Below are 144,179 nucleotides of genomic sequence, written 5' to 3' on the forward strand. Positions count from 1 at the left end.
TAGTATATGTGTATATTATATTATATATACTAGAGTACTAGAGAGAGAGAGAGAGAGAGAGCCCAAGGAAGAAGGAAACTGAGTGATAAGAAAGGAGAGAGAGTCATTCACACACTCATACAGTCACTCATATACACAGGATGGCAGATGCTCCACAAACCCTCTGTCAGGTGACGGGCTATCAAAGACAGCCAAGAGAAATGAGTATATGTATTTTTGACCAAATGTATCACTATAATCTATTTAGATCAAACTGTATTTCATGCATGAATGTGTTTGTTTGTGCTACTCTTGTTAATATCTGTGAATACTTTTATAAAAATGTAAGAAATTCTGTTATAATCTTAATTTTTTTATTCATAATTATTTGCTGTGATAGCAAAAACTGTCTGTTCTGCAGTTCTACTATAATTCTATTCATATTTAAGTATTAAGTATATATATATATATATATATATATATATATATATATATATATATATATATATATATATATATATATTTCAGTATATGTAATTTATAATCCAATGGTACTGCAGTTCTAAAAATTACTATAACACCTCTGTTTATTTATTTCTTGTTAGTTTATACTAAGAAATCCTTATTCTCAACTCTACGTCCTATCTCTAGAATCCTATCTTATCTTTGCTGTAACAATGGTGATTTCAGTTAGGATTTACCTGTTCGATTTAACTTGTCAGATCACACATAACACATAAGATATAAAAGGCTAGTTCACACAAAAATGAATTCACTCACCCTCATGCGGTTACAAACCCATCCAGTGTTGGGGAGTAACAGAATACATGTAACGGGATTACGTATTTAAAATACAAAATTTAAGTAACTGTATTCCACTAAAGTTACAAGTTAAATCATTGGTAATTAGAATACTGTTACATTCAAAAAGTATTTTGATTACTGAAGAGATTACTTTGCATTTTATTGTCATTTGTTTCATTTCACTTGGATCATTTCTGTTACAAACTGTCACGGGCAATCAGAGAGGCAAAGCGCGCACACGCCCAGAGAATCCACAGTCACTTCCAGGACAGCGGTGACACGCGGCGCATGTGGCAGGGCATCCAGGCCATCACCAACTACAGGACAACATCAGTTGCCTGTGACAAAGATGCCTCCCTTCCAGATGCGCTGAACGACTACGCTCGGTTTGAAGTGCAGAACGACGTGATGGCAAGGAAGTCCACCCCTCCTCCCTACGACCAGGTGCTCTGTCTTACCACGGCAGATGTGAGGAAAACTCTACGTAGAGTCAACCCACGGAAGGCTGCTGGACCAGACAACATTCCTGGCAGAGTGCTCAGAGGATGTGCAGACCAGCTAGCAGATGTTCTTACCGACATCTTCAACATCTCTCTGAGCAGCGCCGTTGTTCCAACGTGCTTCAAGGCCACCACCATCATCCCCATGCCAAAGAAGTCTTCAGTGTCCTGCCTCAACGACTACCGTCCCGTCGCACTTACACCCATCATCATGAAGTGCTTCGAGAGGCTCGTCATGAGGCAGATTAAGACCCAGCTGCCCCCCTCACTAGACCCACTGCAGTTTGCGTATCGTTCAAACCGTTCAACGGACGATGCCATCACCACAACCCTCCATCTGGCCCTCACCCACCTAGACAATAAGGACTCATACGTTCGAATGCTGTTCATAGATTTCAGCTCAGCATTCAACACGATCATTCCCCAGCACCTGATTGGAAAGCTGAACCTGCTGGGCCTGGACACCTCCCTCTGCAACTGGATCCTGGACTTCCTGACTGGGAGACCTCAGTCAGTCCGGATCGGGAACAGCATCTCCACCACCACCACACTGAGCACTGGGGCCCCCCAGGGCTGTGTGCTCAGTCCACTGCTGTTCACTCTGCTGACTCACGACTGTGCAGCAATGCACAGCTCGAATCACATCATCAAGTTCGCCGATGACACGACCATGGTGGGTCTCATCAGCAAGAACAACGAGTCAGCATACAGAGAGGAGGTGCAGCGGCTGATGAACTGGTGTAGAGCCAACAACCTGTCCCTGAATGTCGATAAAACAAAAGAGATGGTTGTTGACTTTAGGAGAGCACAAGGTGAACACACTCCGCTGAACATCGACGGCTCCTCTGTGGAGATCGTCAAGAGCACCAAATTCCTTGGTGTTCACCTGGCGGAGAACCTCACCTGGTCCCTCAACACCAGCTCTATCACCAAGAAAGCCCAGCAGCGTCTCTACTTTCTTCGAAGGCTGAGGAAAGCACATCTCCCAACCCCCATCCTCACTACATTCTATAGAGGGACTATTGAGAGCATCCTGAGCAGCTGCATCACTGCCTGGTTTGGGACTTGCACCGTTTTGGACCACAAAGCCCTGCAGAGGATAGTGAGGACAGCTGAGAAGATCATTGGTGTCTCTCTTCCCTCCATCAAAGACATTTACAAAAAACACTGTATCCACAAAGCAACCAGCATTGTGGACGACCCCACACACCCCTCACACAAACTCTTTACCCTCCTCTCGTCTGGCAAGAGGCACCGAAGCATTCGGGCCCTCACGGCCAGACTGTGTAACAGCTTCTTCCCCCAAGCCATCAGACTTCTCAATACTCAGAGACTGGTTTGACACACACGTGTCCTGAGTTGCACTTTAATTACTGTCACTTTATAACTGTCTGCTACCTCAATAACTGCTATGTGCATAGAACATTATCTCATAGTATGTTATGTTTACATTTTTAGAAACTGTCATCTTTTTGCACTACTGAGTACTGGTCGGTGCTGCACTGTCTATTGTCCTGTTCATTGTCAGTAATTTGTTGTACTGTCCTGTACTTTTTTCACATGTTTGCACGTGCACTTTATATAGGTATATATAGGTAGTTTATATAGGTATTTTATTTCGTTGTGTAGTCTCATTTGGTCTTATGTTGGTCCTTTGTTGTTTTTATGTAGCACCATGGTCCTGGAGGAACGTTGTCTCGTTTTGCTGTGTACTGTACTAACTGTATATGGTTGAAACGACAATAAAAACCACTTGACTTGACTTGACTTGACTAATATTTAGTCCTTTCAGATGGAAAACATTTATTCATATTAATGATGTGATCCAAAGTGCATTTGAACAGCGGTGAAACACTTTCTTATGTATGTTACATTCATACGAGCAGACAGCGAAGTTTGAAGTAATTATGGAGCAGAAGAAATATAAATAAACTTTGCGTAAAGTGTCAGCTTTACGCTAAGCTAAAATGCTATTTCTAGCCATTTTACATGCACGTTACCAGACACGATCATATTTTTTATCAAGAAAATTTCTAGTAGGACCTTTGATATTGGGGCAAATATCCTTGATAAAAAAAAATGTGTATGGTTTTCCTGTCAAAATATTAAAAAATCTTTAAAACAAGATCAGTTTGATTTATCTTGTTTTAGAAACAACCCTGAATAAGATATTTAGGTTTTTCAGAGAATGTATTTTTAACATGTGTATTTTGTCTTGCTGTACTGGCAGAATTTTTATAATCAAAACAAGTGAAAAAAATCTACCAGTTCTGAAGAAGTGATCCAAAGAATACGTTACTGACTTTGAGTAATCTAACGGAATATGTTACAAATGACATTTTACAGCATGTATTCTGTAATCTGTAGTGGAATAAATTTCAAAAGTAACCCTCCCAACCCTAAACCCATCTGACTTTGTGTGTTCTGTGGATCACAATTGGATACTGGTAGAATATTAGCCTCAGTCACCATTCCTTTTCAACTGATGGAAAAAAGATGCAAGATGAATTAGGTTTACATTCAGGCTAACATCTCCATTAACACGAGGTTGATTAAATTAGGAGAGACATTTTATTTTTGTGTGAACTATCTCTTTAAGAGGTGAAGTTTCTGTAATATGCTCAGAGTGAGAAAGAGAGAGACAAAGGAATAGAGGCTGAGGGTTCGAATTGGATTGTGCACGTATTTAAGGTCCACATCAACCTGACTGTTTTGGCTGTTGAAAAAAACAAAACTGCAGAAATGCAGTTAATTTTTCGCCTTTCTCAGCTTGTCTGTGGACATCTGTGACTTTTGTGATAACAAATGATGAGGCTGATTATCACACACACACACACACACACACACACACACACACACACACACACACACACACACACACACACACACACACACACACACACACACACACAGTCTTTCTGAGGCTGCTGTTTCTGTACTTCTTTAGATGCTGGATGTCAGCACAGTCTTTCGCCTCGTTGCATTCGCTCCACTTGTTTACCCTGTAGGGATTTACCCACAAGCGCTGTAGTAACAGTTCAGCAGAAGTTTCTTGGATACATATTCGCTGCAATGACAGTCCAGATGTTCTGTCCAGATCCACTCGTGTGCCCTGAAAGTTAAACCTAACAACACAGTGACGCAAATAACTAAGGCAACCGTCAAACATGTGGAGCGAGTCATGTGACTTTAAAGGCAGCAAAAGGTCAGTTTTTACATCAACACTGTACAACATGTGTGGATCTTAATTAGATAGCTAAGTAAATGTGTATGTGATGTTCATCTCTTTCACTCTCTATTGTAAGTGATGTCAAAGGTTGGAAATCCTTTTAGTGTTGTTTGGATTTCCGCAGTAAATCCACACCTCTTGAACTCTTATTTTGAGAGTAAACAATTGTTAACTGAGAAAGACAGATAAAGATACTGTATATTGTGTTGATAGCTGTTTCTGCAGGCATGATTTAGCATAATGAGAAATAATATAGATAGTTATCATGCTGCTTAAAAACCTTGTATAAGGGATCAATTATAAGCAAAATAAACCCAGACATGGTGGTCAGAGGGTCTTGTATCACCCTGATGGTGTTCATTTTGACTGGCTGAATGTATATAATCTCACTTACTACACGGCTTCTTAACAAATTTGCGAAAATGACCATAGACAATGTCTGGTTGCTTGTATTTATAAAACCACTTGCTTACTAGCCTACTTGCAATAAATAAATAAATGGGCATGACATATTGATTTGACTTATTGACTCGCAATACCCATATGAATGCACTGGATGGCGCAATTGATCAATCAAAATGAACTATTATTATTTATACAAATAATACAATGAATAATAATTTAATAAATTAGGCCAGGTTGCCCAAGACGACTCGATGGCCCTTTTTAAGATTTTCTCAGTCAGTCCTCTTATTAAATGTTGATTTGGATCCCAGAGGTTTATGGAAGAAACTTTGAAAGGACATCAGAACTACATTCCTCTTTCTGCAGGGACTACCTTTACAATTTTGTACTATTATATAAATGTACCTTGTACAAACAAACACAATTAAATGGTTTATTGTATGCATGACAATACTGTTAGGCAGAATATAAAAATATTATTATATAATATTATTGTCAGCAGTATTGTCCTCTTTATCAGTTACATTTGACCATTAGAGATGGTGTCAAATATTCTGTTAAACTTACAGACTCACAATGTGACCAGTTATGTGCAAGTTGAAGAATATCAAAACACCATATTAAATGTGAAGAATTTCATAGGGCCTTACAATCTCACACACAAACACTACATAATTGAATTTAAGGTTAATGGAGTAGAGTTGATTGTATTTATAATTGATTGTGCAATCAAGGCAAAGCATTTCCACATTAGCCCAGATTCACTTTCCCTCATCAGCTATTAGCACTGCCACACTGATTTTTATCAGGACCATATATGTGTGCTTGTGTATTTAACCATTGGGTTGTAAATAATCACCATGGATACTAAAATCTATTTTTGGGGTTTTATTCTAATGGCTGCATAAAAAAAAATTATATATATATATATATATATATATATATATATATATATATATATATATATATATATATATATATATATATATATATATGTATATATGAAACTACAAAAAATTTATATGGTTCAATGAAATACTAAAATGAAATACTGTAGAGGCTAATGTCAAAAGAACATACAAATATTAGCTTAACAATATACTTCAACATATACTTAATACATGCGTATATATCGTTCACAGCATTTTATGCATTTAAGTACTTGCTTAAACCACTCAGAGCATCTTATTCATTTAACATATGCATAAATCACTCAAAACATATTATGCATTTAACACATGCTTTAATCACTCAAAACATATTATGCATTTAACATATGCTTAAATCACTCAAAACATCTTATGCATTTAACACATGCTTAAATCACTCAAAACATCTTATGCATTTAACACATGCTTAAATCACTCAAAACATCTTATGCATTTAACACATGCTTAAATCACTCAAAACATTGTATGCATTTAACACATGCTTAAATCACTCAAAACATCTAATGCATTTAACACATGCTTAAATCACTCAAAGCATTTATGCATTTCTAACCAGGCTTTAAGGACATGCATAACAGTTTAAACAATAACATTTTCATTACACATAGTTTCACATATAACACATATTGCACTTATTCACTAAACTGGAAAACACTCTGGGCTATAAATCATTAAATAAGATATGATTAATTATAAATTTACACACCCTGTCTTTGCATGTGCACCAAAATGTGGTCAAATTCCACACATGCTATCCTTATGCATCCCCCAAAAATTATCCACAACAAACACTAAATTTCAACATACGACTCCTGTGAACACATATTTAATGCAATCTAACAACATTTTGAGTAGAGTTCTATATTTGCGCAAATAATTCTCAACCAATGAACAAAACCGGGAGCTCTCCTTCACAATGTGTGTTCTCATGTGTCTAACACAAGAGAGGGTTGAGAAACAAGAAAGAAAGCAATTGTTGCAAAACTCAGTTGTTGCAAAACTCTGGACTTAAAGGGGCCGCATCCAATGTATGACTAGAGTTAAATTTCATGAAATTTCTTCACTTGGCTACATGTAATTTTATGTTCTTTATGTAATGCAGTGGTTGGTGTATCATGATGAATACATTTATCAAATTTATTGATGGCTTATAATGGCAGTATTTGAACTGTTTTTGGTGGTGTTGAAGAAACACATACACACACACACACACACACACACACATTTATTTTGGTGCTGCTGAAAATAAGAGATGTGGTTTAGGATTACAACTGACAGAAGACTTTTAACATCAGTCCTTGCCGTCATGCATGTCTATTTCAATTCAGGGGGCTTTCACACTAGCACTTTTGGTGCGCACCCCGGTTCGAATGACGTCAGAGTTCGGTTCGTTTGGATGATGTGAACGCTGTCTTCCGAACTCGGGTGCGCACCCGCGAACTGTACTCGGGTCCGCTTAAAAAGGTGGTCTGGGGTACGGTTCATGTGAACTCCAGTACAGTTCGCTGCTGATATGAACGCAATCGAACCAAACCGCGGAAGTGAACCGCTATTGATGACGTATAATGTGGTCGTCAGTCTCACACGCGTCACTTTCAAAATGAGCGGAAAGGGTTTACTTTCGTGCGTGCATGCGTGTGTGTGTATACGCTTACCTTGACGAAAAGCGGGATTGACGCACACGCACTGCAAGCAGAGAGATGATTTCTGATTGCCTTCGCAAAAATTGTCTTCGGCGGACAGCCCGCTGTCTTTTGAACGATTTCAGTATTTTTGCGGCAGACAGACGCAAGTGTGTTTCTGTATCTTGATGTTGAAAACAAAACCAAAGGTTAAAAAAAAGAAGAACAAATGTGAACCGAGCAAGTCTATTCATTGAATTTTGATGCCTTTTCATTTCGCGGTTATCAAGCAACACGATTACGCACCAGCTGCAGCTTGATGACGCAAGTGTACCGCGGTTCGGATACAAATATATAATGTGAACACAGTCCATCGGGGGCAGGGGGGAGGGGGGGAGCAATCGAACTCGGGTTCGGAACAGGCAAACGAATCAAGTGTGAAAGCCCCCTCAGAGGCAGAGTCACTCATCTGATATCAGAAAGAATCTTGGTCTGAACCAAATAGGCTTCATAGAGATGGCTGACGCTGATGTTGCTAGGATTTAATGTCATTCATGTCCTTCTCCGCCTTGCCACCATTGTTTGGATTAATTAACGCACATCTATTACAGCACTCCTTCTTCACTCGAGCATCTGTCATTAGCTTATGAACTGACCAGAGCTGCTGTGTTCTTCAAACCTCTCTAACATAGACAACTAAAAAAAAAAAATTACATCCTTTCAGAATGAAGCAGTGTCTTTCAAATTGGTTTTGAAAGAGAAAGGTTCTGTATTTATAGCTGATAGTAGAGAGCAAATCCAATATAAAACTAGATAAGAGCTTGAGAGAATGAGAATGAGAGTGAGGGGTGAGGGGTTGTTGTAGAGAAATCATTTCTACAGTATCATTCTAAAGTCAATAATGTTTTTTCTGTATTTTGGTGAACTTATCGATGAGATATTCAGTAAATGTTAATTCAGGGCATGATAAATACTGAGCTCAAATAAAAAAATTTGGTTCAAATTTTGATTTATATTTAAGTTATTAGCATACTGGGAAATCTTTATATTCTGTAAGCTCTTCTTGGGTTAGGGGAATGTTTCGTTTTCTTCCCTATCTTAAGCCACAGCAATGAACTAAGACTTGCTACATTCTAGTCGATTGCAGGTGCTGTCATAAGGGTGGACATTTTCATTCTTGAGAGCATCAATATTTTTGGTCAGTTTTCCCTGGAAGAGAGAAACGCTCTAACTTGTAAATTCATAGATCTGCTAAAAGGGCATTGTTTAGGAGCACACTAGCATATTGATCTGTTTTATGTGATGTCACTTTTTGAACAACAGCCCATAAACCTTCACTGTGAGATGCAACAAAAACCTTCTTAAGGAGTTAAAAGAAGCTCTTACATTCATACAGATGAGATCATCACAGATGTTTTTAAAACTGTGACTAAATCAGACCAGAAAACAGCACAAAAACATTTGTATCTTCTGAATAAGAGATGTTTATGTTGATGTACCAGTGGACGTATGTACTCGCTGGTTATACATCAGACTCGTTGCCGAACAGAAATGAATAGTGTATAAAATATATTTAAAGTTCAATTTGGCAATATTTGTGCTGTCATCAGACCTGCATGAACGTTTCCTGGGACTTGACATAGATCAAAAGCAATTTTTTATGTTTTTCTTGATATAGTTTTTCTGATGGCCCTGTCGTGCCGCTCAATTAAGCTTTAACTTAATTTAAAACTCATTAAACAGGTTTTCACTGAGGAGCCGAGAATACGGTTATGGTGCATTACAGTGGTAGGGATAGTGACTAGGGGAACATAACGTCTCGTTCTTTCCATCAGGGAATGGAGGTTACAACAGTAACCATGGTGTTCCCCTTCTGTCACTCACTTGACATTGTGTCGATTGTAGTTACACAAGTGATCCCACTTAAAAACGCCATGCACTATCCCGTGTTACGTGGCTGCCAAGCCAGGTGCAAGCAGGTTGTTGCGGGCTAGAAGCAGCTGGGTCAGCTGCAAGTAACCCTCTCCAACGGCCCCAATAAAAGGTGTCATATACTGCTCTTAGATTCCCGACATGACTTGCATGGGAGCCAGCCGGCCAGCCGTGCCTTTTTTCGCTCTATGTTTCTCGTCATAGAGTTAAAAGCGGCTGGGGCTATCTTAACGCTATAGATGCGTCCTCTCCTGTTCCTATTCTTTCAGGGGGAAAAGGCCCTGCGGAGACCACAACCTGCCCAAACTGGGTGGAGGTAACTTGTGGTTAATACACATGGGGGTTGTCAAGCCACGGGTGGACATGGTGCGGTGGTAGATCCTGCCTGATAAGGGAGGAGTTGCTACAGACATGGCAACCGGGGGGCAGTGAGGACTGCCCCAGGGAGACGCGGGTCCTGCCAGTGGGGGGGACTGTACCACGGAAATACATCATAGGGAGTTGCTTGAAGCGGGAACTATGCCTGTGGATCCCAAGGCCAACACGGAGCACTCGACTCGTGGTGGGTCTGGCGGTGAATTCCTCCACTGAATCTGCGGCCAGAGGGCTAGTGAGGAAGAGCATCCAGGAAGCGAGAGCTTGCTGGCTCACCTGGGAAAGAAGGCGCACTGGATCAGCTTGGTGAAGGGCGCAAGGTGCAAGCGGTGCATTACCGAGTTCTACGGGCTCAGACCTGTCAAAACATGGGACGAGACAGACTCAACTCTGAGGTTGTAGAACCTAGCAAAGGTGTTGGGTGTTGCCCAGCCCGCCGCTCTGCAGATGTCTGCTAAGGAGGTGCCAAAGCAGACAAAGAGGGGAACAGTCTTGGCCGGGAAGGGTTCAAACTCCGGGCGCCTCTTAAGGAACCTGATAATCAAGTCATGCTTACCAAGGGACTTGCCATCTACTGCATCGTAGTGGGCTGCAATAGCAGCGACACACACCTTCAAGGTGGAGGGGGACAGCCTCCCCTCCAGCCACTCCTGCAGGAATGAAGCACTGACCGAACTGCACATCTCTGTCAGTCTTCAGATCTGGAAGAACACCAATTTGCGAACAGACGCCACTTGAGGGCTTAAAGTTGCCTGATAGAGGGAGCTCTGGCTTGGTTGATTGTGTCTACAACAGCAGGTGGTAGACCATTAAGTCTTCCGCGTCCCATCCAGGGGCCAGATGTGGAGATTCCAGAGGTCTGGGTGCGGGTGCCAGAGGGTGCCCCGTCCATGAGAAAGGAGGTTCTTCCTCAGGGGAATTTGCTAGGGAGGTGCTGTCGCGAGGAGTGTGAGATCCAAGAACCAGGTCTGGGTGGGCCAATAAGGAGCCACCAAATTGACCTGTTCCTCGTCCTCCCTTACCTTGGACAGCACCAGTGCAAGAAGTCTCACTAGGGGAAATGCGTACTTGCGCTGTGTGCCAGTGTGTCTGTGCCGAGAGGGGCCTCCGTTAGGGAGTACCAGGGCGGGCAGTGGGAGTTGTCTTGGGAGGCAAAGAGGTCTATCTCTGCCCTTCCAAAGCAACCCAAAATCAACTGGACAACTTGGGGGTGGAGCCTCCACTCTCCGCTGAGCGAGACCTGTCGCGACAGCGCATCCGCCGTCGTGTTGCGGTCGCCAGTGATATGAGTGGCGAGCTGACTCCAAAGGAGGAGATGGCGATCGAGTTGTGATGTGACGGGTGCATATGCCACCTTGGCGATTTATGTACGCTACCATGGCGTTGCTGTCTGAACGGATCAAGACGTGCTTGCCCTGAATCAGTGGGAGAAACCTCCACAGGGCAAGGAGTACAGCCAACAACTCAAGGCAGTTGATGTGCCAACGAGCCTGTCATCATCCCCAAATCGTTTTCAACGCCAGCCGGATCATCCTCAATCCTGTGGGAAGAAGGAACGACGCGGGGGGCAGCTGAAGTGGCTTTCTCTCGTGAGAAAAGAAAGCCGTGACCGCAATGTTGCCATGGCTATGTTCTCACACTGAGAACCTAAACCATTTATTAAACGCTGTCTGCGTGTGTTTGCAGCCCAGGCACATGAGACAGCTTTTATGACCGTCAGAAGTGGAGAGAAATCGACCGCACCCAGGAACTACACAGCGGCGGACGGGCATCTTTAAAAAGACGCATCCTGAAAAGGACGTTCAACGCTCGCTTGTGTATGTTGCTCTTTTACCAGAATCAAACTCTTTTAGAGGAAAATAAACTCTTTCAAAGAAGTCAACTCTTTTATAAGAGAAGCGCTGTCGAAGCATGGCATGCAGAGAGGAGAAAGCCGCTGGAATGCGCCGTCAGAACTAACAGCAAGCTCTATCGCAGAGGTGGGTGAAGCAGTCGTGTGTCACACAGCTCGCTGATCAAACAGCCGTTCGGCTCCAATGAAAAAATCTGTCTGGCATTTGCTCGCCCACTCCATTTATACCTGTATGCCTGGGGCGGGGCATGCAAATTCTGTCTGCCAACTTGACATTGGCCTTTTCTCAAGTTCAAGTTCAGTTGTACACAAGGTTATCAGAAGAGACCCCCTTGTGTCACTACAATCGGCACAACGTCGAGTGAGTGACATAAGGGGAACACCATATTACAGTGGTACAACCATGGCTAATTGCATCAAAACAATGTTTTCCATCCAAAAACAATATTGTTACTACAATATATTACTATAGTAAAAGCATGGTTAACTTTCACATGGGTTAACCTCCCAAGACTTTTGCAAAAAAAAGGATTAGAAACCGATTGCCATGCTGTGTGGCATGTGCAAAATATTCACTCCGTTTTTTTTGTGTATGCTGGTAAACATGGCAGTCATATTGGACTTATAGTTACAGCTAGTGGCATGGATGCATCATGCAAAAGCAATAGTTTTCAAATAGCGATGCCTTTTTTTAAAAAAAGCACTATTTGCAGTCAGCTGTGAATAATTTATTCAGTGGTAGAAAATGACTAATATTCAGGGGGAAGGGGGTTGGGGGTAATTCAGCTGGGCATTTTTGCAGAACAGTGATTCTGTTAGTTTGTAAAAGTGAGTATTCTTATATGGATGTATGTGTTTAGTGTGTCTGGTTGTACAGACAATTTCCTTAGTCCATCTGCTCCTCCTGGCTGTATCAAACTCTGATGAGCCGAAATCTCCTCCCTTCCCCAGACTAGAGATCCATCAGCCAACCTGCCACTCAGGGCCTCGGGGGTCTAGAAATTATAATAATGTTGCTGCCATCCACCTGTCCTGTGCATTTTTCAATAACACAAAGCACACTCACTCTGTTCACTCACACGAACACATTTATATTTACATTTAGCTTTTTATATGAAGACAATGCTTATCTCGACTTCATGATTTAAAAAACCTTGCCGTTTCAACCTTCACAGCGCACATTAATGACACTCAGTATGACTCCATGTCCTTACTAATCTCAGACAGTCTCTTGCCGGTGAGTCCCAGGAGAGTGGGCAAGGTCTGATAAGGTCCGTTAGTCAATTTACTATTCCTCATCAAGTCCAATGCACTGCACACACACACACATGCATACACCCACTCTGGTCAGTGTGCAAAGGCCCAGCTGGTTCTCAGAGGGCACTTGTCACAAATGACTAACGTATCCCATAATGCCATCTGCTTCCGCTATCCCAGAAGGCCTCCAACAAATCAGACAAATGGTCACTGAAGAAACACCTGACTGACATAAGAAGGCCGGCTGTTACCATGGTAATGAGCCCAACTAGAATGTGTGGGGCTCCTGAGGGTTAAAACTCATCAACACATTGTTTTAGAGGTTGCATTTGTTTGTGCCATTGGCTGTAATCAGGGTTTAAAGGCATGTCAAAGGTCCAAGAGTCAGTTTGGCATGGGTTAACATGCTTCATAACTTTGTCTCGATAGGTGTATATGTGTGGATCCATCTGGTCTATTGTCTCTGTCTGTGCAAGGGCTACTTTAATTGTCTCTTCTCTATTCATTTTCCTGCTCAACAGAGCGGAGAGAGAAAGGAAGAGAGAGAGAGTGGAAAGGACAAGGGAGAAAAATATTCATAGGAGAATTTTCAGAAGATAAAGGAAGAGTGAGAAAAAGATTAAATAAGGAAAAAGGGTGTTTATGTGATGCTGTCCTTTCTTTTAAATCACATTAAAGCTAATCAAATCTCTCAACAGGAAAGCAGTAATTAAAATCAGCAGTAATGAAAAAGTCTCTGCCACTGAAATGGTAAGGATCCATCACATAGAATCTAAAAAAACAGCTGATGGATGAGAGATTCTGAATGCCGGGCTATGACATTTGAAATTATTTAAAGGGAATGTTCACCCAAAAATGAAAATGCTTCAATTCATACACTACATGGCTGAGTGCATAGTATATTTTGTGAGTGCATTGTTTGGGACACAGATTAACCCTTTAAGTGTTTTAGTTAGTTGTTCAAGTAATGAAGAGGTCAGAAAACAGTCCTCCACAAGGGATTTTAAGGCCATTTGTCACTGACAGAGAACACGTTTAAAGAGACACTGAATGTCACCCTCACACCCTGGAGGAAGTGATGTCATACGCAACAGAGAGAGGCTCTTTCCAGAACATGTGCCATGTTTCACAGAGCATAATGCTCACCTGCAATTACATGTTACCTTGAGAGAGAGATGTTGAATATATTCTGGAAATGGGTTTTGCTTTTAACAGTTTTTTTTCCTGCTTGATTTATGAATTCATCCATGTGAACAGCAATTACTTCCAGCTGGTGGTCACCATCCAGCATCCTGAAAGGGGTGTGGTTAGTGAAGGCCAAAGTCAGTGAGGGATGTGGGGCTAAAGTAACATGGAAAAATGGACTCACAGTGGCTATGTTTGGAATAGAATACTAGCTTACTCCTTACTGAATACTTCACATATAGTGTACATCCTGTCGACTATGTTGGGTGAAACTGAATGCATTATTCAATGAATGAAAGGCAAGTCATTTTTATTTGTATAGCACCTTTCACAGCACACATTGTTTTGAAGCAGCTTTACAGAAAATCAAGCTTTAACATGAAAGTGTAGTGTCTTAAAATAAACAGTTCAAACAGCAGTAGTCCTAATGCTTCATGCTTGTAGGCCTATAGACCTTATTCACAGTAGCGCCACCTTTGTTTTTGAATGGGAATGACAACGAGGCTATGAGGGATAGACTTGCCATCTCTTCAATTGGCTGTACTGTAGTTTAAAGTGTTTTTGGAACATTCCGTGGACAAATATCTGTCCAAGAACATTCAATATACAAAGAACTCCAGACAACATGAGTTGTGGAAAATCAAATGTGTCTGGACATTGCCAGGAAGCTATTCGAGTCTGTTTCAGAGACTGGCTACCCCCCTTCAGGGAGGAACTTACAGGTCACCAGACAAGGAACTCAAATAAACGGACAATTCCAAGATGTCGAACTGAGAGATATCGGAGTTCACCCATTCCCTATTTGTGCAGACTTCTAAATGATTGTGGATTTTAGAATGTAATATGGGGTGTTTGATGTTAGATTAGTAATTAGTATACAGTATCTTAATACTGTATGTTTTTAAATTTCATATTTTTTAATTGTGGTTTAATTAGTATTGACGTTTTATTGTAACAGCAAAATAATTCAGTATTTTGCATGACGAACATCTTGAAGAACCTGTAATAATGCTGAAAAGTCAATATATAAATAAATAAAAATCTACAATCTTTATATAGCTTTATAAAGGTCATGCCTTTGAAAAGATGGTAGTCTTTTCCTCACAGCCTCGTTGTCATTCCCATTAATAATCAAAGATGGCGCTAGCATGAATAAGGTCTATTGTTGTCATATTAGCGAGTTACTTTTTATTTTGGTGTTTTGCATTTTTAATCCAATTTTGTGTAAACATGTCTTAACTCTTGGCTGTCCAATTAAATAACGGCTCTAACCCCAAAAAGGACACTTGTCTGATGATGTCTTGCGAGGGCGATTACTTGTGCCTGTCTGTGAAGTCCATATGACCGTAGGGTGTCCCATTTGTTGTAGGTATTATTTTATATTACTTGAAATGTGTGCACACAGAAAATCTACATACTATGCAAAGTATACATACTTTAATGAAATAGTATGAGTAGTGTGGTACTATTCTATTCTGAACATTACCTTTCCAAGTATACATTATGCTTAACTGATTCTCTGCTTTCAAGTGTAGCTTTTCACTGAAAGCAGGTAAATGAGAACAAGTATTTTATTATAATATATATATATATTTATATTATAAATATCTTTAAGATGGTAATGGATATAGTCAGAAAGGCTACAGTTGTTAGTGCATTTGGTTTGTTAAGCCTTTAAAGTTATCTTTCAAAGTTGTGACATTTTGACATGAGTGATTGACATGTAAGATAAAACGAGCAGATGATATATTGGTTCCACATAGAAATGACAGGACTGACCACAGTGGAGAAAAACAGGATGCTTTTGGAATAGACATGGATGTGGAAAAAAATTGTTTATGCAGGAATGAATCAGAAGGTTCCTTTATGAAAAGATGTAAGAGGTGTGTAAGTGGTAATTTTTAAATTGGTAATTTATTTGGCTTTGGCCCATGTTCACAAAACACCCTCCACAAACATTCATACCATTCTCCTAAAACCACACTGTTTAGCTGTTTCAGAGATGACAGAATTAAAGAATTTGAGTTGGTACACTGGAACAAAATATACTTGCTCTTTCTCACATACGCACATGTGAGTGTTAGCTTTTCCTTCTCTTCTGTCTCACTTAGTACTATAGTATGATGAGTGATACATTCCATGAAACTGTAACCGCAGTCACACTTGGTTTGGTGTTAATAACTAAAATGAATGTGTGAGAGAGTATTTAAGGTAGGGAGTAAGGTATTATATCTCTGCATGATTAGCTATAAATACCAAAAATTTAATTACAATTACAAGGAAATTGGTAATTTAATGTGGCATTCAACTGATCAGAAAGTACAGTCAGGACATTACTTGTGTAAAAAACAGCACCATCACTATTTGAAAAAAGTCATTTTTGATCAAATCTAGACAGGCCCCATTTCCAGCACCATCATTGCAACATCTTATCCTTGAGCAATCATGCTAAATTGCTAATTTGGTACTAGAACATTACTAGACAAACACAGTTGAAATTTGGTTCATTAAATAAAGCTTAACATTGTCTTTGTGTTTGTTTTTGAGTTGCCACAGTATGTAATAGACTGGCATGTCTTAAATGTCAATATTAGGTAGAAAATGGCAAAAAAGAAACGGCTTTCTCCAGAAACTCATCAGTCAATCATTGTTTTGAGGAATGAAGGCAATTCAATGCTTGAAATTGCCACAAACACTGAAGATTTCATTCAAAGGAGTACATTATAGTCTTCAAAGACAAAGGACAACTGGCTCTAACAATGACAGAAAGAGATGTGGAAGGCCCAGATGTACAACTATACAAGAGGATATGCACATCAGAGACTCTAATTTGAGAAATAGACACCTCACATGTCTTCAGCTGACAGCTTTATTGAATTCTACCTGCTCAACACGTTTCATGTACAACAGTAAAGAGAAGTCTCAGGGGTTCAAAGAAAATGCCATGTTTGAAACAGAAAACAAAAAGAAAAGGTTAGATTGGGCAAAGAAACACAGACATTGGACAACAGATAATTAGAAAAGAGTGTTTTGGATCTTAACCCTCATTGAGCTTTTGTGGGATCAGCTAGACTGTAAGGTGTGTGAGAAGTGCCCGACAAGACCCATCTATGGCAAGTGCTACAAGAAATGTGGGGTAAAATGTCACTGGAGTATCTGGACAATCTAACAAGTAGAATGCCAAGGATCTGCAAAGCTGTCATTGCTGCACGTGGAGGATTTTTTGATGAAAACTCTTTGAAGTAGTTTAAAAAGTTCTGAAATTTTTTTTTTTCAAATGATATTAGTAAATTTTCACATTATTAATGTCCTGACTATAAATAGTGATCAGTTGAATGACACTTTGGTGAATAAAAGTTTCTGTTCAAATTTATTTTAATATATAGGTCTAATATATTAGTCACATGTTTTAATATACATATTATAAATTTAATATATTCAATATAAACCAAAGACCTATATTTTTATGAGAACAAAATATAAATCTCATCATAAATGTTTTTTAATTTTCATTATAATTAATTAAATAAATAAAATGAATAAACAAGATAAAAAATAGAAAGTAGAATAGAAAAATGAAAAAGAAAAATACAGGTCCATCATCATCAGGTTCACATAAATAATCATCAACCAACCCCCCAAACCTAGAAAAAAGAATTCACATCTTTTACAAGTTGATAAAAAGCATATTCTGTAGTTAATCTCTTTTTTATAAAACCCTTCACCATTAGTACAGGATCGACCCCTCCTCTTCCTTCTTCTTTATTCTTCCTTGTGCACCATATAAAAAGTTAAGTAACACCACTTTATGTTTGTTTTTCACAGAGTAATTGGACCAAAAATAAATAATGCTCAATTAGTTTTCACTAAATCTAAAATCCAATTTAAATTAGGACACTTGATAAAAACATGAAAAAAAAATTCGGAGACTCCACAAAAGGGACAACCCTCATATGAAGGATTCAGGTGTCTATTTGTGGCTAATATCCCATGTACAGTTCTCCACTGAAGATCTCCAACCTTCCTTTCGTTGGGTCTTTAGTACAGGGATCTCCAGCTACCTTTTTGTGGAAGAGCCTGATAGTCTTTACACAGTCTCTGTAGAGTTTATCGGGTGGGTCTTTCCCATTCCCACGAAAAAGAGAGGGTCTGCCATGCTTGTAGACCTTTCTGACAGAACGCTGCGAGTCCTTCCAAGTCCATTCTCTCTACACGCAGGGTAAAATGTTGTTTGTCTAGACCCATTCTCCTGGCTTTGTGTAACAGTGCACATGCCACATCCATCCACTGGTGATGTTGATGGTATAGAAGGCACTGCACTGCTTGTAGACAAAAGACCCTAGTGAACATATCAATCAACTCTTATCCTCCTTCATGAACTGGGAGGTAAAGGGCAGCAGCTCTCAGCAAGTGCTGTCCTGACCAAAAGAAGTCCAAAATAGTCCTTTGAATTTCCCCTATCAGAGATCTTAGTGGGTCTAGAACCATGAATCTATGCCAGAGCACTGACGCGATGAGGTTGTTTACTACCAGGACTCTTCCACTATATGATAGCTGGGGTAGTAGCCATGTCCATTTCAATCTCAGTCAGGCCCTCACAGTTTCTCATTCAGTTTTACAGAGGTATACTCCAAGGCATTTCATACCTGTCTTTCCCCACTGAATGATTTCTGGCAGTTCAGGTATGTCGCTCCCTTTAGAGCCATACCACAGTGCCTCTGTTTTCTGCCAGTTTAGTTAAGCTGATGAGGCTCACTCGTAAACTCTCAGAGCATTACTCAAAACTTGGATATCCTGTTTTTTCTGGATTATCACAGTGATAGTGATAGTGTAGGCTGAAAGCTTAATGGCTTCATCTCTCATACTCCCTATGATAAACATCCCTGTTAAATTTTTCCTCAGTAATCAAAGCAGGGGTTCTATTGCTATACTGTATAGTTGACCAGACATTGGACAACCTTGTCTGATCCCTCTCTTCATTTGAATCAGGACACTAAGCTCTCCTCCAACTTTAGCCATGCACATAGCATCTTTGTATAAAAGTTTGACACATGATAAAAAATAGCTGCCAAACCCATTACACTCCAGTGCTTTAAATAAATACTGATGATCCACATGGTCAAAAGCTTTCTCCAGGTCAAGTGAAAGCAGTCCCACATCAACACTTTATGCTTCACTATAGTTTAAAAGGTCCCATATTAAAACAAATTATCATATATAGACCTTTTAGGTATACAGTATGATTGGTTTTTGTTTATTAACCTCTTTTAGTCTGTTTGCTAAAACCTTGGACAGAATCTTATAATCAGAACATAAAACAGAAACTGGTCTCTGGTTTTTGGACAAACAGAGTTATTTTTTTGGGATTAAGGAGAGAACAGCACATTGACAGCTTTTTGGAAGTATTTTAGCTTTAAATATTTCTTGTAAAACTTAATAAAATACTTTGCCTTTAGTTTCCCAAAAAGTTTTGTAGAAATCAATGGGTAGTCCATCGACTCCTGGTGCTCAGTTCAAGGACAGCTGAAGCACTGCTGTTGTAACTTCCTCAAAAGTTAGTATTGAGTCAGGAAACTTTTTGTGTTTTTTATCCAGCACAGGCAAGTTTTTAAAAAGTTAATCTGAGCATTGGTTTTCTGTGAGCTCTTTAGCATATAATGCTGTGTAAAAAAACAACAGCTAGTGTTCTCATCTCCACCAGGTCTGAGGTAATAATTGCTCTTTTGGCCTTTTCTCGTAGAACACTTCTTTATTTTTGTCTCTTCTGAAGAAGATATTTTTGCACGTTTACATTGTTTTGATCAATTAAGATATTTGGATACCTGTGATATCCAGTTCTAGATTTGACACAGCTTGTTTTATCTTAATTGAAGTGTGTGACATAGACTGTTGGCAGAAGAGCTTTATCTGAGCCTTTCTCACCTCCCACCACTGGAGAAGTCTTTCATACTCTTACTTTTGGTCTGCCCAGCACCACCCCCAAAAAAAATAATAATTCTTGTTAAAATGTTAATTTTGTGTTAAAATGTCAATAAAAACACTGTGGTTTTGTTTGTGACACATTTACATATGCTGTGATGAGGTGATGATCAGAGAACACGTAGGCGTAACACATGCACTTATGACTATATTGCGCAGTGTGTTAATATAAAAATTATCCAAGCATGCGGCACTGATTCTCCCTGCTTCTAATTTAAGCCAACCGTATTGTTGTGGCAGGGCGGAGGGCAGGGCCAGGTCGTGATCCTACACACCCGGTCCTCTATTAGGCTAATCAAGCCTTCGAGAGGGATAAAGGTCAACTGCAGAGGATCGTGCGAGAGAGAGAGATTGTTTACGGACATGTCCGTCATGTGTGTGTTTGTCTTTTGTTTAAGTTTTATATTAAACTATTATTTATATTGACAAGCCGGTTCTCGCCTCCTCCTTTCCATTGATCCCTTTACAATTGTCTTATACCTTTATTCATACATCAACCAGCCATGTCTGTGTAATTACTTCTTCTATAGTTTTATCAGATAAAAGATGAGGTTCTTCACTATTTCTATCAAGAGTAAAATCAAGTGTGCAATTAAAATCCCCACCAACAACCAGAAAAAACATCTTGTGCAAAGGAAGCAGTTTTAAAAAGTCTGATTCTTTCATTTCCAGTGAAGCATAAATATGAATAAATGCAAACTCCATGTCTTTTATTTTTAACCTGACCATGAGCAAATGCCCCTTTTCCACCTCATTAACAGATACCATTTAATCGAGGAAAGAAAAGTATTGCCACCCCTGCACTGAGAGTAGTCCCACATCACTGTGAGTTTCCTGTAAAAACATTACATTAAAATCTGTCAAAGTGATACCTTCTTTAAGTAAAACACATTTATTACTATCTCTAACCACGTTTACATTTAGGGATCCGAGTGTTAAGATGTCTATGGTAAAGGAGGGTAGGATGATAATAAAAAACAGAAAAGAAAGAGATCCCCATGTGCGCTTATTTAGGTGTACCTCTACATTTAGTCTTGACTGATTTATTCTTTTTTTCTGATTGCTGTTATGTATTTTTTTCAGTCTGAATCTTTTCTGTAGTGATAACTCATTTAAGCTGCTTTCTTTGCGTGCTTTCCTAACCGATAGCATGACCTTGTCCAGGTCTGCAAAAAACTAGTTCATCACTTTTCCCCTTAGTTTAATCCAGGAAGGCATTGATCTGATCCACTGTGTATAAATCACTATCACAATATTAATCTGCATCATCATCAGTACCTGAATCATCATTGTGGAAACTTTCTTCAGTTGTTTCTGAAACTGTGTCCATTTCCTCAAACTGTCCTTCATTCATTGTTGCTTCCAGGTTAGCCTCACTACAGACAGAGGAGTTATTACCCTGAATAACATGCTTTCCATGATCACTGCAGCCTGTCTTCCAATTATCAGCACCATACACATTGTTCTCAGCCACATTAACCATGTTCTCAGCACCATTCACATTACTTTCAGTCACATTCTCCATAATCTCGGCTACATTAGTATTAGTATTAGTATTAATTTCAGCCATATTTGCTCTTACCTTTGTGTTGGTATCACTCTGCTCCTTCACCTTGTTAGGATCCTTCACTGTATCCTACTGTTCTGAGCTGTGTTCTCCGATTGCAGGTAAGCCTTGCTGATCAGCAGCATGCGCTTTATGTGGACAGGTAAAACGCTTTTGTCCGATATCTCTGCATTCAAAACAGCACAAACTTTCAGTGCTGGTGTACACCATGTAGGAGTTCTCCCTACTAGTGACCTGAAAAGACATCTCAAGAGTTTTATTGGGAGAGTTCAGGAACATGTACACCTGTCTCCTGAAAGACAGTACATGTTTAAGAGTGGCATTTTGCAGCCTAGCGGGATCATTTTCACCGCTCCAGTGATTTTCCTGAATGTGGTCAGCTCTTTTATGATGGCTTCATTAGTGATGAATTGGGGGACATTTGAGATGGTGATTTTAGAGACCGGGGTAGATAAAGGTGTAACTGCCACATACGTCTCCTTCACCCATATACCACTCTGGTTTTTAGAAAGATCACCTCTGCTTTGTTCATTCTGGAGGCCAAGCTGATGTTAACATGGCCCACCTGCTCTCCTACAGCGAGGAGAAGATCCTAGATAGACGCGCACACCTCCGGAACACACCTGATCCCATTCCAGAAGGAGAGAAGTGACGCTCCCCCCAAAGGTGTAGACGCCATGTCGCCTCTCACACTCACTCACACACACACACGCACACACACATGAACTACTAACTAATATCACTAATCCACAGCAAATTAAGAGAAAATAAAGAAAAGAAAATAAAGATAGAAGAATCTGAGGAAAACTCAGCAAACGCTCTCACAGCCACGCTCCACTCACTCGCCACTCATGCGCATGCAGAGAGAGAGAGAGAGAGTGTGACAGAGAGAGAGCTCTGGAAAAGGTTGAGAGACCACTGCAAAATTATCGGTTTCTTGGATTTACTATTTATAGGTATGTTTCAGTAAAATGTAAATTTTTGTTTTATTCTATAAAGTGCTAACAACATTTACTTTACAATACTCTAAATATTGTTATTTAGAGCATTTATTTGCAGAAAATGACAACTGGTCAATGTAACAAAACAGATGCAGTGTTTTAAGACCACGAATGATGCAAAAAAAATACAAGTTTATATAATTTTTTTAAATGAATACCAGTCTTTAACATTGCATTTGGTGACTTTATGCCACTCCTGGTGCAAAAATTCAAGCAGCTTGGCTTGGTTTGATGGCTTGTGGCCATCCATCTTCCCCTTGATAACATTCAAGAGGTTTTCAATGGGGTTCAGGTCTGGAGATTGGGCTGGCCATGACAGGGTCTTGGTCCTCCATCCACACCTTGATTGACCTTGCTGGGTGGCATTGAGCATTATCCTGCTAGAAAAACCAATCCTTGGTTTTGGGGGAAAATCCTTTGGAGATGGAGAACTTTGTCAGAGCAGAAAGAAGCAAGCTTTCTTTCAGGATAACCTTGTACGTGGCTTGATTCATGCGTCCTTCACAAAGACGAATCTGCCCAATTCCAGCCTTGCTGAAGCACACCCAGATCATCACTCAAACCAGTCCGTCTAGCACCAACAATCATCCATGCTATTATCTAATCAGCCAATCATGTGTGAGCAGTGCAGTGCATAAAATCAGGCAGATACAGGTCAGGAGCTTCAGTTAATGTTCACATCAACCATCAGAATGGGGAGAAAATGTGATCTCAGTGATTTGGAGCATGGAATGATTGTTGGTGACAGACGCAGCTGGTTTCAGTAATTCTGTAACTGCTGATCTCCTGGGATTTTAACACACAACAGTCTCTAGAATTTACTCGGAATGGTGCCAAAAACAAACAAACAAACAAAAAAACATCCAGTGAGTGGCAGTCCTGTGGATGGAAACACCTTGTTGATGAGAGAGGTCAAGAGAGAATTACCAGACTGGATCAAACTGACAAAGTCAGTCAAAGTAACTCAGATAACCACACAATTGTGTTGAAAAAAAATATATAATTTCTGCATGCTATTATGGCAGCAAGAGGGGGACCTACACATTTTTAGGCAGGTGGTTTAATGCAAATGGAACGATCCGTTGATAGGTTTCCTCCTGTGATTTTTGTCAGATGGTATAGTCCGTTTAAAGAGCCGCTCAGAGTCCGCATGCTCTGAATTCCCTCCACAAGAACGCCCGGCCGAAAGGACCAGTGAAGCACGCCGTGTTCTCCAAAGTCTCTCTCACGGTTTATTTTTCTCTCTGACAAGACAAACACATTCAGACATTAGTCAATATGGGACTCTAAACAGTCATACTCGTCTGGTGGGTTTCCGCGCTTATAAAAGAAAGGAAAATAGACAGAATGTGGTTTTAGTGTCCTTATGATGCAGCTGACACAATGACACGATCCGTGGGTTCCGTGGGTTCTCTCCGCAGGCGAAGATCCGGAGAATGATGGACGAGAATAATCAGCTCGCTCAGCGGATCGATGGCGCGATCCAGTGCGCGAGTCAGGAGGTTGCGAACCTGCGCGCGGAACTGACAGCCACCGGCCGCAGACTGGCGGAACTTTGCGAGTTGGAAGAACCGGGCGAACCGCAGGAACATCAGCAGCAACAACAGAACAACCACGGTAAAGAATCGCACCTGTGACCGCTCACAGCATTTACCTGTGTGACCTTCGAGTAAATGGACATAACACAATCTCTCTCTCTCTCTCTCTCTCTCTCTCTCTCTCTCTCTCTCTTTCTCTCTCTTTCTCTCTCTCTCTCTCTCTCTCTCTCTCTCTCAATTCAATTCAATTCAGTTCAATTTGCTTTATTGGCATGACAAAAGTACATTTTGTATTGCCAAAGCTTTTTAAAACAACATATAAAATAGTTTAGAACAATTGAATTTGGATTTGATCAAGCAAATATAAAAGGAAAAACATTGAAAGTCATCAAAGAAAAACAGATAATAAAAATGACTATGATAAATGATGTTTCAAGTTAACTTTAACTGATGAACTATATAAACTGAATTAAAAATTATGTACATTCATGTGTAGTGAAAGGTTTGTAGAGTGAGTGGGGGGTTAAATAACAATTTTAATAATACATTTATGGATGTACATTCTTTAGTTCTGGTTCTCTCTCTCTCTCTCTCTCTCTCTCTCTCTCTCTCTCTCTCTCAGTTTTAATGTGCTTTATTATCATGACAAATATTTGTACATTTGTATTGCCAAAGCATATACAGTTTAGATGAGAATGGTAGAGCAAAAATACAATTGGATATATTATGTTTATTGAAGGCGACAGAAACTATCTCTGTCTTTCATTGAGAGAAAGGGAGTATGAATGGACCTGGTGTGGGTCAGTGTTTTGGTTCCTCTTCTCTGACAAACTCTCTCTGTCTCTCATTTCCTCCTTTCATTCTTTCATATTTCAGAACTGTTTCAATACAGTTTTTCCAAGTTTGTTTTTGTATTGAAGTGTGCCTGTTTCACAACAGAATGCTGTTTGAGTGTTTATTTCATAAATTCATCAGCACATGTTTTAGATCTTTTCCTTGTTTAAACAGAAATCCACAATAAAAATTGTTACTGAGAACAGAGTAATGCAACCCAAAAGAGGTCATGTTTCAGGAAACGACCTTTCATGTAATTTTCCATTAGTACTCTCAGACTAAGTGTACTGCACTAGAAGAATATTCCCTGTTCTCCTGCTGTAGGCATTGATTGTTTGGTCAGTGTTCTGATTGTCTCAAAGCTGTTTGGTGTAGCCTGGGATGCAGTTTATCAGGCTTAGTTTTGAGTCTCTTGGGTTTTCAGAGGGAATCAATGTTTCAGATGCACTGCCCCTCCCTTAAGAATAATCCACCTGCACTCTCGTGGTGGAGTGGACAACCTTGGCCAATTTTGGCCATAACATTTAAAGCTTTTTATCCAGAGCAACCTACTGTACACCAATCCATTGGTTGTTGATTGGATTGTGAAAATATGGGCATTGCAGCGGAATGGAGGCAGATCTGAATGCGGGTTTTCAGTGGACACACACCCCTACCACCGTGCTGCTCGATTCATGCTGCTGACTAGTGAGGAAAAGATAACCATATTTTAACATTTTAAAGGGGAAAAACAATTACTCATGCTGTGCATCTCAAGATAACTGCATTAAAAAATATAAACAAACTCCAGAGGCATCTGAAGCATTGTATTCATTAGTGATCACCTCAGCAATTCAGGCTTGAAATGTCTCGAACACATTCACAAATTCGCCGTTATTCCCCCTCATTCAACATGTAAACTAATGCCAGCTGACCTGTAAATAAGGAAGTTTGGGTTAAGGAACGATAGTTTTGAAGGAAAACAGAAGAAAATACACCTTGCCATCTTCACCAACATGTGACTGACGCTTCGTTCAACTCTACGCAAGGTTGTGGTATTTCTAAAAAAGGGGCAGGGTTTTAGACGACTGATAGGAGAAGTCCTGCATATGTCACCAGAGAAAAGTCGTGTCACCGGAAGATCAAGATATTACATTTTGATTAAGGATTACAAGGTCAAAAATAAATAAAAATAAAACATATGCATGCACGGATGAATCATTCACAATAAGATCAATATCATGCATTAAGAAAATAGATGGGGGAATTTTCATTTCATGCTGACTTTAAGGGCTCAATGGTGATTAATAAGGAATGTGCTTTCAATAATTGCTCAATTTCAGATAACTGCTGAAGCATTGAATGTGCCCTCAAGTGAAAATGAATCTTTATTTCACCACACGTTGATGCGGATGGAACACTGTACTAAAATAATCTAGCAGAATTTCCTTCCACGCTATTCAGCGACAATGCTGAATCTTTGAGAAATCTAGTCATCCTACTGTCTCCCTAAGATTAATCTTTTATGTTGTATTCTTCCTCTTTTTGTATGTCGCTTTGGAAATATGCGTCTGGCAAAATAATACAGCTAAATTTAAATGTAAATTACTCTGAGCTGGTTCTTTAGAATCTACAGCATGACCAGTGTAGTGAATCACTTTTTAGTGATTCAGGCAGTGCAGTTTGTGACTGGTTGTTCATATGTGTGTGTGTGTGTAGTTGAAGATACACACACACACAAATGGCTTTGTAATTTTTGCAAATTGTACTTGGATAGGGGAAGGTATGCTTACATCGAAAATATTAAACAATTCATGTTTAACTTAGACACGCACACACACTTAACCACACATAAAGCAATTATTCAACAAAATGTGTGAACAGAAGTCACTAATCTTTCTATTCTCCATCATTTCACAGTAGAAATTCGACTCATGACTACAGAGCTCAGATGAATCCTGACAGTCACTGTGATGCTCCTACCCGCAGTGCTCTCTCATTTCATTTAGCACTCACTGAGAGCTTAGCAGATTGTGATCTTGTGTTTAACGTCCCACATCCACTTCACCTCTCATTGCGTTGCCTTGGGCTTGAGTTGCCATGTCACTGAATGCAATCTCCCCTTTCATAATGTCTTTTTATTGTAATTTTTCAGACTGACCAATCTGTTCTATCAGCTAATCAGGGGCTTTGTTAACGCTTGTGTAATTTAGCAACATGTCAAAATGCAGCAAGTGTGGAAACACAATGTAATAACTAATCAAGATGGAAAACTCACAGACACGTAAACACTCTCTGTCAGTGTAAATGAGAACAATGCTAATTTATCTCTTAGAAGAGAGAGCAGCAGTGCAGATGGCGTTACCAAGTCATGCTGATAATGAATGAGACACTAAATGCATACAAATAAACGCCAAGCATGCAGTTTTGTCTGCTCATAGTATCATTGCCCACTAACGGCATGTCTTTGTATTAATTAGGGCTTGCCAGGTGACAAGAAAATGTCTAAATGAGACCGAATTATGTGGAAGTACTTTACAGTATTTAGATGAAAGCGGATTAAATGTTTAAAAAGATGATTTATGTTTATAGTGAGGTTTTTCCCACTATGTGTAATTGCCTATACATCTACCTTAACTGACATTTGCTTGTAGGCAAAGTGATGTTGATGTTTCTAAATTGTCTCTGTGGCTTGGCTAGGTAATTATAAAGCTGTTGTTTGCCATGCACGTACAAGAGATCAGTTATTTCTGTTTATGAGAATTACTGTATATTTATGCATACAGATTTGAGAACAATGAACATGAGCATTACCAAATAAGCTACTGCTCTAGTAATTATTGTTTTCATTCCAGTGATTTGAATCAGGATACAAACAGGCAATTTGCTCTATACAGGTGAGTTTGTGTTAAGCTTAGATTATGTCATTGGGGCTGTTCAAGTTTGAATTCCCCATCGGTCTGTCTCTAGGAAGCAGTCTGCATTGCTAGGCAATCTTCTCTCATTATGACATCATAAAGGAGAGGACTGATAATGCAGCTAAAAGCTTTTCTCCCTCTCTCCACATACACTCACACATACAGTTGATCAATGCTTTTAGTTTATCCCAGTGACATTAATGAGCTATTAAGTGGGTCGTTAGCTTTTTAGATTTCGATTATGTTGCCTTGTATAAACTTAGTTATATGTTCATAAGTGTGTTTGTTAATGCGCTGGTGTTTATCTATTATTAACATGTGCAATGTATCTAGTTGTTTATTTCACAGCAGGAGTGTATTAAAAAGACAGGTGTTATGGGTGTATTAGCTGTAGCACACCAAGATAGTGCTGTAAGCTGTCCTGATCCCTGAGAAGTGTAAACTGCCTCATTTAAATGCGAGGTAGAAGATTAAATATTTGACATATATCCAGATCAAGCAGCTGGACTGAAGCAGTCAAGTGTAGCCACACACAGCTCTGTTCACTTATAAAGCCCATTTCCACACTCTGATCAAAGGGGATCACCATAATTTAAGATGCAAGTCTTTAAATGGCTCTAAAGCAGCATTAAACGCCAGGCTAAATCACTATCATCAAGTTAGAGACTATTCCTTCATTAGTTTAAATCTAATATTATCAGACATCATATGAGCATGATGTGCTCTCAACTAATCCATGCTACCTCTTAAATGTTTATCCTGTATTATTCTCTCACTTTGTTTGATTCTTCATGATTTGCTTTACGTCCCGATTGTGCTGCCTGCCTGTTTTACCTGGCCCATATCTTTCTGATGATGCTGACTAACTTTTTTACTTCCCTAATATTAATACTGACATGTGCTGAATCCTTTTAAATAATGCTGATTCTTTCAAATGATAGATTAACTTAAGTAGCCATTCCACTTAGTGTAAATTCCAAAATCTACTTACGACCTTGTCAATGTGTAGTGCACATTTTCTGTCTTCAAATATTCTGTTATAAAGGCAACCACTACTCATTATCCAATGCTAGAAGTGCAGTCACACCGGAAGCCAACATATTGCTACTGAATGTTTCAGTACCCTGAAACCAGGGTTGGGAGGGTTACTTTTGAAATGTATTCCACTACAGGTTACAGAATACATGCTGTAAAATGTCATTTGTAACATATTTCGTTAAATTACCCAAGGTCAGTAACGTATTCTGAATAATTTGGATCACTTCTTCGGCACTGGTCGATTTTTTTTTTTAAATTTATTTATTTATTTATTTATTTTTATTTTATTTTTTTTTCACTTTTGACTATAAAATTCTGCCAGTACATTAAGACAAAACACACATGTTAAAAATACATTCTCTGAAAAACCTAAATATCTTGTGCAATGTTGTTTCTAAAACAAGATAAATCAAATTATTTTTGAATGTAACTATTCTAATTACCAATTATTTAAATTTTAACTGTAGTGGAATACAGTTACTTATATTTTGCATTTTAAATACGTAATCCCGTTACATGTATTCCGTTACTCCACAGCCATGTGTTTACCTATTCCTGTAGTGCGATGGATAGAGTATTGCATCAGCAGCCACCAGAAACCAGGAAGTAATCTTGCTTGTATAATCAATGATGAGTGCGATTTGGAGCTTCGCATTCACTTCACTAAGATTATATTTTTTACTCCACTGACAGATCTGTTTAGGGTTGGGGTTTGTGTTTGAGGGTAGAGTTAATAAAATATGCATTCTTCTTCACTGTATTACATAATTTACAAGTAAAAACTTGCTTTTGGTGCCCCTTAGTGGACACTATATGTGGAACTACACCCACACATGCCCACACAGTCAAAAACACTTTCCGCTGCAGTCACTGGGGGCAGTGGTTTATTTTGGTTAGCACAGACCAAGCTTAGCAGAAGAAATTTCAACCTATAGCCTTCTAAATAGTGAGTTAATCACTCCCATACGTGACCAAATTTTGCATTATGCGACTAAAATATTAATTTTATTAGCCACTGGCGAGTAAAAATTCATGTTTTATTCCCCAGAGCTAGTTGTGTAGTGGCGAAGAAGAACTTGAGCACCGCAGTCCTTTTACTGAATAAGAAGGCGACGATTAGAAAGCTGGATCTCGTCTTTTACAACGTGTTGTGTCTCGTGAAGGAAATTGACCTTATTTGACTGCAGTGAGGCCGGATCTGTCGTGATCATGCTTGCGCTGTTTCCATCACTTTCATGAGACTTGGAATGTCACTGACATTGCATTTGGTGACGTCAACTCAATGTGTACAATATATATACAATATATATTTCTACAAATTAGTCAATGCACAGTATTCAAGTAAAAGTTTCCTTTTGCTTCGTTCAGTGTATTTTGTAAACAAAGATGAGGCCCAGTACCCCATTTTCATTTCATGTCTCTTTTAATATTCATTCTGTTATATACAGTCAGATGGTGATCAAAAATCAAACTGAACGTTATTTCTAATCATACATTGCACAGATGAGGGGAAAAACGGCCATGCATTTCTCTCTCTTTAATGTGCTCTGCTCTCACTCAACCATAGTCTTGCTTGTGGAGTTTATCTCTTAATAAGACAGTACCAATTTAGCGCTTGTTATACATGTCAATTTAAACTCAGTGTAAATCGCACTATTGCATATAACAACATTAAACAAAATGTTGTCAAATATTAAGTGTAATAAATGTTTAAAGGCACAAGCATACATTATGAATTATTTTAACGTCATGAAACACTGTGAATATGAAAGAATGTAACAATTACTAATCTATGTTTTTTACATGGTAGTTTTGATATAGTAGAACTTAAATTATTATTTTGTTAATATAATTATTAATTTATTAAGGTTCCAACCTTTAAATTTTATGACATTTCAAACAGTGACAACAGCTTGTATCTTTATTAAAAATGCAAATTCATGACCATATAAATTGATATAATGTGACATTTTTATACAAGCTGCAATGTGATTAAAAGGATCAAAATCGAAATCTGAAAATAAAATGTACAATCTTGGATACTATTTTGCGTGAAACCCTCTGTGTCTGTTATTGTAGTAACACAATGCATGTAGCAACAAAATTAACTGTGATTGGTTGTTTATACATCTCACACGGCTTATTCATGTGCAAGTGGGTGATTCTCAGCACAGCCTTTAGAAACAAATCAGTCAAATGGGAAAATGTATCGGCCGATTCCGATAATTAAAAAAATCTAAAAACCAATCGCCGATATATCGGTCGACCACATCTGTCTGATCTCAGTCTGGATGAGTGAGCATGTGTTAATGTGTGAGTGGCTGTATTCAGATCATAATAAATGATTGTGAATGGGCAGTCTGTACAACCTTTGCACTGCATAGCTAAAAACTTCTCAATGAACTCACTTCACTCATGTGGCACACACACACACACACATACACACACACACACACACACACACACACTTCAGGGAGTGTCATATTCCACCTGCACTGTTAGTGTGGAAGATCTAGAGGAGCTGACAGGATAGATTTCCCACTGACTCTCACTCGCTTTTCAATACTGTTGGATGATAAAACTGAAAAAGTGAGTAGCTAATTTCTGTCAAAGATAATACATTTGTTGCCATGCATGCTGTCACAGTTTCTGACCAGTTGAGTATGCAAGCTTTCCTTTTCGTCATATGATCTGATCAGCCAAATTTGAACATGCCACATTTTCTGCCATATTTAAACATTGTGGCTCTAGAATCAAACAACAGTCTGTGATTGGATATTCAACATTTATCAGTTGCATTATTGTCAGAGTATACAGTTCAGAATGTTTGTTATATATTAATATATGTAGCATAGGAAGTTAGGCTTAGTTTGGTTTTGTGAGTCTGTGTATTGAATATGGATTTTCTTTGCGAAATTTGTCTAGATTTCTCAAGAATACCATCAAATGGATGGACCCTAAGCATTTTTGCATTATAAGTTAAGTTTTTTTAGGATTTAAGTTTGTGTGTGCTTGCCAGTAGTCACCATAATGTTAAACACAGATGTCGAGAGAGAGCTTATATCTGTTTACCGTTTGGCATCAAAATGACTGGATGGGGTTACCAGCCAAGGAGAGAGGGAGCGTGTGTGTATTTAGCTATTTACAGCACCCAGAGATAAGCCTCTCTGAAAAAAGCCCTCCTTACCAGTTAGGTGTAAAAGGTTTGTCTATAGGCAAAGAGGACATTTTTGGAAAGGGCTTTAATTGGGCTTTAATTAAAGCCAGTTTAAAGACTATTTTCCAATATTCAGGCTGGTAATCAGAAGGACATTATCATTGCTGTATCTGGCCATTATTTTGTTTAGGATTCAAACAGATACTTTCTGATCAAGGAGAATATGTGGGCTGACATAGTTGTGGCATTAAAAGCTGGGAGTAGAGTAAAAAATAAGATTAAGATAAAGGCTTCATTAAAATGACTCACAATTTTCATGGTGGTCTTTCTGCACTTCAAAATCAGCAAAGCATTAAAATTCAAAGCATAGCTGAATATTTCAACAGCATGTTCAAGGTCTGAAGACACGGTCTGTGAGAGCAACATTAATCGTTTGTCATTCAGGGAATGTACAAGGCCATCAGCACTGCTTCAGCTGACAGCTTTTAACAGATCTCTCTATAACTGTTAATACCTTGTTTGTTTTCCTTGAACATCTCCGTCAGTGGGATTAATTGGTTGCTTATGGCATTGCCAAGCTTTTATTATTTTGCGTTAAAACTTTGATTTAAAAACTTTTGTTTCTTTGATTTAACCACCACAAATATGGCCAGTTAGAATTTAATTTGTTTCCCCTCACTTATTGCAGTTAATGCATTTTTTCTAACCCCCATTCATATGTCCTAGGCTAAAGTTATTTCATTCAAGTGCCTCTCAACTTTCAATGTTCATCTGTGTTGCAGAAATACAATTTCTTTTATTTATTTATTTTTTTACTGAAGAATTCAAGTAAATTTCAGATTTTAAACCCTCTGTTACTAGAGCCTACATCTAAATTTAGGGCAGTTTCATTCCCCTCTCACTAAAATAGGCAAGTTTGGGCACAGCTGCCTATATTTAAAGCCACAATGATGTTCTGGTGAGCGCTAAACCATTATGTGTGTCATGGTGGGCAAACTGTTAATGGAAAAACCTCACTACAGTCAAACTAATTGGTTCCCGTGGCAACGGGATGCTCTTGAGTTATCAGTAGTCTGAATTAATGTGCTTAATATGATGCCTTTTCTGCAACATTTATGCTAGAAAAATCTTCAAAGGAAGTCGTATTCTCTAATTAAAATGTTTTGTTTTGTTTGACAGACTCCCTGAGTGGACAAAGACCACTGCTGCATTTTCTATTTCTTGGTTTAACATGTCCCTTCCCCTCAATCTCTTTTATCTTGCTTTTGTCTGTCTGCATGGGAAACCACACTTTTCATACATCCATTCAGGCCCGGTTCCAGATCAAAATCACTGAGGGTGCTTCTGAGTGGGGGTGCTCTGTATAAAGTGGAGAGGTTTCATAATTAAAAATTTTTTAATAGATTAAATCATGGTTAAATGCTACTTAATCAACGTAAAGAAAAGTTTTTGTTTTTTAATGTACAAAACATATATCGCTCTAAGTTTTGTTTGAGGGGACTGCATCCATTTATCTTTTAAACTAAAAGTGAGAGTGAGAGTGAGAGTGAGAGTGAGAGTGGGAGAGTGCTGTTTCAGTTTAAATGAGCGCATCTCACTCGAGACACATCCTCTCAGACACATCCCCTCTTTCTCCATTTGTGTTTTGGGTAATTACTTTGTAGATGCTAGATATAATATAGATGAACAATGTTTATATTGCTCAACAATCGTTTCTACTGTTACAGCGAAGGCAGAAGGAACAAGAGAAAAGGAAACAATGTCTTGGCACTTAGCACTTTAGTGATTTTATGTAACACATGATCATGAAATCAATATTCTTCAGGTGCATCTGTGTGTTTGTGTACATGTGTGTATTTGTGATTGTTTTGAGTCACTGACAGCTGTAGCATCTTATCCATCAGAAGGATGTTGAGCTTTGACACTTGGCAGTCAGTCACTGCTAAAAATAAAATTATGAGTGACATGTGAATAGAGAACAAAACTGAAGACAGTGTTATTATAGCTTTCATTTTTTTTATGTTTATTTTAAGCTTGTCCTTTTAATTGAGATTTTTCCCCCCATTAGTTTTCACCCATGACTGTTAGTTTTGTCAGTGTTTTCTTGGTTTATTAAAAAAAAAAAAATTGTTTAATATAATAGATTTGCGGATATTATTCAAATCTTTTTTACATTGTAAAATTTCTTAGTGCTTTCTAGTGTTATCGTTATCTGGTGGCATTTTCATGTTTAACTAATGTAGATTGAAAAGGAGATTTTCTAAGCATTGATATCTATCCTGAAGGTGTTATTACTAACTTTCAGTGGCTGAGCCTACATGCTGTGTGTTAAATGCTTCCAGCTCATTCTGCAGAAAGTGGTGTGATATTTCAGCCGGATCAGAGTTACAATTCACTGCTGCTGATACCAGAGGTCATGATTTGAGATATAGACATTTGTTTGTGTTACTAGTATTCACTAATATAATGACATGTATGTGTTTTTCTCGTTCAGATGCACCAGTGCAAAGGCAGAATGCTTTGACTGAGCTTAGTCAAAAAGGTGACATTGTTATCCAGGATACATCCTTAGATAAAGGTAAGAAAATTGCACACACCAAAAAAGCATGTAAAGAAGACTGGATAGACATGAGCAGGCTCAAGCGCCCATAAAACACACCACTGACTAGTGAATGAAAATGAGTGCGTGCACGTCAGATTGAAACTCAGAGTGATCTATGAGGCTTCGCCTGAGAGATGGAGGGTGGGGCATTTTCCTAAACTGGGAGGTAAAACAATAAAACTACATACACTCTGTTCTCAGCCTCAAACAGCACCACCATTGATTATTCACAGACCGTCTGGTGCAAATCTTGCTTACAAAAAGGGCAAGAGCTTTCTTAAAAAATAAGCACTGATGGGTTTACAGGCTTCATGTAAATTCTGGGAGGTGCACATATTTTTACATGTGAGTCCACTCACAATAACCACAACCACCAATTGCGTAGGGCCCCAGACATCAGGATGGCCCCGGTCGGAATGCTGTGCAAAATGCTCAAGGGTTGAAGCGTTGTTCTGTGCTCACACGCGGATACACTGTTTTCAGCCGTCTCGGAGCGGTTCACGTACATTTTAAAGACGAAGTGCTGCAGGTGCACTCAATTCCAAACATTTGAAGCAGCTTAAAATCTAAAAACATGACACCGTATCACAGAAATAGAAGTACTGTAAGCGTTTCAACAGATTTTGTAATGAGGAACATGATGAACAATATACACTGACACTGCAGTGCATTTTCAGCTGTCAAAATATTGTATAAGCTTCAGGTGAATGTGAAGCACAGTTTATTTATTTATCTGAAGCAAGTTATCAAAATAAAAATAATGATTCAGTGTTATAATAATAAACTGAACTAGTCAACAATAATAAATAAATACAAACATACATAAATAAATAAATGTTAGGTTATTAAAATAGCACTAAAAATGTGGTTCCTAAATACGGTAAGAGAAGTTGTTGTTTTTGCATACCCCATTAACAAAAAACTAAATTGATAGTATATTTTGGTAAATATAGCTTTTTTTTACTACTGTATTGGTGCATGTAAATTAAATATTAATTATAGTATACAGGTGCTGGTCATATAATTAGAATATCATCAAAAAGTTGATTTTTTTCAGTAATTCCATTCAAAAAGTGAAACTTGGATATTATATTCATTCATTACACACAGACTGATATATTTCAAATGTTTATTTATTTTAATTGTGATGATTAAAACTGACAACTAATGAAAATCCCAAATTCAGTACCTCCAAAAATTAGAATATTACTTAAGACCAATACAAAAAAAGGATTTTTAGAAATGTTGGCCAACTGAAAATTATGAACATGAAAAGTATGACCATGTACAGCACTCAATACTTAGTTGGGGCTCCTTTTGCCTGAATTACTGCAGCAATGACGTGTGGCATGGAGTCGATCAGTCTGTGGCACTGCTCTGGTGTTATGAGAGCCCAGGTTGCTCTGATAGTGGCCTTCAGCTCTTCTGCATTGTTGGGTCTGGCGTATCGCATCTTCCTCTTCACAATACCCCATAGATTTTCTATAGGGTTAAGGTCAGGTGAGTTTGCTGGCCAATTAAGAACAGGGATACCATGGTCCTTAAACCAGGTACTGGTAGCTTTGGCACTGTGTGCAGGTGCCAAGTCCTGTTGGAAAATGAAATCTGCATCTCCATAAAGTTGGTCAGCAGCAGGAAGCATGAAGTGCTCTAAAACTTCCTGGTAGACGGCTGCGTTGACCTTGGACCTCAGAAAACACAGTGGACCAACACCAGCAGATGACATGGCACCCCAAACCATCACTGACTGTGGAAACTTTACACTGGACTTCAAGCAACGTGGATTCTGTGCCTCTCCTCTCTTCCTCCAGACTCTGGGACCTTGATTTCCAAAGGAAATGCAAAATTTACTTTCATCAGAGAACATAACTTTGGACCACTCAGCAGCAGTCCAGTCCTTTTTGTCTTTAGCCCAGGTGAGACGATTCTGACGCTGTGTCTTGTTCAAGAGTGGCTTGACACAAGTAATGCGACAGCTGAAACTCATGTCTTGCATACATCTGTGCGTGATGGTTCTTGAAGCACTGACCCCAGCTGCAGTCCACTCTTTGTGAATCTCCCCCATTTTTGAATGGGTTTTGTTTCACAATCCTCTCCAGGGTGCGGTTATCCCTATTGCTTGTACGTTTTCCTTCCCTTCGCCTCTCTATTAATGTGCTTGGACACAGAGCTCTGTGAACATCCGGCCTCTTTAGCAATGACCTTTTGTGTCTTGCCCTCCTTGTGCAAGGTGTCAATGGTCGTCTTTTGGACAGCTGTCAAGTCAGCAGTCTTCCCCATGATTGTGTAGCCTACAGAACTAGACTGAGAGACCATTTAAAGGCCTTTGCAGGTGTTTTGAGTTAATTAGCTGATTAGAGTGTGGCACCCGGTGTCTTCAATATTGAACCTTTTCACAATATTCTAATTTTCTGAGATACTGATTTTGGGGTTTTTCATTAGTTGTCAGTTATAATCATCAAAATTAAAAGGAATGAACACTTGAAATATATCAGTCTGTGTGGAATGAATGTATACATTATCCAAGTTTCACTTTTTGAATGGAATTACTGAAATAAATCAACTTTTTGATGATATTCTAATTATATGACCAGCACCTGTAATTAAATACCCTTCTTCCTTGCAATCAGTTTGTGGAAAAACTGTTGAAAACAGTATTTTTCATTGTCATTTTTTATAAAAAATAAAAAATTTGGAATGTCCAATTCCCAATGCGCCCCCAGACTGCGACTAAATTGGTCGCAAATGTGACTAATGTGATAAATGATTGCAGCAATAATTTTACATCTATTTGCCATTGGCAACAGTCGGTTTGAGTGCGGTTTTGCTCAGATATAATTTTGTGAGTTTAATACATCTTTGGGTGAAAAGCATCACGAGACACCCAATTCTGTTGAGAAGAGCTCGCTGCATGCAACAATAAACAGTGTGCAACCCATGATGTCCAATTCGTGAACAAATTACGGTAAACTGGGTCTTTCAAATGAATCACCCGAAAAGACTTTGGTTTATAATTAGGAGCTCAGGTGAGCAGTTTGATTCAGTCACATTCTCCATGAATCAGCCGTCAATGGGATTGGAGTGGCACAGTAAACTGCGTCTTTCATTCAAAATGCACTCTTGTAGTCTCTGTGTCTGGGCCATCTGGTCACCATGAAGAAAAACTAAGATAAAAAAAAAAAAAACATTATATTAAGCGGGGGTAATAATATTGAATTTCCATTGCATTGTGATCTTCAGTTGAACGCTCTCAGTGTCGATTTTTAAATTCCAAGATCAATCTTTTACTCAATGCACAGCCCTCCACTACAATGAGAGAAAATCACTCACATTTGCAACCAAAAATACTTATAAATATTACCAATTATGCAATTAAACAGTAAACATGGAACAAAACATAATATATTAAATATAATATGTTTTTCATTTAGTTAATCAAATCCAATCGAGAGTTGTGAATTAGAATCAGTTTGAATTGGGAAATCTGTATATATATATATATATATATGCATGGAACTATTTTCTTACACGACGGATCAGAGAGAGAGAGAGGGCGAGAGAGAGCGATGGAGCATGTGCGATCACCTGTTGCCACTACCAAGCAGATATTTCTGAAGATCAGCTTTCTCAGTGGAAAAATAGCATCCAAGCGGGGGTATTTCTAGACAGAATAAGCTAGAATGTGGACCGGACTTTATGCTGATGGTTAAAAAAGTTTGGCTTTGTGAGACTATACACACTCTGTCTACAATTTTTAGAGTAGTTACTTTTTCCTACCCCCTCCTACAGAGACAAGAAAAAGGAGAGGTGGAGTGTAGGAGCCTAAATGCAGTTAATTGATAAATAATTTAATTTATGCGTTATACAGTAATTTGCATGATTCATTTTATGTGGAGAAAATATTTACAGTTCAATGCAGTTAATATTTACAGTAATGCAAGGAGTTAATTGTGTTATTATCTAAAATGTGTGCGGATAATTTAGAGTGTATTTATATTACTTTGTTTGTCCATCCATCCATCCATCTTCAACCGCTTATCCGAAGTCGGGTCGCGGGGGCAGCTGCTCCAGCAGCGGGCCCCAAACTTCCCTATCCCGAGCCACATTAACCAGCTCTGACTGGGCGACCCCGAGGCGTTCCCAGGCCAGTGTGGAGATGTAGTCTCTCCACCTAGTCCTGGGTCTTCCCCGAGGCCTCCTCCCAGCTGGACGTGCCTGAAACACCTCCCTAGGGAGGCGGCCAGGGGGCATCCTTACCAGATGCCCAAACCACCTCAACTGACTCCTTTCAACGCAAAGGAGCAGCGGCTCTACTCCGAGCTCCTCACGGATGACTGAGCTCCTCACCCTATCTCTAAGGGAGAAGCCCGCCACCCTTCTGAGGAAGCCCATTTCGGCCGCTTGTACTCGCGATCTAGTTCTTTCGGTCATGACCCAACCTTCATGACCATAGGTGAGGGTAGGAACAAAAATTGACCGGTAGATCAAGAGCTTTGCCTTTCGGCTCAGCTCTCTTTTCGTGACAACGGTGCGATAGAGCGAGTGCAATACCGCCCCTGCTGCCCGATTCTCCGGCCAACCTCCCGCTCCATTTTCCCCTCACTCGTGAACAAGACCCCTAGGTACTTGAACTCCTTCACTTGGGGCAAAACCTCATTCCCTACCTGGAGTACGCACTCCATCGGTTTCCTGCTGACCGATGGACAAACACTACTTTGTATTTTTGGGAATACTCTCGCGAGAGTTAGTGAGGAGAGTTAGTGAGGAGAGTTAGTGAAGTTATCTGTGTGAACAGTCAGGCAAGCAGAGAGTGGAGCCACACAGTTTTTTGACCTTTACCTTTCTCTACTTTTGTGTTGTTAATAATCATTTTTATTTTTTGATTAACCAAGTAAACTGATATATTTTTTACGAGTTGTCCTGTGGATTTATTCAAGTGGATGTGGACGAAGGGAGTGGATAAAGCGTCAAGCTAAGGCTTCATTCAGTGGAAACCTACATTTTAGTCAAAAAACTCGCTCTGCACGGATTATTGGACTTTGGAACTGCCTGAGGAGATAAAAGACGGAAGGAGGAAACTTTCACGGGGAAAGCGGCAAGACGTATCTTTCCTTGCTCTGCTGTGGATCGTTAATCGAAACCGAGAGGACTGTGTTCGAGGGCGCGCACATCTTTATCAGATCTATTGAACATGGAGTTGAAGGCCGCACTGGTGACAGTCGTGATCGCCTACAGTTTTTGTTGCAGTATACAAGTGGACAACCACATGAGTTGGTAAAAAGCTGCATTCACATGGAACCCTCAGCAGGTTATGCTAAAGTGAAAGAAATGCTGAAGGAGTTTTTTGGTGATGATTACAAGATAGCAGAAGCTTACATAAAGGAGGCTTTGGATTGGCAGACAATTAGGCCAGAAGATGGCGTTGTACTGCAGTCTTTGCACTGTCTTACAGGCTGCTGCAACACAATGACTGATATAAGCTACATGGAAGACTTGGACAACACAGCTAACATAAAGGCACTGGCTAACAAGCTGCCATACAAACTCAAAGAAGCTTGGAGAAAATCTGCATGCGACCTACAAGAAAAAACAAGGAAAAGGGTGAAGTTCAAGGATTTTGTCGAATTTGTCAACAAGCAAGCCAGATATATACTACACCCACTCTATGGAAACATACAAGAAACCACCACCAGGCCAAAACAACCAGTACAACAGAAACCAAACCTACAATACGCAGAGACATTCAGACCAAAGAAAGTATTCACAGCAGCCATTGTCTCCTCCCAGACTGAAAACAAATTCAAGACTGAAAATGAGAAACAACCAACGCCAAAAACACAGACTGTCTCAGTGGATGCAAACAGCAAGCCCTGTGTTTATTGCAAGGGAGAGCAACACAGTCTCGCAGTCTGCAGAAAACTCAAGTGCAAGCCGCACAAAGAAAAAATGGACTTCCTGCGAAGCAAAGGTTTGTGTTTTGCATGCTTGAAACATGGTCACATGAGCAGCAGCTGTAAAGAGAAAGCTCAATGTCAAGAATGCTCTCGACTGCATCCCACACTGCTGCACATGAACACTAAAGGCTTGCGAGAAGAAACAACAAGCGAGCGTTGTGGACAGCGATCTGTTTCAAGTGCTCTTGTACATATGAAGGAAATTTATGCTGTCACCGGGGCCGGTAAGGAAAACTGTGCTCTTTCGATCATTCCAGTGTGTGTCAAGGCACAAAAGGGAACCAAGGCAGTGACAACGTACGCATTTTTGGATCCAGGTAGCTCAGCTACTTTTGCTACGGAGTCGTTAATAAACCAACTGAGTATGAACGGACGCAATACAAGCATCTTGTTGCAAACAATGGGGAATTAATCTATTGTTGACACTTGCATTGTGAATGGACTGGAAATCAGTAGCTTGGATGGCAACCACTTTATTGAACTTTCAGAGGTGTTTTCACAGAAAAACATCCCTGTAACCAAAGACAATATTCCCCGTCAAGAGGATGTTGACAGTTGGCCTCATTTAAAGGAGGTGAAACTCCCCACTATCCAAGCAGAGGTTGGATTACTCATAGGAGCAAATGTTCCCAAGGCGATGGAGCCACTGCAGGTGGTTAACAGCGTGGATGACGGCCCATACGCCGTGAGAACAATATTAGGATGGACAGTAAATGGGCCGCTCAGAGGTGAAAGCGATATGAGGGAGACAAACACATTGACAGGAGTCGCCACCAATCGTATTTCAGTAGCCAAGCTAGAAGAGCTCTGGCAACTGCAGTTCAAGCAGGACTTTCCTGATGCTGGACAAAATGAAGACATTGAAATGTCCAAAGATGATCACCAGTTTATTGACATGGTGTCTCGGTCCTCAAAACTTGTGGATGGTCATTACAGTGTTTGCCTGCCGGTGAAGAACAAGTCATTGTATATGCCAAACAACAGATCAGTCGCAGAGCAACATGCGCTGAACCTACAGAAAAGATTCTCCAGAGATGTCAAGTTTCACACAGAATACGTTGCATTTATGGATGACATTCTCAAGAAAGGCTATGCAGTGAAGCTGGATATCGTTGAACGTCAGCCAAATGAGGGACGAACATGGTATTTGCCTCATCACGGAGTTAGACATCCAGTTAAGCAAAAACTGCGTGTCGTTTTTGATTGTGGAGCAAGTTTTCAAGGAACATCGCTCAACCAACAGCTCCTGCAGGGACCGGACCTAACAAGCTTGCTGGTAGGGGTCTTCTTAAGGTTCAGACAAGAGACCGTGGCGGTCATGGCTGACGTGGAGGCTATGTTCCACCAGATCAGAGTCAGCAATGAAGACACTGATCTCTTCAGGTTTCTTTGGTGGCCTGATGGGAACTACGAGCAGGCACTTGTCGAACACAAGATGTTGGTCCACATCTTCGGCGCAACGTCTTCGCCAAGTGTTGCAACTTTTGCACTTCAAAAATGTGCTACAGATTTTGAGCATAAATTTGGTCAAGAAGCTGCCAAAACAGTGAAGAAAATTTTTTTATGTAGACGATTGTCTTAAGTCAGTTACAGATGAAGACACAGCAATCACTCTTTGCACTGACTTGAGGAATATGTTGGCAGAAGGTGGATTTCGACTAACGAAATGGTCGATTAACAGTCGAAGGTTGCTCAACTCCATTCCTGAAGAGGAAAAGGCCCAGGGTTTTCAGGATTTGGACTTGGATGAGGATAACTTGCCAATGGAGAGAGCATTGGGAATCCATTGGTGTGCCGAAACAGATCAGTTCAAGTTCAAAATCAACCTCAAAGTTCGACCACACACTAGGAGAGACCTACTTTCCCTTGTCTGATCCATTTTTGATCCGTTGGGTTTTCTTGCTCCAGTGATACTGCCTGCCAAAAGAATCTTGCAAGACTTATGCCGGCAGAAGTAATAATGTCATTAAGAGCTGGAAAAAGTGGATGTCTGGATTGCAACAGCTTGAGACCTTTGGAGTTGACAGATGTGTTAAGTCAAAGCAGTTTGGTGCACCATTCATTGCACAGTTAAATCATTTTGCTGATGCTAGTGAAAACGCATATGGAACAACCAGCTACCTACTGCTACGCACTGCAAGCGGTGAAGCTCAATCCACTCTGATTATGGCAAAGGCAAATGTTGCACTTTTAAAGTCTCCAATCATACCAAGAATGGAATTGACTGCAGCCACAGCTGCCTTCAAGATGGACAAGCTTCTGAAGAAAGAGCTTGAACTGGAACTTAACGAATCAGTCTTTTGGACCGACAACACGGCTGTGCTGAAGTACTCGAACAGCGAAGGCACAAGATTCAAGACTTTCGTTGCCAATAGGATCACAACAATCCTGGAGCACTCTCAAACTTCACAGTGGAGATACATTAATACCAATCTGAATCCTGCTGATCATGTCTCGAGAGGACAGACTGTTGAAGCGTTCTTGAACAATGAGAGCTGGCTTTCAGGACCAAGTTTTCTGCTCTGTGCACAAGACCAGTGGCCAAAAAATCCAGATTCTGGCATACTGGACATTGACGACTCAGAGGTTAAAAAGGTAGTTCAAGTGCATGTTATTCAGACACAAGAGCCCAAAAATGCTATGGAACAGTTGATGAACTACTACTCATCCTGGACAAAACTAAAACGTGCAGTGGCATGGTTTCTGAAGTTTAAAGATTTGCTTAAGGAACTGACAGTAAAAAGAAAGGAACTAAACTCACACGGAGAAAACAGAATTAATCAGTTCAAGAAAGTTTTCAAAGGAACACACCTAACCTGTGAAGGTTTGACTGAAGCAGAGAGATAAATTGTGAAATACTGTCAAAAACAAAGCTTCAAAGAAGACTTGACTATGCTAAAGAAACATCAAAGGGTAAAGAAAAGTAGTTTGCTTTACAAGCTGAACCCTGTACTTCAAAACGGAGTCATCAGAGTTGGTGGAAGGATGAGCCGCGCAGCAATGCCAGAGGATTCCAAGCATCAAGCCATCTTGTCAAAAGATTCACACATCACAATGCTTGTGCTAAAACACATTCACGATGTTACAGCTCATGCCGGGAGAAGTCATATGTTGGCACAACTGCGTCAAAGATTCTGGGTCCCCGGAGCAAACGGCGCTATTAGAAAGTTATTGTCCAGGTGCATCAGCTGTAAGAAACTACACGGAACTGCTGGTAAGCAACTCATGGCTGATCTACCAAGATGCAGGGTCCTGCCTGACAGTCCTCCATTCACAAGAGTCGGCGTTGACTACTTTGGTCCATTTCTGGTGAAAAGAGGAAGAGCGCAAGTAAAGAGATATGGTGTCATCTTTACATGTCTTGCCATACGAGCTGTGCATCTAGAAGTCGCATCTTCACTTGACACTGATGCATGTCTTAATGCAATTAGAAGATTTCTTGCAAGAAGAGGACAAGTCAAAGAGATGTATTCTGATAATGGAACCAACTTTAGGTCTGCTGACAGTGAGTTGAAAAGATCAATAAAAGAATGGAACACCAGCAAGATAGCAAAGAATTTGCAAGAGAAGGGAGTCCAGTGGCACTTTAATCCGCCAGCAGGTTCTCACCATGGAGGAAGCTGGGAGCGGCTGATTCGTTCAGTGAGGAAAATTCTGAACATCACAGTGAAGGAACAACTTTTGGATGAAGAAGGTCACCATACCTTGCTGTGTGAAGCTGAGGCCATCATAAACAGCAGGCCAATCACCCAGGCATCTTCAGATCTTAATGATTTAGAGGCCTTAACACCCAACCACCTGTTGTTACTCAAGGTCAAGCCTGAGTTACCCCCAGGAGTGTTTAGCAAGGATGACCAGTATGCTAACCGCAGATGGAGACAAGTTCAGTACCTCGCGGATGTCTTCTGGAAACGCTGGTGTAAAGAATATCTTATGCAGCTCCAAGAACGTCAACGATGGTTCACACCTGGAAGAAACTTCAGTGTTGGTGATGTAGTGCTGATTGTGGATGATACATCGCCCAGAAATTCATGGCCGCTTGGAAGAATTGTGGAGATTTTTCCTGACAAGAAAGGTTTTGTTCGTCAGGTGAAAGTCAAGACTAAGAGCAACGAGCTTTGTCGCCCGATAACAAAGCTTTGTCTTCTTCAAGGATCTGAGGACAATGTATAAGCTGTTCCAAAGGAAACACCCTAAAGACCCTTTCGGATAGGGCAAAGACCAAGAATATTTCTTTAGATAGTTTATTAGTTAGCATATAGGCTCCTTTAATTTAAGTTTTGAGTAATTGTTTCAAGGACATTGATAACAATTAGGGGCCGGTAATGTAGGAGCCTAAATGCAGTTAATTGATAAATAATTTAATTTATGCGTTATACAGTAATTTGCATGATTCATTTTATGTGGAGAAAATATTTACAGTTCGATGCAGTTAATATTTACAGTAATGCAAGGAGTTAATTGTGTTATTATCTAAAATGTGTGTGGATAATTTAGAGTGTATTTATATTACTTTGGTTGTATTTTTGGGAATACTCTCGCGAGAGTTAGTGAGGAGAGTTAGTGAGGAGAGTTAGTGAGGAGAGTTAGTGAAGTTATCTGTGTGAACAGTCAGGCAAGCAGAGAGTGGAGCCACACAGTTTTTTGACCTTTACCTTCCTCTACTTTTGTGTTGTTAATAATCATTTTTATTTTTCGTAATATTACTGTGCTGCTATTTTTGTGAATAACCGAGTAAACTGATATATTTTTTACGAGTTGTCCTGTGGATTTATTCAAGTGGATGTGGACGAAGGGAGTGGATAAAGCGTCAAGCTAAGGCTTCATTCAGTGGAAACCTACATGGAGAGACACTAACATATTATCTTATTCGGTTTTTCCTAGCCCTGACTGCAGCGTGGTTCTAGACACTCATCTGATTCAGTTTATTTGATCACTGGCTTTGATGAATCAAATGCCATAAATTATTAATCATGTTCAGACAGGGAATAGCTGCAGCTCTCAAACAAACTTTCGCTCCCTTCAATTCTCTCATTCATTCTCTTAAAACAGTTTCTCTTTATAAACGTATTTTTCTCTGAATCATGTCATAGCTTGTCTTGGCTTATATTTGTCCTTTTATTTTACCTCATCATAATGTAAATCCTGCTACTCAAATAAAGACTCGAGAATATTAATTATCAAAATGTAATGCCAGGCTGCAGTTGTTTATATTTGACCACAGTATGGTTGGCACAGCAGTTAGACACACTTTACATTCCTGTGTGTAGTGGAATTGTGTGCATTACGTGTTTGTTAGAATGTATGTGCTTGTGTGTGTGCGTGTGTGTGTGTGTGTTGACACACCATCCAGATGGATCTGTAAAATTTAGACTGGTGATGAAAAGCAACACCGCTGCAAACAGGCACATAGATTTTGTATGTGTGTACATCAGTTTTGGTTTGTGTAAGAACCTGTGATAAAATCCTTTTTGTGCAGGTTATGTTTTAAGCCCTCAAATAATAATGCATACATTGATTGCGTTTCAAAACTTAGTGAACTGCCTACCTAAACTGCTTTCCAAGTATAGGCAGCTCACAAATACGAGCAGAACAAATTTGTGTGTACAGGGCTCGACATTAAGCATTGTCATGTGCTTGTCCTCCGGACAATTTAATTGGTCATTCACTTACTAGTACAAGTTACTTACCCAGAAAAATGATACATGCTCAAGTAACATGTCAAAGTTTATGTTGTATATTTTTTGTAAAATTACGGCCAATGCCCAACTTAATAGTGTACCTATGCAATCAACTCAATTCTCTGTGACAGAAATGTAAACTGCACTGGTTAGGGGAGGATGCTATTGTCATACGATAATTGTTTTATGTCACGAATGGTAGTCAAATAAAGGAAAGCCTACATTGCCACCATTTACAGCAGGGATGCTCATAGTTCTATGGAATAAGATCTAATTTGTCATAAAGTTATTGCAGCAACATCTACCATGTACAATGTAGGCTATATACGTTATCACAATACCAGAATTTCAGTAGGGAAATTTGATGATTCTCAATACCAGCTTCAATACCACAACAAATAATAACAATAACTAATTTGTTAATTATGGAAGATTGATTTCAAGTTCTTGAGTAATTATTCAAGACTAGTAAACAGTCAGTAATAAAATAACTATCAAAAACATAAATTAATAGAAATAGATTAAAAATAATACAACAACAGTTTCAAGTATTCAAGCAAATATTCAGAATGAAATGCAACAAACTACTACTGTACTACTTCACTGAAAGATTATAATACATTAATACTTTTTAAAGTTACGCAGTCAAGAGCAGTAAGTGGTTTCTTGCTATGGTTGTTTTTGGTTATTATAATGACACACTAGACAGCAGCAGGTCTATTAGCTTACATTTTACTTACAAGTCTGACTATTTACTCTTTGTGTTTACAAGAATACCTCACCAAGACCATTTTTAAATATATTTGACTGTTCAGGTGTGCATTAGCGCAAGCTTTTTCATACACAAACACGCGCGCATTTTCAGCACACACGCATACGCTGCCTGTCAATCAAAAAGGGCGCAGCTCTTAAAAATGACATGCTCTTGATTACTTTCAACAGCAGAATATGAATATGAACTTTGTAATAAGTGACACAGGCCGAGGCTATCACTAATATAGCTGGTAAAGTTTTTGTTATTGACGCTTTTAATAAGTCTGCTTGTCCAGCCGGGCAAGAAAAATTTCTCTTTCACTTGCCCTTCATAAATCCACTTGTCCCGGACAAGCAGACAATCGTTAATGTCGAGCCCTGGTGTAAATCATTAATGGATCCATTCAGATTTCCTTGCAATTTACACAAATTTGTTCTGCTTGTATTTCATGAATAATTCCCATTAACAATAATATTACAATATACAGTATGTGCACTTATATCCACAAACTGAGATAATATAAAGTAAATTGAAAGAGATGCGTGTATGAGGGGGTTCCTGTAGCTTATTCTGTGTGTTTGGCTGTTGATTGTTTGAATGTATGTGTGGATGGTTTCCTCTTACAGAATTCTGCAGCTTGAACTTAGATCTGTCCTTTCCTTTACCACTGTGTGTTTTGAACTGTGGAGTCAGTTGGAACTCCTATTTAAGCAGAGAATGAGAGGGAGGGGTGAGGAGTGTTAATATCTTCACACCTGTGGGAGTCGCTCCCGGCAGGTGAAGAGGGAGTTTGAGATTTTGAATTTGGATTCCTTTTGGATTCAGTGCAAGAGATGATAGTTGAAGTTTTTCTTCTGACCATTTGATTGAGTTGCTGTGGTGACAACACTGGAGACAAGAGCAAGGGATGAGAGGAGAATGGGGTGAGTAGACAAATGATCATGAGCGTTTCTGGAGAGAAACAGAGAATTGAACATTTCTGCTGAGCTGCATGACTGGTTTCACTGGGAGTGTTTGTGTATGTACTGTATGTGTGTGTTGAGTGGATGTTTCAGTTGGAGTGATTCAGGTGGTTTTTTACTGTTTGTCTGGTAAATGCAATAAGAAGACAGAATGGACCATTAGATCATCAGGCGTGTTTATATTCAAACAGACACACAGTCATGCACACTCCCGCACATGCACACACACACACACACACACACACACACACACACACAGAGAGAGAGAGAGATGCCTAGCTATCTAAATGAGAACATACCGTAGACTTCTATTTTTGTTTATTTAAAGCTAACTTTAAAACAGATTAACACCCCTACCCCATAAAGTAATATTTTGGGGAGATATATTAATCACAATGTAGAGACCTTGTATCACATCATCCCAGTGTACATACACTGAAGTGGAGGGGTGTAGTTTTCAGGGGGGGTGGAAACGATAATAAAAACAAGTTAGTACAACCCCCAATATTTATACCATGATCAATGTAAACATGTTAATGCTACATGTTGCAACCTCTTGTCATTATCAAGTCCAAACTTCATGTGTATGATTCATTCTGCATCTGATAAAAGGTGGCTTTCAAGTGGCTTTTCAACATTCAAGTGCCCAGTCCATCTCTAAATAAAATCAGATAGTCTTAGAAACTGTTATTTCTTGAAAAATGCTGTTCATGTGCTGTAACTTTTAAGGGTTGGTGACATGAAATTTCCAGCCTGGATCTCATGAAAATTCCGTGACTGGCAATTATTTTTCAAAATGAAGTGAATAGGCTCTCTACATGTATCGTGGCAGTTCTGAGGTGTCCACTGTGTGTCACTTAAGGCAAGTTCAATTTAGTCCCTAACAAGTCAATTAAGCTACCACGCAATTTGATCACACTTAAACTTGTAAATGTAGTTAGTCATGTAATGAAAACACTTTCAAGTCATGCATGAGAGTAAATGTGTTTAAATTCCACAAGATAGCATTGTGTGAGGAACTGGGCGAAAGTGCATAAGTGTTTATGAATGATAATCTGCCGTTTTTCCTATGATTTGTGTGAATGGTTATTGTTGTTGTAGTGCTTCGAGTATTTTTCACCATGAAAGTGCCACGATATGTATAACGAGCCATCTAAAAATAGTTTAGCAAAAATTCAGTGAGACCAGGTTGTGATTTAAAAAAAAAAAAAGTGAAAAGCTTTAAAAAAATCATGACTATTTACAGCACCTACACTATATAATTTCCCTTGAATTTTAACCTAAAACCTTGATGCTTTAAGGATTTTTAAGGACACGTTATTTGTCAACAACCCGTGGATAACATTTTGTTGTGCGTGTTATCGAATTTCTTCAATAATTGACCATTGGAGTCATGTTGTGGCCCCCACAGTGAGTCTGGTTTCTCCCAAGGCAATTCTTCTCCATTAACCAACATCTTATGGAGTTTTGTGTTCCTTGCCACAGTTGCCTTCGGCTTGCTCACAGGGGTTCTATATACAATTATGATTTAATTACTTATTTTTAAACACAATTCACAATCGTATTTTATCAAACAACACAATGATGACTATAAGAGATATTACAGTTTTATTTTCTGTTAATGCCTGATTTTCTGTAAATCTGCTTTGAAACGAATTGTTGTGAAATGCGCTATACAAATAAAAAATACTTGAATGGTGAACCATTGATGAATTTATCCCTGTATATTTATCTGCTGTATTTTTATTTTAAAATCTATGATTGGTCCTTCTTCAAGCCTTCTCCCAAAGCTGTCAGAATAATTTTGTGGTTGACTGCACTAACAGATTCAATCGAAGCCTTTGGACTGTGGAGGGTTCAGATCTCTGCCCTTTTCTGCAATGTCCTCAAAGGGCAAGACACTCCAGACTTTTTAAAGGGATAGTTCACACAAAATAACAATTCTCTCATCATTTACACACATTCCTGCCATCCAAGATGTGTATGATTTTCTTTCTTCTGCAGAACACAAATTTAGATTTTTAGAAGAATATTGAAGTTCTGTAGGCCCTCACAATGAAATTGAGTGGTGGCCAGAACTCTGTAGGTCCAAAAAACACACAGTCTGCATTAAAGGAGTCCATAAGACTCCATTGGTTTAATAAATGTCTTCTGAAGTGATCCAGTCAGTTTTGGGTGAGAACAGACCATAATTTTTTTAAATTTTCACTATAAATCTTGACCGCAGTCTCCTTGATGATCTTCCTATATCGCCGTCTAGCACGCTGCGCATGCGTCAATCACTAGGAAGTGTAATTGAGCTTGAAATCATGATTGTGCCTAGAGACTGCAATGGCAAGATGTACAGTGAAAAGGAGTTATATTTTTGTTTTGTTCTCACCCATAATCAATTGGATCACTTCAGAAGACATTGATTAACCACTGGCGTCTTATGGACTCCTTTTATGATGTCATTATGTGATATTTGGACCTTTATTTCTGGCCACCTTTCACTTACATTGTGAGCAACAACAAAGCTGAGATAATTTGTGTTCTGCAGAAAAAAGAAAGTCATACACAATAGGGATGTGCTGAACGACGACTAATTTCACTGATGTTTAATTGGAAATTTTGAAGTCAACTTGTTGACTAATCTAAAAAGAAACCTTCAGAAAACAGGACCAGTAAGCAACCCAGTTGTTCTAAATGGAATTCATCATGTAAAAGTTACTTAACATATTAAAACTGTCAGAACCTGTGGCGGCCCGTGCATTTTAAGTCTAGGCCTTCAGTGTGATTCATGGCATTAAGAAAACACAGTTTCACAATGAAGACGACACTGTATGCCTGTCATGTATTATGTGGCAGTCAACTAATAAGTTCAAACTGACATTTTAAAAACATGTCCACACATGAAAGCCAGTACCAAGAAAGTCCAATATGAAAAAAAGATATCTAATATTTGCAATTTAAATGTTGATTGCAATACATTTTGTTCGTAAGGGTACACGGTTACTTTTCAAAACTTGATCCGGCACTGAATGCTCAAGCAGAATAATTTACTCGTAGAAAATTCCTGATGTTGCTATAACAATGCAAAAATGCTCTTACCAATTAGCTTGAAGTGAAAATCAGTCCTCCTTTCCTGTTTAATTAATAAATCGCACAATCATGCAGAACATCTCAGGTTTTTAATCCATAAGTATCTTTCTCAGTGGTGATGTGGCAGTGACAGACGACTCATCAAAATCTTGCGCTTTTTGCTTTCAAATTACCTCACTTAAAGTGTGATTGCGTCACTCAAGGCCAGCTAGAAGGCCTGGACTGGGACATATCCTAAAGACCACACCCACAAGAACAAGTGTGCCGCGAGTGAAAGGGAAAAAGCACGTGCAGCCTGAGGTGAAATTAAACTTTGTATCTGTTCCAGATATCCTTTTTATAAAATAATATTTGTATTATTAATTCTGTTTAAAATATTTAACATTAATTTGACAGTAATTTAATTGCAGCCTCTGTAAAAATATAAAGCCAAACGTAAATGTGTAAAAATTATGATCAGTTTAATGTGGGTAAATATTAACTGACTAGTAATTCCAGTGTCCACTGGTAGCATCAGAACCATTTAGTCGACTAGTCTCGCACATCCCTAATACACATCTGGGATTGCATGCGAATGAGTAAATAATCATTTACATTACAATTTTCATTTTTGGGCGAACTATCTCTTTAAATGGGTTAAAAAGCCCACACATGCCTCCTTTCTGTTTCTCTGTCTTTTAAAAAAAAAAACAATTGTCACACACATACATGCATGCCCAGCACGCATATTGGACCTGCTTTCGTTGGACGATCTGTCTTGCTTGTTTAAAGAAGCACACCAGCCTGGTTTTAGAAGCAAAAAATAGCAAGGCATATAAGGAGGTAAAACTCCAAGTAAAAACTCAAAACCACACTGTTATGAACAATAAAACAATTCCTGTCTTGACAAGAAACTCAGGTATAGAGCCAACACTAACCCTTCTCTGAGCCCAGCAAATCTGCAGTCTCATGTGCATTCTTGAGCTCCATTTTGGTGTTAGTCAAGACTGAGGTCTTACAGCTCTAATCCATATAATGCAGCTTGCCAAATCTGCTGGGCTGTCTTAAAGTGAACTTAGGCAGATTTTAGAGGTGCGTCAGATGCCTGTGTCTCAGGACACCAGCCTGTTCTGACAAGGAGGAATGCCAAGTGTTTAGAATGCCTCATCCTTTTTCTAGAGTGAACTGTGGTGTGAATATTTATTATATTTTTCAACTTTTTATGTAGATTTGAAAAGGATTTTTTTAAGGTAGCTGTTTTGAAGAGGCAAAAAAAAAAACATGTGGAACTGAAGATGCAGTAACCCAGAATCAAATGTGAGATCACATTTCTTAAAACATTAAATAATTACAGGATAATGGAATACATTTAGCTTGAATGGCTTTAATAATAAGTTTTAGTGTTAGCAGTCTGATCTTTACATTAGCAGATCAGATAATGTGGTTTGGTAACCTTATTTTCCTCTCAACGAACACACAAACACACACACATACACATAGATATTGTAAAAGGACATGAGCCAGACAGACACAGGTCAAAGCTCATTAAGACATTCCTCCATCAAAACACACACACTATGTTTACATGGACACTATTATTAAAAAAATGTAAAAATATTCCATATATTCCAGAGTTGCTGTGTGTTTTTTTCCTTCACTCTATTGTGAGCTGCTGTGGAATTGCACTGCAATAGTGGGGTTTCCTCTTACATAAAACTCTGGGATTCCCCAAAGTATGCTCTATATATATATATATATATATATATATATATATATATATATATTTTTTATTTTTTTTATTTTTTTTGTATTTATTTATTATCCCTAAACAAAAACTAATCAGCTAACATAGCATACTGATACATACAGCTACATACAAACAAACTATACCAGACAGTTTACTGTTGCACTGTTATGTTGCACTATTGTATGTTTTGTATGTCATATGTAGTACTACGATTAAGAAACCAGAGTATCTGCTTAAATTTATCCTGTATACCTGACTTTTAGTAAAAAGAGAATATTGTTGAAATGATTTGAAAGTTACAAAGCAAGGTAGCTTCCCATTCATCAGCGTTAGCAGGCAAGATCAAGTTAGCTAAAATTACACAGATCAATCCTTATGGCACTATATTTCACATGCTTTGCATTAATGTAAACTTACCTGTCCAATAAGAAGAATGCCAATTCAGTGTCTGTTTTTGATCCCCAAAACTGAACGAAGGTCCCTCCAGGAATCAAATGCCCTGCCGATGTTCACTCTAGTTTTTGCTTGACCACGATCATGTTCCCGCTGAGCCAGACGGGATTCAGTAGATAAATGTTTTTTTTTTTTGCTGTTGTTGTTTTTTTGGCTTACTCTGAGTTTGTGTAGGAGTTGATGTTGTGCAGGGAGCCGGACATTTGCTAGATTCCATCTCTAAGATAACGTTACCTGGTTTTGCAGTGTGTTGTTGCTGTTGAATATTGGAAGAGAAGCTATTACTGTCCGAGTCAAGGCTCTCGGGAGCACGCATAAACGTCACATCCATTGGATTTTCTCTGCAAAGCAACCCGCTCCCTTCGCATGAGTATCAGTCTACAGGCTTAATAGACAACCTAGGAAGTCCGGGAAGGGCAAATTTTTTAAGTTGCATTACAAGCCGTTCACACATTGACAAAAAAAAACTTGAATATTACATGAAAAATGTTACTTATTGCACCTTTAAGTGCATGTAAACATGGTCACTGTGTGATCGATTGAGTTGTTTTTGTAGGTTCATTGCATGACCACTGTAGATACATTATTACTGAAGTCTTCTAAGCATTTTACCTCCAACACACCCTTTACCTAGGCACAGTTTTCTCTTTCTATTTTGAATCTGTCCCAAGTTAACACCTACTGAGGTGGATTTTTTTTTTTTTTTTTTTTTTACGGAGCTGTGCTTTTTTGCATATTCTGCATGAAGTTGAAATGGTGTTACACCTAGAACAAGGTTTATTCTTTCATATTTCAAATTCTGTAAAATGTTAAGCCCTGTGACACTAATAATTCCATTTAGCCAACTCATTGAAGATTTCTGTGTCACATAGTTAGTGTACTCTATTGGCATAAGAATATACAGAGTACAACAAACACTGTTTAATGGATATACAGCAGCAGAACATTACTCAATAATAATATTTATAATATAGTAATTTAGCAGTAAGGCACAGAGCAAGGTAAATCAGGAAAATATGAAAATGAGAACAATTACTATTATAAATTTTGTTGTTTGTTATTTAGAATTAATTTCTCTCATACTCTGTCAATTTGAATGTTTCTCTCACTCTGTAGTGCTGTTGCATGAGGAGGTGGTGCGTCTGCAGGAGGAAGTGTCTGTGTTAAAGCAGGTGAGGGAGATGTTGAACCGTGAGCTGGAGGAGACGGGAGGAGGCTGCTCTGTGGAGCTGCTCTCTGTCTCACAGCTGCGAGTGCAGTTGACGCAGAAAGAGCAGGAGCTCGACAGAGCCAAGGAGGCATTACAAGGTGAGTTCAGATTAGTTAATGAATACAATGAACCTGACCTTTCACCCCAACTCTTTGTTCTGAACCTGTCATCCTGAAATGAGCAAAGAGTTGGCAGAACAGACCTACAACCCCAAAGCCTGACTTCTAACTTGCTCAGCGAAATAAAGACTCATTACAATGAATTAAAAGTTGGAGATCAGTCAGTCTGTAGGTGTTCCTGCTGCTGGATGCCCTAATGTTACTGGTGAGTAGCAAAATAAAATAAAAAATCTGATCACTAATGACATTCATTGCTGGTAAAAATAAGATGTCTTTCTATTTTGACAAGGAACCAGTTATCTTGCTGCTAAAACTTAACATTCTGCAGGGGAAGTGTTTGTATGTAATTTGCGAAAGGACATAATGCGTCATGTCATCAACAAGATGAAACGTGTGGGCAGGGACAATTCATACAGAACAGTGAAGTCACTCACAAAAACAGGAACTTCTCCTCTATCTTGCCTGCACTTGAATGTAGAGTCTCACAGCAGACGAATTACATGAGCTACAGTGTCTTTACACCAATTGGTAATTGCCACATTGTGTAGCTGCTATGAGTGGTGGCGTAGTGGCTAAAGCGCAGGGCTGTTAATCAGAAGGTTGCAGGTTCTAACCCCATGGCCACCACCATTGTGTCCTTGAGCAAGGCACTTAACTCCAGGTTGCTCCGGGGGGATTGTCCCTGTAATAATTGCACTGTAAGTTGCTTTGGATAAAAGCGTCTGCCAAATGCATAAATGTAAATGCTCATTTGCATAACGTTAACAGTTTCTTAACTTTGCCTCATTACTGGACATGCCCACATCACATTGCCAATGGCTATTGTAATTCATGTCACAGGAAATCAGCAACTCTCTTTGAAAATGAAAAACTTACAGTAAGGTCAATTTTCACTCAAATTGCTTTATATGTGAGCGCCCTTTTAAAGGGATAGTTCACCCAAAAAAAAGAAAATTCTGCCATTTAATAAACCTCATATAATTGTGTATCTCTTGTGTAATTCTTCCTTCCATTGAACAAAAAAGAGATGTTTAGTAGAATGTCCAAGCTCTTGTGTCCCTACTCGCAGTTCACTTTCTTTTACTTTTTTTTTCCCATACAATGTAAGCGAATGGAGATTGAGGCTGTCACTCTACCTAACATCTCTTTTTGTGGTCCACATAAGTGGACCATAAGTCATAATGGTTTGGAAAAATGTGAGGGTGAGTAAATGACATAATTTTCCTTTTTCTGTGAACTATTCCTTTAAAGCTTTGCTTGGAATAAAAACTGTGAAAAGAGTGAAAATTAGATTCGTTTTTAATTGATTTCATTGACATGTGTGATTTTATAATTTTTTATGAAGTCATTTTTGGCTAACTTTGTCAATTTTAAAATCCTAAAAGTAAAGTAAAAAAAATCAAATGAGGTGTCTAAAATTGTCTACAGATTTTGAAGTCTCTGAGAGGCCTTTGAGTCCCAGACAAGTAGATTGAACCACTATAATAAACACATTTGAGGAGCCTAAGGTGTTTTGACTGTACCATTTCTTTAATCTGCAGTGAATGGTGCAGTCCCTTAAAAGTATTTGGGCCTCCTCTTGCACTGAGATCTTCTTAATTTTTTTCTGCAGCTCATGTTTCAGCTCTTTGACTGTGAAATGCAAAAGTAATCAGAACAGCACTGACCACAAAACTGGTATAAAATTCTCAGTCTTTAGTTATCAAGGGATTCTGCTCTCCTTGTTCTGATATTGTCTCTAAATCTACTTTCTCAATTGACCTTCAAACCCAAACTGAGAGAGCAATGCAGGAATAACCGGTTTTGTGTTTCCCATGCAAAGTCATGGGCAGCTAAAGTGGAATCATGACCATTAATTGCACCTAAACAGTTTTGTATTGTGGCTACTGTTTGTGTGCTCATCTGAGCTGTACATGTACCCCAGTGCTGTCTGTGATAGGGACCAGAGAGAAGGTATAGTGTTCCAAAAATTATGTTTAATCCAGCAGAGGTGCAAATGTGCAAATAAATAGTGTTTTAAAAGTACTCATAAAAACAAGGTTACATTTAAAAAAAAAATAAATAAAAAATAAAAAAAAAACTAGCCCTGTTTCTGGTACTAAGTGCAGTACCCAGTCCCCTCTCTAAACAATGGAGACCAGAGTATATTTGCACTCAAGCAGTGCTACCACCTTGTCCATGTGCTCAAACACTCATCTTTCATATCCTCCCCTCCCTCTAGTGGCGGCTGGTTTAAATACACAATTTTCCTGCCTTTGCTAATTGGAACAAACCATTAATTTAAATAAAATTAACCTTCTCCTCCCCATTTTTAAATACAAAATCTTTGAATAAATACACAAGAATGAGTTAAAATGAGTTAAAAATGAAACCAATAAATACAATAAATTGGACGAATAAAAACAGTTGCACTATTAAACCACAATATATATATAAAACAATTGAGAGTAAAACAATGATTAAGTCCTTTTAACACAGTAAAATTCCGTGATGGAGACCGATTCACAGGCTCTCCATCAAACTGTCCACAAACAGAATCATGCTCATATCACTTTTAGGAAGGAAAAAAAATAAAAATAAAATATTAATAATAATCGAAATCGTAACTTTGAAAGTAATTTTTTTTCTGTAGTAGTCCACGTCAGCAAGCGATGGATAAAGAAAACTGAAAAAAATTATAATAAAATATTCTGTGTTCAGGGTGTTCTCTGTTTCAATTTGTGTCTGTTTATGAGCGGAATGAAAAGGAGCATCCATTGTTTAATTAACCACACGGATTGGTTAATTAAACAATGGATGCAATTGAAAAATTGGAGAGCTTTGCCTTTTAGAGGATTCACTGATCTGAACATTCTCTGCTATTCCGATTCACACTCCACATCCTACCAGGTGTTCCTCTGTGAGTGCACGAGTGTGAAAAAGGCTTTTGTGTGCCATTTGGCTCCTGTATAATGAGTCTTTAAGTGGGGGCTGAATAGACTCAATGTCCTTGGAAACGATGGGCTGCAATTTGCAAGTCAGAGCAGAAGCTACAAGCAACCTAAAACAGTCAATTACTGCCTCTGTTATCACACACTGTTAACCACAGCCAGCAGAAGAAAGACTCTGGAAAAAGAAAAAGAGGGAGAGCAAGATGGATTGGAGTAGTACAAATTTACATCTTGGAGTTCAAGAGAATGATAATAATGCATAAATGGGAATGTTTACATGCAAACTTAATTGGATTATTTATTTAAATGAATCAAATGTAGACTAGAATCCAAATAGCACATTATCTCAGAAATTATTTTAAATGCCTGAGCGTCTTTTATTAAATGATTCATCTTTAAGTTTATATAATATAACTATACTGTATATGTAAGATAACTGCATTGACAGATGAATCCACAGCAACAGCATTTAATCAATATACATTCAATATTCATCAATATTCAGTGCACCCAATAATAATGGGAAAATAAATAAGAAAACAAAAGTACACCTCTCTTTCTTTTAGTTATAGATGATATCTTGGTTTCATGCTTTTACTTCTCTGTTTCTCTCTCTGTCAAATCTTTAGAAATGTGATTTTTCATTTGTGCTTTAACCAGAACAGAATATTGTCATGCTGTGTAGCACTTTTCATTGGTCAGGGCAAGACTTTTAGTGGAGCACAGATTTGGATACAAAGACTTGATTTTATGAAAGCACGCATTGCACCTTTTTATATGTTTTTAAAATATCCTTTGATTTAACAAGGGAATAAATAGGAATAGTTGTGATTTAAGTACTTTTGGACAATTCAAATGTCAGTTAATGTGAGATGCGACACTCCATCTTAAACTGTTTTAGCCTTTTGTTAAGTCTTTTATATTATGCAGGCCACTTTAGTAACTTCATATTATTTGAGAGACTACATGGAAAATATTGACCTATAAAAATGCATTTTTTCACCCCACAAGACTATTTAAAATGAACTAGTGAAGGGAAATTACTGGTAAAAAAAAAAAAAAAAAAAATTGGTGACCAGTATTAGGGCTTCAGATACAATCTTTCCACATTCATATAAATCTTATCCTAAAACCTTTATGTGGATCGAGGACACATTAAGCATCAACTACCCATATAGTTTTTAGTTTTTTCTTTCTTGCTGGTTTTTATTTTTCCTTCACAATGTAGTTGTGGGAGTGGTGGTGGCATAGTGGGCTAAAGCACATAACCAGATCACATAACCATTAATCAGAAGGATGCTGGTTCGATCGCCACATCCACCACCATTGTGTCCTTGAGCAAGGCACTTAACTCCGGGTTCCTCCGGGGGGGATTGTCCCGGTAATAAGTGCACTGTAAGTCACTTTGGATAAAAGCATCTGCCAAATGCATACATGTAAATATAGCTGTAAAGACACCTAAAGTAGGTTTCTGAATTTGGTGTCTGAAATTTAGGATACTGAATTTCTTTTCAAAATGTCAAAATATTTCAAAAGTCTTTCTCTCTGTTTTCCCCAGCAATGAAGGCTGACCGGAAGCGTTTGAGGATGGAGAGGACTGATCTCGTAAATCAGATGCAGCAGCTATACACAACACTGGATAGCCGTGAGGAGCAGCTACGAGACTTTATACGCAACTATGAACAACACCGAAAAGTATATCTCACAAGCACATACACAACAAGCTCTTATGCAATCGCACTTACTTGCACAACATCATCAAACATGAACACATTTCCACAAGCTTATCTTGTATGTGTGATTTAGGAGAGTGAGGATGCGGTGAGAGTCTTAGCCAGAGAAAAGGATCTGTTAGAGCGGGAAAAATGGGATTTACGTCGGCAAACCAAAGAGGCCACTGAACACGCCAGTGAGCTCCGCACTTCACTGGACCTGAAAGAGAACAGGATCAAAGAGCTGGAGGCTGAACTAACTATGGTGAGAGACATGCCATAGGCAAAAACATACATGATAATGTCCTCCATCTTGTCTGCTGAGAGAATGAGTGAGTATAGATAATTGAGGTGCATGTTGGTTTAGAGTGTCTTCATGTGTCTTTTACTGAGTAGCTCAGAAACGTGTGTGTGTGTGTGTGTGTGTGCATTTCTTTAACAGATGAGTAACTTTATGGCTCAGAAACTAGAGAGCCGCGTTTTCGTTCGCTCTCCAGAAAGACCAGCCTCTCCTAAAAACATGTTGGTAAGATCAGCCAGACCTGTCACTCAGCCTCTTTGATTGCGCTGACTCCCCCTCTGAAATGCACAATTTATACAATATGATTGGTTGCATGTCTGTTATGTTCTTATTGGCTGATTTTTGCAATCAGCCAATGAGAATGAACTCATTATGTATATACAATGGAAAAGCATGTACAAATCTGTTCCCTCCCATTGAGTTTGAATGTGTTTGTGTGTCCTTTTGCATGTTAGTTTATTAGAATGTTTAGGAGCTTGAAAATAAAAACCATTCTAACCTAATAATATCAGGCATGATGGTGGTGGGCTTTTTCTTTTGGCTTGATTTCTGGAATGACTGTGGTGTAAATTGATTTATATCTTGGCCCACATTGAATCTGTAAAGTTTTTCAACATTTTCTTTACCAACTGTGGGGCAGAATGTGCAGAAATGGATTTAAATATAGTATTAAGCAGAGCCGAGAGTATTACACTCTTGTTAGAAGCTCAAAGATGCTTACACTACCAGTCAAATGTTTGGACACTACTTAATCAATACTATTGCAATTTTTCACATTTTTGAATAATAGTGAATTCATCACAACTATAAAATAGCAATGTTAAATGTATTCTTGCTTTGTTATTTTATCGTTAAGATGCCAAATAAAAAAATAAAAACCAAATAAATGGAAGTATAGCAATGATGCAGTGACTGAAAAATGTTAAATACATTATTTTAACTTGTTAAATTGATAAAAATAAGTTACAAAAAAAAAATATATATATATATATATAAATAAATAAATGAGTAAAATCAAAAAAACTGTGTTCGAATTCAAACATCAGTGGAACTTTCTGCGAAATTCTGCTGGCACAGATTCTGTATGGGCCTATTTATAACTTTAACTCCGCACAAACTCTCTGACACTGTGAAATGTTTGGAGCAGTTATCCTGGGCAGTACTACCCTTTTTTCACATGTTTAATATTTGTTTACAAAAACAGTCTTGTGGGAAAAAAGCAGACCTGATTGGATTATATATGTTTGTGTGTTCCAGGCAAAACAGTCTTTGGCTACGCTCACTAAGGATGCTCCTAAGCGACACTCGCTGGCCATGCCTTCAGATACTGTCGTCAACGGCAACCAAGAGTGGGCGATGCATGCAGAGCTTCCTCTGACTGCTGCGATACGACAGAGTCAACAAAACCTTTACCACTCGATGGACAGACAGGGTACACACACATAACACATATACAGTAGATGACGTCTGGATAGAAAGAAGTGTGCCATGAAACTGAAAATTGTTAATTTCATTAAATGAGGAAAAATTGTCATGCACGATCAGCCTCACAATTCTACAAATCTAACATTATTACTAAAACAGGTGTGTGTGTGTGTGTGTGTGTGTGTGTGTGTGTGTGTGTGTGTGTGTGTGTGTGTGTGTTTATGTTTATGTCTGTCAGTGTTGAAAGTATCGCAGTGTGTGTGTGATGCTGATAGTGTCAGTATGATGTCATCGTCTGCAGCCAGGATCAGTCCCTGTCACTCCAAACAAGCGTCAATCATCTCGGATGCCTCTGTAATGGAGGGAGAGAGGTCGTTAACAACATCAGACTCACCACGACATAGAACACACTCTCTCTGCAATGTAAGACACACACACACGCACTTACATAGCTTTCTAAATGGCTTCAATTGTTTTATATAGAGCTGATTATAATAGACTTTACTATTGACTGCTATAGTAAGTATAAATATAGTAAGTATAGTAATTACTACAGACTGACCCTAACCTGCTGAAAAATGTCATATAGTTATTTCATTTTTAGAAGATAAAACAGTATTTGCTATATTTATGAACACATTTTTCCAAGTGAGGATGTCCTTAATGCGCCCAAAGGGTGTTTTTCAGGGTTCTCATGGTTATGGGAAAACTGGAAATATCAGGGAATTTTCAATGCCTGGTTAAGGCATGGAAATTAATAAACTCTCAAAAGTGAGTACAGACACTGCTTTCAAAGCACTGCGGCACTCGTTCCATTCCAAACATAAACATGTACACACATGTGAACATTGTGCCATGATACAGAACACAGTTGCTCTGCACACACATTTTTGATGTATCACCTTTACTTCTAATGCTCATTATTTCTTTCTTTCCCCCACCCTTTAGTCTCTGGAGGATCTCGAGGAGCAGAGACGCCGGAAGAAAAAGGAAAGGATGGGGCTGGGCTCTCTGTCACGGGTGTTTGGTCGAGGAAAGCAAAGGAAGTCCCTGGACCCCACTCTGTTTGATGGTACTAACACATCCGACTACTACATAGAGGAAGATGGTGACTGGTGACACAGCTGAGATCCCCTCTTCTTGTGTGTGTGTGTGTGTGTGTGTGTGTGTGTGTGTGTGTGTGTGTGTGTGTGTGTGTGTGTGTGTGTGTGTGTGTGTGTGTGTGTTAGTCTCTCTATGGCTGCCATCCTTATGAGCACAAGCTGACTGTACAATTATTCCGAACTGTGCTGCAGTGCGTGTGTGTGTTTATTCTTCCCTTCAATTTATACCCACTTTAGCATCCCACTGGAAACTTGAAGGCCTGCTGAATGTGTAAATAATGGTCATTGTGCACCACTTAGTGCTTGTAAATGTCTTTTTGGATTCCGGATGCCTTTAATTTAACTCTCACACATGTCCTAACAGAATGCAATGTGATAAAAGCGATATCTTCCATGTAAATCTGAGTTTTTGCCAAGTTTTGGGGTTAGCTTGGGGTGGCCCCACACACAGTAAAATCTCATTGGTCCGAGATCCCACTCATCAAGCCTGTATATTAAATCTCAAGCATGTTCTGATTGGCTGTGACTTTTGCATCACACTGCATTATCATGTTCAGTGTGGACGGGCAAATTTTGCATTGCATCTGTTTAGGATTTAGTGTCATTGTCTTGCTGTTTTTAAACCTATGTCAAATGTATTGATCAAGCTCTCCTGCAGGAAGCCAGCAGGCTAAAGACTTTAGTGGGTATGAATCTAAAATATCTTTATTCATTGAAGCACAAACTGCTCTGTGTTCTGATATTTGGACACCATTTTATGTAGTCAACTGACTTTAGTGAACAGTGGTTCATATTGTCTTTCCCGCAGGAGAGTTTCTAACCATCATTACACACACTAACAGTGACAACTGCCTTCACAATAACACTATAACCAGGAGGCAAAAACGGATCTGAGAGCAGCCATCTTACTTTAGGAAGTTTTAGACCTGTGACACCTGGACTACTGTATGGAAACACAAAACAAACATAAACACAAAACAGCGCTCTGCTCATTGGTTATGAAAACCCCAGCCCACTATCCTCTTAGGATAGACGTCATAGTAATTATTGTCATTGAAATTATAACTGTAACCTTTAATAAAGCAGGGTATGACATAGTGCTTCACAGTAGTTTCCCATACTACTTCACAATTGGGAACTGGATTACCTTTACTCTACAGGGCCTTTCTCTTTCACCATTACACTTTGTATTTGTAGTCTCTTTTTTTATTAAATTTTTCTGAAATCAAAGCTAGCTATTGTTCAGTGACAGATTCTTACCATTGTGTACATTTCAATATTGCACTGATATGAAATGAAGAAATAAATACGTTTTTTAGAGCATGTAGTGTGTTCTTCATCAGCTGGAAATGGAGAGATTGTGTTCTGTCGATGCTCTCTCTTTCCCGGCTGTGTTGGCTCAGGCTGGTGCTGAATAGCATGGAACTCTAAATGGCATGGAAATGAAAATGGTAATAAGTTATATAACTACAGACTATTTTTAAATAAACTCAAAAACACTGAATGGTGTGTGGCTGAGTTATTCGCTCTTTGCCTCCCAGAGCTATTAATGTTGATCTCATCTGTCTGATGGTGCTCTGGAAGTAGTGTGTGTGTGTGTGTGTATAATCATAATTAACTAACTAATTTCTAAATATCCTTAACCACATGGGGCATTTATCTGTGTGTGGCTGATCTTTAAAGTCTTTATAGGGGCTCTCAAAAACAGTCTTATTGCAGGCTTATGAATCCCATGTATATAACAGTACATTGTCTCTGCATTACATTATTGGCTCTTGATAATGTGCAAACTCCACACTCCTGCTAATAAATCACTGCAAGAAAATAGAAAATCCCCCCCAGAAAACGTATGTTGTTGTAGTAATGTATAGGCAGTCTCAAGACAAAGATTGTCCAGATAAGCAAGTTATTTCTTTGCCAACAACATTTACACTTTTAAAAACACTTAAAGCAATCTTTTTGTCAGTCTGTTTCGCTAATCTCAGTCTTGAATTTATAACGTCTGGACCCAGACAGATTTGACTGATTCTGAGAATGGTGAAGTCTGTACAATATTGACAAGAGTTTTTTTGGGACCCCCAAAACATACTTGATTACAGTTCTTGAAAACAGATAAAAAAGGTAAGTGCTGCCATCCACTGGTGGAATTATTGTGTGCACAAAGTATCCTTGTTTAAGAGGTTAAAACGTGGGCGGGATGGTATTTGGCTTGACTTGTACGGATCTAAATAAATAATATGGAAGAAAAATTAGGAAACTCTTTGTGTTACAGAACATGTATCTGCTAATACCACTGTACTGATCTATTTTCTAAGTATAAATACGCAGTTTGTACTGATGATGCAACACACGCCAAGCATTTTCTGAGAGAAAGCTTCAATGATACTTATTGAGTGAAAAAGCGATACATTATAAATTGATTTATGTCGCGCTCCTCTCCCATAATCAACCAATTTAGATTCGGACAGTTTATCAAGCCCCGCACGCCTCAGTGTGAGCCTCTCAGAATGCGAGAAGCTGGACCGGCTTCAGCAGGTGGAGCTCGCGCGCACGGTGCCCATGTCCCGCTGGCGCGCTGGAACTGTGCAGGCGTGGCTGGAGGTGATCATGACCATGCCCATGTATATCCGGGCCTGTGCAGATAACGTCAAGAGTGGCAAGGTACATGTTACCTTGTCATTGTGCAGAAATACATACATAGAAAATGTAGACAACCAATGACTATTGTATGACACTCTACAAAATCATATCAGTGAGACCATTACACTATAATTATATGATACCGTTATACCACAATAAAATTGTACCAGCAATATAATTTTACCATTGTGGCAGTGAGCTCAAGTACATAGAACAACCACGATACTTTTATACAGACACTTGTTTTAATACCCAAGTGTTGAAATGTGTGTGTGTGTGTGTGTGTGTTAGGTCTTGTTAGTTCTTACTGATGATGACCTGGAGTCTGTTTTGGGTATCAGTAATTCAATGCACCGTCGGAAACTCCGTCTGGCCATCGAGGACTACAGGGATGCAGAATCAGGACATGGGTGAGACAGAACCACAAATGGACTTTTGAAGCTAGTGAGGATATCTCAGACGTTATGGTTGTCATATTGCAGCCCCTAACCCTTACACAAACTGCTGACATTATTAGATGAGGTAAAACATGATTTGGTTTATTTATGACCATTTCAAATACTGAGGTCCACTTAAAATGTCCTGACAAGTTGGTTTGTTACATGTTTCACTATATTTTAGAGGACGTTTCCAAAGAAGATTAGCAATACACAATTTTTCAAGTTTTAGAACACTTAAACATTTTTGTTTTGAAAGAAATTGATGCTACTGTTCTCCAAAGATGAATTAAATTGATGAAAAATACTGCCAAAAACATTAGTAATGTTTAAAAAAAGATTATTGGCCTATTACAGTTTGAAATACGTGTTTTAGATTTTTAAAAGTCAATCTTTAGCCTATTCATGATGGCAACCCTTGTCAAAAAATCCTAAAGTAGCCTATTTCAGGATTCCAATCGGAATTTATATCATAATATAGAAATTATATTAATTTCTATATTTTAATATTCGGAATGTGATATTCGGAATGTGTTTTTGCGTCCGCTCACGCTGTTTTTCAATTGCTTTCCATTTTTATTACAACTGCATCTCTCATGGGAGCTTTAAAGTGTTGGTCATCATTTACTTGCATTGTATAAGCAAACAGACATGATTTCTCCATTAAAATATTAACATTTTTATTCTGCAGAAGAAAGAAATTCATGCAAGTTTGAGACAACAACAGTGAGTAAGACATGAGAGAATTATCATTGGGATAACTATTCCATTAAATAATAATTACCATGACATGTTTAACAATTACAGTTAATTTTATTTATACAAAATGCACACTACACGAGACCTATATACGTATATAGCACACTTACAAATGTTTACAATATTTGCTGGGCTGGTTTCATCTTTGTAGGTCACCGCACATAGGCCTACTCGTTTCAAAGTGGCCATTTAAAATGTTGTTTGTTGAGATCACATCTCATTTTGAGCGAGCCTCGATCCACTGGATCAACATGAAATTCATAAAATAAATGAATAATAATAATAATAATAAAAGAATCTCATGATATACAGTACTTTACAATAGTTAGCCTAATTCTGGGCAATTAATGCATTGCACTCACAGAAAAGAACCCGGGTGATATTCGAGATGTAAGTGAAGGTGTATAATCTTTATTATGTTAATATGCCAGTTATTTCAGCACTCGACAAACACTTTTCTTATTGTGTTGTAATATCTGGCAAAGTTGAACTTTTAAATAGTATTTCCTAAATACAAAAAACAAACTAGAGAACTGACGTGATAAAGACGTTACATTTCAAACACAGACACGCTGTTTACCAAAAAGACTTTATTTTTCACAACTTTACACATAAATATGTCAATATAGACCCTTTTCACAGACTGTGATGCCACGTTTCCATCTTATTTAGCAGCGTAAATCTGGCAACATTTTTATATGATAATTGTTTTTAAATATTGAGTGTAAGTTTATAACATTATGCTTTGTGTTATATTAGCCTACCCTGGAATTCGTTTAAAAAAATGAATGGCTTTTTATAGAAATTCATTTCCTAATTATACATTTTATTTTTTTAATTGTTTGTTGTTGTGGTAATAATAATAAGTACAGTATATTTATTTGCACATAGCATGATCTGTCCATTGAGATTAATTTAGGAAAATGTTCTTGTAACAAAGTACAAAGGCTTATAGTTTTGACCAATAGGTTGGGCTATTAGCAAATGTATGTGGTATTGTCAGGACAGTGTTGCAATGTCTAAGTTTAATGTCATTACAGATCCTTTTTGGCTTCTTGCAAATTCAAAAAGCTGACACCCAAAATTGCCTCCATAACATTGGATTAACATAGTAACATAACTCATCTCAATTGGTATTATAAACTGGTGTAATAAACAAAATGATGTATGTAACAAAGTCTAATTAATTTGTAGATCAGTGATTCCAAACTAGATCTTTTAAATCACATACTTTATTTCCCAATAGGACTTTTTAATGATTACCAATAGGATAAAATGCCCCTATAGCACTCAGTAAGAATTTAAATAAAATCTTTTAGGATTTTAAAACTTCTTTTTTTTTTTTTTTGCAATTTTCTTATAAATATATATTAGCTTGACATTATTCCATTACAATACGAGTAGGGTTCCATTTCAAATTTCACAATGTCCAATAGGATTCTAAAGATCCTACAGGTTAATCCGATTGTAGCACGGTTAAATGAGGAGGCGGGAACCGGACGAAGCATCAAAGTAATATTTAAATGAAAACTTGAACAAAAAACACAAACATAAACACACACACATGGCAGCTGCGTGTGGTTCTCTCTCTCCTGAACTGCTGCATCCGGCTCGGCCTTATCCCTCTCCTCGGCTGATTAGCCCTCCTCCTCGTCTCACCCCTCCCTCCTTTGCCTCAGGACGGAGAACCCCCAGCATGATGTACATGCCGGCAGACTTTTCCCTACCTCTCGAAACCTGGGAGGGAGACAAGGGGAGGGAAAAGAGGAGAGGGAAAGGGCAAGGTGGATTGACTGAGTGAGAGAGAGAGAAAAAAAATTGCTCGCTGGTTTCCAGACACGCCATCGTCTGGTCCTCGACCATTTCTCTACCCTCTGGTGGATGACAGCCACTCCTCCCCGGGCGGACCAGAGCGAGACCTTCAACCTCTGGCAGATGGAACGCCACTCCGTGTTCTGTCGGCCAGTAGTGAGCCCCTCCGCCCCTACCAGCGGCTCCACTGCTTCAGGTGGCTGGCCGGCAGCAAGCCCCTCCTCCCCTTGCAGATGGCAGTCGTTCCTGCATGTCCAGGTGGCCGGCAGCGACACCTTTGTCCCCCGGCTGATGGCCGCAGCAGCTCCTTTTGGCGGACGGCAGTGGCAAGGACTCCACGACATTCTCTCTCTCTCTCTCTCTCTCTCTCTCTCTCTCTCTCTCTCTCTCCCAAACTGCTGCATTTCTGCTCGGCTGATTAGCCCGATTGGGGTCAGGCCGTGAGTGTGCACGCAATGCCTTCCTCCCTGTCACACCAATATTCCAAAAGGATATTTTGACTAGGGCAAGCCCCATTTTCAGCAGTCATCGCTCCAGTCTACTAAGAAAACACTGTCACCTAATCCTTAATAAATCATTCAAGTGCTATTTTGGTACTCAAATTATAATTTGGTCTTTTACAAAAAAAAGAAAAAAAAGAAAAATGTTTCTTATTATTAGAACAGATAACACATTTTTGCAACTGTACTTATCACCCTGCAGTGCTCGTGTGGTTTCCCACCTCCTGGAGAAAACTAAGGTTGCTGATTGAAGATGTGTTAGTTTGGCCAGCAGGGGGTAATCACTCTGCGGTCTGTGTGGGCCCTAATGAACCAGAGTAGTGATGGGAACACTATATTGTAAAAAGGAACCGTCCTTCTTATGAGATGTTTAACCAAGGTCTGTGGTCATTAAAAAAAATCCCAGGGCACTTCCCCTAAAGAGTAAGGGTGTACCCCGATGTCCTGGACAAATTTCCCCCATTGGCTCTCATCTATCATGGCCTCCTAATAATCCCTACATCACTCTACTCTCCTCTTCACCAATAGCTGGTGTGTGGTGAGTGTTATGGCGCACTATGACTGCCTACGCATCATCCGGGTGGATGCTGCACTGGCAGTGGTAGAGGAGGTTCCCCCTATACTAGGTAAAGCGCTTTGAGTGCCTAGAAAAGTATGATATAAATTTAAGGAATTATTATGATGATTTTTTATTATTATTAATTATGTCTTTCTCTGTTGCTGGGACATTGAGAACTCTTGCATTTCTGAAAAGTATCTTAACACTTGGAATATACAAGATTTAAAAATGGTCAAAAAGAAACACATTTCTCCTGAAATTCATAATTCTTTTAAGAGATTTTTTTTTTTTAAAGTCTAATCCAAAAACTACTGTTTTAAAAGAAGAAAATTACCTTGATTTCACCAGGACAGAGAGAGAAGAGGACCAGGCAGAAGCACAACAACAAGGACACAAGTACATCAGTGTCTCTACTTTAAGAAACACCCCCTCACAGGTCCCAAACTGCCAGCTTTAATGAACAGTACATGCCAACAATGGCTTGCCAGTAGAGGATACTTGGATCAATTTAATGCATTCTTGGTGAATAGAAGCATCAGTTTCTTTCAAGAACAAAAAAAGTTCTTGTTCTAAAGCTTTTGTATGATAGAGAAAAATCACAGATTTTAATCTTCAAGACCAAAAACAGCCAAGACACATTCCTATTAATTTGTGTTGTGTTTGTGTGTGTCAGGCTTTCTAAAGCAGCAGATATGGATCATCACTGGGTTGCTCAGGCATGGCTGACTGATGTTGGTCTCCCTCAATACTCTCAGTTTTTTCACACTCACCTAGTGGACGGGCGTCTCCTGAGTACACTCACATGCACTGACTTAGAAAAACACATGCATGTGTCTAAAAAAGCCCATCAGAAAAGCCTGCTTCTGGGAATACAGCTGCTACACTCTCTCAACTTTGACAAAGAGGTAAACACACACACACACACACACACACACACACACACACACACACACACACACACACACACACACACACACACACACATGTTGTGTTTCCATGTTTTATGGGGACTTTCCATAGACATAATGGTTTTTATACTGTACAAACTTTATATTCTATCCCCTAAACCTAACCCTACCCCTAAACCTAACCCTCACAGAAAACTTTCTGCATTTTTACATTTTCAAAAAACATAATTTAGTATGATTTATAAGCTGTTTTCCTCATGGGGACCGACAAAATGTCCCCACAAGGTCAAAAATTTCGGTTTTACTATCCTTATGGGGACATTTGGTCCCCACAAAGTGATAAATACACGCCACACACACACACACACACACACACACACACACACACACACACACACACACACACACACTTTTAATCCTTACATACATGTTTGCTCAGCTATCTAGACTTCTATTGTTTTTATATAAAGCTAACTTTAATCACTAAACTAAACCTAACCCACACCCTACACCTAATTCTCACAGAAAACTACAAATTAATTGTTTTTCAAAATGAGAACATCCTAAAATTATCCCAAAGAGGTTTTGTCTGATTTTGTTCACTTATGGGTACAAATCGTTCCCCAAACTATAGCAAAGTAAGTCCAGCAAGTCCAGTAAGACACTTCACTTTACCAAGAAGGAACAACAACACTTACATTCACATCAGAAACTGTGGTTTCAGCATTTTACCTTTACAAGGATAATATACAGTATGTGGTACTGGAGTAGAGCTATATGAAAAAGTATGCAATACTGAAATAATTTTTGTGTTGCAGATTCTGCAATCCAAGCGAGCAGAGTGTGAAAATCAAAATGTAGATCCTGTGGTGTGGACTTGTCATCGCATCATCAAATGGATTAAAGAGATTGATTTAAAGGTACTAGAGAGAGAGAGAGAGAGAGAGAGAGAGAGAGAGAGAGAGAGAGAGAGAGAGAGAGAAAGTGGAAGAGAGAGAGCAAAGTATAGTGAGTAGTTCAACCAAAACTCAAAAAGTGCATTTTTAAGAATATCCTGGCCACAAAAGGATCATAAAATGCTCCATATGACTCATGCTCTGTTTTGCAAGACTAATCTAATCTAAAGTGATATGATAGCAATATTAAGGACTATACCTACATTTATTTTGTTATTCAATGAAATTCTTGCCATTCATGCGAACATATTTCTCTTGAGTTGACTCTTTTAAAGAATAATTTGACCTAATTAAAAAAACCAGCCTGAATGATCTGGCCCCAGTGGTTAACACCTTACTGAAGGGAAAGATTTCAGGGGAATAACTAAATACATTTTGGTCTGTTCCTAACTGAAATCTGGCTCTTCTTTATTTTAGAGCATGTCAGACTCAGTCCCCTTTACTTTCAATGTATGAAAAAGAGTGGATATTCTTTAAATATTTTCCATGGAATAATGAAACTAATTTGGTTTTGCATCATTATGAGGGTGAGTAAATAATGGCAGCATTTTAATGTCTGGATGAAACACTTATTTAAGTGTTGGTATATTGTTAAACACAGAAATTAAAAAGTGCGTTTGTGTGTTAATTTAGGAGTTTGCTGACAGCCTAGAAAATAGTGGGGTTCATGGTGCAGTCATGGTGTTGGATCCCTCCTTCAGCTCTGATACCATGGCAACAGCTTTATGTATTCCAAGCAACAAGCAAATGGTGCGCCATCACCTGAATGAAGAGATGAAGGCCCTTGTCAGCGCAGCCAGGTAAGAGAGAGTGGGAGAGAGGCAGAGAAAGATAGAAGTGCTATTGTTAATGGTTAGTATAGTAGTATGTGTTTAACAACACTGCACATCTCTATAAAATGATGTTTCTGTGAATGTATTGTCAAACAAGATAGAGACAGCTCAGTTGAGCAAAGGTCTCAACAGATGTCTGTATCAAACCAGGGCAGGACTCGATCAGGAAGTTGAACCTTTGGGGACCCCACCGACACTACACCAGCAAAGTTCTCTAAGCAGGTCATCACCCATTTGCCATGAGGATCAACAGTCTTTAAGCAGGGTAAAGGTAAAATATTAAACCTAAATTGTACATTTTTAAACCTGTCCCTCACATAAACACCACCATAAAGTGTAATTCCACAAAACCTGTCAAGTACTGCATATCACCTGGGTCATTTTTCACCCAGACATCAAAAATGATATTTTGCATTATTACCAAGCAAAATTGGTAGTATCTTTTGTACTGTTTTTCTTTAAACTCTAATCCTAAATTCTAACGTCCTAAAAATCTCTCAAAGCCTATCATAAAAACTTGTGTAAATGGCTTAGATTTGATCCATCCTCAAATTGTTTTGCACAAACATTCTCTGTGATCTCTTTTCAAGATCTATGCGCTTTATTTCCTACAAGTAATGTTCTCAGGAACAATGTGCCTACAGAAAGTCAGGATTTGTGTTATTGCTTGAATAATTCTTAAAAGTCAAATTCAAAAAGTTCAGTGAACCAATGAATCAGGAATCTGATGGATCCATTTCTTCCAACAGCAGCAGCTTGGTCTCAGCCCAAAGAATTTCACTGGATGGAAGATCAGACACCTGAACAGGTCTGGGTCATTTCCAAGGAATGGACTTCAAGAAGCCTTTCTACAAAGAGAGCATTGCCCAGTTCGACATTTTTCGGCTGCTGAGCTCACAAATGTCTGAGCCCTTTAATCAAAAGTACTGCCGAAAAACAGGACACTTTCTTTGTGTTCCCAAATGGGGTGATGTTGTTTTATGTTTTGATGAAAACTCAATGCAAGTTCACTTTATTCAGAAAACACTCTTGGACTCTCTATTTGCAGTGAAGGTCTTGGCATCATGTTGTAGGCCTTATGTCATTGTTAGTATGGACTGTTAAAAGTGAGACAGTTTAAAAATCATGGAATCCATTTGAAATGGCAAATACACACAATATATTAATCAGTTTTGATCTTAAGAACTTCTCAATGAAAATTGTGTCTACATTAGAAATTCTTGATAAAATGAATATTTTAAAATGTAATGCATTTATTTTAGAAAATAAAAATGTGAGAACATTCGATTTACAACCAGAAAAATACTGTAAACTGTAGTGTATAATGTAGTTGAATATACAATAATTTTGTGGATTTACATATCAACCTATTACTGGTATCAGAGTTTAGATAATCTTGTAGTTAATATTTAATTAACAATCAAGGTCATCTTAAGCTGATGCAAAGTGAATAGCATGAGTATTTTTCTTCACCTTGAGAAGTGTCATTTAACAAATATATTATCCAAAGCAGTAGAGTACACTCACAACACCAAACTGTAAGGTGCTTTAAAACCAACCAAGGGTTAATTCCCATTGCACAAGAACACAATGATAATAGGGTATTTTACCCAATCACATTGCATGATTTTGTATAATATAATGTTTCTTTAAATTTGACAATAAACACATGTTACTTTTTAGTAAATATCATGTATAAATTTAATGTTGTTCAAACCCTATTTGGGTTTCTTTCTTCCATGGAACACAAAAGGAAATGTTAGGCAGAATGTTAAGCCTCAGTTACCATTCACATTTATTGAATCTCAACAAAAGAAAGGTGACTGAGAGGCCACGTTAACACAGCAGCAGAATACGGTTGTCAGTCCTGTTTTGAGTGCTTAATACGGTTGCATTCACACACAGGAGATTGACAACCGCAAATTTTCAGGTTTCACTACTGCATTCTTGCCAAACATGTGCCGTGTGAACGGAACCACATTGGACAACTAGTTGTATGTTATGTCATGTAAAGTGAGAGACAGACAGCAGTGTACACACGTGTGTCTCGTTTGTTTCATGTGGGGTTTCGTTAACTCACGGAGACAGAGAAATTAGCTTTGTCATCTGAAGATTCAGCCGCTGTTTTCCACCAAAGCTACTCGGGGGCACGGACCGAGCGACAAAAAAGCTGCACTCTGCACATGGTTAAGTATGATCTGATGGATGAACTCATGAATCAATTGGATTCATTTATTTAATAACGCGTTGACAATTGTGATAAGACACACTGTTCTGTCGAAGTCTGTTCCATCTATGTTTCCCCTTAGGATAGTGTCAAAGTCTGTCCCCCTGTGTTTCCCCATAAGGTTAGTGTCGAAGTCTGTTCCCCCTATGTTTCCCCTTAGGTTAGTGTTGAAGTCTGTTCCCCCTCTGTTTCCCCTTAGGTTAGTGTTGAAGTCTGTCCCCTTATGCTCCCCTTAAGGTTAGTCTCGAAGTCTGTCCCCTTATGCTTAGTGTCGAAGTCTGTTCCCCCTATGTTTTCCCTTAAGGTTAGTTTTGAAGTCTGTTCCCCTGTGTTTCCAATTAAGTTTAGTCTCGAAGTCTGTCCACCTATGTTTCCCCGTAAGGTTAGTGTCGAAGTCTGTCCCCATATGTTTCCCCTTAAGGTTATTGTCGAAGTCTGTTTCCAATTAAGTTTAGTATTGACGTCTGTTCCCCTATGTTTCCCCTTAAGGTTAGTGTCGAAGTCTGTTCCCCTATGTTTCCAATTAAGGTTTGTGTCGAAGTCTGTTCCCCTATGTTTCCAATTATGGTTAGTGTCGAAGTCTGTTCCCCTATGTTTCTCCTTAGGTTAGTGCCGAAATCTGTCCCCCTATGTTTCCCCTTATGTTAGTGTCGAAGTCTGTTCCCCTATGCTTCCCCTTAGGTTAGTGTCGAAGTCTCTTCCCCTATGTTTCCCCTCAGGTTAGTGTCGAAGTCTGTCCCCATATGTTTCCCCTTAAGGTTATTGTCGAAGTCTGTTTCCAATTAAGTTTAGTCTTGACATCTGTTCCCCTATGTTTCCCCTTAAGGTTAGTGTCGAAGTCTGTTCCCCTATGTTTCCAATTAAGGTTAGTGTCGAAGTCTGTTCACCTATGTTTCCCCGTAAGGTTAGTGTCGAAGACTGTTCCCCTATGTTTCCCCTTAAGGTTAGTGTCGAAGTCTGTCCCCATATGTTTCCCCTTAAGGTTATTGTCGAAGTCTGTTTCCAATTAAGTTTAGTCTTGACGTCTGTTCCCCTATGTTTCCCCTTAAGGTTAGTGTCGAAGTCTGTTCCCCTATGTTTCCCCTTAAGGTTAGTGTCGAAGTCTGTTCCTATGTTTCTCCTTAGGTTAGTGCCGAAATCTGTCTCCCTATGTTTCCCCTTACGTTAGTGTCGAAGTCAGTTCCCCTATGCTTCCCCTTAGGTTAGTGTCGAAGTCTGTTCCCCTATGCTTCCCCTTAGGTTAGTGTCGAAGTCTGTTCCCCTATGTTTCCCCTTAGGTTAGTGTCGAAGTCTGTTCACCCTATGCTTCCCCTTAGGTTAGTGTCGAAGTCTGTTCCTATGTTTCTCCTTAGGTTAGTGCCGAAATCTGTCTCCCTATGTTTCCCCTTACGTTAGTGTCGAAGTCAGTTCCCCTATGCTTCCCCTTAGGTTAGTGTCGAAGTCTGTTCCCCTATGCTTCCCCTTAGGTTAGTGTCGAAGTCTGTTCCCCTATGTTTCCCCTTAGGTTAGTGTCGAAGTCTGTTCACCCTATGCTTCCCCTTAGGTTAGTGTCGAAGTCTGTTCCCCTATGTTTCCAATTAAGGTTTGTGTTGAAGTCTGTTCCCCTATGTTTCCCCTTAAGGTTAGTGTCGAAGTCTGTTCCCCTATGTTTCCAATTAAGGTTTGTGTCATAGTCCGTTCCCCTATGTTTCCAATTAAGATTAGTGTCGAAGTCTGTTCCCTGTTTCTCCTTAGGTTAGTGCCGAAATCTGTCCCCCTATGTTTCCCCTTACGTTAGTGTCGAAGTCTATTCCCCTATGTTTCCCCTTAGGTTATTGTCGAAGTCTGTTCACCCTATGCTTCCCCTTAGGTTAGTGTTGAAGTCTGTTCCCCTATGTTTCCCCTCAGGTTAGTGTCGAAGTCTGTTCCCCCTATGTTTGATGTTTAATGGCGCTGTCGAAGTCTGTTCCCACTACAGACTTCTTACAGTCACTGTCACTATGGTTACAGCAGTTAGAATACAGTTGTTCGTTCATAGAGACATCATTCAAAATGCTACTGTACACTGTTGTATGAACAGGACATTTCACAAATGACACCTGTAAGTAAGTAAATACAGTTGTCAATCCCAAACTCTGACTTTGTGAATGTAGCCAGACATTCTGCAAAACATCTTTTTTGTTCCATAAAAAAGGCCATATGTTTTTGTAACAACATGAAGGTGTGTAAATGATGACTGAATTTTCATTTTTTATGGAACTATTCCTTCAAATTGTATTTGTCCCTTCTACATTTTTGTCCCATTTATCCCAGCACATTAAGACAAATAAAAAATGTTAGGTGTTTCTTTCGTTTATCTGTTTATTGTCTATTGTCGTTAAGTCTTTGTTCTCATTCCAGATCTTTCTAGAACATTTTATTTAGTTCAATCCCTGCAATTTCATACACAGGATTAATAAAGTACTTTATTATACTGAGAAAACTACGTCATTCATATCAGAGCACTCCCTGTTCTGTGGAGTCTATTATAAAAAGTTGCTTGCAATACCTTGAACAACACAGTAATGAGGAAGGACCTTGCCTATAGCATGGACCTTTGTCCGGCATCATTAACACTGCCAAATTCACAACTGCCCATAAAGTAGTTAAATATTGCCGAGCCTTTGTTCCACTCTAAGAATTTATGTGTTTGAGTGAATAATGATTGACATACTGTATTTATGTGGGTGCCATGGACTACCCCAAGTCCTGACTTTGTACAGTGCTGTGGTTTATTAGGCTGATTGTGACCAGGAGGAGGGCGTGGCCGGGCCGTAAGGACGGACGCCTGGCACTGAGTTCTCTAAATTAGTGGGCAGAGAGAGAGAGACAACAGTGTGAGTGTGGAGCTGTGTGTTGTGCGCGCCGGTGACTCGGTGCTGGAAAGCACTTTTATGTTTTGTTTCAGTTGGAAGTGTGTGTTTATTAAAGTCTTCGCAATTGTTCACCCAGTTCCCATTTCCTTCTTTGATAGGGAAGGCAGTGATATGCCACACTGATATTTATGAGATTTCAAACTCTCTGAGAGTCATACAGGGATGTAAATGTTTGTCAGCATCCAAACACATCTAAAGTCATCCTAAAGGTTACCAATTCTATACATCTCATTCAGTATTACTGACATTTCGCAGTGATTACAAATAGATTCCTCCTAGTTCTTTAAAGGATTCTGGGTTCAATACAAGTTACCAAGATTACCACAAACATTAATTTCATCTTGTCCCTCTATTTCATTTCTTTTCTTTTTTTAGAAAAAGCTAAAAATTAAGGATACAGTGAGGCACTTACAATGGAAGTGAATGTGGCCCATTTTTGGAGGGTTTAAAAGCAGAAATGTGAAGCCTATAATTTTATAATAAGTGTATTATTTCAGTTGTAAAAGTTTTAAATTGACATTTTTACAGTAATTTTATGGTTTTTTGACTGCATCATGGCAATAAAGTTGTAAAATTGGCTGTAACTTCAAACAGAAACGTTAGTAAGTGATTTTACCACACTAAAATAATATTTATACGCATATTGTTTACATCTTGTGGCTATACTTTTGATACAGTATTTTAACGTTCAAAAATTGGCCCATATTTACTTCCATTGTAAGTGTCTCACTGTAACACAGATTTCTGCTTTTGTCTTTTAAAGGAGGGGCAAATCAAAATACATTTTTGTGGTTATTAACATTTTGCCACAAATGCTGTTGATTGAGTTTAACTTAAATTGAATATTCAGCATTTCAAAGGAATAATGAAATTAAAATGAAGCCCTGATTGTAAATTACTGTGTTTATGTTTTTATGTAAAATAGAATTTCATCTGAATTATCCATGGATATCATATTCCTTTGTGTCTACCTTTGTTCGTACTGGAATAATTGACCAATTTGTACTGCATTTAAAACTATTTCAATTTCAAAATGTGGTTCTCTATAGTTTTATTTCTATAAGTCAATGTCAAGGCAAAGTACCCCTCAGAACACATGGGCGGGGCAGTTAAGAGCACCAATGTGGCCGTTAAAGAGTTAAATCTGAATTGAAGGGACAGGAAGATGTAGAGACTGTCTCTGATTCACAGTAAGAGCCGTAACAGCTTTATGAAGTTCAAGTTTCGTTAATGTATGTAAAATGCTATTACTTTAATTTTCTTACTTTAATTTGTTTTCCTAAATACAACCTTTAAACGGACTGGGTCTCCAAAAAACGGATCCTGCAAGGAAGTTTTCATGGTAAGGCTCACAACAGGATCGGGGAATCTAAGGTTTGACTCGTTTTCTTGGAGTTTCTCGCGTAGTTTCGTTTTCTCTGCCGCAAATTGTGTGCGCGTGGTTTTCTGGTTTAAATGTATTTCCTGTGTCCCAAACTTGTAATCTTTTCACCAAGAAAATTAGTCACCGTTTTAGATGTGATGATTGTTTGTTTACGTATACCACTGCGCTGTGATTTGTCTTTTTTAAAAATGGAATTATGTAGTGTATACACTAGTCTAGCGTGTGCAATAGATAAGGAAAAAAGCATTTCAGCATATATTATATTATGTTTCCATTGACATTCAGTAAGCAAATAGATACATTTCAGTCGTTAGTGCTCAAGCTGTGTGTGTTTGAACAGTTCACTCAATAATACAATAACCGTCTGAAATTCTGTAACTATGCGCTGCAATTTTATGCTGCACTATTTTGCCTTATCTAATATGACTTCAGTGAGTTTTTGGGAGAGGGGAGGAAATTCCTACCAATCCCAGCACCTCTCCGTGATCTTTTGATCGGTCTGCATGCTTAGACGTGCTCAATAAATTCTATGTTTTGTACCATTCGGTCACACACTTTCTGAAGGAAAGTCTGAAGAAACCGTAAAATTCCAGTCCTGAAGGTCAAGAACTTTCACCTACCTGAAAACTGGTCCATGCATGGAGAACTTACTGACCCAGCAAGACATAAGAATGATGAGTAACTGCCCATTTTTTTCCACACACATCTTAACTTATGAGTCACTGATATGAGTCCTGACTTTTGAGAAGGAAATACAGTACTGTGCAAAATTCGTAGGCACATAAGATGTGTCACAAAAGCATGTGTCTTAAGATGGTTATTTATATCTTCAGCTTTAGTGTGTCAATAGGAAATATAAATGTTAGACTCCCAAACATTATTTTGCAAATAGAAAAGATTAGAATAGAAGAACAGGGAGCCCTGTATCTGATGCCATGGCCCCCACAGAGCACCCCCCCCTCACCACTGAACATCGTGTCTGTCTGAGATTACATAAAGAGACAGAAGCAATTGAGACAACCTAAATAGATAGAAGAACTGTGGCGAATTCTCTAAGAAGCTTAGAACATCCTATCTGCCAACAACCAAGAAAAACTGTATCCAGGTGTACCTTGGAGAATTGGTGCTGTTTTAAAGGCAAAGGTGGTAACACTGAATATTGATTTAGCTTTTTTATGTTTACTCGACTTTGTATGATGTTAATTGATAAATGAAACCTATTTATGGCATTATTTTTGAAGACCTCCTCACTATGCAACATTTTTCACAAGTGCCTAAAACTTTTGCACAGTACTGTAGATGCCATAATAAATCACCTGGCTTTATATGTGCTATTAGAGCATAGATTTGCATCGATCTGAGAGCGGGACGAAAGGAGAAGACCAGGGCTGCATTTCCCAAAATCATTGCAAGCTTAAGTTAATCGTAGAAATCTCTATGATCAATAGCTTGCAATGCTTTTAGGAAATGCAACCCTGGTCAGTTGGCTTGTTGTCAGGCTGGGAGACCATCTTAAACCAGCTAAAACCAGTTAATTTCAACAGGAGTGTGTGACCATTACACAATAATACATTGTCAGTCAGAAAAAAAAAAAATGTAACTGGCTTCTTGGCCTTCACTCTGATGTAAACCCCCTTAGAGAAGGCAGATGAAATTACATTAAAGATTGTGTTCAAGAAAGCTGTGAACTCCATCACTTCACTCGTAAATTAAACTCTTTCTTCCATTTTCATGCACCTGTAACCAAAGCTCAGCTGGAGGTACACCTGCTTAATCTCAAGGCAGGAAGTTGAGCAATTCCAACATGCCTAGTGGTGGGTGTATGTGTGTAGGCAGGCAGTAAATATGCTTTGATAAAAACCTTATCACTGTTTAAGCACAGACCTGGTGACTGTTACACTATTTTCACATAGGTGTTGGGAAAGGCAGTGGCTTTATGGACGGACAGGGGATGGATCGCACTGGAACACCTTAACAACAGCCAATCTGACTGTTCACTCTCTTTTTGAAGTTTGCTTATTTGGCTTCATTCGATTTTCTGTTCACAGATTTGGGAGAGTGAGACATTCCTTTACAGAAAGAAGAAATCTATGTAGGAAAGAAAATTAGAAGTTAAGACAAAGGGAGTATTGACTGCCACAGAAAAAAAAAGATTCAAGCCTTGATCCCTGGTGAGGTTTGGAAGTATGTCCTACAGCGACCAGACCCCACCCAGCCCCAGCAGAGCCAGCGGCAGTAACTCTGGGGCGCAGTATGCTACTGCTGCACTGGGTGTGGGCCTTGTAGCCCTGGGGATCGTCATGATTGTATGGAGCGTGACGCCGTCAGGGTCAGCTGGGAATAGCTCCAGACCAGGCATGGAGTCTAGTCAAGTCCGGGACACTTCGTCCGTGGCTTTCGTGCTGGTCGGAGGAGGTGTTGCCCTGCTGTTGCTTTCTATGTGTCTGAGTATACGGAACAAACAGCGAGCAACCAGGGGGCAGGAAGCCAGCAACACACCCGCAAACGCACAGGAGGGGGCTACGTGAGTAAACTTACTTAAATACACATGCATACACATGTATATGTGCATCTGCTGACAATGCAACTGTTAAAGGGATAGTTCACCCATTAATGATTATTCTCTCATTATTTACCCCATGCTGTCTCAAACTCATATGACTTTCTTCTGCGGAAATCAAACAATGTTTTTTAAAGAATGTACAGTGAGGAAAATAAGTATTTGAACACCCTGCTATTTTGCAAGTTCTCTCACTTAGAAATCATGGAGGGGTCTGAAATTGTCATCGTAGGTGCATGTCCACTGTGAGAGACATAATCTAAAAAAAAAAATCCAGAAATCACAATGTATGATTTTTTAACTATTTATTTGTATGATACAGCTGCAAATAGGTATTTGAACACCTGTCTATCAGATAGAATTCTGACCCTCAAAGACCTGTTAGTCTGCCTTTAAAATGTCCACCTCCACTCCATTTATTATCCTAAATTAGATGCACCTGTTTGAGGTTGTTAGCTGCATAAAGACACCTGTCCACCCCATACAATCAGTAAGAATCCAACTACTGACATGGCCAAGACCAAAGAGCTGTCCAAAGACACTAGAGACAAAATTGTACACCTCCACAAGGCTGGAAAGGGCTACGGGAAATTGCCAAGCAGCTTGGTGAAAAAAGGTCCACTGTTGGAGCAATCATTAGAAAATGGAAGAAGCTAAACATGACTGTCAATCTCCCTCGGACTGGGGCTCCATGCAAGATCTCACCTCGTGTGGTCTCAATGATCCTAAGAAAGGTGAGAAATCAGCCCAGAACTACACGGGAGGAGCTGGTCAATGACCTGAAAAGAGCTGGGACCACCGTTTCCAAGGTTACTGTTGGTAATACACTAAGACGTCATGGTTTGAAATCATGCATGGCACGGAAGGTTCCCCTGCTTAAACCAGCACATGTCAAGGCCCGTCTTAAGTTTGCCAATGACCATTTGGATGATCCAGAGGAGTCATGGGAGAAAGTCATGTGGTCTGATGAGACCAAAATAGAACTTTTGGTCATAATTCCACTAACCGTGTTTGGAGGAAGAAGAATGATGAGTACCATCCCAAGAACACCATCCCTACTGTGAAGCAGGGGGTGGAAGCATCATGCTTTAGGGGTGTTTTTCTGCACATGGGACAGGGCTGACTTCACTGTATTAAGGAGAGGATGACCGGGGCCATGTATTGCGAGATTTTGGGGAACAACCTCCTTCCCTCAGTTAGAGCATTGAAGATGGGTCGAGGCTTGGTCTTCCAACATGACAATGACCCGAAGCACACAGCCAGGATAACCAAGGAGTGGCTCTGTAAGAAGCATATCAAGGTTCTGGCATGGCCTAGCCAGTCTCCAGACCTAAACCCAATAGAGAATCTTTGGAGGGAGCTCAAACTCCGTGTTTCTCAGCGACAGCCCAGAAACCTTACTGATCTAGAGAAGATCTGTGTTAAGGAGTGGGCCAAAATCCCTCCTGCAGTGTGTGCAAACCTGGTGAAAAACTACAGGAAACGTTTGACCTCTGTAATTGCAAACAAAGGCTACTGTACCAAATATTAACATTGATTTTCTCAGGTGTTCAAATACTTATTTGCAGCTGTATCATACAAATAAATAGTTAAAAAATCATACATTGTGATTTCTGGATTTTTTTTTTTTAGATTATGTCTCTCACAGTGGCCATGCACCTACGATGACAATTTCAGACCCCTCCATGATTTCCAAGTGGGAGAACTTGTAAAACAGCAGGGTGTTCAAATACTTATTTTCCTCACTGTATGTTGTGTTTTTGCTCCGCACAATGTAAGCCAATGGGGTCCAAAACTTTCAAGCACCAAAAAAAGACTATAAAAATCATAAAAGTAATCCATACGACTCAAGTGGTTTAATATAAGTCATCTGAAGGGATAGGATTGATAAGTAACCAAAATCTTGACTTCCGGCTGGATTGGAACAGTGCAGGCTTCAAGACGGTGGATGCGGTTGCCAGGTCCTCAGTCCCATTAAAATTATACATCAATACAATTTTACATTTTTACATTTTAGTGTTTATCATGAACCTGTTGGTGATCAGCCCAACTGTGCGTGAAATCTGCAAACCTGGAAATGCTGTGTCTTGTTTGTGTACAGCGCTCTTCGCATGCTTTGTTGAAGTGTGTGAATAAGCTTCTCTCATAAACGCGTTAAGGAGACTGTGGATTGAATTAGTGAATAAGGAGTTTTGTCTGTCTCTTAGCTAAAGCAACCCAATCGTTTCAGATGACATGGATTAAACCACATTTAAACCACAAGTTTTATTGAGTACTTATGCCTTTATGTCCTTTTTGGATCTTGAAAGTTTTGGATCCCATTGACGACTCACCACGCACCCCACCAAGAGCGAACCACATTATAACGACAACCAGAAGGTTACCCGTGTGACTCTACCCTCCCTAACTACCGGGCCAGTTTTGTTGCTTAGGAGACCTGGCTGGAGTCACTGAGCACACCCTGGTTTCAAACTCATGACTTCAGGGGTGATAGTCTGCGTCAATACTTGCTGAGCTACCCAGGCCCACTCGATATCGATTCTTAAATCCAAAATCGATCTTTCACTCAATGTGTAACCCTCTAATACAATGAAAGGAAATCACTCAAGGAAATGCTATGTGACTAAAGTGAATATATTTGGCAACTGGCTGATACGTTTTTAAATTTCACTCACCAGTAATTGTGTAGTTTAGCCGTGAAGTGTTCAAGGACGAGTTCAAGGACGAGTTCAACACATTTGTCATTGAATACTTTCTTTTAATACCCTTTCTGTTCTTTACAGTCAGTTGTTGATCAAACAATCAACATTTGATTCTAATCATGCATCGCACAGATGAGGTAAAGCCATTCGAGTCATTTCTAGTTAACGTGCTCATTTACAGACACTGTTTACAGAAATAACATTTTTTGTTAAAGAGACAGTACCGGTTTTAGCACGTGTTCAACAAATCAGTGTAAATGCTTGCAAATAGTACAAATGATGTAATTTAATAATAAATATGTAAAAAAAAAATATAGGAAATATCTTATTTATTGATTTATTGATTCCTTTATTTGTACTTTTTAAAAAATGAAAAAATGTGACTAATATGATAAAGTAATCAAATATAATTGGTAAAATTAATATTCTCCTAATGTACCATTGATAAAAAGTCCCCTGTATAATTAACAGCATTAGCTGGGAGATAATGTTTTTTATATGTAAGCAAAAGGGACATTATAACTGAAACCAATATAAATAGATATTGAATCGGATCAAATCATAATGGAACCGAGAGCTTGTGAATTAGAATCAAATTGAATCAGGAAATCTGTATCAATAACTAGCTCTATGCCTAGCATTTCCTAATAAGTTCCTCGCAACAAAGTATAATGGATTTTGGATCAACATGAGGATGAGTAAATGATGACAGAATATTCATTTTTGGGTAAAGTATCCCTGTAATGACATCAGTATGAAGGTAAATGTTACATATGGTTGTGTACTTGTATTTATTTTTGCATCTGTGTATGTAGGGCAGAGCAGTTAGCTCAGGGTTACATGGTCCCCAGTTACGAGGAGGTGGTAGAAAGTGGTCAATACCCCATCAGTCAATCCTCTGTGCGGAACAACAGCATCACCCAGCTGCCAGCCTATGAGGAGCTAGAGAAAAATCAACACACCATGGAAGATGGTTCAAACCAGGCACGCAGACACTCTTCCCAAGCTGACCCCAGTACTGGAGCGGGTGTCCGCAGAAAGATTCGTCAAGGTAGCAAGCTGATACCCCTCAAAATTCGTCGCATCAAGTCAGAAAATATGAGAAGGAAGAGCTTAAGCGATGCCCCACAAAGCTATGGATTCACCATTGAACCCCTCACACCACCACCACTGTATGACGATAAACCCCCTCCACTACCTCTGGACACGCCACAATAAGGAGAAGAGTGCCTACCTCTGTTATGAAACACACAAATGCAGAATTGCAGATTCGTACTGCATGTTACTTCTCTCACTGTCTGAGGATTATGGTAGTACCGTAGTAGTGTGTTAATGTAATGGTTGTCTTTGGTTGGTCTGTATCAAATTCCAATAGAAAGGAGAGTCTTCATGATGTCGTCCTTTCTTTGCTGTACATGTCTTGTTTAGCAAACTCAGTTGTCAGATCACAAAGTGTACAATGAAAAAACAAAACTGTCAAACAGCAGCTAAAGAGGATCCTGCAATTGGGTTGAAACTGAACTGGATTTTTGACACCTGTTAACTGAACAACTGCTGGTATTGTTATAGGAAACTTAACAGCCCACAGACCTGCAATGTTATTGGTGATAAACTTGAAATTCAGCATTTGAGCTGTCCAGACCTTTCAAATGGCATCCAAAAGAATTTTCAAAGAGATGTGAAACTGTAAACTGTGAGTCACATCAGCACTGTTGCTTTTTTGCACTAAAGTGTGTGTGTGTGTGTGTGTGTGTGTGTGTGTGTTTGTGTGTGTGTGTGTGTGTGTGTGTAGGGTAAAGGGTTAGTTCACAAAAAAAACAAATCATCTAAAATGGATGACTTTCTTCTGTGCAAAAACAAGTGCTGACGCCATTCAATGTGAATGGTCACTGAGACTGTCAGTACCTTACATTCTACCAAACATTTCAAACAGTCAAACATTGAGGTTGAGTAAATGATGATGAAACATTCTTTTTTGGGTGAAAAATACCTTTAATGTTCTGAGTTTGTGTGTGTATGACTGCTCTTAATATTGGCCTTGTTGCTAGACTGTCAGACTGTGAGGTCAGCATTATGTATATCTGTCCATGGCTTACGACATAGAGAGGCTCTTTGACCCTGCGGCTGCCTGATATATCACTCTCTCACTTGTCTACCTATTTCACTAACTTGTATGCACAAACACTCTTTTCATCCCTTTATTTTTTGTTGAGTAGATTTGTGTAAGGTGAGCTGTGTTTCTCACAGGGCTGCTGTATCATCTTCCTCCAGTAATCAAGCTCCTCGTAATCTCTTTTCACGTACATTGGCTACTTTAAACACTCCAGAGTTTTCACATCGTCATGCAGACTCATCTAGATATGGTTATTACTCAAAACAGTGTTTCCTTTTTGGATGTTTTTTTTATTTAAATTTTTTTGCACTGATGAAACGGCGGTTTAATAGAGAAGTATGTATGGACAAATGTTGCTGAATCTCATTGTGAAATTTAATGATCTGTCTAATGTTTTTTGTGTTGATTTATTCTACTTTGCAATATATTATATTTTGTATTGTAATCTATTATGGTATAACAAATAAAAAGGATTGGTATTTACATATATCTTCTCTTAAATAAAATAATTAAATAAATTATATATATATATATATATATATATATATATATAAATGCCATCACACTGAAAAATAATGTGTGTGTGTGTGTGTGTGTGTGTGTGTGTGTGTGTGTGTGTGTGTGTATGGGAGAGAAAGTTAATTCCATCCTTCAAAGAATTTCATAATTTTAATATGAATAATTGTAATAATAAAATGGCTGTTTGGGACTTGTGGAATTATTTTTATACCATTTAGGTCACCCACAACAGATTGTAAATATAAATATTTGTACTGTAAATGCTTTTAAAGGTGCACACAGTAATTTTTATTATTAACGTACCTCTAATAAGTATAATTTTAAGACTCCAGTCATATCAGTAACTATATTAAAGCTGTTTTATTATACATTGGGAGGGTCTCCTCATGGGGGCTGCCATGTTAGGATCACATGACCAGCTGAATACTTCTTTACTACTTAATCACAGTCACCACTCTGTAATTGGACACTTTAAGTCATGGATTGAATCATGAATCTTGGCTCATTGTGAATGGTGAATTTCTGCTATGGCATCAGTAACTGAGTATCAGTATTTCTTTTGAGTGATACTGCATTCAAATACCACTTAGTGTCAGTGTTAATACAAGACGACAGTCATGAAAAATTGCCGAGTGCAACTTTAATTCACCCTGATCTTTGGAGAGTGAGGGTGACTTGGGTGCTCCATCTAGTCTAACTGTACCACAGTTGTAAAACGGACTTTAATAGTAAAGTGCATAGCAGCCCCTTCATTAGTCATTAGCTATTTGGACAGACTGGGTGAGTACAGTAAATGTTAGTGGACTTTGATTCAGTAGCAAATAAAATGACAATACTTAATCAATCAAGAAACATTTTAAAATATTGCATAAGTTTGTAAAAAGCTGCTTTTCAAAACAAAGCAACTGAATTTGCATTATTGAATTTTGGCTACACAACGCACTCCCCCAAATCACAAACGCTTGTAAATTAAAAGTTTAACCTACTAACTTCCAATCGAATTCGATATCCAGTGCATGAATTAGTCAGGAATTAAATGTGGTGGAGAAAACAGATTGTTCACTGCTTTGAGATTTTCTTGTTACCTACATTTTCACCCTGTCATATTTGTCTCATATCCTACAGTAGATATCAGCATAACTAAACTGCCGTTCCAAGAAGCTGATAAGAGTTTATTTGAATGACATGAATTAACAAATAATTAGCGTTGACTGATTTCACAACAAGTAGCTTGCCATATGTTTGCAGCAGATAGTATAGGCCTTTTTAAGCAGTGTTGCGAAACTCCTGTAAAAACTGTAAGATTAATGATTAATATCTTTGAAGTCCATCATGGATTAGCTGCTGAAGTTCACATAGATCAGACATGGGCAACATACGGCCCGCAGGCCGGATTAGGCCCTGCTCATTGTTTAATGTGGCCTGGCTCATTTATCGTAAAAGCATTTTTTTTTTCATTGGATATTTAAGTTAACTTGCATTGGGACCTAACGCATCTCCACAAGCGTTTAACATGCTCAGGGTTGCCAGATAAGAGACACAACACCACCAGTTTGAGATTTATACTTGTGCAAATTGGAAATATTCTCCCTAATGTTGTACTTATTTTGTGCAGTCTGGCAACCATGCACACGAGCACGCTATTTCTATCTCGCTTTCCCCTATGAACAAATTAGCGATCTGTAGTGCAATATTCTGCTCAAGGAAAAGTGTTATACAGCTACTCTGTGTCCATTCTTGAGGCTGCTTGTGATGTTTGGTGCTACTTTGCAGGAAAACCTTCTCAGTGATTAAATTTAATATAAAAGTAGATCTCGGCATCATTGACATGCGGGCAAAAGCAAGCCAGATGCGAATATGTATATGTATTTTTTATTTGTGCTTAAATGTTGAAGTCCCTTCGCACCTGTACTGTATGTTAATCTAACTCTAGCAGTAATTATTCATCATAGTCATGCAGCCTGTGTTATTCTGTAATATTAACAGGGAATTAGAGATGGTAAATAAATTTATAAGCTCAGCCTTTATTCAGTTTTTTACTGCCTGATGTAAAAGTATCTACCTTTGTAGAGCAATACAATAATTTAGGCAATTGCAGAATAGCCCCATTAGTCACAGATAAACTTCAGAAAATTGAGTACACAACTATTTCTTGGCTTAAAAGATACAAAAACCAAATCAATGCATAACATTTTATCTCAAAGGGAATACAATGTGGCCCCCTATGCACTACTTACAGCCCTATTTGGCCCCTTTACCAAAATAGTTGCCCATCCCTGACATAGATGCATTGCCCTTTGTTAGTTGGCTGATGAAGGCTTTTGTTGGAAATTAATTGATAGTCTATGTATTCCATTTCAAGAGTGTTGTCCATCAATAGACAAAGGTGATGCAGGCAGAGATCAATGAGGTGCATCGCAGTTCAACCGGCAGGTCATTTTGGTGAAGTTCGGTGGGTTCCATCCTAAGTCCAAGGTTTAGGCAGCGGCATATGAAGGATCCAATGTCTTACAGTTGGAGTTGGCATCAGTTAATCCTCTAAAGTCCATCATAAAAGTTTGGCTAGTACTGGCTGTAGTTTGTCGTCATCACGCTTCACGTAGCAGTGGAGTCCGACACCAAGCAGGAACGGAGCTGGATCTGGCCGGCTCTGGTAACCTCAGTATATGAATCTCAAGGTTGAGACAGGGAAACAAATAGAATAATATTAGCGTATATGCCATTCAATTTATTGCAGAGTAATATATTATGAGAAATGTTACTGGTTCTGGCAGACCTAACTAAAGCAGCCTAATTGTGAGTTGATGGATAAATTAGGTGCATGCCTGGCTAAAAAGATGAGTCATTAGTCTAGACTTAAACTGAGTGAGTGTGTCTGCATTCCGAACAGTGTTAGGGAGACTATTCCATAGTTTAAGAGCCAAATAGGAAAAATTTTCTACCTCCTTATGTGGATTTTGATTAGTGCCTGACCGATAGATTTCACAGATATATCGGTACTGGCTTATATGTGTTTCTGATATGCGCAGTTATGAACCCTTTTTTTCAGAACATACAATGCAGAAAAAAATGCTTGGGGTGATTTAGAATTGGTGTCATAACATAGTTTGTCCAGCAGAGCATGCTCCGACTCCATTATTTACAGAGCTGAGTTGCCGGTGGTTCTGATAACAGTGCGGAGTTAAGCGGTGTCTTACTGGTAAGTTGCTAACTAGTTTGTGAAATACATACTGGAAAGTTAATGAAAAATGACCCCATCATTTTCCCTTTACAATATAATTAATATAACGTTAACACTGCCCCTGACAACCATGTAATTCATGTTTATCACATCTGTTTGCTGTTAGCCAGCTATAGTACGTAGCAGATTGAAAGGTAAGCATTAGAGCATCGATTGCAGCTCAGCAGACAATGGTGTGTTGGTGGATTGTGCCTGTTTAGTGTTGATTTCATGCTATGTTATTACCTAGTTTGTGAGAAGCAATGCTGGAAAGCAAATAAACAACAATCTTTTACTATAACTTTTTACTATCTAATTTTGATATTCTAGGACTGTTAACAGGCCAGAATGTTGTGTCATAATGAACATGATGGAATATAGCATGACAGAAGGTCACTTGAGTACTGTGGAGCTTGACCATTTCAAGTTTTGTATGTAGTTAACAGAATTTTAAAATTAATATGAAATTTAACAGGTAGCCAATGTAACGATGATAAAATGGGTTATTGAGTAGAAGGACATTTCTGGCCATCCAAGCTTTGATTTCATTGATACACTACTAATTTGGAGAACTGTGAAATTTCGTCAGGTTTAAATTAAATAAAGTTGGGTATCGTTGGCATAACAGTGGAAACTTATTTCCCTATTCCAGATAATATCTCCCAGGGGAAGCATATATATGGAGACAAGAAGAGACCCTAAAACTGATCCCTATGGTACTCCATACTTTTTGTTTGATTTGCCAATTCTTAGTTTACACTTATAAAGTGGTAGCGGTCTGTTAAATAGCACGTAATCCATGCTAATGCAAGTCCACAAATGCCAACATAATTCTCCAGCCTACACAAGAGAATGTTGTGATCTATGGTGTCGAAGGCAGCTCTAAGATCTAAAAGTACTAGAAGTGAAATGCAACCGTGATCAGATGATCAGCGCAAGTCATTTGTAGCTCTGATAAGTGCAGTCTATGTACTGTGATGGGGCCTAAATCCTGACTGAAATTGTTCATATATACCATTTCTCTGTAGAAATGCATATAGTTGGGAGGACACAAACTTTTCTAGTATTTTCGACATAAATGGAAGATTTGAAATGGGTCTATAATTAGCTGTGGCCTCTAATAAGCGGTTTGATAACTGCCATTTTAACGTTTCTTGGGACATGTCCTAAGGATAGCGAGGAGTTAATATTAAGAAGAGATTCTGTTATTACATCAAGTTTTTGTAGATTTTTTGGCTAATTGAGTATGTGAGACAATTCTGGAAGATTTTTAGAGAGGCTATCTTTAGTGGTCGAAAGAATAGTTCTGCCTGAACTATAGCATAGTGTGGATTGAGTGACATTAGCAGAGTGCAGCAAACAAGAGATGAGGTAATGATCTGAGATGTCATCGCTCTGTGGTAGAATTTCTATAGTATCAACATCAACTCATTTAACAGATTTAAATCTAGCATATGATTATGGTGATGAGGTGGTCCTGTCACATTTTGTCTGACTCCAAGAGAGTTGAGAAAATTGATAAATGCTAATCCCAATGTGTCATTTTCATTATCTATGTGAATGTTGAAGCCACCAACAACAGTAGGTGGAGGCGGAGGCTTGGCCGAGTGCCGTGCTGTGGAGAGTGAAGCAGGGGAGAGAAGTAGTGAATGATTTTCACCTGCGCTTAACACCTGTCTTGTGTTTCAATGAGGAGTGATTGGGGCTTTTAAGGAGAGGAGACAGTGGCAGTCGTGAGAGAAAGAGAGCCCAGCTGAGAAGCTGCTTGTGTGTTGGCCGCTGCCATGTTGCAACTTTTGAGTGTGTGAATTGAAGTTTCACCGTTTCGCTATAATAAAACATGTTTATTTTTGTGAATAAAAGAGTGACATTCCTGAGTTTGAATCACCGTCTCCCACGTCCTCATTCCTGAACTTCATTACACAGTAACCACTCTGATTGAAAATGAGCAAATTCACCAAGGAAATTACAATACGGCCTGGGTTATCTATATAATGTAGTCTTACTTCTTATGCAGTCCATCGATTTCGAAGATGACGTCATTTCTAGGATGCATTGTTAGAATGTTGAGGCAACCGCTGCTGTCGCCGGTGCCATTGAAGGTGGCTATGAAGCCCAATCCGGGAGCCACATGTCCTGCCGCAGTAGGGACATGTGAATGCTGAGTATGAGTATGGATATAGTTGTGGCTGTGCGCGTTGGTGTCTGCGTTGATGCAGCTCAGTTCTGTGTTGAGCGCGCTGTAATTCGATCTGTTGGGCCCCCAGATCGCATGCAGAACTCCATGCCTGACGGTTGGCAGCTGTTGTTTCCAGGACTCCAGGGTTGATGCCACAGCTTTTCAGGGTGTCCTTGAGGTGATCCTTGTAGCGACGCTTCTGACCCCCAGGTCTCCGGTTGGCTGCGTATATCTGCCCATAGAGGACTTGCCGGGGTAGGCGGTGGGAGGGCATGCGGATAACATGTCCAACCCATCGCAGTTGCCGCCTAGCAAGGATTGCCTCCATGCTGCTGGAGTTGGTGCGCTGTAAGATGTCCGTGTGGGGGATTTTGTCTTTCCATGTGACTCCTAGTATACGCTGGAGGCATCTGATGTGAAAACCCTCAAGACACCGAACATGCCTGCGATAGGGAGTCCATGCTTCTGCACCAAACAGCAGGGTGGAGACGCAGACTGCCTGGTAGACGGCCGCTTTAGTGAAAGTACGGAGATCCTTATTTGCAAAGACTCGAGATCGAAGTCTGCCAAAGGCAGAGGAGGCGAGATTTATGCGTGCCTGGATCTCGTTGTCTATGAGGCAGGTGGGTGTTAGAATGCTTCCAAGGTAGCAGAAGTGCTGAACAACCTTTACTGGTGTGCCATGAATGTAGAATTCAGGGGGTGTGGGGGTTGGGACCGTGGTCTGTGCAATGATCTCTGTCTTTTGGATGTTGACTTGTAGGCCACAAGCTTGATACACTGCGCATACAACATCCAACGTGTGCTGCATTGCGGTAGGGCTGTGGGCTAGGAGGGCACAGTCATCGGCATATTGCAGTTCATGAATTGTGAGGGCGGTGCACTTGGTGATGGCTTGCAGGCGGCGAAGGTTAAAAAGGTTCCTGTCCAGACGAAACTGTAGGCATACACCCTCGTCGGGGCTGATGGAGTTGCGGGAGAGGAGGGTAACTGCTGCCAGGAAGAGGTTGAAGATCACTGGTGCCAGTACACACCCCTGTTTGACTCCTACCTGCACAGGAAAGGAGGGGGATTGAGATGTACCCACAATCACACGAGCCTGCATGCCAACGTGAAACTGTTGTAGGATGGACAGAAATCTTGGAGGCACCCCAAACTTCTCCAGAATGACCCAGAGGACTTGACAGTCAATGGTGTCAAAAGCCTTTGCCAGGTCGATGAAGGCAATGAACAGGTCTTTGTTCTGTTCTCTGGCCTTCTCCTGCAATTGGCGTAGGACAAAGATCATGTCGGAGGTGGACCGATCCTTCCTGAAGCCACACTGTGACTCAGGAAGTATCCTTTCTGTGATGCTCTTGGTAAGACGGGACAGCATGACCCTCGTTAACACTTTCCCTGCCACAGAGAGCAGGGATATGCCACGACTGTTTCCACAGATGGACTTGTCACCTTTTTTCTTATGGATTGTAACAATGTGGGAGTCTTTCCAGCCTTGTGGAACAGTTTTTTGTGCCCATATTAACTGGATGAGTTGGTGGAGGGTTTTGGTGAGCAAGTACCCGCCATTCTTTAGAGCTTCTGCAGGGTTTCCATCAGGACCAGCAGACTTATTGTCCTTAAGGCTTCGTACTGCTGTGAGGACTTCTGAGAACCTGGGTGGGTCATCAAGCTCATGTACCGGTGGAAGCACTGGGTGGCGCTGCAGGACACTGGGGTCAGTCGGATTATTTTGATTGAGGAGGGTGTTAAAATGTTCAGCCCAACGCTCAAGAATGACTTGTTTGTCCTTATGCAGTATTGTGCCATCTGCAGATCTGATAGGGGTGATTCTGCGTTCTTGGGGTCCATATAGTGATTTTATTTCATCGTAGAAAGCTTGAGAGTTGTTGGTGTCCGCATAGCCTTGGATTTCATGGGCTTTCCTAAGCCACCAGTCATTCTCCATTACGCGAAGCCGGCGGTGCACCTCAGCATGGATATTGATCCAGTGTGAGCGCAGAGAGGGAGATTGTGGATTGGAAAGGTGAGCAGTGAAGGCTTTACGCTTCTCCTCCAGAAGGTTCATTATTTTGGGGCAGCTGTCGTCAAACCAATCCTGGTGACGTTTGGAAGTGAAACCAATTGTGTCAGTAGCGGCTTGTTGTATAGCTGAGCTAAGGTTAGCCCATACGCTTTCCGCTGTATTGTGTATGAATGAGAGTGGAGGAAAGGTTATTAGCCAAGCAGCGACGGTACAATGCAGTGATGTCAGGGGATTTTAGGGCTCGGGAGTTGAGCCGTCTTGAGGGTTGGTGCCTAGTGTGTTGAGGTTGGACCTTTAGGTGTATCTTGGATCTGATTAGCCGATGATCTGTCCAGCACTCCGCACCACGCATTGCTCGGGTGATGGAGATTTCATGTAAATCTTGTTGCCGGGTTATAATGTAGTCCAGTAGGTGCCAATGTTTGGATCTGGGGTGCATCCATGATGCTTTGTATTTGTTTTTCATTTGAAAAGTTGTGTTGGTTATGACCAGTTTGTGCTCAGAGCAGAGGGAAAGGAGTCGCAGGCCATTCCTGTTTATGTTGCCTAATCCATGTTTCCCAATTACCCCAGACCAGAGCATGTTGTTGGTGCCTACTCTGGCATTGAAGTCTCCCAAAAGCACAAGTTTATCATTGTGAGGAACTTTGAGGAGAGCTGTGTCAAGAGACTCGTAAAAAGCATCTTTGATGCTTTCTTCAGCATCCAGAGTTGGTGCATAAGCACTTAGCAAGGTTACATAGCGACCCTTCGCAAGAGGAACACACACACACACACACACACACACACACACACACACACACACACACACACACACACACACACACACACACACACACACACACACACACACACACACACAGGCCATACAATAGCATTTGTTTCTCTCAATAAAAGGGATTAATAGTGACCATGGTGCCACACCACACATCAATTTCGTTTTCCGTCTCATTTTTGGACGAACTGTTCCTTTAAGTTCCAATGAAGGAACTTGATCAGAAATGTAATGGACAAGGATTTTACAGGTTCAAAATGAGCCAAGCAGCAACATTTTTGTGTTCAAGAGGATGTGTGGTAGTTTAGTTAGGGAGGAGTGGCTTTAGTATATATGTGAGATGACTAGACCTGGATGAAGAGCCAAGGATAAAGCAGCAGGATCTGGCTGTCGTATAAATGTGGCTCACAAATGAGGACTGGGCTGCCTTTCCCCAAAACATTGTAAGCGTAAGTAGATTGTAGAACTCATTGGCACCAATGGTCTCTACGATCAACTTAAGCTTGCAATGCTTTTGGGAAATGCAGCCCTGGTCAACTCGGGTGAAACTAAGCATTTGTAGACACCTGGAGGCATCGGGTGTGTGACCTTTGACTGCGATAAAGATAACATAACAGCATAACAGAGGTATTAGTAGTGTTCCCCTGATTTAAAGGTGAAGTGTGTCATTTATTTTTATGTTAAACACTTTCTCCTTTAAACACCATGCATCAGTAATAACCTATGAATGAACATGTGTGAACATTTGTGAAATGAACCTATTGCTTACTTATAGGTGTCTCTGCATATTAAGCTGGGATAGGAGAAAGTATTTTAACACAGAAAATGTTTCACACTTCAGCTTTAAAAGGAATAGTTCACCCAAAAACGAATAACCTCATCATTTATTCACCATCATAGATGTTTGACTTTCTTCGGCAGAGTGCAAACAAAGATTTTTTTTAAGAATATCTCATCTCTGTAGGTCCTTGCAATGCAAGTTAATTTGTCATTTTTTGGGTGAACTATCCCATTTTTTGGTGAAGTAAACTCAAGAAGGCTGCAGTCTTCTGTAATGTGTTATTTATCCAGTAGGTGGCAGTGCATTGTCACCAGTGCAAGACGGAAAACGAAATTGATGTGTGGTGTGGCACCATGGTCACTATTAATCCCTTTTATTGAGAGAAACAAATGCTATTGTATGGCCTGTGTGTGTGTGTGTGTGTGTGTGTGTGTGTGTGTGTGTGTGTGTGTGTGTGTGTGTGTGTGTGTGTGTGTGTGTGTGTGTTTGTGTGTGTGAGCGTGTATTTATCACTTTGTGGGGACCAAATGTCCCCATAAGGATAGTAAAACCCGAAATTTTTGACCTTGTGGGGACATTTTGTCGGTCCCCATGAAGAAAACAGCTTATAAATCATACTAAATTATGTTTTTTGAAAATGTAAAAATGCTGAAAGTTTTCTGTGAGGGTTAGGTTTAGGGGTAGGGTTAGGTTTAGGGGATAGAATATAAAGTTTGTACAGTACAAAAACCATTATGTCTATGGAAAGTCCCCATAAAACATGGAAACCAAACGTGCGTGTGTGTGTGTGTGTGTGTGTGTGTGTGTGTGTGTAGGATGGCATTAGGTCATACCGTGTGAGATATGAGTTGCTGTGGGGAATTCAGACACACTGACCAACATTGTGGGCAGTCAAAGACTCTCTCTCTCTCTCTCTCTCTCTCTCTCTCTCTCTCTCTCTCTCGCTCTCTCTTTCTCTGTGTGTGTGTGTGTGTAAGTCTCTAAGGAGCATAAAGAGATGTTGTAAGTACTGTAATGTGCTCAGCATGATTGTTTGAGAGGAAAACCACACACATGCACAAAGTACAGCTTTGAATTAATCAGAAGAAACTGCATTAGATATGAAAGTAAATGTTCACACTCATTCTGGATTCAAAATTGCACTCATATATAATTCGCAGAACAATACGTTTGCTTATGCTTTACAAGCAAACAAACAGGTTCATATTGTATTTATTTAATATGGCAGCATTTTATGGTGACATTGTGTTAAAAAGTTGTGGAAATAAACATCACTGGGCCCTGTTTTGCCAATTCGCATACTTTCTTGGTCAAACAACTCCATTCTTATTGTCCTATACAGTCCTAATTTCTTTCGTCTATTTGCTGCTCTCCGTCCGCTCTCTTTGTATCCTAAGCTTGAGAAACGAAAGGTAGAGCATTCACACATGGCTTAAAGAGCAGTTTAGAGGGGAGGGCAGCATTAAAAAGCCCTTTTCAGATTGTAAAACATCCTCTGTTTTATTTTGCTTATTTTGTGTGCACTTCACCTCTCCAATTCCCTCCATCCCTTTTCATCCTTTGAATTTGTTCTGCCTTTCTTCTCTCTATACCCTGAATCTTTATCCTTTCTTTTTTTCCACCAGGTGACGCACTGCAAACACAATACAACAGAAGAAGAAAGACAGTTGACTTTTGACTGCCTCCTCTCTCTTCCTTTCTCCCAGTCACTGTGAATGGGCAGACATTCAATGTGTGGTGCAGTGACTGGTGGTTTGTTACTGAGCACACTGTGTGTGTGCGTGTGTGTGTGCGTGTGTGTGTGTGTGAGCGTGTATTTATCACTCTGTGGGGACCAAATGTCCCCATAAGGATAGTAAAACCCGAAATTTTTGACCTTGTGGGGACATTTTGTCGGTCCCCATGAGGAAAACAGCTTATAAATCATACTGAATTATGTTTTTTGAAAATGTAAAAATGCAGAAAGTTTTCTGTGAGGGTTAGGTTTAGGGGTAGGGTTAGGTTTAGGGGATAGAATATAAAGTTTGTACAGTATAAAAACCATTATGTCTATGGAAAGTCCCCATAAAACATGGAAACACTACGTGTGTGTGTGTGGTTGGAGATTATGTGTGTTTGACAGTTTTGCTGCAATGAATGGATTCAGTTGAAACAGGTGCGCCTGTGGTCCTTCACTGAATGAGTGAAAGAATGACTAAGAGAGAAACACATGTATGAAGAACAGAGAAATAAGGGAAAAGTAGAGTTTTATGAGGACTGCCTATAAGGTTGGTTGAGTTTGAGTGTTGTTAATTTTCATAATCATTCATTTTGTACAGTTTTCCAGACAAAATTCGCTTAAAATAAGACACATTTACTTAAGAAGCAAAGTTGCATAAAATATTAAGATTTGGTTTCAAAATATACAAAAGTAATCTTGAAGTTTGTTTTTCTTACCACATAATTAAATTCATTAAATATAAATATAACACAACTTAGTGAGTCTTGTGCGTAACAATGTACTGTATATAATATATACATAATTTGAAAAAAGTCACAGACTGCTTCTCAAGTAAATGTTTCTTATTTTACGTGTTTCAAAATTTACTGGAAAAGAAGTTGTGCCCTTACCCTGATCACCGTGTGAACCTTGTTCCGTGTGTTCCATTCCTCTGTTTGTTTTCTTTCTCTTCTTTCTCACGCTTGTCACATTCTGCCAATTTGATATGGTGTTTTTATTCCTTTCGTATACTCATGTCTCTCTTCTCTCACTGTGAGAATGTGTTTCAGGGTATGTATTTGGCAGTAAACAAAATTATTCTTGATTGTGCCTGTGGTTACCATGCCTGCTGTGTCATTGTGCTGGTTGGCACCAACAACAGGTCTTATTTTCATACATTGTGCGAATATGTGTGCAGGATTATTGACCTTTCAGACTATGACCCCACTCGGGTTGAGTTAATAATAGAGCCATAAGCCTTGAGAGACAATGACTTTACCATTGATAAGGGATGCACGTCTAAAACATCCTTACCCACGGTAAAATAACTGTAAAATATAGAGCTGCGACAGCATTATGATAAAAGACACCAAACTTCAAGAGTAAATTTTTTTTATTAATAATTAGGGCTATACATTTTTATGCATTAATTTACTGTGATTAATTATATAAAATATTATGTGTTAAAAAGATTATTAATCATGTCCCAACATTTACGTAGATTTCATGCGCCTACTTTTGGAGCAATTTTAGCTTGCTGTACCACTTACAGTAGATGCAGTAGGGGGCAGTCAGCGCTCCAGCTGTAGAGGCAACAATCCTCATCAGACCAACAAGTAGGCAGCTCAGCCTTCACAGACTGGTGCGCATTAATGCACAGGCTTACACGGGCTGAAGCCCAGGGACCCACAACTCCCAGGGGGCCCAGCTCACAGCATCCACCACCCCATTTTCCCCTATCCATGTTCACAGGAGGTTATGCATCTCTTGCTGAAAGCATTTAGCTGGAGATGGAGATGGTCTGCAACTATGAAAGGCGTCCGTGTAGGGCATGTTCAACGCACATAAGCAACACATGCTACTGGTAGCCTATATCTTCCAAAAAAATTTAAGAAATCTAAATGCACAGACTAGATTAAACTATGCTTTTTTCTTCAGACATTAGCATTTATTGCAGTCACAAAATATTATTAATTTGGTGTTTTGTTTCTGTTATGCACTAGCACTGCAACTTTTAAAAGTTTATAGGCTAGCAATAAATACATTTTCTATATCATTAGGTTCTTGCCATTTTTAGGGTTAAGAAAATAAATCTATGAACAAATAAGGTTTGGTTGCAAGCACTGTGGCACTAAGTTGAGTCATTACAAAGCTTTAACAATATACTTGGTTGTGTTTCTTATGTAAGGGGTCTGTAATTTATTAGCCTAAACCGGCTGTATTTTCACTTAAGCCCGGTGTACTATAACCTGATTTTGGCCATGATTCTGCCATCTGAGACACATTTCGGTAATCCTAAAGGATTTCTGTCATCGTAGTGCAAAATCGCCAAACTTACAATGAACGTTCAGTGTAACATGTTCACCGATGGCCGATTAATAGACTTTGCGATGATCTTCAGCCTCCAACGAAGTTCTGGCCGTATGTGTCTGCTATTTGGACTGTCAGATGAGATATTCCGCTCCTCTCTCGCACCACCATTTACTTGGAAAAATACCTGCTCTGTGTTTGCACCACCATAGCAACATTTGTGCCCAGTTATCACTCTACTCAAGCTCTTTCAATGTTTTATTGTTTAATTTTATTTAAAACCTTTTAATAAATAAATAAGCAGAAAATACTTGGAGAAAAGTGTAACACTTCAGCAATATGAAAACCTTATTCCGTGAATTAAATAAATTCAGAGCTTACAAAATGAAAATATATAAATGATTGCATTTCCTTAACATGTTTTTTTTTCTTTAAAACTTTATTTTAATAACTATTTACATTTACTTTAAATGTCTTTAAACTTCTTTAGTTAAGGTTCACACCACTCCAATTTTACATATATATACAGGTCCTTCTCAAAAAATTAGCATATTGTGATAAAGGTCATTATTTTCCATAATGTAATGATAAAAATTTAACTTTCATATATTTTAGATTCATTGCACACCAACTGAAATATCTCAGGTCTTTTATTGTTCTAATACTGATGATTTTGGCATACAACTCATGAAAACCCAAAATTCCTATCTCAAAAAATTAGCATATCATGAAAAGGGTCTCTAAACAAGCTATTAACCTAATCATCTGAATCAACTAATTAACTCTAAACACCTGCAAAAAGATTCCTGAGGCTTTTAAAAACTCCCAGCCTGTTTCATTACTCAAAACCGCAATCATGGGTAAGACTGCCGACCTGACTGCTGTCCAGAAGGCCATCACTGACACCCTCAAGCAAGAGGGTAAGACACAGAAAGAAATTTCTGAACAAATAGGCTGTTCCCAGAGTGCTGTATCAAGGCACCTCAGTGGGAAGTCTGTGGGAAGGCAAAAGTGTGGCAAAAACGCTGCACAACGAGAAGAGGTGACCGGACCCTGAGGAAGATTGTGGAGAAGGACCGATTCCAGACCTTGGGGACCTCGCGGAAGCAGTGGACTGAGTCTGGAGTAGAAACATCCCCGCATTCCCCAGGTCAAGCCACTTTTGAACCAGAAACAGCGGCAGAAGCGCCTGACCTGGGCTACAGAGAAGCAGCACTGGACTGTTGCTCAGTGGTCCAAAGTACTTTTTTCGGATGAAAGCAAATTTTGCATGTCATTCGAAATCAAGGTGCCAGAGTCTGGAGGAAGACTGGGGAGAAGGAAATGCCAAAATGCCTGAAGTCCAGTGTCAAGTATCCACAGTCAGTGATGGTCTGGGGTGCCATGTCAGCTGCTGGTGTTGGTCCACTGTGTTTTATCAAGGGCAGGGTCAATGCAGCTAGCTATCAGGAGATTTTGGAGCACGTCATGCTTCCATCTGCTGAAAAGCTTTATGGAGATGAAGATTTCATTTTTCAGCACGACCTGGCACCTGCTCACAGTGCCAAAACCACTGGTAAATGGTTTACTGACCATGGTATTACTGTGCTCAATTGGCCTGCCAACTCTCCTGACCTGAACCCCATAGAGAATCTGTGGGATATTGTGAAGAGAAAGTTGAGAGACGCAAGACCCAACACTCTGGATGAGCTTAAGGCTGCTATCGAAGCATCCTGGGCCTCCATAACACCTCAGCAGTGCCACAGGCTGATTGCCTCCATGCCACGCCGCATTGAAGCAGTCATTTCTGCAAAAGGATTCCCGACCAAGTATTGAGTGCATAACTGAACATAATTATTTGAAGGTTGACTTTTTTTGGTATTAAAAACACTTCTTTTATTGGTCGGATGAAATATGCTAATTTTTTGAGATAGGAATTTTGGGTTTTCATGAACTGTATGCCAAAATCATCAGTATTAAAACAATAAAAGACCTGAAATATTTCAGTTGGTGTGCAATGAATCTAAAATATATGAAAGTTTAATTTTTATCATTACATTATGGAAAATAATGACCTTTATCACAATATGCTAATTTTTTGAGAAGGACCTGTATATATATATATATATATATATATATATATATATATATATATATATATAAAGTTTGAACAATTTATATTGGTAAGTATTTATGGGATGTTTTAATCCATCAGAAGATACAGTTGGATAAAATGATAGAAATCTATGTCGTGTTTGTGTATTATCCATAGGGAATTTGCAAGCGCAATATATTATTAGCCTACATTAATTTTTTATTTTTTTGGTCTATAGGTTACTAATCTAGAGGAGAAAGACATACTATAACCCACCTTTTTTGTTTTCCCCAATGTAAAAGGAGAAGATTGTAATTTTACAGGCCACAAGTCTTTTTATTTCCACAATGAATATTTGTTTGTGGTAGCTACAGTGGTGGTTCTGGCTTACTTGGTGCCCTAGGCGAGATCCAATATGGCGCCCCCTTAATACCAACAACTACAACATGAGAAACATGATAAAGATCAATAATTAAGTTATGTTTATACTCTAAATCTCCACTTTCACATCTGAAAGTCACATTTGATGCCTGTTTAGTTTCACTTTCATGTCTGAAAGTTTAAATGGAGATTTAGCGTAAAAAGGGGCTTAAATATTGATCTGTTTCTCACCCACATCTATCATGTTTAACCACTGGAGTGTTATGAATTACTTTTATGCTTATGTGCTTTTTGGAGCAAACATGCACTTGCATTTTATGAACCTACAGAGATGAAATATTCTTCTAAAAATATGTATTTGTTTTCTGAAAAAGAAAGAAAGCCATGTTTCTGGAATGGCATGAGGGTGGGTAAATGATGAGAAAATTTTCATTTTGGGGTGAACTAGCCCTTTAAATAAAAATAACTACACAATTAATATATAAGCAATTATAAGCAACATCACATGAGCAAGAGTGCGTTAGTAATTCAAAAATGTAACTTTGGAAATGGTTTCACAGCTTGTGCTGTTTCAAACAAGTTATTGAATAAACAAGGATGGATGAATGTGTGTGTGTGTGTGTGTGTGTGTGAGAGAGAGAGAGAGAGAGAGAGAGAGAGAGAGAGAGAGAGACGGAGCGTGTGCAATCATCTGTTGCCACACCCAAGCAGAGATTCTGTCAGCTTTCTGAAGATCAGCTTTCTCACTGGAAAAATAGCAAGAGTGCATTATTAATTCAAAAATGTAACTTCGGAAATGGTATCACAGCTTGTGCTGTTTCGAACAAGTTATTGAATAAACATTTACATTTACTTTTACATTTATTCATTTGGCAGACGCTTTTATCCAAAGCGACTTACAAAAGAGGAAGAACATCAGCGAATCATCTTAGGGAGACAGTGGTACAAAAATGCCATATTACAAAGTTTCACTATCATCAGAATAGTATACAACACAGATTTAAGTGCAACAAGAAATGTAAATAATATATATATATTTTTTTTTAGTGACCGGTTAAGTGCTTTTGGAAAAGATGTGTTTTTAGCCGTTTTTTGAAGATAGAGAGTGAGTTAGCTTCCCGGATTGAGTTGGGAAGGTCATTCCACCACCATGATATGATGAAACTGAAAGTCTGGGAAAGTGTTTTGGTGCCTCTTTGTTTTGGTACGACGAGGCGACATTCCTTAGCCGACCGCAGGCTTCTGGTGGGAACGTAGCTCTGCATAAATGTTTTTAGGTATGCTGGAGCAGACCCAGTGACTGTTTTATATGCCAGCATCAGGGCCTTGAATTTAATACGTGCATGAACCGGCAGCCAGTGGAGAGAGACAAAGAGTGGTGTAACATGTGCTCTCTTAGGTTCATTAAAGACCAGACGTGCTGCTGCATTCTGGATCATTTAGAGAGGTCTAATAGCACATGCAGGAAGGCCTGCAATGAGAGCGTTACAGTAGTCCAGTCTAGTTATGACAAGGGACTGAATGAGGGATGGATAAACAAGGATGGATGAATGTGTGTTTGTGAGAGAGAGAGAGAGAGAAAGAGAAAGAGAGAGAGAGAGAGAGAGAGAGAGAGGAGCGTGTGCAATCACCTGTTGCCACACCCAAGCAAAGATCAGCTCTCTCTCAAATAGCCATCCAAGCAGAGGAATTTCTCTCTATTTCACGGTAGCCGGTGCACAAGAGTCATTCCCTATAGAAACAGCAATGTCCTCCGCCATTTTAAATAGTATGTATCCAATGTGGAAACTCTGGTAAGATGTAAGCATCTTCAGCAATTAGTCGGTTGTGTCTTTCAGCTGTGATGAACCTTAATCCTTAAGTTGTTCGTTTAAAGCTATTTCCTAGTGGTGTAGTAGTAATACAAGTGATCACTGAGTGCTGTTTTATGTAAACAATGACTAACTGTGGCAGGGCGGAGGGCGGGGCCGGGTCGTGATCATACACACCCGGTCCCGTATTAGGCTAATCAAGCCTCTGAGGTATAAAGGTCAACTGCAGAGTATCGTGCGGGTGAGAGAGATCGTTAGCGGACATGTCCGTCATGTGTGTGTTTGTGTCTTCTTTTAAGTTTATCATTAAACTATTATTTATATTGAAAAGCCGGTTCTCGCCTCCTCCTTGCCCATCCTTTAACTGTGTTACACTAACGTATTCACTTCACGTCACCAACTGACTCATATTACACACAAAAATTATCTTTTGCCACCAACTGCTGGCTAACATATGTATTGTCAGAAAAAAGACAAACCATAGCTCTTAACAGAGCTGCACTGCTCTTACACTTTAGTTTAGAACAGCAGGAACACAAGCGGAGTGATACACACACAATGAAGTGTCAGACTGCTGATGGTGTCAGACCATAGGCTGTAAAAAAAGATGGACGACGCACCTTCGCTCTTTTCCTTTGCTGAGAATTGAAGCCGCCAGTGTCCCGATATGGCGCTGACATCTTGGGACTTGAGTCTGCACAGTTGCGATTTTGGGACCAAACCTGCGCAGTAGTGAGCAGGAAGTAAAGCCATGAAATCAAGGCCCCGCCCTCACTCTTGCTGAATCAATCGCAAGCACGCGCCCCTGCACTTTTGACTTATGACTTATGATGGTGTGAAATTATTAATTATAGAAATTTAGATATTAAATTTAAAGCTCCAATCTCCTCAGTCCTCCGAAGATCCCGAAAAAAAGTTGGTGCTTCAGTGATTTTCAACGTTATGGCTGTTATTTCGCACCGCTCCCTTAAAGTGAGTCACGTTCACTGATTGGGACGATTGGGACCACAGTTGGCTAAAATGTGTATCGTACAGTCTGACGTAATGACGTACAGTGTGCCATTGCAATATCAATCATATTGTAGTCTACAGTCTGACAAGTAGCTATCTTAAAGGACTGTAAAAATCCTACAGTGTATAGCGGGCTTTAGGCTACTTGTTTTCGTAAATTACGTGGGAACTGTGTAAATGCTCACGGAGTGTTTCCTGCTTGAGACACAGTTTACAAACTGGGAATTCATTACAAATATTTCAAATAACCAAAGGATTCCTATATCGCGACATGGACTTAAACCACACCATACGAGAGGAAATTAAGCTCTGACATTCTGCGCTCTGAATGAAAGAGAGATTGATTTTATCATTTCAGGTTCTTGACACTGTAAATCTAGCCGATTGTTTCTTAATTGAACACATTTTTGCAATTACAATGTTAATTCCTTTTGAATAGTAATAATAATAATAAAAATCCTGATTTTATATTCAAACAAAACAAAATGGCAGCAGTAATTAAGCCTTATATTTTTTGGAAACCGCTGGTTGTGACGTCATGCAATTTATGAATATTAATGAGGTTATGCACAGATAATTTCAGTCCAGATAAATTTAATCCTGTACTGTTTTGATAAATAGACTTTTCTGATTCAAGCACTACAATACATATTTCACATAAATTATTTTAAACTTCATATCACTATGGGCTCTATTTTGTCTATTTGTTAAATTGTTGAAGGTAACATTTTTGATTTGGTCTTATTTTTTTTTAACCACTTCATAATTTGGATTATATTTTCATTTAGTTTGAAAAGTAATAAAAATTTTGAAATATGTTTTGGTAAAAAGGAAGTGTGTGCCGATACAGTCACTGTGTGCATACTAGCCATGGTTTGTGTGTCAGTTGATGGAAATTATTAATAATAATAACATTCTTTATAATTTAATGAAGAGCACATCCAAATCATGACATGTTAATGCACAAACAAATGTAGGTCCATATTTCTATTCTTATAATTAACTGCATAAAGTCCATTTACATTAACAACTTATGAATGTGCTGTCTTTGTATCAGGGGTGTAAAAAGTACTCAGAAATTATACTTAAGTGAAAATATGGGTACTGAGTGAAAATTTGACTCAATTAAAAGTCCAAGTATCTAGCCAAAAACATACTTGAGTGAAAGTAAAAAGTATTCACATTCAATTGTTATATTAACTATTAAAAAAGTAAAAAGTAACTTCTCAAGAGAGATTTGATGTTGTTAAATTAGACTGGTTTGTTATGTCGTCATACAGTCTCTGAAGACTGTCAAATTTGTCCCCCAGTGTCATTCGCAACCTTGTCATAGAATCATTACAATAAGTAAATTTTTGCTAAACGATTTTTATGTGGCTTGCTGTATGTAACGCAACAATTTCCTCGTGGAATGAACACTAGAGGCACTAAAACAACAGTGACTTTTATCCCTTTTCACTCAAATCATGAGCAAAACGGCACATTATCTGTTTTATAAAAACTTACTATTCACTCTGTTCCTCTTATCTTATGACGTACAAACACATTTACTATTGTGCATGACTCATTTTAACATTTGCATTACATAACCAATGACATTTTCAAGCCTGTTTAAGTTGAAATTGTGTGGTAGCTCAACAGTTAGAGTGTTGCATATGCGTTAAAAAAGGACCGGGTTATGAGTCATAGAAGCACCACAAATGACACTATTGGTTGGTTTATGTTTAAGGTTTAGGATAGGAAAGTAGTTTTTGTTGATTTAAATCTCGGTAGAACATTAACCTTAAAAACCTCATCTCTTCGGGAGAACATTTCACTCACTTTTAGTGCCGCACAGTGGACATTTCACTTAGGAACTGCCCTGAGACATGTAATGCACCACTTTATTTTATTTTGCAAAAACGTTGCCACAGTCATGCAATGTTTGTTGCATGAGAGAAGGCACTCATGAATTGCAATGTCAGAGCACCCAGCCCCTTAAGAAAAACAATGTCAAGATAAGCTTTGAAGAAAGTTAGTTATGTTGTTGGTTTTGTGAAGTTTGCTACCAAACCTTGCTGTTGAGCAGATGGATGAATTCAATAAAATTCATAATAATTTACTCAGATCCCATTGTTTGTATTATTATTATTATTATCATTGCTGGTTTTATAGTTATTATTTTAATTAATCATTGCCTAACAACAACAATAATAACAAGAAATTCATAGATATTATTTAAGTGCAAAACTAAATGACGTACACATTTTATTACAAAAGCCTTTTGTATATATATATAAAATATTATTATTATATTTTTTTTGGCAATGTGAGTGATAATTGTTTACTTCATAACTGTCCAATCTGTAGAAGTAGCAGGCATAGAATAACATTTAGGACAAAAAACGTCTCACTTCGTTCTCATAGTTTTTGATGAATATATCATATTCAGTCAGGCAGTCACATACAGGCTAGTCGCACAAATATTTCAACATATCTGAAGCTCAAATCACATCTGAAATTCCGCATCTGCAGATGGTCGGAACTCCACACAGCCGAAGTGCGACACTCCATTTGAAATGACTGACCTCTGGTCTTATATCTGTCGTTTGTCGGATGCAGTGAAAAGGCGACTTCAATCCAGCAAGATGAAATAAAATGATCTGTGTGGCAGCGGGGGCGTGGTCAAGCGCCCGTCCGGGAGAGAAAAGCGGTAAGGGCGCTCACACCTGAGCTAAATGATGACTAACACCTGTGTCTAATTTCAGTAACATGAGGAGAGCGGCATAAAAAGGGCAGCAGTGACAGAGCAGAGGAGAGAGAACCCGAGCAAGAAAAAGGAAAACCGACAATAGTGTTGTTACAAAGAGAAATAAACAAAAGCTTACCCCTTAAGCTGACACCTGTTTCCGTCTCTTCAATCCTTGCCTACGTTACAATCTGCAAAAATTGAATGAGTACATTTCAAGTTTAAATAAACTTGTAAGGAATAAAAAGTACTATTTTCTTTTTGGAAATGTAATTAGGTAAAAGTACAAGTATTCAATTTAAATTGCACTCGAGTAAAGGACAAATCCCAAAAAATTATATTTAAGTACAATAATTTAGTATTCTTACTCAATTAATTTACACCCCTGCTTTGTATATATCGCTACAGGGAAAGCACATATAGGACACAGGCGGTGCAATTACAGAGAAGAATCTCCAAATTAAATTGCATTAGACCCAGACCATTAGCTCTTTGAGCGTGCAATTTCACCAAACCCACTTGTGCCTAGACTTAACGCTACTTGCACAAAAATACCAAAATGTCATGGACAAGCCAATTGAATTTGTGTGTTTGACTTATGACATAGCGCTCTGTACGGGTGGGCGATATGACCAAAATCTTATATCACGATATCACAAATTTTATATCACGATAATGATATACATCACAATAGTTAAAAAAAGGTTTATATATTAAATAACCCTATTATAATGCCTATACAAATCCAGTCATTGAATTAATTACTTTATAAATTATTACAAATTATATTTGGCAAAAGGTTAATTGGCAGGCCAAAGGCCATTGGCCCCGAATAAGCCCTGAGGAGGCACGATTAAGCCTCGGAAGTGACAGTGGGAATCCAACTGGCCTTGGCACGCACTAGCACGCCTTCATTTGGCCTGAACGTTTTTGGTTAATGTTAGTTTAGTTTAATTTTACATTTACACTTGTTTATTGAACCCATATTTTATAACTTTGTTTATATTTTTTTTATTTATTTATTTAATTTTATTATATTTATATTATATTATGCAATAGTAAAATATCTCTTTCCTAATTTTATCACTTTCACATTTTATTTGAATGCTCTGATTAAACCCACAGCACTTATGTCATGGTCCTGTCTCTCTCTCAGTCTGGGTTTTGGTTTGACAGGGCCATGGCATTATCCTTCCATGTCTGTCTTTTGCTGTGTCTCGTTTGGAAGGATGTGTCCTCCGGAGGTCACATTTGTTGGCCTTTTTGACCCTCTTAGCGAGTAAAAGAGCCATCAACTAGCGAATTTTGTAGTCTGCATTAGCAACATTATTTCACATCTGGCGACGCAAAAGAACATCTGGTCTAACACCTGGTATTCTAGCGCCCCCCTGTGTTTCCAGGAATATGACTGACCTGCATGCCATCACTAGTTGGATTTATGTGCATAAGGTTGTTCTATAAATTGAATGACTGACGAGCTTTCCTGTTGTTGGTGTTTGTTGCGAAAATCTCAATCTCAATAAATGTTCATGCTCTCTGTTTAGTGAAGAAAAGTCTGCCTACAGCGATAGAAGAACATTGAGAAATTATCTAGCAGGGCAAGAGAGAGAGAGAATGGATATGAACCCCTGATCTATATTAAAGTGTAGAGAAAAGTGATATGAACATATCAGTGATCATATGAAGCCATGTATTATCACATAGTTGTTTGGCTCCTTTTTTAAATCATAATGATAACAGAAATCACCCAAATGGCCCCAATCAAATGTTTATGTACCCTTTAATGTTTGGTCTTGTTATAGACACACAAGGTGACACACACAGATTTACAGTGGGTACGGAAAGTATTCAGACCCCCTTAAATTTTTCACTGTTTGTTATATTGCAGCCATTTGCTAAAATCATTTAAGTTCATTTTTTTTCCTCATTATTGTACACACAGCACCCCATATTGACAGAAAAACACAGAATTGTTGACATTTTTGCACATTTATTAAAAAAGAAAAACTGAAATATCACATGGTCCTAAGTATTCAGACCCTTTGCTGTGACACTCATATATTTAACTCAGGTGCTGTCCATTTCTTCTGATCATCCTTGAGATGGTTCTACACCTTCAATTGAGACCAGCTGTGTTTGATTATACTGATTGGACTTGATTAGGAAAGCCACACACCTGTCTATATAAGACCTTACAGCTCACAGTGCATGTCAGAGCAAATGAGAATCATGAGGTCAAAGGAACTGCCTGAAGAGCTCAGAGACAGAATTGTGACAAGGCACAGATCTGGCCAATGTTACAAAACATTTCTGCTGCCCTTAAGGTTCATAAGAGCACAGTGGCCTCCATAATCCTTAAATGGAAGACGTTTGGGACGACCAGAACACTTCCTAGAGCTGGCCGTCTGGCCAAACTGAGCTATCGGGGGAGAAGAGCCTTGGTGAGAGAGGTAAAGAAGAACCCAAAGATCACTGTGGCTGAGCTCCAGAGATGCAGTCGGGAGATGGGAGAAAGTTGTAGTAAGTCAACCATCACTGCAGCCATCCAACAGTCGGGGCTTTATGGCAGAGTGGCCCGACGGAAGCCTCTCCTCAGTGCAAGACACATGAAAGCCTGCATGGAGTTTGCTAAAAAACACCTGAAGGACTCCAAGATGGTGATAAATAAGATTCTCTGGTCTGATGAGACCAAGATAGAACTTTTTGGCCTTAATTCTAAGCGGTATGTGTGGAGAAAACCAGGCACTGCTCATCACCTGTCCAATACAGTCTCAACAGTGAAGCATTGTGGTGGCAGCATCATGCTGTGGGGGTGTTTTTCAGCTGCAGGGACAGGACGACTGGTTGCAATCGAGGGAAAGATGAATGTGGCCAAGTACAGGGATATCCTGGATGAAAACCTTCTCCAGAGTGCTCTGGACCTCAGACTGGGCCGAAGGTTCACCTTCCAACAAGACAATGACCCTAAGCACACCGCTAAAATAACGAAGGTGTGGCTTCACAACAACTCCGTGACTGTTCTTGAATGGCCCAGCCAGAGCCCTGACTTAAACCCAATTGAGCATCTCTGGAGAGACCTGAAAATGGCTGTCCACCAACGTTTACCATCCAACCTGACAGAACTGGAGAGGATCTGCAAGGAGGAATGGCAGAGGATACCCAAATCCAGATGTGAAAAACTTGTTGCATCTTTCCCAAAAAGACTCATGGCTGTATTAGATCAAAAGGGTGCTTCTACTAAATACTGAAAGGGTCTGAATACTTAGGACCATGTGATATTTCAGTTTTTCTTTTTTAATAAATGTGCAAAAATGTCAACAATTCTGTGGGTGCTGTGTGTACAATAATGAGGAAAAAAAATGAACTTAAATGATTTTAGCAAATGGCTGCAATATAACAAAGAGTGAAAAATTTAAGGGGGTCTGAATTCTTTCCGTACCCACTGTAAATGGTAATTCAATCTACATTTCCCAAACCTGTGGCTTTTTAAATTGCAATTAGTGTCTGTGTATGAATAGTCAATAAGTTTGTTAGCTCTCACGTGGATGCACTGAGCAGGCTAGATACTGAGACATGGGGAGCAGAAAAGAACTGTCAAAAGACCTGCGTAACAAGGTAATGGAACTTTATAAAGATGGAAAAGGATATAAAAAGATGAAAATGCCAGTCAGTACTGTTCAATAACTTAGTAAGAAGTGGAAAATTCAGGGATCTCTTGATACCAAGCCAAAGTCAGGTAGACCAAGAAAGATTCAGGTACAACTGCCAGAAGAATTGTTCGGGATACAAAGAAAAACCCACAGGTAACCTCAGGAGAAATACAGGCTGCTCTGGAAAAAGATGCTGTGGTTGTTTCAAGGAGTAAAATACGACGATTCCAGAAAGAAGCCTTTTTGTGCCAATGCCACAAAAAGGCCTGGTTACAATATGCCCGACAACACCTTGACATACCTCACAGCGTCTGGCACACTGTAATTTGGAGTGACGAGACCAAAATAGAGCTTCATCATCGCAAACATAAGCACTATGTTTGAAGAGCGGTCAACAAGGCCTATAGTGAAAAGAATACCATCCCCACTGTAAAGCATGGTGGTGGCTCACTGATGTTTTGGGGGTGTTTGAGCTCTAAAGGCACAGGGAATCTTGTGAAAATGGTTAGCAAGATGAATGCAGTATGTTATCAGAAAATACTGGCAGACAATTTCCAGTCTTCTGCACGAAAGATGCGCATGGGACGCTCTTGGACTTTCCAGCATGACACTGACCCTAAGCACAATCCAAGTTGACACTTCAGTGGTTACAGCAGAAAAAAGTGAAGGTTCTGGAGTGGCCAGTCTCTTTACCTTAATATCACCGAGCCACTCTGGGGAGATCTCAAACGTGCAGTTCATGCAAGACGACCAGACTTTGCATGACCTGGAGGCATTTTGCCAAGACTAATGGGCAGCTATACCACCTGCAAGAATTTGGGGCTTCTTAGACAACTATTACAAAAGCATGCTGTCATTGATGCTAAAGATATTACATATTATCTCCAAAACAGCTCCAAGTGAGGCATTATTAGGCATATAGATCTATGCTTAAAAATAAATAATAAAAGACATCGTCAACACTACACCCTGGTGGCTATTGCTAGGATAATTTTCACTTTGTCATTGTTCAATAATGCAGTTGAATTACAAAACAAAATAAAGAATACAAATATTCCAAAAAAGATTTTTAGTCCCCCCCAAAAAAATCCCCCACTCTCTGAATGTTTGAGAAGTTTAATTAGTGCTAGCTAAATTATTAGTATTTAAATACTAATTGTTAAATCATTAGTTCAATTAAAAAATATATATGGCTCTACACCTTTAAAGAATTGCCACAGCTCTTTATGTCAGTTCATTTACATATGTACATTTGACATCTTATGTAATAGATTACATCATCACCTGATTTTAGCTACTTTTAGCAACATTTCTTTGAGCCTTTGGCAAAGACACACACACACACACACACACACACACACACACACACACACACACACACACACACACACACACACACACACACACACACACACACACATTTCTCTTCCTTTCGGCCCCTCTGTCTAACTTGCAACAGTTGATTGTCAAGAGCCCTGCTGAAAAGATAAAACATCTTAAAAAAGCTATTGGTTGTTTGCTGGTCACCAAGACTGGTCAGTCTAGTCTGGTTTGCTGGTTTTGGATGGGTTTTGGGCACTAGTTAGGCTGGCAGACCAACTGTCCAACTAGCTAAACCAGTTAAACATTGGGCTTGGAGACCAATTTAAACCAGCTAATACCAGAAGACTAGCTTAGGCTTAAGATTTTCTTAATAATTTCCTTTTCTCTAATAGCTGATTTCCAGCAGGGATTCCAACACCCTTGTTTTCTTTCAATTTCTAATAAAACTTCAATCTCAGTTTTACTCTCACTCTCTGTCACATTTTATGAAGACGTTCCCCTTAAATTCATTTCTTAATTCACCCTAACATTGTAGTTCTCATATACAGTGCATTCATAAAGTATTCAGACCCCTTAATTTTTTCTCATTTTGTTATGTTGCAGTGCAGCATTAAGCTAATGCTTTAATTATTTTTTAGGTATTTTTTCACATCAGTCTACATGCCATACCCCATAATGACAAAGCAAAAAACAGATTTTTGGTAACTGCAAATTTATTAAAAAGAAAAAAAGTGAAATATAACACTGACATAAGTATTCAGACCATTAACTCAGCACTTAGTTGAAGCACCTTTGGCAACGATTACAGCTCTTTTTGGGTATGATGCGACAAGCTTTGCACACCTGGATTTGGGGATTTTATGCCATCTTCTCTGCTAATGCTCTCAAGCTCTGTCAGGCTGGATGGGGACCGTTGGTGGACAGTCATTTTTAGGTCTCTCCAGAGATGTTCCATTGGGTTCAAGTTCGGGCTCTGGCTACGCCACTCATGGACACTGTTGTCCCTAAGCCACTTGTGCATTGTTCTGGCTGTGTCCTTAGGGTCATTGTCATGTTGGAAGGAAGGTGAACCTTCGGCCCAGTGTGATGTCCTAAGCACATCACACTTCATTAAGGATATCTCTGTATTTTGCTCAGTTCATTCAACCCTGACCAGTCCCCTAGTCCCTGCTGCTGAAAAACACCCCAACAACATGATGCTACCACCACCATGCTTCACCGTTGGGATGGTATTGCGCAGGTGATGAGCGATGCCTGGTTTCATCCAGACGTGACACTTGGAATTGAGGGCAGACAGTTAAAGTTTTGTTTCATCAGACCAGAGAATCTTATTTCTCACAGTCTGAGTGTCCTTTAGGTGCTTTTTTGCAAATTCCAAGCAGGCTTTCATGTGTTTGCACTGAGGAGAGGCATCCGTCTGGCCACTCTGCCATAAAGCCCAGTGGAGTGATGCAGTGATGGTTGTCCTTCTGCAAGTTTCTCCCATCTCCTCACATGACCTCTGGAGCTTGACCAGTGTGACCATCGGGTTCTTGGTCACCTCTCTTGCCAAGGCCTTCTCCCCTGATTGCTCAGTTTGACCAAGCGGCCAGTTCTAGGAAGAGTCCTGGTTGTTCCAAACTTTTTCCATTTAAGAATTATGGAGGTGACTGTGCTCTTAGGAACCTTTAATTCAGGCAATTTTTTTTGTAGCCTTCCCCAGATCTGTGCCTCAACACAATCCTGTCTCTGAGCTCTGCAGGCAGTTCCTTTGACCTCATGGCTTGGTTTTTGCTCTGATATGTATTTTCAGCTGCAAGCCCTTATATAGACAGGTGAGTGCCTTTTCAGATCATGTCCAATCAATTGAATTTGCCACAGGTTGACACCAATCAAAGTGCTGAACATCCCAAAGATGATCAGAGAAATGGGATGCACCTGAGCTAAATTTCAAGTGTCATAGCAAAGGATCTGAATAACCATAAGCCACAACATTTAAACCCCCTGCCTAATATTGTGTAGGTCCCCCTCGTGCAACCAAAACAGCATCAACCCGCATCTCAAAATAGCATTCTGATATGTTATGTTTCTCACCACAATTGTACAGAGCGGTTATCTGAGTTACCATAGACTTTCAGTTCGAAAAAGTCTGGCCATTCTCTGTTGACCATTCTCATCAACAAGACATTTCCGTCTACAGAATTTTTTTAATAAATTTGCAAAGTTATCAAAAATCTAGATTTTGCTTTGTCATTATGAGATATGGAGTGTACAGATTGATGTCAAGTCATTTTTATTTGTAAAGCGCTTTTCACAACTCACATCGTTTCAAAGCAGCTTCACAGAAAATTTTAAAATGTGATGTGAAAAAAATTATTTAAAGCATTTTTGCATAAGGTTGCAACATAACAAAATGTGAAAAAATGAAGGGGTCTGAATACTTTATGAATACACTGTATCTTGTGTGAATCATCATTGGCATTTACAAAATACTAGTAAATGTGTATGTGGAGTGAGTGTATGGTAGACTGTGTTTGGTCTTGTCCCTCTCTCAGGAGCTGTGTTTGCACTCACTGGCCCGATGACAAATGCAGTATGCCTGAATCTGTTTGTGGATGTGTTTATGATACTTATTGATGTTTCAAGTATGCTCTTTGTTTATCTTTGTGCTCATGTGTATAATCTCTTTGTCAGCTGCGTTCACACCTGTTGTGTGAACACCTGAAGGCCTGTTGCATATCTTGCACACCTTATTTCCTGTGTATGTGTAAGCCATTGCAAATAGTTTTCTCTTGGATGTCACTAAGAGATCAAAAGCAAATTCCAAAATAAATAGTGAATAGAGAAACAAAAACAATGGGGAACTTTTAAAATTGTCCCAGATCTGCTCACTTGATCAAACTTTTCCTGGAACATTCTGAAAACCGAAACTATTCATGTGTGTATGTACTTAGTTTGAGGACAAAAAAATGACAAAACCTCCCTTTGGGGACATTCAGGGACATTTTCATGTGGAGTATCAATTGATGAAAGCCAATAAATGTTCCTGCTGTGAAATATAATGTGCATAGATATTTAGTGCAGTGTGCCTTTTTTAACACCTTTGACCACTTGACTTGCTTAACAAGCACTTTATATTAAAGTTATTCCTACATATAGTGATACCCATTTATAATGCCTAAGAAGACATATCATGCACTTGCATATTTCTTCCCAACATTGTTATAATTAATGTTTTGCTAGTTTTGGTTTATACACATTAGGATGTATTATGTGTTAATTTAAAACTTTATTTTTACCTGCCTGAAGGCACTTCACCTATAAGTCACTAATAACATCAGGCACACACTCAGAATACAGACTCCAGTAAACATTTTTCATTTATAATGAAATGTTAATAGCTCCTAGCAATTTACAAATTTTAAAGATAATTCAGATAAGTCAGTAATATCAGAAACAGCACTGAAACTATAGGAATTCGTTTTGTAAACTTTAGAGTGGACAATATATTTCACCATTGAAATACACTAACCTAAAGGATTATTAGGAACACCATACTAATACTGTGTTTGACCCCCTTTCGCCTTCAGAACTGCCTTAATTCTACGTGGCATTGATTCAACAAGGTGCTGAAAGCATTCTTTAGAAATGTTGGCCCATATTGATAGGATAGCATCTTGCAGTTGATGGAGATTTGTGGGATGCACATCCAGGGCACGAAGCTCCCGTTCCACCACATCCCAAAGATGCTCTATTGGGTTGAGATCTGGTGACTGTGGGGGCCATTTTAGTACAGTGAACTCATTGTCATGTTCAAGAAACCAATTTGAAATGATTCGAGCTTTGTGACATGGTGCATTATCCTGCTGGAAGTAGCCATCAGAGGATGGGTACATGGTGGCCATAAAGGGATGGACATGGTCAGAAACAATGCTCAGGTAGGCTGTGGCATTTAAACGATGCCCAATTGGCACTAAGGGGCCTAAAGTGTGTCAAGAAAACATCCCCACACCATTACACCACCACCACCAGCCTGCACAGTGGTAACAAGGCATGATGGATCCATGTTCTCATTCTGTTTACGCCAAATTCTGACTCTACCATCTGAATGTCTCAACAGAAATCGAGACTCATCAGACCAGGCAACATTTTTCCAGTCTTCAACTGTCCAATTTGGGTGAGCTCTTGCAAATTGTAGCCTCTTTTTCCTATTTGTAGTGGAGATGAGTGGTACCCGGTGGGGTCTTCTGCTGTTGTAGCCCATCTGCCTCAAGGTTGTGCGTGTTGTGGCTTCACAAATGCTTTGCTGCATACCTCGGTTGTAACGAGTGGTTATTTCAGGCAAAGTTGCTCTTCTATCAGCTTGAATCAGTCGGCCCATTCTCCTCTGACCTCTAGCATCAACAAGGCATTTTCAGCCCACAGGACTGCTGCATACTGGATGTTTTTCCTTTTCACACCATTCTTTGTAAACCCTAGAAATGGTTGTGCATGAAAATCCCAGTAACTGAGCAGACTGTGAAATACTCAGACCGGCCCGTCTGGCACCATCAACCATGCCACGCTCAAAATTGCTTAAATCACCTTTCTTTCCCATTCTGTCATTCAGTTTGGAGTTCAGGAGATTGTCTTGACCAGGACCACACCCCTAAATGCATTGAAGCAACTGCCATGTGATTGGTTGATTAGATAATTGCATTAATGAGAAATTGAACAGGTGTTCCTAATAATCCTTTAGGTGAGTGTATATTGTTTGGAGTTGTTGAGTTACCATATTGAGCTGCAATTTAGGAGCTTGTATTTTTAGGTCATTTTATTTGGTAGCTTCTTTTTTTAATTGAATTGCTTCTATTTAGATATCAGACTATTTGTGCTACAGACATGGAAAATATCTCAAATTGTGTGGCTTGTTGAGTGGAGGTGGGCTAATACTGTTCAGATCAGAGTACGATACAGGCAATAATAATAACATTAATCCTATTAGACTTACATGACTTGCATAGACCCAAGCCATATCTGGACACCAGAATATCCTAGAAACTCTTTTGATTTGGGTCTGTAAGCAAAAGCGTAGTAACAACCCAGCAAGCACCAATCACATTCTCTTTAAAAAATTTAAAATTAAATAGTTTCAAATGTGGCTCTCTAGAATACAGTGATGGACTGCAAAATATTCCTAAAGATAATCTCTCCAAACTTGCCTGCAAAAAATGCAACATTTGTCCAACAGCCCAATACTGCTCCCAAGCAAGCCGATTATCCCATTATGAGATAGATATAAATCTCTCCCTCTTTCTCTTATTGGATCAGCTGATGCTAGCGGCAATCTTTCGGTAAGTTAGGTAATGCAACCTTCTTGTAATTTCTAGTTTTCTCATTGTTTGACACTCATCTGCAATGGCCCCAATATGGACTCTTAATCCACACTTAAACATGAAGAAATTACATTGCATTAGATAACAAACTATAAAACCGAGTGAGTTCTGCAAATAAATGATACACAACTTTCTTCAGAACTAAATTCACCATTATTTGCCATTTTTGCAGTACCTTTTAAACAGCTGCTCCCGAGGTCATTTAGTGGATGTATCTGGTCAGATCTCTTCAAATTCACAAAGGTGTCCTAGCAGAGTAACTACAGCATCATTACATGTTTCACTAATGTTTGACAACCAAAAAGTGGGCTTGAGCAATCTCTCTTTAAAATAAATGCCACTTGGTTTGGTATTATGTTATCAATGAAAACTCTTAAGTATTGGCTTAAGTATTCAGATTACTTTTTTATACAATCAAGCATTTATCACTTTCTGCTCTATCCTTTCAGCTTTCTCTTTGTTTGTCTTACTCTCTTATTGTCTCTATCATTCTCTCCTCCTTTTTTGTCACCCCACTTTGGTGAGATTTCTACCATCAGTTTGTCCCCTTTTATTTCTCCCTCACTCTTCTGTCCATTTCCATTCTCTCGAGAGAATTGAGGAGAGTGTTAAACAAAAGTGTTACTTATAAGAGCTCAAATATACAGTAATTCTGATTTCTTACGGTACATCCCTCTGTATATACTAGAAAGAGATCTTACTGCATGTTAGGCCAGTGGTTCTGAACTGGTACGTTGCGACCCAATAATGGGATGTCGTCTATTCTGAAAGGGTTGAGAACAGCTGGGAAAAACAATGCATGATAAAATGCAACTATAATCATATACAATTATTTTTACATGTCTTTTTGCTGGACAGTTTTGCTGTTTATTGTTGGCACTTTAGTGTCCAATGTAAAATCTTGTTCTTTCGGAAGCGAAACCAGTTGAGAATCACTGCAATTTGGACATTGTGTGCTGCGCGTGTGTGTGTGTGTGTGTGTCAGAGTTGGAAAGGCAGGTCCAAACAACATGGCACCCTGAGGGTGCATTCTCTTCGCGTCCTCTCTGTTCTCTTGTTGTCTTTCTTTTACTGATATTCTTGAGTCATAGATTATGAATGGCGAAGCTAAATATTACAGACAGGAGATGGAAGAGTGAGGTGGGGAAGGAATGATTGTATCTGAAAGTTTGAGAATACATTGTTTACCATTTAAGATGACCACTTAATTGCATGTTTAGAGTTTGTGTCCATAAAGCTGAAGTGTGTATTTTCTGCACCACTAGTGTCACCATGCGTAATTGTAAAATAATTAGACAGGTAAAGTTTCTCAAGACAATCTATGACATTGGCTTAACAAAGCCTTTGTCTGAATGTTCTAAAAAGATAGATATATACTGTAGATAGTCAATTAGACCTTCAGAAAGAAAGATAGATGGATTTTGTAACTTAGAGTCATAGACCTTATTCACGCTAGCGACATCTTTGATTTATATAACAGGAATGACAATGAGGCTGTGAGGGATAGACTTGCAGTCTCTTCAATGGGCTGTACTGCAGTATTTTTGGATCATTCCACAGACAAAACATTGATAAAATATCTGTCCAAGAACATTGAGTATACAAAGAACTCCAGACAACATGAGTTGTGAAAAATCAAGTGTGATCTTGGAGCTTTATAGATGGTAAGTCTATCCCTCACAGCCTCGTCATTCCCATTAAAAATCAAAGATCGTGCTAGCATGAATAAGGATGCTCAAAGAAACAGAGCAAAGTTTTGATAGCACCATAAAGTCACTATTCATATTTGTTTGTGCAATCAACCTACAAATGACTGTTTTTGCTGCATATTAAGATAGATTAAAAAAAGGATATTAACTTTTAAAAAATTACAATCTCAATCTCTTTGCCAGACAAAGTGTCCTCGAACAATCAAATGAAAATATCTCAACACTAAAGAACATCGTTCAGTTATGTGTGACAGAACCATCTCAGGGTGAGAGCATGTAAACATCATTACCAATGCCTGTCCTTCAGAACAAGCCCACACCTGTCCAGGTCAATGCAGGGAGAGGGAAAGGGAGAGGCAAAGGTTTATGCTGATATATGTGCTAATATTTTTCACAGCCCTTCATATGTGCAGCAAATATTTCCATCAGTCTTTTCTTCCTTTCTCTCCCTTGAGGATGTTTTATTGGTCACATGTTTTCCTCATTGCTTTTACCTTGTGTATAGTTTTATTAATTTGAGGATAAGGGGATTTTAAGCTCCCTGTCCATGCTGTCATCTGTCTATTTTGGCTAGTTTCTAAAAAAAATACTGTAGAGTTAGATTGGGTGCGTGGCCTTTGACGTCAACCACAAAATATATGGAAAGCTTTTTTTGTTTTTGTCCTCCCATGATAAGCATACTTATTTTGTTATTCTAACCATGCATGATTGTCTGTGACATCAGAACAGACTTCCATCCTGTTTTTATGGTCATGACCAACAAGTTAAAGCTGAAGTGTGTAATGTTTGTGGCACTAGCACAATCAAACAGAATTGCTAAAATTAACATTGTTTTCAAACAGCTTTCCTGAACACTCCCACCATCTGCCATTGGTTCAACAAACAGATAGTCCTGCCCCCAACTCAACATTGGTTAAGTTAGTGTTGCTACAAACAGGGCAATATTTTTATAGCTGCACAGAAACTTTAGAGACAGAGAGTGTTTACTGTTTTCAATGATAACAACTTATAATACTTATAAGTATCTCTACATATTAAGCAGGGATAAGAGAAAGCATTTTAACATCAAAAAAGTTACATACTTCATCTTTAAGAACCACTGCTCTATTATAAGGACAGATCAGAACAGGGTCAAATCTTAATATTTTTGGCTGTACATAAAACAATTAACTTTTTTAATGCCTAGTAGTTCTATCTCTCTTTCTCGCTTTTACTGTCCTTATTGGTTTCTCCTTCTGCAGGGACATCTGCCAAGTTACCTTCAACCCACCCCATGCCAACTGTGCACTATAGATGAGTGTGTGAACTTATGATTAATCACAAGCCACATTTTAATTTCCTCCCTGTTGAGCAACACACACACACACACACACACACACACACACGCACACACTCACACAGGGTTTTACACACACCCGCATACAGAGCCTTCCTTTCAAATGCACAAACATATTCACAAGCAACACACTCTCAGTGCTTGAGAGATTTATTATGGGCCATTGACTCGGTTCAGGGCTATGTAACGTGAAGGGTATTTTCCATCTCTTGTTCTCTGTCTTTCTTTGTGTTGCTGACTGGTGTGTTGTGGTGGTGAGGGCTGGGTAAGCCTCCATGTGTGTGGTGTATGTATTTGTGTTGTCTCTCTTTACTAATTTGGCACATTGTGTGTTCTCAGTGGTTCACCGCTCCGAAATAGCAAGCACAAGCCACAGAGGGTTAGACTGAAAAACATGATTTGTGAATGACAGGAATGAAGTGTTCCTTACAAGAAATAACTGTGGTGGCACCAAGGTAAAGTGCTAGTACTTCAATAAATATCATGATACTGAATGATTGCATTTTTTATTCACTTGGCAGATTCCAAATGTTTTACAGTGTAATCATGTTATGCAATTTATCAGTGTGTTCCCTTGGAATCAAACTCATGACCTCAGAGTTGCAAGTGCCATTCTCTGCCAATTGAACTTTGGCAAAGTGCATATTCGTGTGGCTGCCATATTCGTACCACCTCTGTGCAGCTATTCTGTGATGATACAGTACAGCTCCTTTCTTCTTGAATGGGGAAAGACCAAAACAAGCTCTCCCAAACAGTTGGTCAGGATTACGATCAATACATTTTCAAATCAACAGTGACAGTGATCTGTCAAAAGTGATATAAAAGTTTTGCTTCTTCAGCTCAAATCATGCAAAAAGTGCTATTTTTCAGGTTGGTCCAGCTAATGAGGACCCCTATCAAAAAGGCAATTGGCTCTTTTAACTGTAAGGTGGGACTTCCATTCCTACAGACGACATAGTGTTACAATATCTCCCATTCATATATGAGTGTCCCTTCTCATCCTATAATGTCTCTTGCTAATGTCTACAGCATGTTCATACATACATAACCATATTCATATTACCATATTCACTTACCATAGTATTTACAGGCTGAATGTGATATTACAAAACCACGATAACCTGGAAAAACATTGCTATTACACAAGTTATTGATTGTTTGGAGTGTTGTTACTACGTGTAACCAACAAGGATGTTGATTCAGGAACATTGCCTACAAGGCAAAATCACGGTCACCATATTGCAAGGTACTTTAAAGAATACCATGGTGCATATCCGATAAACATGGTATTACTACTGTACCATGTCCAAAACACATTGGAAATATTATGCTTATTTTTGGTAATTTTTGGAATGAAAAATGAATGAATATTATAATTGTAAATGGATCACTCCTACAATTTGGTGCCTTTTTGGCTTTGACACTTTTGAAAAAGAAAACATACATTTACAGTATATTTTAGGTATCTTTGTTTCATCATTAAAGGGACATGTTAATGATTTTATAAATCCTACATGTCAAGCTAAATGAGTAGGTGGGCAGGATCAAGGTAGAATAACATGGTGGATATTCAGTTGGTGAAATTAGCCAAAACATGGTCTGTGAAAGATATTCAGCTCACATATTTGTAAACTTTTATAGTGGTAATTTAAATTATATTAATTTTCCCTACATCTTTGCATTACAGGGTTGACATGTTATGCTTGGCAACATTTAACTAACACCACAAAATTAAAGGAAAACGTAATAAAACAAAAGAGTTACAGTACACACTTCAACTAACTTCATTGTTTTGCTGAATGGCTGATTTCCACCTCCAAAGTGTGTCATTATTTCATAAAAGATCTTCAATAAAAGATCACAGTCAAGTCAAGGGACATGATGGTGTGACATGTGATAAAAGGTATCTTTTCCATGTTAATCTGAGTTTTTGTCCTAACCAGCCACAACACACAACGTATACTGCGACAGGGCTTTCTATTTTTGGAATGGTTTCTTTTTCTACGACGTTGCGCCAGGCAGTCAACAAATGAGTCTAAAATTATACCCATTACAATATATTAAAGCTGACATCTCATTAGCTGGTTCACAACAACTTGATTTTGGCTGAGGGTGTAACACACCTACCAAATGTTGTGCTTGAGGTCTCGCTTTCTTCAGCTGGAGCTCTGTCACACACACACCGGTTCAGAATGGCAGTGGGGAGACATAACGGCTCAATCTGACTTTCTCTCCATTTCCCTGTTATGTAGAGATTGGCGAAATAACAACAGGAGTACCGCATGAACATAAATCACATATCCCCTTGGGCTTATGTGAGAAAACGAGTTGCGTTCAATAAACAGACTGTTCCGTCATTAATTGCTCTGTTTCCTACATTTTATTGTCAATTTTCCCTTATTTTAGTGCATTAATACTGTGGTGTCACGTCGCACCTGGTGTGGACAGGCAGATTGCTTGTCATTATTTTGTCAGAGATGTAAGATGCAGCTCTTGGGACATTAGTGCAAAATATGAAGTTTATATCAATTATATTACATTTTAGCAGTGTGCAACATAACATATAGTCTTTTTTTTAACAAGCCTATTAAAACTGTAATCATTTTAAATTAAAAATTGTAAATACCACAATTATTCTGGGAACTTAAAAGGCACCAAAGGAATGACCCAAATTATATTAAAGCATATTATAATTATAATATAAACATAAATAGTCTCTATTTATGTAATTATTAAAGATTTTAACTTCCTTTAGTCTGCATGCATGTATGCATTGTTACTCACAAACTCACATTTTCTCACATTTTTCTATTACCCTCTCCTTCTAACTGCTCAGCTTTGACTGGTTTCAACTTTGTAATTGTGATATCCCATCTCCACGTTGTCCAATTAAACAATTCAAGCTTTATTGCATTTAGAGGAAATCAGAGATGTGTCGAGTTGATAATGAATCAAACAAACTTGATTCAGAGTCATGCAGATCTAAGGCAGGTTAAGCGGACAATCCATTATTGTGAACTCCCCCAGATTCACTCAACACTGCTTTTCTTCCTCTCCGTCTCTTTCAGTGGCACTTTCTCTCCAGTGACTCAGTCTGTCCCTTTGTGTTCACTTCTGGAGACACAACATGAGTATGTGTGGCCAAGGACAGTTCAAATGGAGCTCTTTGTTTTTGTCTGTGTGGCCACTTGGTCCTTGCACACCTCATTAGCTGTAACCACTGCTGGTTACCACAGAAAGTGTGTGTCAGTGTGTAAGTGTTGTTCCATTCCCTGATCCTCTGAAATGAGCAGTTTTTGAGGTAGAGAAAGTGAGAGAGAGGGAGTATAAAGAGAGAGGCCAAGAAACTATACAAGCACACTGTACAGTTCTCTTGAAGCCACAAAATAACATTGTCATGAACACATAAGCACACAAGATTTCTGATTGTGTGTGTGTGTGTGTGTGTGTGTGTGTATGTGTGTGTGTGTGTGTGTGTGTGTGTGTAAGAGAGAGAGAGAGAGAACGAGAGAGAGAGAGAGAGAGAGAGAGAGAGAGAGAGAGAGAGAGAGAGAGAGAGAGAAATACAGTCCCTTCAGGCTTACTGACACTTTAGCCACATGGAATTGAAGGAAATGTAATATCCTGATGCTTCAGTCTGTGTAGTTGGATATGTGTTCTGAATACTGAGATATGTAGTTTAATGCTTTAACTTCTATGAATTTGTGTGTGTGTAACTTATTTAATCATACATTATGACTCTGTAAAATTAAATAAATTAAAAAGTATAAAATAAGATTATTAAAATTGCCTCATGTACGTTTCGTGTCCTCGTGTCATGAACTGATGAGGTTCAATATTTTCACATGTCGCCATATTTGATTTTGGCGTCTGTTTACTTGAGTTGATCAATGATTTTTTTTGTTATTGAATACTGACTTTAACTTCTATCTGTTCAGCATACAAAGTGAGCATATGTCTTCAGAAGACTTGGAATATGATGCACAAGTTACATGGACAACTTTTATGACACTTTTTGGTGCTTTTTTAAGCATTACAGTGAGTCATCATCAAATGCAGTGTGAAAAATGTTTTGTGAGGTAACCTAAAACTTGTGCTTCATGAAGTTACATCTAAATTAATTAGTTTCATTCCATAAAAAAATATATATATTTAATCTGGCTAAATCAACCTGACAAATTAGGTTGCACCAACAAAAGTACATTTTATAGGTTATATCAAGTAGAAATAGATCCTTGAGGTAACAATTGTAGGTTGCCACTTTTTCCATGTGCTGCTGTGTGGAAATCAGAGATCACACCATTCTTTAAAGCCTCTTTTGTGTTCTGCAGAAGGAAAAAATTCAAATGGTTTTGGAAAGACATTTTTTATAACATAATTATAATTTTCTGGTTGAACTATTCCTTTGAACTTATAATGACTTAAGGTGAGGGAACAACTCCCTAAAGTAATTCCCTGATGCTGCAATAATTAATCTAATAATTCATAACTTAATTACACAAATGTTTTAATAGTCAACTTAACAATACTGTCTGAATGTCTGAATCAATGCCACTACTTATTTCATTACCCAGACTTCATAGCTGTCCGTCTTGTTCAGTATTAAATGCTCAGTCATGTTATATCCTCATATATACACACACACACACACACACACACACACACACACACACACACACACACACACACACACACACACACACACACACACACACACACACACACAGCAGCAGCAGCACATACCAATGGAACAGGCAGACAAACATCTGTTTTAACAATGATGAGGAGGAAAATCTGAGAGAGAAAGAATAGGGAAATTAAGTTAAGGTACGGAAAATAAATGTTTAGCATTTAACAGAGGTCCAAAGACAGAGGGGAATTTACAAGCAGAAAAAGTTGGATGAAAGAGAGATACTTTAACTAACTTACCTTGCCTACCATCTGGTATGTGTGTACTTAACCGTAGTTTGGGGACCCCAAAGTGAGCTAAATGTGACAACCTCCCTCCCGTTTTTTTACGTCAAACTAAGAATGTATTGGGTAACAAATTAGTTAATAAGTTACAAGTTATTTTCTCCACTGTTGCACCTACAAGTGGAATGGCTAGTTTTAGTATTATTTGAGTATTAGCCATTCAAATTCCAATCACATTTGAATGCCTAAATAAGGGAATTGTAAGCAAATATTCTGTGTAAATGCCATGAACGGTGCACTTGTGTGTCATTCAGTTGAACTCTGAGTCAAACATGAAGTGCTCTGATGTGATGCTGTCAGCAGAGGCTCGTTACAAACTCCCACAAAAATATAAAACAAACAAGTATAAACTGTGATAGTGAACGAAAAGCGATTCAGTTTGACTTTAATGGACTGTTTTAAGGCAAATGTTCCTGGTTCATACACACTGTTAATGACACACAGTGACAAAAGAAGAGGAGACGCACGTTTACTCTATTTCTGTGGAGTGAAAAATTATTAAATTATATCTCAAAGGTTTGGCTTAATGACAAATAAGGGCTCGTGGGTTTAACCATGGCATTAAAATAACGTGTGGAAGTGAAGTAATTTGGAAATAAATGTTTTACTATTCCATAATATAATATAAATATAATAAAATATAAATAAAAAATATATTACATATTTTATTTTGAAAGTTCAAAAATCAAATGTAAATGTTAAATTGACCAAAACTAAAGTTGACAAAAATGTGAGACATATTTTCAGTATTTAAGAATATTTTAATATTTAAAACATTATTTTTCATGTCATTCATAGGTTTTGAAGCCTTAAAAGGAAATCATATTTTATTCCTATTTTATTATTTCATTTATATATTTGATGTTAAATATGTAAAAAATTACTTCTTAAGGCGGATTAGCACACATGCAGAAAAAAAGCAAACCTTTGAAAATATGACAATTTATATGACAATTAATCGTCACAGCCCTGAAACAGACAATGAATCGTCATTATCGCATTATATGTTTGACAATTAATCATCAGCCAAATTTCAGAATTGTGACAGCCCTAACTATGACAAACTGTATAAAGAATGAGCACTCTATCATGTGGTATCATAAGATATGATTATTGTATCGTGACAACCCTACTGTGACATCAGTGAAATATCAGATTCCCACTCCTCCACTGTGTTCCCCTTCGTTGAAATTAATTCATCTTTTTCTTTCCATCTCTTCAACTACTGTGCACAGCATAAGCTATATACATATATATACATACCATATATAAGTAAATGGTAATAATGTTCTTCAGTTCTGCTGATGCATTTTTTTTTTTCTTCTCAAAAATAATTTTAAGCACTAACATAGATTTTAGATGCAATTACCAAAGCCCTCACACATAGCTAAAGCATTGTTGAATGTGAGTCAATGTCTGTTGTGGGAAAGCCCGAACACTTTAAAGATCTGAATTACAGTGTTTGAAATGCAGAGGGAAGTCCCGATCTTGGTGCAAAGTTCTGTAAAACTGCAAATGTGTATGTCTTTATAACTGTAATAAAGGAGAAATCAAAGTCAGACAACTGTATAATTATTTTGCATGAATATAAATCTGAATTATTTCCTGAAAATATATTTCTCTTTCCATTTTATTTGTGCTATCATCTCTGTCTTTATTCCAGATCTTGCATCCTCCTATTTTCACATCATTTTGACAGTTGACCTTTTTACCAGTAGTAATTTATTTTTTGTTTCTCCAATTTTCCTGCTTGCCTCTTTAAAGCATGGCACACATCTGTAAGTGGAAATAGCTCTGTGGTTTACAACACACAATTAAGGTTATAAACCATTGGGTAGTGTTAATGTGTTCTCTGGCTGGTAAATAAAAAAATGGGTTTCAAACACACTGAAAAGTACACACATTCTCAAACTTGGAACTAAAGAATATAAATCAATTTAACCAAGTGCATTTGAGTGACCAAATCACAATACCAGCTAACACAGCTAATACATTATTCATGAAAAACACTCTACTAGTTTTAACAGAAGTAAGGAACACAATATATTTAGCATTCAAATTATTCATATGTGTGTATTTGTTGGCTTATACATACTGATGTAAGCGTTTCTAAAATTACATGTATATTTTTATTTTTAGCTTTTTCATTTTAAAAAGGTTAGTAAATTGTTAGTTTAACAGTATTATTTTCACTTAAAACCAAAGGAAAAGTGAAAGCTAATCTAAAAAGGTTTCTCTTTAGCTAAACACCTCAAGTTTCTCCTCCATTACATTAAATGCTCACAGAGCTCCTGAGATCAAGGCAAAAAGTAATTGTTCAGACCGATCACAATATGGCCGCAGTAGGTTGAATGTTCTGCTGCAGAAATCGGTCTGTAGTTACCCAAATTCGAAACCCCTGTCCCCTGTGGGTGAAGCTGAAAATGGTGTTGAAATAAAATGTCCACAGTGTGGCACTGAAACAGAGTTATATTTTTTTGTTGTAAATGGTGTAACACAGTGAAGAGAAAACTTATTTTATTAGCCCTACTCCCAAACCCAAACTCCAACTCTAAACCTAACAGATTAAAAAAGTGATTTTGGAGCAAAAATGCAACTTCCAAATTGCACTCACTATTGGACCTGAACCCATGTCTCTGACTATTACTTTCTTTAGCATTCAGCTATATGTAGTGCCATGGAGAAAGATGAACATGTTGGAATTGATGCAGTATTTTCTGATGGGGATGCTACAATTATCTCAATCAGCTAGCATGTGAGACAGGGAATCGGGCAAAATTGCCCAATGACAGTTTAAAGACGGATTCCACAATTAAACCCAAAGACTCTCTAATCAAGCCATTGAAATACAGGTTTGGCACTTTGGAAGTCACTGCTCTTTTTAAACAGCTTTATCTTAAAAAAGATTCTGGCAGCACTGAATTGTAAATTTGTTATGACTACATATGTAAATTACTTGAATATTGCAGTTTAATAGTTAACATGCTTTTTGTTTGTTTGTTTTTGTCTAATTGTTCTGTTCTTTCAAACTATTTGTTGTGGTGACAGTTGTAGTGGATGGTAACTCTGAGGCCTAACCTCATGGTATGATAAATACAACAGACTTATAGTATATGATAGGACATAGTGATGCATACACATGCTCATAGATACACTGTATCCAAAACACACAAGCGAGCTACAGCAGAACCTTTCCAGAAACCACTGTCCCTTTCCCACAGATTTTTCATATTCTGATCCCTTCATTTTATTTCCTACACAACCCTCTCTCTCTTTCTCTCATCCTGAATGAGCCAGTAGTGATTGATAAACAGTTTTCAAGGATTCTGTCACACTGATAGCAAATGTAGCTCAATGCATGCAAAGACCTTGAGTCATGTGCGTGCATCTGTCTGTGTGTGAACATTTATCAGCTTTCTAATTCACCATGAACCATCACATCACAAGTATTGTAATTTGTTGGCAGGTAACAAGTCAAACAGAGTTTATATTCTTACCCATCAACACATGTTTCTTTCATGATGGTGACTTTCCATTTACTTCAATTGTTTGGTTTTGTCAAATGAGCCAATTATATTTTCAACTCTCTATCCCTTACCCCTAAACCTAGCCATCACTCAAACCTTTTTGCATTTTTAGATTTTCATGAGGACATTTTTTAGTATGATTATTATTAAGCCCTTTCTCTTGTGGGGAACATTGGCAGGTCCCCACTATGCAGGTGATTCCAGGTTTTAATATCCTTGTGGAGACATTTGGCCCTCCCATTTGGGAACAGTTTTGGCTGTCCAGCCCGACACAGCAACATTTATTCAACCAATGGTGTGAGTTTGGGGCAAAGCTATGTGTTTGTGCAGCTAATGGAAGCCAGAGTGTATTTTCTGGAATCAGTTTGAACACAGTCATTAATTTTGCAATTTCATTTGGTGACACCAGTGGTGCAGAAATTACACACTTCAGCTTTAAAAGAGAGGTGGCCCTGCTTTGCATTTTGAAACAACATCAGAATTCCTCTCCGCTTTGTGTGAGTGGAAGACTTTGGCCAGAATGCCTGAATTCCGCTCAGTCCATAAGGAATGCTGGCTGAAGCGAATAACAGAGAGAGACAGAGGGATCAAAAGGGGAACATTTTCATTTGATTAATTTCTCCAGAGGACAAATCTCCATTTGACCAGAGGACAACACTCTGGGTATTAAATGTTATTAATTATCAACATCATTGGATCTGTAAGATTTGTTACAGTATGCACATTTCTGGTGGGCAATGGCCTCCTCCCTTTACTTCAGCTTTGGCATTGTTGTTTATGTTTCCATTAAATTACATTAGGAGAATGAAGTATTAGGTCTGTTATTTGATGTAGATGCAACAGTAAAAGCTATTTGAACTCCAAAGGCTATTTAATACTTAACCATTAGAGTCCTGAAGTGGTTTAAAATGCCAATGAATGTACTGTGTAATCTCATTTTACAGTGAGTTGTGCTAGAGTCATTTTTTTAAATCAATTTAACTTTAAATACCATTCACTGGATTAAATGACTGTTTCAAGACTATGTACTTTTTTTTTTTATAACAGATCACTGACATAAATGGTGGGTTTTGAGTCAATGTTTAAACCCTTCTATTTTGAGCACTTCTCTAACCTTTTCCACATTGCTCTTACAAATCACACACATCTGAACTCATTCTAAAAAAGAAAAACTGCAAAAGAGTTCTTTTAGAAAGTCCCACACATGACATGCTCACTGTAAAAATCTAACCGAGACAAATAATTCCTATTTTGTTTTTAATAATTAAACATATTTCATATATTGTTACTATGCTGTAGCATGAGTTACCTTGAATTAAAATCTAAATATTATTTAGATGCCACAAATTACAGTGCTGGTAAAAATAATGGTTTTGAGTGTTACATTTATGATTGTAGGATACATATTTAATTTACTGTCTTAATTAAATCAGTCATCCGCATGTTTTATTTGTAAAAGATTTAAAGGGATAGGTCATCAACATTTTTTAATTCTGTAATTTACTTAACCTCATGTCCTTCCAAACCCATATGACTTTATTTCTTCCATCGAACACAAAAGGAGACATTAGGTAGAATGCCAGGCTCAGTCACCATTCACTTTCATTGTATGGAAAAGAAATGCAAATGCAGACACTGTATCTAGCATGTTACTTAAGATGTTAGATGCCTAACATCTTTTATGTTCCGCAGAGGAGAGAAAGTCAAACAGGTTTAGAACAACATGAGGGTTAGTAAATAATGAAATAATTTACATTTTTGAGTGAAGTATCCTTTTAAACAGTTGAATTAGATTATAAAATAAATTAATCAAGGTCAGCATTTTACAACATTTGCACTACATTATTTTTATACATAAATTCTTTATATTTATGAATTTATTACATTCTTATATTGCATTTGCTTTTATATTGGTGAAATATGTGTATCTTTACTGGACAAAAGAAGGTGGGGATGAGGACTAATGGTTGTTTGGAATAACAGATGTGGTTGCAGGGGTCATAGGTTTAATCCCAGGTTGGGGCAACGCACAAAATGAAGAGTTACTACCAGGATGCCCATCATGTTCTGTTAGCAATGTGCCCTTGAGCAGGACACTTAACTAAATACTTAAACTATTACAGGAGCCTGTAATTATTGTATTTGCAAGATAAAAGGAGCCAATCTTGACTTGGGGAATTTAATGCAAGGTTACATCTCTCAGATATGAGTCAGGTTAAAAGAACACACTTTTTGTGATTGTGTAATTTTGTGTTTGTGTTAAGTCCTTTTAGGGTGGTCCTGGCCTTTATGGGTCTCACATGATCAGTCCTCTTTCCTTATTTGTGTCTCCAACTGGGCCATTCAGGTTTGCTTCACCTGCTCTATAGAGAACACATTTGCGTTAAGCTAAGAGAAGCGAAAAGTAAAGAAAAGAAAAGTAAGATAGTTGAAGTGAGATTAGTGTGATAGTTGCATGTGAAAATCATAGCCACTATTGTCACACCATTTTAAACATTCAACTGTAGTCCACCCACAACAATGGGTAATTAAGGTTCTCACGGTCATGGAAAACCTGGAAATATCAGGGATTTTAAAAATGGGTTTGTCCAGACCTGGAAATGTCATGGTAATTCATAAAATCTTAAAAGCCATGGAAATATACTATACGACCCACAAATTAGTTGCAGGTCTGTTCTCATAGGGACATGGATAGCAGGAAAACAAGCAATGTTAAATGCAGATGATAAAATTATGCATTAATAGGATAGCAAAATAAATAGGCTTATCAACTCAAAGACAATGCTTCCCATAAAGTTTGTTGGTAATTTGGTTAAATTCGGGTTCAGTAGCAATGAGGTTTATTATAGTTTGTGCCAATCACAAGTTTTTTTGCACGATCAAAATTCAAGAGTTCATGAGAAAACTAAGTAATTTTGTCTAATGCTTCATGGTAATATTACTGTAATACATATATTTCAATGTTTTGTTTTAATTACATTTTTGTTTACTTTCATGTGATGGGCTGGCACATGATGTCCAGTATGAAACCTGGGTCCTGAAGTAAAACTAATTGCAAGTGTGTGTGTGTGTGTGTGTGTGTGTGTGTGTGTGTGTGTTGTGTGTCTGTGTGTGGATGTGGATGTGGATATGGATGTGGATGTGCGTGTGAAGCCAATGGAAAACAAAGATTTACATTGGGCTGCTGATGACATCAGGTCTCCATGACAGCTTATGGTAAGTATCGTATAACATGGATGAGCTCTCTATCTCTCTCTTTCTTTTTCAAACACACACACTCACACACAGTGAAATCTGTCACAGTGACTTTAATTATTTACATTTTGGAAGCTCAAATGAGGCTTTGACAAAACAAAGAAATGGATAGTCAGGTGCATTTTTGAGAAACAGGATCAGAAAAAGAATTTAAAAAAAAAGAAGGAAGGAAAATATAAATGTGCAAGGCCTTGATGAAATTATCTTTGCTTACTGTTTCCATCTAGAGTGTCCCATCGGTGCCGTAATGACGCCACTCCGATGAAAGTAGGTAGTGCAGCTCAAACAGCACTGTGTATTTGTAATGAGCACAGATCTGTTTAACATATTTAATTCAATAACTGTACATACCCTACCTTGCACATACAGTACTGTGCAAAAGTTTTAGGCACTTAGCAAAAATGTTGCATAGTGAGGATGTCTTCCAAAATAATGCCATCAATTTCATACATGTTATGAGTTGAGTAAACATAAAAAAATCTAAATCAATATTCAGTGTTACCACCTTTGCCTTTAAAACATCACCAATTATCCTAGGTACACCTGGATACAGTTTTTCTTGGTTGTTGGCAGATAGGATGTTCCAAGCTTCTTAGAGAATTCACCACAATTCTTCTGTCTATTTAGGCTGTCTCAACTGCTTCTGTCTCTTCTTGTAAACCCAGACTGATTCAATATTCAGCGGGGGGCTCTGTGGGGACCATGCCATATGTTGCAGGGCTCCCTGTTCTTCTAGAAGGCTGGAACTGTGGGCCCCTAGAATCTTTACCAACTTTCACTCCACTAGCTACGGCCCTGTCTATTTATACTCTTACCTTGTATTATATTCTGTGTCTCACTGTAATATTCTGTGGGCACTTGTTTCTCCTATCACCAAAAACAAAATTCCTTGTGTATGTGAGAACACTTGGCAAAAGCTCATTCTGATTCTGAATAATGATTAAACTCATTACAGTCCTGAAGTGGGTCCATAGGAGCCCATCCAGAACTAATTAAAAAATTCCAAAAACTCATCTCCAACATAAAAAATCTCACACATATTCTGATAGTGTACATCCCAGTTTACAAGAGAGAGACTTTTACCTCTGACCAGTCTCCACCCATAATAGCCTGCCATTGAGGAGGGAGTGGTTGATGGAGGGAGGGGAAAGAGAGAGAGGGAAAGCTGGAGCGCTCTGCGGTAGCAGTCCGCGCATGAACCAAAGCAGAGAAAGACTGGGAGAGAGAGAGAAAAAGAGGTGGATAAAGAAAGGAATAGTAGAAATAGTGGCTAAGAAGTAAATGAAAAAAGGAGAGATTAACATAAAATAAAAGAGAGAAAAGTGGTTTAAGAGACAGTGACTGGAAAATCACTTTAACCCGGGACAGAATAGACTGAAAGAGAGAGAGAATAGACTAGACACAAATGAAAAGAACTCTTGGACTTGAAACACGTTCATGCGTGGACTGCTGCTACTTCTGCTGTTGGTGTGATCTGTCATTCCCTGCCACAGTGTGTGTGTGTGTTCTTGAGAGGCAGAGGAGTGAGTGTGCTTGTGTGTGTGTGAGCCTGTCGTTCCTCTGGAGTCTACAGGACCATGGCACCTGTCAGAAACGGATGAACTTCAGGCTTAAAGGACTTAGAAGAAAGAAAGCAAAAAATATAAAGAGGAAAAAAGGTGAGTGAGTTTCTTTTCGTTTAGAACTATGACTGCTTGACTGCATTGTGTTTCTGAATGTATATTAAAATGTGCTCATTATGTAATGTGTGTTTAGCTGTAGACCATCTGTATCGCACAATATTTACTATTTTTAATTCATATGTTAAATGCCTTTTGATTAAAGTCCATACAGAGAGTTTAAAAAGTGAGTGTGTAATATTGGGTTGGGAGCCCTCCTATGCGACAAGCCAGTCAACCTCTTTGTGCATGTTAGCAAGTGTGTGGATGAATCATGGCTCAGTATTTTTTTTATAGGTATGAACACTAATGTAGTTTAGTTTGATAGATTGTGCAGTGTGCGTGTTTGTGTGAACAAATCATGGGTGGTTATGGGTGTGCACACTGTTATCTGTGTGTGGAGTGTGGACCTAACTGGACTATTTTCTTAATATAGTATGATATTAAAAGATTAAATGATCTGTGAAAGAGGGAGGGCAAGTGAAAGAGAGAGAGAATGATGAGTGTATTTCTTCTGAAATATTTACCCTTATGCAACTTTGACATCTCATGGGACAATGTTCTCTGGTTTACACAAAGAGCAAAAGACTGTTATCATCACTCCATTATTAACATTTTATGATTTTTATATCTTCAACCCAAAACCATCACAGATTAATGAAAAGATGTGAGTGAACACACACACACACACACACACACACACACACACACACACATGTTGTGTTTCCATGTTTTATGGGGACTTTCCATAGACATAATGGTTTTTATACTGTACAAACTTTATATTCTATCCCCTAAACCTAACCCTACCCCTAAACCTAACCCTCACAGAAAACTTTCTGCATTTTTACATTTTCAAAAAACATAATTTAGTATGATTTATAAGCTGTTTTCCTCATGGGGACCGACAAAATGTCCCCACAAGGTCAAAAATTTTGGGTTTTACTATCCTTATGGGGACATTTGGTCCCCACAAAGTGATAAATACACGCTCACACATACACACACACACACACACACACACACACACACACACACACACACACACACACACACACACTTAGCTACTGAATCTAAATGGTGACATACCATAGTATGTTATTATTTTTATGAAGTTAATTAGTATTACTATAGAATAGCCTTACCCACACCCTAACCCTAAAAGAAAACTTTTTGCCTTTTTAGAATAAAAAAAAGAAAAAATCCTTAAAGGTCATTTTACCTTTTAAGGAAAAGTATGAATCAATTTTCCTATTGAGGATGTCCCCAAATGTCCCAGCTAAGTATGTACACACACAGTTCATACCATGCACTACCCAAAATAGTAATTAGCCACACAAATACCCTTCACAGACCTACTCTCACACTCCACACATGCACTCACACAGGCACACCGCATGCTGTGTTTTTGGTCAGCTGTGTTTTTGGTGAGGGGAAGAATGTCATGTTGTTTTAGTGGTGACTTTGAGAGAACAGTGTGTGTGTGTGTGTGCGTGTGTGTGCGTGTGTGTGTGTGTGTGTGTGTGTGTGTGTGTGTGTGTGTGTGTGTGTGTGTGTGTGTGTGTGTGTGTGTGTGCAAGGACTCACACATAGCCAAACAATCCTTTACAGTAATGCAGTGGTTCTTCACTGGTCTTTCTAAGGACCCAGATTTTAAGGGCTGACCCAATACCAGAATTGTTTATCATTTCCTCACCCTCATGCCATCCCAGATGTGTATGACTTTCTTCTGCAGAACACAAATTAAGATTTCTTGAAGAATGTTTCAGCTCTGTAGGTCTATACAATACAAGTGAATGGGTGCCAAAATGTTGACACTCCAAAAATCATATTAAGGCAGAATAAAGGAGACACGCTTCTGGAGACATTGTTTTAATCTCTGAGGTCATTTGGATTACTTTTATGCTGACTTTTTTTTATTTTTTGGAGCTTTAAAATTTTGGCACCCATTCACTGGCATTATAAGGACCAAAGAGCAGAGAAAGTCTTCTAAAAATCTTAATTTGTGTTCTGCTGCAGAAAGAAAGTCACACACATCTGGGATGGCATAAGGGTGAATACATGATGAGAAAATTCTTATTTTTGGGTGAACTGTTCCTTTAAAATCAAAATTGAAATATAATAATATTAAAGTTTTCAATAATGATTGCATGTATCTTGTCTATGTTGGCTTCTACCAAGTGACTTGATGAATTTGCACCAAAATATTGTACAGTGTGATTGAATGAATATCCTTTGAAATCAACAACAAAAGATACCAGTTTGGAAAGCATTTTCCTCTGTTTAAAAAGTTGATTAGCTTATATCTGCATGATTATATGATTAGTTGCATTTGTATTATTTGCATTTAGCAATGTTTTTCCCTGCTGTCCCGCACCCTATCAGAACTAATTTTTGGGTTGCGATCCAACAGTTGGGAACCACTGCTTTAATGTGCAATCTCCAAGGGACTTTCTCTTTTGCTCTCTGGCTCCTTCATTCTTGCTCTCAGGATTAGGGGGTGGGTAGAGAGAGAGAGAGAGAGAGAGAGAGAGAGAGAGAGAGAGAGAGAGAGAGAAAGTAAGAGAGAAAGTGGGAGAGATTGAGAGTGAGATGGCTTTTAGCCCAGTGCCTCAGCCGGTGTGGATCGTTAATTGAGCTGCTCCCATGGGGGGGTATCAGACCCCAGATTAATTTGGCTCCCCCTTCTCACACACATGCTTTCTCCCTCACACACACTTTTAGGGCTCTTTATTGTCGTCTATTAGACCACAGTTGTCAGATGCCCTGTCACTGCTGGAGTTTCCATTCTGATTGGAGATTGCAGGTGGGTGTGGGTCTCTATGGTAGAGATATCGATTGTGTTGTGGAGGGTAGTGCTACTTAACTGTGATGGGATTTTTAGGCTTTAGACATATTAGATTATTAAAAAATTATTCTATTCATCACTGTGAATATTTGTTAGTGTTACTAAAAGGAATAGCTCACCCAAAAATAAGAATTCTGTCATTGCATGTATTTTCTGTAGTTTTTTAAAAAATTACAATAAATAAATACATGAAAACTCCAATAGAAAAGAACCATAAATGTAGTCTGTATAACTCGTGCTATTTATTCCAAGTTTCCTGAAGCTATATGATATCTTTGTGTGAGGAACAGTCCGAAAAACATTATTCACTGATAATCATCCATCCATGTGGATTACTAGTATGGGTGAATGTTTATCAAAAATCTCTATTTTTAATTTTTTGGGTGAACTATTCCTTTAAGTTTGTACTGTCTTTGGAATATTCCAGGTAAACCTCTATTGACAGCACCACAGAAAATAATAATTTGTACCACAGTTTGTGTAAACAAACAAAACAGGTGTTGATAGTTATGCACTTACAGTGGAAGTCAATGGGGAAAATGGTTGCCCTGTAGACTTCCTGTAAGTGCATTTCTGTACACACATTTTTTGACTACTTTTTGTAACTGAGGTGCAAGCCAAAAATATTTTCTGTGTTAATTGGAAGCATGCCACAAAGCAATGGATTTAACTTGTTAGTAACCCTGAATATTCCTTAAAATCTTTTGTTAAATAATGCATTATTCCAAAGTCCATTATTGTGTTATTAGTGTTACAGGAACACACAATTAAAAAAGAGACTGGATTGGTGCCAACAGCATCTCCATTGGTAAAGCTGTTTGACTCATTTGCAACAAAGTATAATGAGATGTTCAAAGTCTTCAGACCAAAAGAAAATGTAAAGGCCAATCGGATTCTCAAATCCTAGCTCACATGTTCAGATACTGCATAAGGATGCAATTGAAAGGGTGAAAATCTGTGGCTTGTGCCTCAAAACCAGAAACAGTATAAACTCTAAAAGTAAAGCGAGACATGAGGTGGTGGAGGGATACATGAGTGAGGTTAACCACACTTTAAATTGCCTATGTTCCTGAGATGTGCGGGATTATGTGAACTCTCCCCCTCCCAAACATTTGCAAAGAACATCATGCAAATAACTGCACCAGCTTTGCAGAACAACATTCAAAACATATAAATCTAACATGGTCCCTCTTGTCTCCTCCTGGGCTTGGTGAGCCGTAGATTTTGGATTCAGACATGCTATTCTGTCATCTGTCAGGGAGATACTCCATAACAGCATAAAGAAGACAATGTTCTTCTTTAGTAATTAGTAAACATGAGGTTTTAGAAACTACTGAAAAATAATGTTTTATTTATTTGTAATAGTTTTATTTGCAACATAATTAATCTTTTTTTTTTGTATCATACTTCATGTTTTCAGTTGTGATATGTTGTACTCTTTACATAACACCACCCTGTGTTGAATAACAAACAGTATAGCAATAAATCTATTCTTTCATATAGTATCCTGACTAAGAACACATCAGTACAAAGTTTCGTTTGGTAGATAGCTTGGGTAAGTTAATAATTGATACAATAACAGAGGTTTATTTATAATCATTTTTATCTCTTTCTGTTTTGACTTTTCAGATATTCGGCCTCACCCATGAAATACAGCAGCCAAATATAAATTGTTGCAGCAATTTACATAAGAATGTTTTTCTGAATGATTTACACAAATTAATTTAGCTCCTGTGTTTCATGAATAAGCCCCAATATCAAAATAATCTGATATCTGGATAATGCCTATGAGTGTCTATAACACGTTTTTTAAAACATCAAGAAAAAGAGCGAGAAAAAAGAACAGAACTGAGTCAATGAGTGCAAAAGCGTTGAACAGGTCAGTTTACCGAAGGAGGGACAGCATGCACAATATGCTGGAGGGAGAGAGAGAAAGATAAAGGAGAGGAAAAGATGAACAGATAAGAACAGAATGAATGATCAGGTAGGATTAGAGGCCAGAGAAGGAGGGTGTTGATTTTTGTAATGATACTAGCAAATGATGTATGCGTTTTCATGCAGACTTGTATACAGGTGTGTTAGTAGTGTGTGTGTGTTGTTTTTATGATGTAAGTGTGTGTATGTGCTCATTAAGGTCATTGTGACAGTCTTTTGTGCTGCTGTTGCCACATTTCACTTCACACATATCTACACTGCCACACAGATAGGCACATGCAGACCAATCCAATGCTTTTAAATGAAGCTAATTCTAATTTGCTAAAACAGCAAATAAAAATATTATTTACATTATGAATAATTTTTTACCTCCCCAAAGGGAAGAGTCAGATTTATCTAACTATTAGGGACACTTTGTCCCCAAAGTATAGCCAAGTAAAGTCACATTTGGCATTTTCAGATTTTCATTAAGACAATATTTAATATGTTTGTTGAGCCATTTTGTTTGACCAATGGCTGGTCCTTGTGTTCACATTTGTACCCACATTGTAGGCAAACCTGACCCAGACACACACACACACATATACACACACACATATACACACACACTGCTTTCTTTGTAGATGGGACTGGTAGCATTCATATGAGCTTCACAAACCCCTTTTTTTGGGGGGTGAAAAAGTGGCTTGTGTGCATGTCTCTGTTTTGGGCAGAAGAATTTACAGTATGTTTCTTGTTGTTGTGTGTTTATTTATTTTTTGTTAGAGCCTATAGGGGTATGATCTCAGTAGGCAGTGCCCGCAGAAGTCTGGGTGTGGGTGTGTGAGGGTGAGTATACATGTGGTCAGAAACACGGCTGGTTGATTAAAAAGAGGGAGGCATTCCTAAACACATGCCTTCTAGTGATTTTAACAGGGAGTGTGATTGTCTGTGTAGTTTGTTTCTTTGTGTGTGGCCATGATTAAAGCGGTAACAGATAAATCACGTTGACCTGAAAGTAGATGCAGAAGGACATAATGTGTGAATGAAAGAGAGATGAGACAGTCTAAATAGGTAACATTCCTCTTTCTCTCTCTCTCTCTCTCTCTCTCTCTCTCTCTCTCTCTCTCTCTCACTCACACCCTCTCTCTCTCTCTCTCTCTTTCCCAAACTGTTTGTCATTCACTTTGGGCCTCACTCAGAGATCATGCACTAGGAACTTATTAAACACAAGCAGGTTGTAATAGGGGACGGAATACAGCGTGACATTTTTAAAAGGTAGGAATGACTGTGTGACTGATTGATTTGCCTTTTAATAGTATTGGGCTAACTGTGACAGCACACACACACACTCACACACACAAGTTCAAATTCATTGGCTAAAGATAAACCTACTGTATATATACTGTATATATATATATATATATATATATATATATATATATATATATATATATATATATATGTGTGTGGAAAGAGAGAGAGAGTTCGAAAGAAAAGAAAGATACATTAATAAGGCATTAAGGATTATGGATAATGGAGCAGGCCGTCAGTGTGGATTAGCTAATGCTCATCAGAGAGAAAGAAGAGTGTGTGTGTGTAGAAATGTGTGCATAAGGGAGGGGGGTAGATGCATCCCTACATACACCCCTCAATAGTATGCTGCTAAAAGTGTGTGTGTGTAGCTCATTATGCTGTAGTGGTCGATTAAAGTATGTGTTCAGCAGCAGCCTTTAAATAATAAAAGAAGATAGAAGCGATTGGACTTGCATGGAGAAATGTGTGTGTGTGTGTCTGTGCATGCGTGTGTGTGTGTGTGCGTGTGTGTTTTTGAAAAATGGATATTGGGAGATGGGTTTGGTTGCAGCCTCTGATTCGGTGCCCACAAACCTCTAACAAGCTACCTGTGTGTGTGTTTGGGCGGGTTTGGCTGGTTTATGAGGACATCTTACAATCTGGTAATTACAAGGGTATTAAGCTATAAATGTGGTTTATGAGGTCATTTCTAGTGTCCCCATAATTCAAATCGCTTAAACATACTAAACAATGTTTTTTTGAAAATATAAAATTGCAGAAAGTTTTTTGTGAGGGTTAGGTTTAGGGGATAGAATCTATAGTTCATACAGTACACAAATCATTATGTCTATGGAGACTCCTCATAATGATAGCCGCACCAACGTGTGTGTGTGCGTGCGTGCGTGTGTGTGTGAGAGAATGTGTTTTTGTATGAGGGAGAGAGAGAGCGGGGGAGATTTATAATCCTCTTTTAGCAAACTTATTTGATTTCTTAGTGTAATGACACTTATCTCCACAGTGGGCATATTTACATATTGCAGATGCTCTTTATGTGAGAGAAAAAGAGAAAAATGTATGCGTTTAGTGTTGGATGTTCTCTCCCACTAGCACTCTCTGCACTAGTAAATCAATACCTGTCAATCTTATACACACACACATACATGCTCACCTGGCTGCTGGTTATTTGCCCCAGGGCACCTCAGAGCAAAGAGTGGGGCAGTTTTGTGTGTGTATATGAGAAAGAGATAAATGGTGAATCCTTTAGTTTTCTTATTCCTTTGGGGTTTATTAGCAGTCAGCTTGTTTATGTAATTGATCAGTTAGTAATTAATATCAGCATTCCCACACTTCGCCATCCACACTGACACCTTTTATGCTGGGTTTCAGTTAATATTGACCTTTCCTGGACATACAGCGAACTGTGTGTATGAACGTGTGTGTGTGTGTGTGTGTGTGTGTGTGTGTGTGTGTGTGTGTGTGTGTGTGTGTGTATTTGTGTGTGGGAGAGACAAGAGCTGTGTAGAGACAATGAAGTGAATTCCTGCCTGCATTCCTCTGCAACCTATACGCACACACTCACACATTGCTCTGTATGCTTAAACACTGTACATGTATATTGTATTTTGTTATCACCTTAACTTTTCTTTATAATGTAGTTGTAGCCCACAATAGTTAACATAAAAGAACGTATTCTCAGTTACTTTATTTGGTCCAGGTGAATGGTGATGTTTTTAAATGTATGTTTGAGTGTGTGCTTGAGAAGACGAGACAGAGAGAGAAAGAGAGATTCAATGTAACTTTAATCACATAGGATAAATGAACAGATTAATCTTGTTAACTGGATCCACATCCAAAGTGCCCAAAATGTCTGTCTAAGGATTAACAATGTGTGCGTATGATTAACTTTTTGCCACACCTGCCAATGGCGGGTGAGTTGAAATGTAAATGGTCGGCACTTACAGTATATAGCGCTTTTTTTAACCTTAGCGGTTTTCAATGCGCTTTACACTGTGACTCATTCACCCATTCACACACACATTCACACACCAATGATGGCAGAGATACCATGCAAGGTGCTAGCCTGCCATTGGGAGCAACTTGGTGTTCAGTGTCTTGCCCAAGGACACTTCGGCATGTGGAGCCATGTGGGCCATTTATCGAACCGCCAACCCTGTGATTAGTGGCCAACCCGCTCTACCACCTGTGCCACAGCCACCCCAGTTGAGTTAAGAAAATGCACCATCCAAAAATTATTCTATTCTAATATTCAATGAAACCTTATTTGATATTGTCATTGGGAATGGGAATCTTAAGGAATTGAACGATTCTTGTTCTGATTCAGATTCCTCTTAACGAAGTTCCTTAATGGTTTAATAAATTATGCTATTAGTTCTTTTGAGGGAGAAATATTTGGAAATTATAATTTTTTCTATTAAAGGTGCTATTTGTATCATTTTTACTGTACTAAATTATAAAATGACCATAATATATCATTAGAGAATTAGGAGACATGCTATGTTGAAATACTGGCTTCTCCGATAACAATGCTACAGCCAGTATATTCTACTTTCAAGTTTCCATTTCTGCCGGAATTTCTGTTTATGTTTTGGCCTGTGTAATCCCGCCCACTGCCTACTCACCAATAGTATTTCGACACCGCCGGGATGCCAGATTTGAACAAGTTTGCAGGCAAACAACATTGTGTGCTGCAGCCAAGGAACCCAGTAAATGAACTGGATCAGCGATAACAGATTCCACCAAGACCTAAAACTCACTGTTTATCTAAAAACCACAATGATCAGAGGTGTAGTAAAACAAGGATAAATATTGGAGATGCCTTTGGAAAATGGAGACAGCTTAATGCCCAGAAATCTTTTAAAACGGATGCTGAGTTGGCTAATTTGCGTGTCAACATCCTGGCAACCCGCATGAGCTTGAGTCTTGGACGGGGCAGACAACTCTCCAATATTTAGAATTTGGACTGCAGCACCAATTTCAAACACTTGTTGTCAATCTTGAATAAAGCACCTTTAAAGTGGGATTTACTGATCTTGCATTTACAGCAGCCTGTTACAAAATGAATAGATTCATATTTTAACAACAGACTCTTGCAAAAGGTGTTTGCCAAAGAAAAGAAAGACTAATAAAGATATTTTAATCATTATTTATTTAAAAAACACTAATTACAACAAAATGCATAATATCTATCTGTGCCAAATAGTAGACTTTTACTCTTGATTTATCTGATAGTTTAATCCATGTCTTCTTTCCTGAAGTGATCTAATTAAGACCTTTTTCACTGTACATCTTCCCATTTCAGTCTCTAGGCACGGTCATTATTTCAAGCTCAATTACACTTCCTTGCTTGATGCATGCTAGGAAGTGTAATCGAACTTGAAATCATGATCGCCAAGGAGACTGCTGATGTTAAGACTGAAAGTGCAAAAGAGTCACCCAAAACCGATCGGACTGCTTCAGAGGACATGGATTAATCCACTTGAGTCTTCACTGGAGATTCTTTTAAGGACACAACACAGTCACACTACTTGGTTCTTTTCAAGTTGGACATGACGAAATGAAGGAATTATGGTTCAATAAGTTGTTCACTTAAAAGATACGACTGTTGAGAGTCATTTATTTTGGAGGTAGTGGTGTAGATTCAGAAGAACTGACTCATAAGGGTCATTTGTTCGGGAATTGGACTACATCAGTTGCACTGTATGTTTCTTGCTGCTGATTGAGTAGTGGTGTTGCAGTTCTACTGATTGGAGTATTTTAGTGCTGTGTGCACATTCGAAATAGGGATTTGCATGAATACTTGACTAATTGAGTAATTGCTCTGCACTGGCTAGTCAAACATTAAAACCGCTATTCGAAAATCACACAATTATTTACTTTATGCCTTTGCCTGCCACAATCAATGCTGAATTACACTGCACTTTCCCTTTGAATCGCTCTCCAAATCTTGCTGTTACAATTAAGTCCACTATGGGGTGCTGTGGTTGTGTGTCTTCAAGGTGTTGGATGAAACATGAAAGAAGAATATATCATGGCATCTGTGCTTTTGAAAGCAAACCCTTGCTGCATCCGAAACCGCATACTGTTACGCTATGTACTGTACCTTTTAGGTATGCAGGCGAGTAGTATGAATAGATTTTGGACATACTTCATCCGGGGACGTGGGCATTGTCTCGTGACCTGAATATATGGCATAAGAACAACAACCGCGAAAACTATCCGCTCAGGTTTTGTTAAACAAGCACAATTTAAGTACAGGGAACAGTTATCTTGGTGTATATATATATATATATATATATATATATATATATATATATATATATATATATATATATAGCACTTACAGTTGAGTAGAGCCATCTGACTCATGATTCACCATCGTTCATTTAAATCCAGCATTTTGAATGTG

General features: G+C 38.7%; 3 protein-coding genes across 11 annotated transcripts in view; all 3 read left to right on the top strand.

The window, feature by feature from the left end:
* Positions 1-23,754: 23,754 nt before the first annotated feature.
* Positions 23,755-76,041, top strand: LOC127631106 (kazrin-A-like). Of its 7 annotated transcripts, none has more exons than XR_007968914.1 (17): positions 23,756-24,254; positions 34,596-34,679; positions 54,431-54,622; positions 59,132-59,268; positions 59,380-59,550; positions 59,728-59,811; positions 60,844-61,018; positions 61,250-61,434; positions 61,960-62,083; positions 64,573-64,775; positions 65,046-65,164; positions 69,495-69,726; positions 70,548-70,649; positions 71,319-71,485; positions 71,669-71,789; positions 72,268-75,061; positions 75,174-76,041. XR_007968914.1 is itself a non-coding variant. In XM_052109088.1 (17 exons), exons 2-17 carry the CDS (start codon positions 24,074-24,076, stop codon positions 72,424-72,426), a joined length of 2,436 nt encoding a protein of 811 aa, XP_051965048.1. In that variant the 5' UTR covers positions 23,756-23,944; positions 24,059-24,073; the 3' UTR covers positions 72,427-76,041. The 7 variants fall into 7 exon arrangements, 5 of the variants coding, with proteins under 5 accessions (XP_051965051.1, XP_051965052.1, XP_051965048.1 ...); XR_007968915.1 differs by having other exon boundaries at positions 72,268-74,984; positions 75,250-76,041; XM_052109088.1 differs by having other exon boundaries at positions 23,756-23,944; positions 24,059-24,254; positions 72,268-76,041.
* Positions 76,042-77,805: 1,764 nt separating this feature from the next.
* On the top strand, positions 77,806-85,862 carry LOC127631040 (transmembrane protein 51-like). Of its 3 annotated transcripts, none has more exons than XM_052108985.1 (3): positions 77,806-78,013; positions 79,937-80,547; positions 84,101-85,862. In XM_052108985.1, the coding sequence occupies exons 2-3, from the start codon at positions 80,210-80,212 to the stop codon at positions 84,501-84,503; spliced, it is 741 nt and encodes a 246-aa protein (XP_051964945.1). In that variant the 5' UTR covers positions 77,806-78,013; positions 79,937-80,209; the 3' UTR covers positions 84,504-85,862. The 3 variants fall into 3 exon arrangements, with proteins under 3 accessions (XP_051964945.1, XP_051964944.1, XP_051964946.1); XM_052108984.1 differs by having other exon boundaries at positions 77,806-77,981; positions 80,072-80,547; XM_052108986.1 differs by lacking the exon at positions 77,806-78,013 and having other exon boundaries at positions 79,544-80,547.
* A 47,373-nt stretch (positions 85,863-133,235) lies between these two features.
* LOC127630514 (semaphorin-3B-like) overlaps positions 133,236-144,179 on the top strand; it is a 42,014-nt gene continuing 31,070 nt past the window's right edge. The window contains exon 1 of the mRNA XM_052108094.1: positions 133,236-133,695. The gene's annotated coding sequence lies outside the window, so the exon portion shown is untranslated. The remainder of the gene's footprint in view (positions 133,696-144,179) is intronic.

The sequence above is a fragment of the Xyrauchen texanus genome, chromosome 37 (assembly GCF_025860055.1).
Source record: "Xyrauchen texanus isolate HMW12.3.18 chromosome 37, RBS_HiC_50CHRs, whole genome shotgun sequence".
In the NCBI taxonomy this organism is placed as follows: domain Eukaryota; kingdom Metazoa; phylum Chordata; class Actinopteri; order Cypriniformes; family Catostomidae; genus Xyrauchen; species Xyrauchen texanus.

Coding starts and splice junctions, on each gene's coding strand:
- LOC127631106 (XM_052109088.1), top strand. CDS start 24,074: ATGATGGACGAGAATAATCAGCTCGCTCAGCGGATCGATGGCGCGATC. Junction 54,623..59,131: donor AGCCAAGGAGGCATTACAAG/GTGAGTTCAGAT, acceptor TGTTTTCCCCAG/CAATGAAGGCTGACCGGAAG. Junction 64,776..65,045: donor ATAACGTCAAGAGTGGCAAG/GTACATGTTACC, acceptor TGTGTGTGTTAG/GTCTTGTTAGTTCTTACTGA.
- LOC127631040 (XM_052108985.1), top strand. CDS start 80,210: ATGTCCTACAGCGACCAGACCCCACCCAGCCCCAGCAGAGCCAGCGGC. Junction 80,548..84,100: donor AACGCACAGGAGGGGGCTAC/GTGAGTAAACTT, acceptor CTGTGTATGTAG/GGCAGAGCAGTTAGCTCAGG.